Source organism: Eschrichtius robustus, chromosome X (genome assembly GCF_028021215.1).
Source record: "Eschrichtius robustus isolate mEscRob2 chromosome X, mEscRob2.pri, whole genome shotgun sequence".
In the NCBI taxonomy this organism is placed as follows: domain Eukaryota; kingdom Metazoa; phylum Chordata; class Mammalia; order Artiodactyla; family Eschrichtiidae; genus Eschrichtius; species Eschrichtius robustus.
Genome location: NC_090845.1, coordinates 45402406 through 45538881, shown reverse-complemented (window position 1 = coordinate 45538881; position 136476 = coordinate 45402406). Strand labels below are relative to the sequence as shown.

General features: G+C 52.4%; 9 protein-coding genes across 23 annotated transcripts in view; 5 read left to right on the top strand and 4 right to left on the bottom strand.

Moving 5' to 3' along the window:
* PPP1R3F (protein phosphatase 1 regulatory subunit 3F) overlaps positions 1-7662 on the bottom strand; it is a 15321-nt gene extending 7659 nt beyond the window's left edge. Inside the window, exon 1 of one of the 2 annotated variants that reach the window (XM_068533081.1) lies at positions 6662-7662. In XM_068533081.1, the coding sequence (XP_068389182.1) occupies positions 6662-7662 (1001 nt within the window). The remainder of the gene's footprint in view (positions 1-6661) is intronic. The other variant, XM_068533082.1, reaches the window with a different exon arrangement.
* Positions 7663-19332: 11670 nt separating this feature from the next.
* Positions 19333-25664, top strand: FOXP3 (forkhead box P3). The gene is made up of 11 exons (XM_068532614.1): positions 19333-19542; positions 20062-20166; positions 20254-20392; positions 20786-20873; positions 20943-21047; positions 21929-22016; positions 22192-22272; positions 23045-23195; positions 23893-23969; positions 25193-25294; positions 25515-25664. Exons 1-11 carry the CDS (start codon positions 19333-19335, stop codon positions 25662-25664), a joined length of 1296 nt encoding a protein of 431 aa, XP_068388715.1.
* Positions 25665-26513: 849 nt separating this feature from the next.
* Positions 26514-39755, bottom strand: CCDC22 (coiled-coil domain containing 22). Of its 2 annotated transcripts, none has more exons than XM_068533151.1 (17): positions 39541-39755; positions 38334-38511; positions 33705-33837; positions 32852-32958; positions 32642-32708; positions 32363-32541; positions 30214-30408; positions 29606-29668; positions 29392-29511; positions 28730-28849; positions 28524-28640; positions 28317-28418; positions 28128-28235; positions 27774-27869; positions 27493-27552; positions 27338-27412; positions 26514-26890 (listed from the first exon to the last, which is right to left on the bottom strand). In XM_068533151.1, exons 1-17 carry the CDS (start codon positions 39588-39590, stop codon positions 26777-26779), a joined length of 1884 nt encoding a protein of 627 aa, XP_068389252.1. In that variant the 5' UTR covers positions 39591-39755; the 3' UTR covers positions 26514-26776. The 2 variants fall into 2 exon arrangements, with proteins under 2 accessions (XP_068389252.1, XP_068389254.1); XM_068533153.1 differs by lacking the exon at positions 39541-39755 and adding an exon at positions 38895-39011.
* A 1636-nt stretch (positions 39756-41391) lies between these two features.
* Positions 41392-64680, top strand: CACNA1F (calcium voltage-gated channel subunit alpha1 F). Of its 3 annotated transcripts, none has more exons than XM_068533607.1 (48): positions 41392-41416; positions 42787-43036; positions 43411-43516; positions 43750-43889; positions 44140-44282; positions 44384-44536; positions 45173-45369; positions 45482-45585; positions 46194-46351; positions 46785-46877; positions 46990-47083; positions 47254-47280; positions 47439-47599; positions 48488-48713; positions 49674-49881; positions 49978-50098; positions 50214-50295; positions 51269-51311; positions 51498-51549; positions 52022-52172; positions 52359-52488; positions 52959-53018; positions 53168-53274; positions 53356-53443; positions 53844-53951; positions 54050-54102; positions 55086-55232; positions 55997-56198; positions 56294-56452; positions 57275-57385; positions 57614-57697; positions 58519-58539; positions 58749-58877; positions 59218-59283; positions 59540-59631; positions 60058-60217; positions 60444-60571; positions 60871-60967; positions 61154-61256; positions 61521-61622; positions 61801-61931; positions 62164-62298; positions 62565-62734; positions 63019-63126; positions 63237-63364; positions 63469-63581; positions 63981-64178; positions 64450-64680. In XM_068533607.1, the coding sequence occupies exons 1-48, from the start codon at positions 41392-41394 to the stop codon at positions 64678-64680; spliced, it is 5895 nt and encodes a 1964-aa protein (XP_068389708.1). The 3 variants fall into 3 exon arrangements, with proteins under 3 accessions (XP_068389708.1, XP_068389707.1, XP_068389710.1); XM_068533606.1 differs by having other exon boundaries at positions 46194-46384; XM_068533609.1 differs by having other exon boundaries at positions 41392-41466; positions 42940-42944; positions 46194-46384.
* Positions 64681-68612: 3932 nt separating this feature from the next.
* On the top strand, positions 68613-80383 carry SYP (synaptophysin). 2 transcript variants are annotated; one of them, XM_068533199.1, is made up of 8 exons: positions 68613-68648; positions 69820-69885; positions 71074-71198; positions 73927-74122; positions 74837-75028; positions 76218-76548; positions 78792-78819; positions 79212-80383. In XM_068533199.1, exons 1-6 carry the CDS (start codon positions 68613-68615, stop codon positions 76542-76544), a joined length of 942 nt encoding a protein of 313 aa, XP_068389300.1. In that variant the 3' UTR covers positions 76545-76548; positions 78792-78819; positions 79212-80383. The 2 variants fall into 2 exon arrangements, with proteins under 2 accessions (XP_068389300.1, XP_068389299.1); XM_068533198.1 differs by having other exon boundaries at positions 78792-80383.
* Positions 80384-81912: 1529 nt separating this feature from the next.
* Positions 81913-90499, top strand: PRICKLE3 (prickle planar cell polarity protein 3). Of its 2 annotated transcripts, XM_068533439.1 has the most exons (10): positions 81913-82018; positions 83205-83290; positions 84180-84363; positions 86326-86439; positions 86769-86906; positions 87502-87705; positions 87792-87978; positions 88751-89050; positions 89674-90284; positions 90397-90499. In XM_068533439.1, the coding sequence occupies exons 1-9, from the start codon at positions 81977-81979 to the stop codon at positions 90249-90251; spliced, it is 1833 nt and encodes a 610-aa protein (XP_068389540.1). In that variant the 5' UTR covers positions 81913-81976; the 3' UTR covers positions 90252-90284; positions 90397-90499. The 2 variants fall into 2 exon arrangements, with proteins under 2 accessions (XP_068389540.1, XP_068389539.1); XM_068533438.1 differs by lacking the exon at positions 90397-90499 and having other exon boundaries at positions 89674-90388.
* Positions 90500-90510: 11 nt separating this feature from the next.
* On the bottom strand, positions 90511-93428 carry PLP2 (proteolipid protein 2). The gene is made up of 5 exons (XM_068533440.1): positions 93203-93428; positions 91985-92137; positions 91785-91880; positions 91153-91243; positions 90511-90947 (listed from the first exon to the last, which is right to left on the bottom strand). Exons 1-5 carry the CDS (start codon positions 93296-93298, stop codon positions 90925-90927), a joined length of 459 nt encoding a protein of 152 aa, XP_068389541.1. The 5' UTR covers positions 93299-93428; the 3' UTR covers positions 90511-90924.
* A 1324-nt stretch (positions 93429-94752) lies between these two features.
* MAGIX (MAGI family member, X-linked) lies at positions 94753-100257 on the bottom strand. Of its 5 annotated transcripts, none has more exons than XR_011072322.1 (7): positions 100156-100257; positions 99221-99367; positions 98375-98457; positions 98064-98300; positions 97781-97952; positions 96553-97061; positions 94753-94772 (listed from the first exon to the last, which is right to left on the bottom strand). XR_011072322.1 is itself a non-coding variant. In XM_068533967.1 (6 exons), the coding sequence occupies exons 1-6, from the start codon at positions 100202-100204 to the stop codon at positions 96757-96759; spliced, it is 993 nt and encodes a 330-aa protein (XP_068390068.1). In that variant the 5' UTR covers positions 100205-100257; the 3' UTR covers positions 96530-96756. The 5 variants fall into 5 exon arrangements, 3 of the variants coding, with proteins under 3 accessions (XP_068390068.1, XP_068390070.1, XP_068390071.1); XR_011072321.1 differs by lacking the exon at positions 94753-94772 and adding an exon at positions 95868-95948; XM_068533967.1 differs by lacking the exon at positions 94753-94772 and having other exon boundaries at positions 96530-97061.
* Positions 100258-106382: 6125 nt separating this feature from the next.
* On the top strand, positions 106383-132627 carry GPKOW (G-patch domain and KOW motifs). Of its 5 annotated transcripts, none has more exons than XM_068533877.1 (12): positions 106383-106451; positions 125238-125711; positions 126495-126649; positions 126749-126873; positions 128670-128779; positions 129581-129794; positions 130164-130296; positions 130952-131078; positions 131284-131407; positions 131499-131568; positions 132103-132188; positions 132282-132627. In XM_068533877.1, exons 2-12 carry the CDS (start codon positions 125554-125556, stop codon positions 132411-132413), a joined length of 1434 nt encoding a protein of 477 aa, XP_068389978.1. In that variant the 5' UTR covers positions 106383-106451; positions 125238-125553; the 3' UTR covers positions 132414-132627. The 5 variants fall into 5 exon arrangements, with proteins under 5 accessions (XP_068389978.1, XP_068389980.1, XP_068389981.1 ...); XM_068533879.1 differs by lacking the exon at positions 106383-106451 and adding an exon at positions 107517-107605; XM_068533880.1 differs by lacking the exon at positions 106383-106451 and adding an exon at positions 107765-107866 and having other exon boundaries at positions 125241-125711.
* Positions 132628-136476: the final 3849 nt, after the last annotated feature.

Here is a 136476-nt window from a genome sequence, read left to right as displayed (position 1 = left end):
CAGTAACAGAGAAGAGGGGTTCTTAGAAAAATGGGGAGGGAGGAGATTAAGAACAAAACTGTACCTCCCGTATGCTTGCTAATTTTCGAGAAGGAAACTTGCTCTTTTGGCACCAACCCCACACACGCCACGTGGTATTGCCTCAAGGGCAGTGGGCAGTCACGAGCTGTAGCACAGACCAGGGGGCATCTTGGGCACTCATCCTCTGGGTGCTCTCGCGAGAACTAGTCAAGACAGTGTAGTCTAGGATGGGCCGTGTCAGGCCTGCACGCCTGTCTCCTGGGCGTGAGAAGTCTTCCTGCCATCAGGAGACTCAATGGCCTCTGACCTCAGACGGCACCCAGGGAGACCAGGGGGTGAGATTTCAGAAAGAGGTGCTGTGGGCCCCAGCCTAGGCCAGCCAAGACAGAACAAAAAAGTCAATCGCCACAGTCAGAGAGGGAGTGAGCAAGTGAGGGCTGACAACCTCTGTGGAGAAGAGCAAAGCAGACTTTCAGAGCAGTCACATCACTGCCACCACCACCCAAGTCCTCTGAGAGCGCCCCCAACACTCGTGTTTTCAAAGAACCTGGCCAGCCCAAAGTGGGTCATGCGCTGAAACCCAAAGGGAAACTCAGCAGACCCCAGCTCCCATGCAGTCAGCCTGAAGATAATGCTGACTCTCCGAGGGGACAGGTGGCTTCGGAAATCTGCCCGAGATACTTGGAATCCCAGTTACCCTGAGCCATCTGCTTTCTGAAAACAACAGGGTTTGAAGGAGGCTGTGAAAGCCACCAAGTTATGTGGGGTACTGCTCTGTCTTCCCCAGCTAGTCTGTGTCAGTGTCAGTTCTGGGACTTACGGACAATCCAGTAGGGCGGAGGGAAGAAGCTGAGCAGTTTGTTGTGCTATGAGCTTCTGCTACAGCAATGACTTCATTCATTTGGCCATGACCCACGGTAAGAAATACATTTTACATCATAACCCAGCACACACCCATATATACATCTCTCTGAAAATCAGTTGTTCTTTGAATGAGACAACACTTACCTTTACTACGTGTTGTGATGCACTCATTATTTTCTATGCTATTTTTTTAATGTTTGTTGGAATCCAGTAAATGTATTTCACATCTTAATAAAGGGTCATGACATGTAGTTTTGAATAACCCCAGCTCTGCCACCTACCAGCTGTGTGACCTGGAGCAAGTTACTTAACCTCTCTGTGCCTCCGTTTCCTCATCTGTGAAGAGGGTATAATAGTAATACTTACCTCAGAGAGCTGTCAGGCAGATTGAGGAAATATTTGAAAGTCGCCTTTAAAGTGCTTAACAAACAGTACTCCACTCCAAATTCCCACTGAGAGAAACTGAGGCTCTGAAGAGGAAAGCAACTTGCCCAGCATTGCCCAGCTGGTAAGACACATCACCCAGCCCGGCACAGCAGTTGAGAACTGGGGCACCAGAACAGGAGCACCCAGCTCAGATCCCGGCTGTGCTGCTTTCATAACACGTGGCCTCAGGCCCACATCCTCGACCATGATGCCCTATCAGTTTTCCGTGGAATAAAAGAGGATCACTTTCACACTAAAATCCTCACTCCAGACAACTAAGATGACCCCTGGCCCATCCTGTTTCGACTTTGATTGTTCTGATTTCCCAACTGCCAACTCAGATAGCAAGTTGGGTCCCCATCCATTCGGCTACAGGTACACCTAAAAATCATTGAGGGCTTACTGTGCATCAGCCCAGGGACAGACTCTGGAGACACAATGGTGAGCAAACCCGACTAGGAAGCTTACAATTTAGCGTGCAGGAAGACATCAAAAAAAGATACTCACACTCATTCTTTCAACAAACATTTATTGAGCACCTGTTAAGTGCCAGGCACCGTGGCAGGCCCTGTGGGAATACAGTGGTGAACAAAAGCAGACCATGTCCCTACCCCTCACGGAGCTTACAGTCTAGCAGGGCAGAGAGGGCCATCCGATAATCCCCTAATGAAGGTCTAACTACAAACTGAGGTCAGGGCCTTCAGAAAAGGAAAGAATGCCCTAGAACAAGGGGCCTTGGCCCAGACTACAGGGTCAGGGAGGGCTTAAGATGCTTAGAAGGAAAATGAGCAATGGAGGGGTCAGGGAGTGAGGGGCTGCTGAGGACTCTATGGAGGAGGTGATGGAGTCAATCTCGAACAAGGGGAGTTTGAGGCATCTTTGGGACATCAGCCAAGTAGAGATACCGAGTTTGTATGTATGAGGCTGAAGAAAAGAGTAGGGAGAAAGAGAAGAACCAGAGAGTTCAGAGGAAAAGCAGCAGAGTGTGGTCCCAAGGCAAGGGAAGAAAGTGTTTTAAATAGGAGTGCTCAACCACTTCAAGAAAAACACCAAAAAACCACCTGTGGAATCTGGCAGATGCAGGGGCAGACGTGAGTGGAGAAGACAAGTGTAGGCAACTCTTTAGAGGGGGGTCGACAGTGAAGGGGAGAAGGGTGATTGGGTGCTGGCCAGGAGCAGTGGGGACAGAGGTGGGGTCAAAGGACAGATTTCTAAGACAGCAGAGACACTGGCATGTATAAAGGCCAATAGAGAGGCTCAAGCGAGGAGGGCAGTGAAAAGCTGCCAGGAGAGAAAGGGTAACTGATTATGTCAGGTTCTGGAGCAAGTGGCAGAAAAACGGAACCCAGAGCACAAGTGGGGAGACTGGCCTGAGGGAGGAAAAGGGCCCCCCTCCTCCCCTGTAACACAAAGGAGGGAAATCAGTTTGCAGGCTTGGGGGCTACAAGTTGTGGGGAGTTCCATTCTTATGGTTTCTACTTGTTTTTTTGAAGCAGGAAGTCTGAAGGTGAAGAACATATGAAAGAGTCACCTCAGGGACGAGACAAGAGTGGATCAGAATAAAACAGTAGGACTGCCAGGCAGGGTGGAAAATGATCCTGGATTTGTGGCAATGCTCATCTCCTCTGCTCTATGACATTCTCTAACGGGGCTTGCCTGCTTGGCTGGTCAGTTGCTATAAAAAGACCCGGGCCTGAGGTGGTTGGGATGGACAGGCTTCCAGGAGGAAGCACTCTTAGAACTGAAGGATCAAAATGAGACTGCAGTGGGCACCGGACCAACATTCCTGATGAGGGAAACAGCATGGACAAAGGCCCTGAGGCAGGAAAGGGCAAAGCACCTTGGAAAGACCACAGTGACAGAAGCTCAGAAGGCAGAGGATGGCATGAAGTGAGACTAGCTGCCCTGGAGGCCAGACTGGGGGAGAGGTCAGAGGGTGCTCAAAAGCCATGCTGTAGCTTTCTTGGTCTTTATTTTTAAGAGGAATAGGACACCTCCCAAGGGTGTTAAGCCAAGGCAGACCTGGAGGGCTCTCCTCCCCACACCAGCCCTGGGATTTTGGACTCTGGGAGCCTCAGTTTGCTCATCCAGAAAAGAGGGATCGAAACCATCTATCTCACAGGGAATGTTGAAGGGATCAGATGAGACCGTACACGCAAATACTCCGCAGGGTCTCTGCCAGGTCTTGTACAACAAACCCTCCATCCCTGCCCCTCCCACCCGGTTCCACCACCGGCCCTTTGACATCTTAGCGCCAGTCTGCAGCTTTGGCCCTGTTTGAACCTAGCACTGTGCCCAGCACATGGTAGGCCCTCAATAAATGCTTGTTGATGGATCAGCTCTAAGCCTAAGGGTTATCAAAAGCCTGGTCCAGCAACTCGAGGAATGCAGCCATTTCAGTTTCTGAGCTGTATCCCGAGGGCTAGCACAGACTTCTCCCGTGTCCCCACGTGACGTGGCTGTGCTGGTGCACAGTGGACCTGCAGGCAACACTTCCTGAATGGGAAGCCCTCTACAACAGGGCTCCCGCAGGCTGAGGCTATCCCCTAAGATCCTCTACCATCTCCCAGAAGGGCTGGGTCGCAGGGAGCGGCTGTTCTCCAACAGCACTCCAAGTCACCGGCAGCACGCAAGTTTTAAAACAATAATAAGTTGAAAGGTACTCGCCAAGAAAGCCACCGACCTACAAAGAAAATCTTATCGCTGATCTTGCAATGAGCACCAACCTCCCCTTTGCAAGAGCTGAGATCAAGATAAAGAAGCTATCAAAAAGCCATCTGCCCACTTAAAATAATATCACAAGTCATGTTAGGAACCACAGACCTGGGGCCAGATACCAAAACAATTGTCTGTACAGGCTGCTTCGATTTCTCCTTAAAACCACCCATGTATTTTAAAAGAAAAACACCCTCTCCACCCACCTTGGCCCTGCAAGCTTTTGACTTCTCTGTTCCCTTCCTTTCACACTCTAAAATGACCAAACTCTGTTACCCAAACTGTCGCGTCTTACAGACAAGGCTCCCACGACAGCCAGCTGGAATGACGACTCAGGAAAAGTGACAGAAATTAAGGCGAGGGGCACTGGAATGGCTGGATATCTTGATCTGGGTGATGGTTTCACAAGGGCATACATATGTAAAAATCTATTGAGCTTCACACTTAAGATCAATAGAAGGAAAGCAAGGCATGCTAAGAACATGGGAACACCTGGAGTGACATGCAGAATTTGCCCTGAATCCTATCAGGCCTTCAAGAGGAACAGTAGTTTTTAAAAAACGTTCCTACCGTCTCCTCCCTGGTCCTATCACTCACTAGCTGAGTGTACCTGAACAAGCTGGCTCACTTCTCTGAGCTACCTCGGTTTCCCCCTCTATTAAATGGGCATAACCATAGCACCTACACCACACAGCATGCACAGCGGGACTCAGGAGAGAACAAACTTGAAGCTCTCAACACAGAGATCGTTAAATGTTGGCCACTGTTAATCTTTCAAAGCTACCACCATGCTTCAGTTACCTTGCCCATGCTTGCTGCGTCCAATCCAAGCACACAAATTGACTGTCATTCCCCTTTAGCAGATGAGAAAACGGAGGCTCACAGATGAAGAAACTGAGGCAAGGCTACACAGCTGGTGATGGACAGAGCAGAGTTTGGGAGGGGAATCCAAGGAACTATCTGTGATTCCCTAAGCATTAATACTGACACCTATATGGCACTACTAAGAGCCAGGCTTGGTTCTGAGTGCTCTTACTCATCTCCTGTGAAGTAGCTGCAATAATTATCTCTGCTTTACAGATGAGGGTACTGAGGCACAGTGCGGTTAAATGAGTTGGCCAAGATCATAAGGCCAACAGATGACAGGACTGGGATTTGAACCCAGGCACTGATATCAGAATCCACACTCTTACGCCTGTAAGGAAAGCCATGCTGCCTACCCTGCTCAGATAGTCCCAGGTTACTGTTACCAACACAGGTTGGTAAGTAGGTACTTGTCTGCTCGCTCACTTACCCAGGCACATCTGCCCACCAGCCCCAAGCTAGACCTTTCTGAACTACTCACAGCCTAAGGCCCTTCCAGAATCACAAACATCTTGCTGCAGCCAGAGGCTTCTGATCAAGCATATACAAGGTCCAAACAGCATTTTCCCATTCCCATTTCCAGTCCTCCCAGGAGCAGGGAAATGTATGCATTTCCCACACGTGCTTGGAGAATCTACTTATCCCAGGTTAGACTTAGTAGGTGATTCCCCCCAAAATCAGGCCTAGCTGCTACTCTTGAAGAACTCATGGCTTGATAGAGAAAACCTAGGAGAATCTTGTATCAGGGGCTTCTGGGGTTAAGTGGTTCCTTCTCCCAGGCCCTGAATGGTCACAGGTGGTACAGCAAAAACAAAGGTAAAGAGCTTCCAGTCCAGGCCCATCTGGTTCTGCCTCTGCCAGAGCCACTGCTTCCTGTGAGAGCAGGGGCTCAGCCCCTCAACTCCACAGGAGGTATCAGACTAAATTAGAGCGAAACAGTAAGGAGAGTGCACAGGCTTCAAGGTCAGACATGGCCCAACTGGAAAAGCCAGGAGCCATCACTTCCTCAACCAGTTGCTCCCTCTAGAACCCTGGCTTCCTGCTCCGTCAAATGGGGATCAGATTCCCTGCCTCCCACTGGTAAGGACCTTGGTCCACACTACCATATCACTGCAGTTCTCTCCGCTCCAGCACACTACCCTTCATTCACACCAGATTCAGTCCCACCTCAGGACCTTTGCACTTGCTGTTCGCTCTCCCTAGAACACCTCTGCTCCCATTATGTGTGCAAAACTATTCCTCTTTATCGTTCAAGGCTCAGTTTAAACAGTACCTCCTCAGAAAGTCCTCCTTGTTCCCTTTTCTACAAACTCTCTCCCTCCTCATATCTGGGCATAACTCTTATCAGCATCCAGGACTCACTTCCTCGAAGGCCTTCCCCAAACACCCTACCTAAAGCAGCTATTCCCTCCCAAACTGTCCCCTTACTCTATTTTACTTTCCTCTCAGCAGCTAAACTTATTCGTCTGTATCTTATCCACCTGCTGGTTTTTTCAAACTGTCTCTCATAAAAGCCTGTATGCTCCTTGAGGGCAGGTAAGATGTCTGTCTTGTTCAGGGCTTTACAGTGCAATTCAATAAATGAATGAAACCCCAGTAATTAAAACACAGCCTAGCACATGTTTGGTCTCCATTACTCTTTGACCGACTGACTGAATGCGCCCTCCTCCCTGTCCTGGAGAGCAGGCCTCAGGGGCTCCTGGGTCGGAATGCTTGTCCTCCATCCTAAACACAGCCCTGCGTTGGCGGAGGTGGCGCTGGCAGACATTACCTGCGCCTCACCGGCTTCATGCAGCTCTTCAGCTGCCTGGCCTCAGCCTCCACGGGACCCTGGCACTCGGGCTGTGGCTCCAGCTGCTGCAGCTGCTGCTGCTGGGGCAGCCCTTCGGCATCAGTGGGTGTGGGAGCGGGTGCAATCCGGAGCAGGACTGTGTAGTTGCGGCCGTGGTTGTTGGCCCAGAAAGTGCCCTCGGGGGTCTCATAGCGCACCACGAAGTCCAGGCGCGCCCCATCGCCCGCACCCTCAGCAAAGGGCAGCTGGAAGGCAAAGCGGTCGGTGCGGCCGCCGTCGTCGGGCGAGGAGGCGGGCGCCTGGCCGGGGCCCAAGCCAAGGCCCAGATCCAGGATGGGATCTCCTGCTCCTGGTCCTCCCGCTCCTGCCCCCGGCGGGCTGCGCGGGACGTAGCGCGCTGGGTGGTCGCAGAAAGAAGCCCAGCCGTCGTGTGAGGCCCGCACGTGCACCGCCTTCTCGAAGGAGCGGTTCAGCACGCGGACCAACCCGCGCAGCACCGGCGGGCGCCCCCCAGGCACCCACACCCCGGCACCCCCGGGGACCGCTCCGGGAGGCGGCAGCAGTGCCTCCAGCTCCACCATGACGCGCCCCAAGCGCTCCAGACGGCCCGGCGCGGGCGGCAGCGAAAATGTGGGCACCAGGTAAAACCCCCCGCCAGCGGGAACGGGGCACAGCGGCGAGGGCTCGGGGCAAGCCTCCTCTTCCTCCTCCCCTTCATCCCCATCCTCGCCATCGTCGTCCTCGTCAGCCCCGCCGCCGACGCCATCTTGCCCGGCCGCCACCGCCATCTTGCCCGCCCCGGGCCCGCCCCACGGCCGGTAGCGGCGCAGCTGCGCCAGCGGCAGCCCCAGGGCCTCGTCGGCGAACAGCACCCTCCGCGGGGCCACCGCTGCCTCGACTGAGGTGCGGGGCTCGCCCGCGGCAGGCGAGGGGGGCGCGGGATGCCGCAGCGGGGGCTCCACAGGGGCCGTGCGCGCCATATCGGCGGCGGCGGCGGCACCGACGGCACCGGCAGCGGGACCGGCGGGGGCAGGGCCTGAAGGGGCGGCCAGCCAATGGGAAGGCCAGCGCCGGGGGGAGGGGGATACGACTCACGGGGGGGCGTAGGCGGCGAGACGACAGGTAGAGCGGAGAGCCAATGGGGAGCCGCGCACGCGTGACGCAGACGGTGAAGCGAGTGCAGGGGAAGCACGCAGCCAATGGGGATACCCGAGAGTGGGCGGTGTAAGAGGCGGGATGATCGGGGAATCAATGGGGACGCGTGAATGGGGGTGGGGGTGCGGGGTCCGGGATGAAGAGAGCAGAAGTAGGACAGCTAATGGGGAAGTGTGAGCGGGAGCGGCGTGGGAGCGGCGGGGAAAACGGAATGGCTACAGGCGATGGGGGCAGCAGGGAGCGAACGGAGAGGCCGGAAAAGTAGGAGATCCGTGGGTTGCGTAGGTAGTGGGACGGAAGGTAGAGACAGCGAACAGCCAATGGGGAGCCGCGCGCAGGTGACGTAGAGGAGGGATGACGATAATGGCTGCAGCGAGCCAATGGGGAGTCTTGTGAGTGTGCACTACACCTTCAAGGGGCGGTGCCAGGGAGGAACTAGCCAATACGGAGACTGGTGACCAAGAGGTGACCAAGAGGCGGTATGTGAGCGGCCTCGGAGGCGGGACTGGAGGGGAAGAGCCAATGGAGTGGGTGATGAAGGCGAGAGAGCGAGGAAGAGAGGTAGCAGATAGCCAATGGGGGAGTCAGAGTGAAGGCAGTTGAGACCTCAAGGGGCAGTGCAAGAACGGGATGAACCAATGCCGAAGCTAGAAAATGTAGCGGGACAGAAGGACCCGGAGGTGGGACAGGAAAGAGCAGAGCCAACGGGGATGTTGTAGCTGGTGTGAAGGAGGGGATGAACAGCCAATAAGGAGGCTAGAGGAGAGGAAGGTCCGTAGGCCGTCTGAGCTGTAGAGTGGTCGGGCCTCTGAACCGTAGAGTGCAGGCAGCCCCTAGAAAGAGTATGCCTCTCATGGATGGATTTACCTTCTCCTTAACCCTCCGTGACTCCCTATTGCCCCAGGGCTATGAATGCCCAGAGCCCCTGAAGACCTAGACTGTATCCTAGTGTGAGATCTGAGAAAGCAAAACGGACTCTCCTGTCGCAGTTAGTGGGTCTGCCCTACCCAGCTCCGAGCCTTTGTTTGAGCGGTGCCACTAGCCAAGAATGCCCCTGATTATCATCCTCAGTGTTCTCCAGGACTTGGCACCATTGTTGAATGAATGGCCAAATGAAAGATTGAGCTTTTGGGGAAGATTAGCTTTTTCTAACTCCAGCTCAGAAAACACTGAGCGTGACTATGCAGCCAGGAGTTGGTCGGGCATGCTGGCAGATATTGACTAACGTAATCACAAATCAAAGCCCTGTCTTTCTTGCGGGACTCAAGCTCCACACCCCACAGTGGCCTCACGTCCCTTCTTTCTGTCCCGGGTCTCTGCTCCTACTGTTCCCTCTCCCAGGAGTGCTGCTCCTTCTTCCTCATCTAGTGAACTGCTTTCATTCCCCTTTCACTCTTCCTTTGAGATCCCACCTTCCGTGGGAACAGAATTGTAGCTTGTGTCCAGTGAACATGGCCATTCATACATTCCCCCTCCATCCTGGGAGGATTTTCTGAACACCTACTGTATGCAAGGTTCTGACTCACAGCATCCCTAGGAAGGAGGCAGTTCCCCCGGCGGGCTCCCCTCCTCAGGTCTCAGTGTCCAGGATGGGGTTATGGGCCAGGAACCAATCAGTATGTTTAGTTGCAAATAACAGGGAAAACCCCACAAAATAATATGGGCTTAAACAAGATAGAACTTTTTTTTCCTCACCTAAAAGTTCAAGCTGTTAAGTAGTCCAGGGACTCCTTCCTGCCCACAGAGTTAGGGTGTTGTCTGTGTCCTGGTCTGGCCCCAAGACTCTCATCCTTCAGCAAATCCTGTCAACTCTCCATTCGATATATTTCCCGAATATACCCTCTCCCCACCCCCTCCACTGCCAGCGCCATCATCAGTCACCTGGACCATTGCAGTAGCCTCCCTCTCACTGATCCCTCTGCTTCCATCCTCACTCCTAAAGTACATTCTACACTCAGCAATCAGAGGGATCCTGTTAAGTCCTAAGACAGTTCACATCTCTCCTCTACTCACAACCCTCCCATGGCCTCCTACTCACTCAGAGTAAAAGCCAAAGTCCTTACCATGGGCTACAAGGTCCTGCATGGTTTAACGCCCCACCTAGTCCCCTCTCTTACCTCACCTCCTACCCCTCTTCCTCTCATTCACACCATTCTAACCACACTCTTACCTCCTTAGTAGACCTTGAGCAAATCGGGCACACTCCCACCTCAGGACCTTTGCGCTGGCTGTTTCCTCTGGAATTACTCAGATATCTACATGGCTCCCTCCCTCACCTCCTTCAAGTCTTTGTCAAAGGCCCACTTCTCTGGGGACTTCCACCAACCTCTCTATTTAATCCTGTCCACTCTCCCCCAGAAGCCTCCCATGTGAGAGGATATAGTCCAGTGCAGAGAGGAGGTGGGGACCTCTGCCCCTCTCTGCCCACCTGACCCCTCGGCCCTCATTCTGCAATCAGCAGCAGCAGCAGCACCCCTCACTCAGCTTTCCTCCTTCTTTCCTGGCACCCCTCTCATGGAGCAAGTGACAGTAAGGGAGAGGTGGTTTGGGGAGGATGTAGCCCACACCTCGGACCCTGAAAGAGAAAACCAGCCCCCTCTCTCAGGAGGGAACAGGTCCTGAGGCAGGGAATGGGGCCTCAGCTTCTAGAACTGACCTGGTTTATAGTTACATGGGACATGTAGGGAATGTTCAGAACCAAGTCCACAGGGAGCAAGGGGTCATTAATTAACCTTGGGGCCATCCCTAAAGTTGGACTCCCTCCTGATGAGTGCACTCCTCACCCCCTCTCTTGCTCCCCACCACATGCCGTATCTTTTAAGCCCCTGCTGTATGCAGGGTCCCTGCAGGCCTTCAACCTGAGACCTCACCCCACTTGGTACCTCCCCTGCCTGCCCGGCACACACAGGCCATCTTTGGGTCTCAGACGTGTCCCACCAACTCAGAAGCCTCAACCAGTGAAAGTTTTGTTTTGAACTAATGGGAGGGAGGGTTGGGTTCTTTTTTTTTTTTTTTATTGTTGTTGGCTGATTTTTTTTTTCTATTCACCTTTTTTTTTTTTTTTTTTTTCTTGTCTTCACAAAGCCAGGCCACCAGCCCCCCTCTGGGCTTTTCCAGAAAGGTGAGTCTGAGTTGAGGAAAGAGGCTCTCCTTCTTTTGAGGATTCGGGAGATGGGGGGAGGAAAAGAAGGAAAGGGGTAAAGGGGTGGGTCTTGGCCAGTAGGTTTATACCATGTGAATAAAAATCTGTTTCCAATTTCTCTTTCCCAGGCCTGAAGCCAGTCTTGCAGACGGGTTGGAGTGGACGTTGGATGACAGAACTCTGGGTCATGCAGGGCACTGGAGAGCCAAGGGCAGGGAGTCTCAGCCACGGCCTGTCAGGAGAAGCCCCTGGGGGCTGGTCTCCCCTGTTGACCATTGGTTGGAGGGGGTGCCCGCTGAGGTGAGGAAATGCAGCCGCCAAATCTTGGACAACCTGAAACCTTCAAGACCCCAGAAGAATCTCCAAATCTCAGAACCTCCCTGTCATTGCAGCCTAGAATTTAAAACCTGAGACCGTTGTGCTCAAGGAAACCTGGCGGTTTCAAAGCCCAGCACCAATGGAACGCAGGGCCCCTATCCTCCAGCTCTGTGATATTGGGCAAGTTGCCCAACTACTTCGTGCCTCCGTTTTCCCCATCTGTATAACGGCCATGATGACAAGATGGATCTCCAAGGGCTGTGGTGAGGATTGAACACAATAATTGTGAGAAGTGTTCGGCGCCGCATCTGGCACATGGGAAATCCGAGATAATTGTCAGCTACGGGGATGATGGTGGATATTTAGAATCCTAAATCCTTGGAAACTGGGACTTTTTGAAGTAGAAAATCGTAAAGGCTGAGGGCCTCAGAAGCATCAGGCCATGGTGTGTCCCTGACCATGAGAAGGTTGGGGTCCCAACGAGCCTCTCTCGGCTTTGTGAGGATGGATTCATTAATACTGGGGCCTGGTTGGGACCTTCCCCTCTGGGTCAGAGTTCTCAGGCCCTAAGATGTAATGAGGCAAGACTTTTCTCCCTTTCCTCACTCAGTGATGTTCAGTGGATTCTGGGAGCCAATGATTCTCAGACTCTTGGATTCTGTGAATTGTCGGGGGTAGGGAGGGACTCCCTGCTTTTTTCTCCATGAAGTAACTTCCATGCCTCTCACCCTCTGTGAGAAGATGGGTTGCAAGAGTATCCAGAGCTCCCCACCCCTGGGCAGTAAGACCGTGATGACCGTATCAATTCCACTTAAGGGGAAACTGAGGCCTGGACCAGAGCAGGGCCTCTGGAAACGCAGCCCTATTCCATTTCTTTCCCTGGTGTTTCCCATCCACACGTAGCATCTCAGTTCCTTTCTTCCTTTCCCCAGAGACCCTCAAATATCCCCTCACTCACAGAGTGGCATCTCTCCCTGCCTGGGATGTCCCTGTGATTTGAGTTCTTTTCCCTTTTTTTCTAACTCTACACACTTTTGTTTTAAAAACTGTGGTTTCTCATGAGCCCTGTTATCTCATTGATACCTCTCACCTCTGTAGTGAGGGGAAGAAATCATATTTTCAGATGACTCGTAAAGGGCAAAGAAAAAACCCAAAATTTCAAAATTTCCGTTTAACTCTCATAATCAAGAAGAGGAGAAACAGAGCGAGCGAGTGAGAGAGAGAGCGAGAGAGAAAAAACTATGAGAACCCCCCCCACCCCGTGATTATCAGCGTACACACTCATCGAAAAAAAAAATTGGATTATTAGAAGAGAGAGGTCTGTGGCTTCCACACCGTGGTTTTTCTTCTCGGTATAAAAGCAAAGTTGTTTTTGATATGTGACAGTTTCCCACAAGCCAGGCTGATCCTTTTCTGTCAGTCCACTTCACCAAGGTGAGTGTCCCCGCTCTCCCCCACCAGATGCGGGTCCAGCGGAAGAGACGACAGTGAGGTAGGCACTGGGTTGGGGGGGTAGTCAGGGGCCCTCTGGGACCAGCAAGACTCACGCAGCAGCTCCTGTGGTCCTGGTCAGGTAAGGTATTTTTTACAGTAATAATAGTAATAACAAACGCCAGAAGACTGATAGATCAAGTACTTAATCAGTGCTGAGGCAGAGGCAAAGAGAAATAAATGGATCGATGTGTGGACGGGTAGGATTTTTTAAATATATCAACTGCCAGTCTTTATGAACCTCAGAGCTTTGAACAACTTGAAACACTGTCCAGGTGTAACTGGAAATTTCAGCGACGTCTCTGGCATACCTTTGGCTCTTCTCTCTCGATATCTCCCGTCCCTCTCTGTCTCACTCTTTTCGTGTTTCTCTGCCCCTCTCTTTCTCTGTTTCCCTGGCACGCAGACTCTCCACCCCTCTGTCTTTCTCTGGCTCTGACCGTCTCCCCTGTCACTGTCTCCTCCATCTTGACCACACTCCATTTATCTCCTTTCCTCCGTCTCTCCCACCGCCTTTCCTGCTCACTCGTCTTGCCTTCCCCCTGCCTGCCTCTCCCCCCCGACCCCCAGCCTCCAGCACAGAGCTTTGTACAGTTGGCGCTTAATAACAGCGTGTTGAGTAATGTCGAGGAGGACATTTACATTTTACAAGAATGAGCATCAATTCTGTTTGCCCCGATCGAAAGAGGACTGTGGGCTGTCAGGTTGGGCTGAGCAATTAACTTGAACTTGCGCTTGCACCGCATGAGGAGACCCTCCAGGGGGGCACTTCATGCCATTGTCAACCATGGTTTAGCTGTGGGGTTCTACCCTCAGGGCCTGGTGTTGCGGGGCAGAGGGCCAGGATCCATGTCCAGGAACAGAGCAGGCCATTCAGGTGTGGGGTGACCTCGTCTCTGCAGGCTTAGCAAGTGCTCACTGAGTGTTAACTGTTAGTATTTTTTAACCAAATTAGAATCATGCTATCTAGCTATCTATTGCTTTTGTTTCTGCTTTATTCAATGAATAGGAGCATTTTGGTAGGTCACTGAAAAATGTTTCAACGTATGATCTTTCATAACTGTTCAGACTGTCCTCACATTGGTATGAACCATGACTGGTTCGACCAAGTGCTGATTTTTGGACATTCGGGTTGTTTCTAGCTTTTTCGCATAATCATCCCTGATTAGTTCCTCGGATTCCTACAAATCGAGTGGCTAGGGCAAAGCGTTTGTGCATTTTTAAGGTTTATGACCCTCTCTGCAAATTGTTCTTCCAAAAGGTTGTCCTGTTCTATGTTCCCTCTACTCAAGCTAACCATGGGTGGGTATTATCGTTTTTTAATCCTTTCTCAACATAACAGGTAAGAAAAATATTACCATGTTGTTGAAATTTGCATCTTTTGATAACTTATACTGTTTGTTGACCATATGTGCTTTTTTATTTTTCAGTTGTCTGGTCAAGTCCTTAGTCCTAATAGGGTGTTCATCTTTTTTATTTATTGATTTGTCACAGCTCTTTATATAAAAGGATATTAACCTTCCATCAGCCATACATATATAGCAAATATTTTCTCTCAATTCATCATTTACTGAAGTTGTTTTTCTATTTGTTTATGCTGTTTTGTGATGCTTATGATGTTTTTATATTGTCAGCAAGGTTAGTCTTTTCTTCTGTGGTTACTGTCTCTGGTTTTGTGCTTAGAAAGTCCTTTCCCACTTGAAAATGAGATAAATGTTCACCTGTCTTGGCTTCTATTCTCTTTTATGGGTTCATTTTTTCCACTTACTGTAGAGGTTAAGAGTGTGGGTACTGGAGCCAGACTGTCTGGGACAAACCCAGCCTCAGCTCAAGCAATTCGTGTGATTTTTAGCCAGGCATTTAACCTCTCGATACCTCCATTTCCTCATAGGTACTGTGATGGTTATAATAGTACCAACCTCAAAGGGTGGTTGTAAGGATTAAATTTCTCAACCTTGTTAAATGCTTAGCCTAGGGCCTGGTATACAATAAACCCAAGATCCATATAAGATTATTATTTATATCTTTAATGGATCTGGAATTTATTTTAGGGTACATGATGAGGGTGACATTTCAAACTGGGCAGGAAGGGGTTGGTGGAAAAATGGACTGGTTAGTCATTAGCTTTATTTTCCCCTTAATTATCCCAGAACCATTTGTTAAACAATCTATTCTCCAGCGTCCCCTGGTTTGAAATGCCGCGTTCATCACAAACTCCATTCCCTCTAGACCTTGGTCTGTATTTGAGCTTTTCCATTCTGTTCTGTTCCTCAGTGTCTGTTCTGGCGCCAGGGCCACACCGCTTTGCTGATTGTTGCTCTGCAATACAATATAGCACCCAGCCGAAGGCCCTGGAATCTTGCCCTTTGGTATTCCTCGTTATTTTGGAATAACGAAGGATCAGCTCCTCCAGCCAGAGACCAACAACTGTTCTTATTTGGAGCATCTCTTTCTCTCAGTCTCTCTCTCTCTCGCTCTCTTTTTCTCTCTCTCCGTCTCTTTGTCTCTCCCCATCTCCCTGTGTTGTTTCTGTCTCTCTTGTTCTCTCTCTCTTTGACTTTCTGCTCCTATGGGTTCCTTCCCCCTCCTCACTGTCTCTCCTTCTCTCGGTGTCTCTCACTATCTCTCTTGTTCTCTTTGTTTCTCTCTGTGTGTGTCTATCTCTGTCCCACCTCATGTCTCTCCCATCTCTCTCTGTAGCTCTTCTTCTCTGTGTCTCTCTGTTTGCCTATGTCTGTTTGTCTATCTCTGTTTCTGTCTCTCAGCCAGTCCCCTGGGTAGAACGGCAGTTATCGAATCAAAGCCCTGCAGACACCTAACAGCTCACTCAGACACAGAGCACAAGGCCCCTGGCCCTCATCCGCTCCACACCTCTCCCCTTCCCAGCGTACAGAGGGGCAAATTGAGGCCGGGAGATGGGCGGGAGGGCCTCTCTGACGGCCTCACAGAGATGCAGTGGTAGAGTTGAGACCCAAGCTCAGATCTCAGGACTCTCAGTGGGGCCCTGGCTCTGTCTCTGTCCCCCACCGTGGGCCTCAGTTTACCCCTCAGCACCCAGGACAGGGGCAGGGGGACCCTGGGCTGTCTCCCAGCTGCTGCCGTTCCCCCTTCTGCCCTCTCACAAGTTGGACCCTCATGGTCACAGTGTGGGGCTAGCCTCACAAGAGCTTGGCTGGGTGGGGTCCCAGGGCCCCATGGGTCAGGAGGCCTCATGGCCAGAGGGTGGTGATACTAGAGGGACATAAGTCAGTCGGTCTATCTGTGGGTCTGGCTGTGGACAGAGCTCAGCCGTGTCCCCAGAGTTGGCACAGGTCCCTGGGATCCTCTATCCCACGGCTCCTCCAGAGAGCCTGGTGGTAGACTCTACCGGCAAAGGCCAGGGCTCTGCCTGCTCCCACCATGAGGTCCTGGCTGAAGGTCTGCCAACCTCAATGTCCCCTTCCTTCCCTCCCCATCTCTGGCAGAATGGCTGTGAGTCTGGGAGCACTGTCCCAGAATGGACAGGGAGATGGAGGCCCTGCAGGGGTCCATCTACTGATCACCAACATTTTGTTAAGCATTTCATGTGTGTTAACTTTGGAAGATGGGTACAATTATTGTCCCGTTTTACGTATGAGCCTGAGGAGAGTTACAGCTAGTTCGTGTCAGAGCCTGGCCCCAGGCTGAGGGAAGCAGAGGGGACGATTCTCACCCTCCTACCTTCACAGAACTTAGGAGGGAGGCTGAGGGGAGGCTTGCTGCAATTCCAGGCCTGGCAGGCGGGAGGCACTATGAACTTTGGGAAGTTCCAGTGAGTTTGGACACCAGGGACATAGGCCTTCACCTACTGAGAAGTTGGACCCATGGACCCCACAGAGTCTGTGGGTTTGAGATTCTGGGATCCTTTGAATCTAAGAAATGATGTTCTACGATTCTGAGGTTCTAGCATAGTACCATTTGAAGACCCTGAGGGTCCCAGTCTCTGTGGGGTCTGCATGGCACTCCCCAAGCATCAAACCTTGGGCCTCTCCATGGCCCAAAAAGGGCCGGGTCTACAGGGCCCGGGGCTTGTCATGGTGGCCAGATGGACGTCACTCACCACATCCGCCAGCACCCACATCACCCCACCTGGGCCAGGCCGGCCGCAGGACGGGACAGCCAATTCTCGGAACGAAACCCGTGGGGTAGGGTACTTGCCCCCTTCTCTTCCTCCTTGGTGCCGATGAAGCCCAGCGCATCCGGCCGCCATGACGTCAATGGCGGAAATATCTGGGGAAGTCGGGGGCTGTGACAACAGGGCCCAGATGCAGACCCCGATACGAAAACACAAACTGTGTCCCAGAAACATCCTCCATGTGGCTTCTGAGAAATAGTCAGAAAAGGATGCCCCAACAGACAGTGCAGGAAGCCGGCTGCCCAGCCTGGCCCTCCAGATACCCCACCACGAGACAGACCATACCCACGGCCCCTTTCTGAGAATGTATCTATGCTGCCCTGAGTCAGGTTGTTCCAGATATGTCTGAGGAGGCAATTTCTTATAGGCTCTGGCCAAGGGTCCAGGCAGTTTGAGAAGTGACCACAGGCTAGCCGTGTGGGCCAGGCCAGAGCATTGGAAAACATCCACTCATTCACCAAAATCAGTATTGGTTCGCTCAGGTCTCTGTGACAAAGTACCACAAACTAGGTGGCTTAAACAACAGAAATGTTTTGTTTCACAGTTCTGGAGGCCAGAAGTCCAATATCAAGGTGTCAGCAGTGTTGGTTCCTTGTAGGGCTACGAGGGAGAAATCTGTTCTCTCTCCTAGCTTCGGATGGTTTGCTGGCACTCTGACATTCCTTGGCTTATACAAGCAACACCCTGATCTCCGCCTGCCTTCATGCACTCATTCATTCACTCACCTCTTCAGAGTCATCGACACTCTCTCTGGCCCTTGTTCTGAGCCTCCGTAGACCCAGGCTCCTGATTCTCACGCAGTAATGTTCTAAGGCCCCGGGAGACTAAGGGTTTAAATACCTGGATTCACACCCCCACCTCCCTCAGCACCATAACTCTGGCAACCCCCATGAGCTGACAGAAAAGAAAGGAAGGAGCAACTGCCCCCTCAGAGCCCTTCTTCTACTCCCCAGGGCTGCTCTCGGCAGCTGTGTGCCCAACCCAGTGCTATGGGGTGGGGTGGGGAGACACACACATACACACACACACTTTCCGGAGAAAGAAGTAGAGATCTCAAGTCACCATGGGGCCGTGGGACACTGTACCTGGTTGTCCCCTTCAGTAAAATGGAAGTTGGGCTTGGCAGTCCCCTCCAGCTCTGGCTTCCTCTCAGATTGGGACTATAGGATTCTGAGAAACCGAGGCCCTGCCCATCGGGGAGTGTAAGGTTCTGGAGCCATTCTGGAGGACTTTCTGGATAGGGCTTGGGTAGGGGAAGAGGAAGAGGAGCGGGCATTCCAGGCAGGTCGAATAGCATGAGCAAAGGCTTGGAGGCAGGCCTGGAGAGCAGAGATTGGGGTGAACTCTGGTGGGAGCCGAGTCGAGGAGCTCGCACAGGCCCTGGCTCAAGAGAGCCTGTCTCTCCTCCTCTCTGGCACCTGCCCTGCCAGCTCCATGCAGGGTGGGAGCCCAGAGATGATCTCAGATGGAGATGCCCATCTAAGCTCCAGACTCCTGTACTCAGCTTCCACTCGGCCTTGCCACTTGCATGTCTAACACCAGAGTCGTCATGTCCCTCCACACCTGGATCACCACCCCCAACCCTGCTCCCCCATCTCAGGTCATGTCAGCTCTGTCCTTCCAGCTGCTCAGCTAATACCCAGAAGTCACCTTGACCCTCCCTCTCTCACCCTCCGCATCCAAGCTGCCAGCAAATTCTCCTGACTCCACCTTCGAAACATTAACTCAGAACCCACCCACTTCTCACCATCTCCACTGCCATCATCCTGGTCTGGACTATTGCAGTAGCCTCCTCACTAGTCCCCCTACTTCTGCCCTCACCTTCCTAGAGTCTGCCCCCCTCACAGCAGCCAGAGGGATCTTTTGAGTCCATGCCCCCCTTTCACTCCCAGATATGCCCGTCACTGGGGTAACAATGCTCCCAGGAGAAAATCAGAAAGCAGCCCCCGTGGGATCAGCAAAGGTTGTGTGGCCTATACTGGGTTCAGGGAGGACAGGAGGGCTGAGGCTTGAAGAGCACCACTCAGGTGCTGAGACCTATCCTGGCTGAGGCCCCGCAAACCACCCCGGATTCCCCACCACCCTCAGGGAGGACACCTCCCCACCAGGCCTGTGCCAGCGTGCACAGGCACACTGTGCGCTGGGTCCAAGCACATGGGGTGTGCTTGGAGACACAGGCACGCCAGTGCTCCTGACACCGAGGATGTGTGTGCACACGTGCACACACGTGACCAGAGCTGGGGCCCCTTTGGGACACACCCCAGCCAATGCCTGCTCTGACCAGAGGGGGTGTCCACATGGTTCAGATGGCTGAGCATTTCACACACACACCAGCACATTTGTAACTCCTTCCCCTTGTGTCCCCGCAGCCTGCCCTTGGACAAGGACCCAATGCCCAACCCCAGGCCAGCCAAGCCCTTGGCCCCTTCCTTGGTACTCAGCCCATCCCCTGGAGCCTCGCCCAGCTGGAGGGCTGCACCCAAGGCCTCAGACCAGCTGGGAGCCAAGGGTCCGGGGACAACCTTCCAGGGCCGGGACCTCCGAGGTGGGGCTCACGCCTCCTCTTCCTCCTTGAACCCCATGCCACCATCGCAGCTGCAGGTGAGGCCTAGGGCCCAGGATGGGGCAGGCAGGGTGGGGTACCTGGGCCTATAGGTGCCGACCTTTACTGTGGCACTGGGCGGGGGGCCCAGCTGGGGCACAGGAAGTGGTTTTCTGGGTCCCAGGCACGTCTGTGACTTATGCAGATGTCACGGGGCCAAGAAAGTCCCCACTTAGCAGGTCTCAGAGATTCGAGGCTCTCCGCAACCTCCCAATCCCTGTCTCAGGATAGGAGACCCTATCATGGTCCCACAGGCATAGCCATGTGTGTCTCCATCCCCCTGTGACAGAGGGCTTGGGGCCCAGGGAGGTGAGGTGACAGGATGGAGGCCAGCTCTGCCACTTATTAGCTGTTTGATCTTGAAAAAGTCACCCAATCTCCCTGAGCCTCAGTTTCCACATACGTAAAATGGGGTTGGTCATTCTGCCTAGTACGTGGGGTTGTGGTGAGGAGTATATGGGTTAGACGTGTAGAACAGTGAACATGAGGATGGCATCTCACCCGCCTGCCTTCCCCAGCTGCCCACAGTGCCCCTCGTCATGGTGGCACCCTCTGGAGCACGGCTGGGTCCCTCGCCCCACTTGCAGGCGCTCCTCCAGGACAGGCCACATTTTGTGCACCAGGTACCAACCCAGAACAGGCAGGGAGGAGGGAGCAGGCGGGAGAACTGGGGAGAGGACCTGGCTGAAATGGACCCCATGTGCCCCTAGCTCTCAACGGTGGATGCCCATGCCCGGACCCCTGTGCTGCAGGTGCGCCCACTGGACAGCCCAGCTATGATCAGCCTCCCGCCACCCACTGCTGCTACGGGGGTCTTCTCCCTCAAGGCCCGGCCTGGCCTGCCACCTGGTAACACTGTACCCCACAGCTCCACAGAAGCCCAGAGCCCCCAATCCTTGAACATAAGTGGTGTGGGCTGCTGACTTGCGGCCCTCAGGAGGCCAGAGGTGTCAGGTCTTATCATCTTGGAAACTCCAACCTCTAAAAAATGTCAGGCTCAGAACCTTAAAGACACAGAATGTCAAAATCACGGAACCACAGATCTTTGCAAAGTTAGTCGAAATGTCAGCGCAGTCTTTGAGCTGCTCCACCAGTAGCCTTGGAGATTAGGGACCACAGAGCCCCCTGGGAGTCTGGGCCTGCAAAGCTCAGGAGGGTGGGAAGCTCAAAATGAGAGGCTTTGTGGGCCGAGCTCCAGAGCCTGGCCCCCAGCCCCCAGAGGTGCCCTGTCCCCACCTGCAGGGATCAACGTGGCCAGCCTGGAATGGGTGTCCAGGGAACCAGCACTGCTCTGCACCTTCCCAAGCCCCGGTGTGCCCAGGAAGGACAGGTCAGTGTGCAGGGCTGGGAAGGACCCTTGCCCTGCCATCCCCTCCTCTGACACACTTTGTCCCCCCAGCACCCTTTCAACCATGCCCCAGGGCTCCTACTCACTGCTAGCAAATGGTGTCTGCAAGTGGCCCGGATGTGAGAAGGTCTTCGAGGAGCCAGAGGACTTCCTCAAGTGAGTGGGTCAGGCCCGTTCCAGTCCAGGGGGGCCCCAGTTTGTGGGAGGAGGTCTGGGGTGCAGGTCTCAGCTCAGGCCTCATCCCGATAGGGGGTAATATGAAAGAGGCAAAAGCTGAGACTGCGGGTTCAGATCCTGGCTCCATCACTCACTGGCTCTGTGACCTTGGGCAAGTTACTTAGTTTCTTGGAGCCTCGGTTTCCTCATCTGTATAATGGGGGCATCATAACAGAGGTGTGTGCTATGATTTACCTCCATTTTACAGACAAAGAAACTGAGGCCAAAGAGGTTAAGTGTCTTGATCAAGATCACCCAGTTCCTGAGTGACAGCCAGCCTCCGGAATCCACACTTCTAACTGTTCTGCCCTGCTACCCACCCCCTCATGCCAACACACCAGCCTTTTATTGATTTTATTGATCCCCAAAGTCCCAGATCCTCACAATGGCTATTGCTGCCTCCTCTCAGCCCCATCACTGTCTCTCTCTCTCTCACACACACATACACACACACACACACACACACACACACCCCTTTTCCAACCATACCCAACTATCAGTGGCAATTCGGTGCATCCCGTCCTCTTCACAACCAGGCCTTCGCACAAGCTGTACTCTCCACCTGGAATGCCTTTCCCACTCTCAGCTCACTAACCTTCCATGATCATCTCCAGCACCCTGGCCATACAGTAGATGCCAAGTAGCATGTGTTGAAGGAATGACAGGTGTGAAAGGAAGACTGAGGTAGAAAGAGGGGAGGGAGGCTGAGGCTCTGAGGAGAGACCTTCCTCCCAGAGGGTCTGAGCCTTTCCCACTAGGAATGTTGAGCCGGGAAGCCAGGCTCGCCATGGTCACCCGCATGCGCTCTTTCCACTACCCAGGCACTGCCAGGCAGACCATCTCCTGGATGAGAAGGGCAGGGCGCAGTGTCTCCTCCAGAGGGAGGTGGTACAGTCTCTGGAGCAACAGGTGACATGGGGGGGCGGGGGCAGGGTGGCGGTGGGTGAACCGTACGTCCACCCTGTGCCAGGACCCCAGCTCACCCAGGATGGGGGCTGGCATGAAGGAAGGAAGGGGGCAGCCTGTGCAAAGATGTGGCGGAGAAAGACCAGGTTGAGGCCTCACTCTGTGCCTGTCCTCACAGCTGGTGCTGGAGAAGGAGAAGCTGGGTGCTATGCAAGCCCACCTGGCTGGGAAGATGGCCCCAACCAAGGCTCCATCCACGGTGAGCCACCCCAGGCCCACAGGTGGCACAGACTGCTGGGGAGCAGGGGAGGGGCCCTGCAGGGGGCAGGGGACCTATCCTTGCACCCAGGCCCTGGGATCTCTGGGCCCCTGTCCCCAGCTCCAAACATGCCCAGACCTAGGAATCTGTCCCTTTCTACTTACAAACCCTCTGACCTTAAGATCCCAAATCATGATCTTGAGTTTGCAAAGCGACAGCAAATCGCCCAACACTGAATGCAGACTGTGTACCGCTGGCAAGACCAGCTATATAACTCACAGGGCCCAGTGCAAAATGAAATTGCGGGGCTCAGATTTCAAAATGATGACCGCAGAGCATTAAACGAAGTTCAGGGCCCCGGGACCTTCAGAGATCACACAGAAGCTAGCCCTGGGTGTCAGGCACTGTTTGTGAGCACTTTGGTGACGTTAACTTATTTAATCCCCATGATGCATGGTGAGGTAGGTATTACTATCATCCCCAATTCACAGATGAGGAAAATTGAGGCCAGGGAGGCTTAGGTGACTTTCCCAAGGTCGCAGTTGGGTAGCAGAGGAGCCCAATTCAACCCTAGCTCGTGGCCCTGGCACTGGTGTGCTACACACACTAGTGTCCACACTCGCACTTTAATAAATATGGCTCGTGCTGCTTTGTGGGATTCTACATCAGAGTGGAATTGAGAAGAGGGTGCCCTTACTTTTAAAAACACTTATTTAAAACTAAAGTGGCAAGTTTAAGCCTCTGGGTCACCAGCCTCTCCCTCTTCCCCCAGGCATCATCCGACAAGGGCTCCTGCTGTATCGTAGCCACTGGCACCCCGGGCACCACTGTCCCAGCCTGGCCAGGTCCCCAAGAGGCCCCTGAAGGCCTGTTTGCTGTGCGGAGGCACCTCTGGGGCAGCCATGCAAACAGCACGATCCCAGGTAAGGATGGTCCGTGCCCTACGTGGTGCCCTACGTGGTGCCCTCTGAGCCCCTCATCTCCCTGACTGGTACTGGGCGGGGGACTGCTCTTCCCCACCACTGCCACCCAGCCTTTGGAAACTGGCAACTGCTCGTAAAAGCTTCCTCTCTGGATTTCCATGGCCTCCAAGCCCCCATTGTGGTCTCAGATGTCTAGTCCTAGCCCTGTCTCCCCTGGGGATTAGGGCTCACTCACTCTGGGCTTCAGCTACTCCATTTGGTCATCAGAAGGGAGGGAGCTAGCTTAGTAATTCCCAGGGACTCTCCCTCTCCCCACCAAGGAAAAGCAGGGTGACTCGCCCAAGCTCACCAATCCCCTACTACCCGCAAGGTCTGGGCTGTGGGCTTAACAGGGATTAGGGCCTTTGAGTGCCATCCTGACTCCGCCATTTAACCAGTTACATCCATTTGGTATGGAAGTTAGTTCACTTCTTTTAAACCTTGGGAGAATAAGCCCCATTTTGGTGGGAGCGGTGCAAAGGGGAAATGATATCATTTATGTCAAGTGCTTAGCAAACAGTGACTGTGATCCTGGAAAGTGGTGTTCACGGTGGGATTTCAGGCATGCAGACTCGACAGCCGGTCGGTCGAAAGCAGAGGGTGGGAGAGGGAGCGAGGAGTTCCCAGATGGGGCCTGATCCCTCTGTACCTCTGACAGAGTTCTTCCACAACATGGACTACTTCAAGTTCCACAACATGCGGCCCCCTTTCACCTATGCCACCCTCATCCGCTGGGTAAGCAGAGTGCCGGGCTGAGGAGAAGGAAGAGAGGGCGGGGTGGAGGACCTGCCTCTCTCTGAGCACCCCCAGGCGGGCTCCTCCATGAACAAACCCACGCCTCAGATGTGATCCCCCATCTTCACCCCAGACCTGCCCCCAAACCCACAACTAAACTGCCATCCAAGCCAGTGCAAGCTAAAAGCTGGCCTTCAACACACCCCCTTCCTGATGGCCACATCAACTCCATACCTAACTGCCTCCTGGGCCTATAAATAGCCCCCAAACTAGCCTGAATTCTTCCCCTTGCCTTACACCCGCCCCAGGTACACCCTAACTCCTTCGCCAGCCCAGACGTACCCTAGTCTGCCAACACATTCCCCCCTAGACCCCAATCCCTAACCCCTTCCTTGTAACACCTGACCCATCCCAACCCCTTCCTCCTCATCCCCCTAATGCCTTCCCAGAGGCTTCACCAGAGCCCGCCCGGACCTTTATCCTAGGCCCACACCTAACCCTACACAATGCCACCCGTTCACCTACCTAACCCCATCCCAACCTGGAGCCTCACCGCAGCCATGATCACTGACCCTTGACGCAATTCCATTCCTAAATCCAAGCAGATCAAATTCCCGGACCCTTAGCCTCACTCCACACCTAATCCCAGCTCTGACCCTTAAGGACCACACACAGTCAACCTCATTCTTGACCCTGAAACTAACCACATCCCTGACACATAAAATAACTACGTAACTAGGCCCACCTCTGACTCCTGACCTAATGCAACGCGTCCTCCCACCCCTCGCCCCTCGACTCACCCCAGTTCATCCCCAGCCTGACCTTTAACCAGCCACTTCCCTGACCTTTAACTCTGCCTGGTCCTTTACCCCTTCCAAATCCTTAACTGGACCCCACTCTCTGGCCCTTACCCTTCCCAAACTCTGAAACCTCACTCCCACAGAGAACTCCAACTCCACCCCAGAAATTTAACTTAACTCTAGCCCTAACCCTGAAGCAGACCCCACTCCAACCTCAGCCCTGATCCTCTACCTAACCCCATCCCAGCCCTACCCTCACCCCGCTTCTAACCCTGTCTCTGACCTGTCACCCCACACCATCTCCCTTCCTTCCCCCGACCCCGCAGTTTCACCCAGGTCAGAAGGCCCAAGGTGGGCCAGTGCCCCTCTCAGTCCGAATCTGGGGGAGCGGCTCCCCTTACCCCCACACCCCCTAACCTCCAGGCCATCCTGGAGGCTCCCGAGAAGCAGCGGACACTCAACGAGATCTATCACTGGTTCACACGCATGTTCGCCTTCTTCAGAAACCACCCTGCCACCTGGAAGGTGAGCACCTCCGGAGGTGGCAGTGGCTGGGAGGGCCTCAAATGCCACTGCGGTGCTGGGTCAAGTTCAGGAACGGGTGGGCCTGGGACTGGGCTTGTAGGCATGTTGAGAAAGGGCAGGAGGTCGATTTTTGGTGGGGACTGCTGGCCTCAGAGGATGACTGCCTGCCTGCTCCCCTCCCCAACATCCCCGGCCCGGCTGGCTGGTCCTCCTTCCACAGAACGCCATCCGCCACAACCTGAGCCTGCACAAGTGCTTCGTGCGCGTGGAGAGCGAGAAGGGGGCCGTGTGGACCGTGGATGAGTTTGAGTTCCGCAAGAAGAGGAGCCAGAGGCCCAGCAGGTGTTCCAACCCCACACCCGGCTCCTGACCTCAAAGCCAAGGAAAGAAGGACAGGGGCCAAAACGGGGGAGTAGAAGTGGCTGGAGGCAGGGGTGACCGGCCCTGGACGTGCCTGCAGGGACCAAGAAGTAAGGTGTGCACCATCTTGCTGGCCAGGGACCCTGCTCCCCAGCTGACCGCCCTCCTGGATCACATGCTCTGCACCAAGGCTGCTCAGAGGGACCCCGGCCCCAACCCCACACCCCCGCCCCAGCCCCCTGCGACCAGCCCTCCAGCCAAACTGAGCCTTCACAACCGACCACACACACAGCCTGCCTCAGTCGCTCTCACAGATGACCTTAGGGCTGGAAAGGACACAGAGAGTCGCAATCCTGTCCCTTGGACTCAATACAAACCCCAAAACACGAAGAGCCTGCCTCAGTACACTCACACCACCTCAAATCCGCAGTCACACAAACAGTCACACCCGAGCACAGTCCTGTCAACCCACATACCCCAAAGCACACACCCATAGCCAGCTTCCAGGCCCACTGGTGCAGTGTCACACGGGGCGTGCCCAGACACCCGCACAGAAGCAGCCTCGGTACCTTCAGGATCTCTCTCAGGTCCCAGAAAGCCACACAGACACATGCTGGTCACACACGGTATCACACAGCTCCCGACACAGACGCTCGGTCACACAGACCCTCTGAACTCACCTGCATGTCTCACGCATGCGCACCCACAAAGCACCCCAGTGGGCCTCCTGAGTCCCACGCAGACATCCAGGGCCATGCACACCGACTCACCAAATGTACCCAGTGTCTCACCTGCCACCCGCCCCCTCCCCCATCCTGAGCCCTGTGCCCTGTGCCCCCATCCATGCCTCAGCTTAGACTGCAGACAGAGCCCCTCATTTATTTGAGATCCAAGGCCCCAACCCCCAGTGCCCTCTGCAATAAACTGCAGCTGAGCTCCCACACTCTGGATGATCGCCCCAGATAAGGGTTGGGGTCAGGTGGGCGAGGGTCTGGGGCCAAGGCTACAGCAGGAGGAACTGGACCGCAAGCAGAGGGCATGGCCCAGGCCAGTGCTTGGCCAGTGCCCCCAGCACCCCAAATCCCTGCCTGAGGCCCAGGGGAGACCTCTGCAGGGGGCTGCTCAGGCCTCACGGACCCGGCCCAGGAGGCCAGCGTTCTCCTGGCGAAGGGCTCGGTAGTCCTCACGGATCTTCTCCAGGTTGCTGAGGGTCTTCTTGCCCATCTCCGTCTCAATCTAAGGCAATGCGAATCGCAGCCCTTCAGCGTGCTGGGCCCCTTTCCCAGCTCCTGCTCACCACCCCTACCCCATCACAGCCACCCAGGGCCCCTCCCGTGCTCCTCCCACCCCCTCCAATAACAGCCTGCTCTGTCCCACCGCCAGGCCTTTGCACATGTCATCCGTCCACCTAAAGCATCCTTTGCTACGTGGCAGGAATCGCCCACCACATACTCGAGCTGAAGCCTCTGCCAACGGCCCTAGGAGGCAGGCGTGAGGACCCTCAGGGGGAAGGAGGGGGTGAGAGCAGGCCACTGGGCTGTTCCAGGTCACACACACAGCGACTAAGGGGCAGGGCTGCGACTCCAGACACAGGCTGTGTCTGGTTCCACAGCCTCTCCTGGCATAAACCGAGGAGCTGATCCCGGGCCTGCCTTGGTTAGCCCTCCCACCCCCGGGCCTCACCTGCTCCTCAAGGTCTCGAACCTCCCGCAGGATTGTGCCCGTGTCCTCGATGGTCTGGATGAGCTGGCTGCAGTTCTGGGGACAGCAGGAGCAGAAGGCTTGCACCCCAACTTGGCCCCAGCCCAGCCAGCCCCCAGGCACGCTTCTCCCCTCACCTCATGCAAGGCAGCGAGATACTTGTAGGCCTTCCGAACAGCATCGTCCTTTTTGGCATCCTGACCAGACAGAGGAGACCCTGACGGTGTCAGTGGGCTGCTCCCGCCTCACCCCGCCCCTACCCCACCCCCACCTCCAGGCCCCCACAAGGCCACCCTCTCCCACTCCCTGACTTGGTCTTCCCCAGGGCAAAGCCAGGCCCGAGCAACAGTGTACCCACGAGGCTCACACAGGGCCCAGGCCCGCCCCACCCCCGCGCCCAGCCCGGCCTGCCCCACACCTTGAACACAAGCTCATCGGTCACCGCAAACGTCCGGTCCAGCTTCCCAGACAGGGAGTTGATTTCCTTCTGAAGCTCCTTCGTGTCAGACAAGATCTGGCAGAGACCAGGGTAGCCGTGAGCCCGTCTGGGGTGGGCGGCCAGCCAGCTGAGGGCATTCACGTTTATGCTGTCCCATCCAGACAGGGTCAGGGGTGGCTGCAGTGGACTGTGTGGGGCTGTTCCGTGTCTGGGTATGGCCAGATAGCTCTGACTTTCAGAGGGTGTGAGGTCCCCGTGTAGCCCGGCAACACACATCCGCCCCTTGGGCGTATCTACCCATATGACCCACCCTCCCCGGCCACGATGGCGTACCTTAGTGATCTCTTCCTTCTGCTTCCGGATGTTGCCCACAATCTCCAGGATGCGCTGGGTATAGGCCAGCCGAGACACGTCTCTGGGCAGGGTCTCGAGCTCTGACATCTAGGCAGAGACAGCAGGTGCTCCCTTAGCACCGACACCTCCCCGGCTCTGAGCGGCCCAGGGCCCCCACACGGGCCTTACCAGCTGCTTATAGACGTCCTCCTTCCGGCGGGCCTCTTCAGCAGCTGCCCGAACACTCTGGTGCAGCTCCTGGATCTCTGCCAGCCGTCGAGAGGATTCCAGCTGCCAGGACCCCACGGGTAGAGGGCAGTGAGGCAGAGCGCAGGGCTAGCCCCCTAGGGAGGGACCGAACCCGCCCCACCCACAGCCCCGGACCCCACCACCTACCTCTCTGCAGTCCTGGAGCTTTCGGAGGTGGCGGTACTCAGCAAGGAGCGGAACACGGTGCTTTTCCCACTGACCTGCCAAGTGGATGACCCGCTGGGCACTGCTCTCTACCACGAGCTGGGGGTGGTGGCAGGGGGGCTACATGTCACACAGGCTGGGCCCATCCAACTCCGACCCTCCCAGCCCAGCCTCAGCGCCAGCCCCACCTGCAGCTTGGCAAGGTTGGCAGCCCCGTCGGGCAGCAGCTCCACCGCCCGGCTCTTCAGGCGCAGGGCCTGCTCATGCTCCGCTGTGCTGAGCTTGCTCTGCCGACACTCGGTCTCCACCTGGCACCCGGGATCCCCACTCCCAGTCAGTGGGGGAGCCCCACGCGCACCACAACCTCCCAGCCCCCGCTGAGCCTGGAAAGCCCTGGCCTAGCCCAAGCCCCTCAGATGACAACACATCCCTCTAGGGGCCCTACGGGCCCCTCGGACCCCTCCTGATAGCAACGGAGACCTATAAGCAGTGACAGGCACCCACAGGCCCCTCTGACCCCTCCACCTCCACACTGACTCCCCAGGACCCCTGATGAGCCCCACAAGCCCCTACAGAGGCCCACGGACACTTACACCCCTCCTGATTCTCACAGACACCAAGGCACCTCTAACCCCTGCAGGTCCGACACCACCCTCACCCACAACCCTACATCGCCCTCTCACTCCCACTGATTCTCCTGAACCCTCAAGAGGCCCACAGGTCCCCAGTGTCTCCCATGAACCCTTCTGACAGCTGCAGACCTCTACAGAGTACCCCCTCAAGTCCCTCTAAGCCGTCTAGGCTGGACTTGTGACCTGACCCCGGTGGGCAGACCCTCTCCCACACCCACCTGCACAAGGCTGATTCCCAGGGTCTTCATGTTGGCTTCAACCTCTTCAATGCTGTGATTCACTCCCTCCAGCTGCTCCCGAAGAGACTCCAGCTCCTGCTCCTGAGCTGCCCACATGTCCTGGGAGGCACAGGCAGTCGGGGTGGGGGTGTCAGGCCCAGTAGACAGCCAAGGGCCCAGGACACCTCCCCCGCCCCACCACTGCTCTGCTCACCTGTTCAGGCCGCCGGGAGGTGGTCGGCACATCTGACACCTGGGCTGCCTGGGCCTCAGGCTCCTGGGGAGCGAGAAAGGAGCGTCCTGGCTGTCGGGGAAAGCCCTGCCCCTCACAGCCCAGCCTCAACACCCCCCAAAAGCACCCTCCCAGCACGATACCCAGGTACAGTACCACTGTACCACTGACGGCTGTCAGAATGTGTGTGAGGATCAATGCGCTCTCTGTGACCTTAGACTGGAGTGTTTGCTCATAAAGAAACCTCCCTGACCCTGACACAGCTCTTGCCCATCTGCCCATGAGAAGGATGAGGGCCCCTCTGGTTGACCATCCAAGGAGAGAAGATATGTCCAGAGGAAACTGCCCAGGAAAAGCTGGGGTTTGCACAAAGAGCAGCCCTACACGCTTACATAGTTCCCACCCCTCTACCCTTTCTCCACGGAAGTTCCCAAGAAGCCAGGGACCGTTCTGGGTGCCCACCCCCCGTGGGGAGAGGGCAGGCCCGGTGGGAACACGGGCCCCTGTATGGATAAAATGTGGTGTGTGTACATAAAGCAATACCGCCTTGGCCCCATCAGCATGCCCCAGGCCCACTCAGGCCCACCCACCAGATGGAAGGTGAACTTCTCTGAATGTGTGAAGCGGGAGCCCTTGGGAGCACCAGTCCTGGCGCCAGCACCCCAGGCCTGCAGCAGCTCTCCCAGGTCTCGGGCTTGTTGGGGGGGCCCTGGCCGGCCCCAGGTCTGGCGCAGATGCTCAGCCAGGTGCTTCTGCAGCCGCTGCCGCTGAGCCCGAGTATCCTCCTAGGAACAGTGGAAGAGTGTGGAGGCCTGCTGGGTACCCAAGGCCCTGCCTCCACCAGGGAGCCGCTTGACAAGGTGCTACCCCCAAGTCACACCAGCCATTCAGCCTCTCCCACGAGGGGGCCCGGACCCACTCTCCTGGTCCACAGGCCTGGGAGCTCCCTGAGGACAGGGCCTCCTCTTCTTCAGCCCTGCTTCTCTCTACCCACTGGCTCCCTGAACTGGAGGAGGCTGTGGGAAGGGAGAGAAGTAAGCCTGCAGCCCCCAAATTAGAGACCGACACTCAAAAGATATGTGGGGACAGAGCGGAAACCGAGTCAGAGGTGCTGGGCAAAGAAGGGGCGGAGGCAGAGTGGAATTGAGAGAGAGAGAGAGAGACATGAGAACAGAGGCAGTTTTGAGACAACTGGAGAAATCTGATTATGAACTCAAGTGTTGGATGGTATTAAGAGGTCACTGTTACCAATGCAGGGGACACGGGTTCAAGCCCTGGTCCAGGAAGATCCCACATGCCGCGGAGCAACTAAGCCCATGCACCACAACTACTGAGCCTGTGCTCTAGAGCCCGCGAGCCACAACTACTGAGCCCGCGTGCCACAACTACTGAAGCCCGTGAGCCACAACTACTGAGCCCGTGTGCCACAGCTACTGAAGCCCGCGTGCCTAGAGCCCATGCTCCACAACAAGAGAAGCCACCGCAATGAGAAGCCCGCTCACTGCAACTAGAGAAAGCCCACACGCAGCAACGAAGACCCACACGCAGCAACGAAGACCCAACGCAGCCATAAATAAATAAATAAATAAATTTAGGGGAAAAAAAGATGTAATAGGTTCTGGTTCAAAAGATAAAATGCATATACAAAGCTTTAAAAAAAAACAAAAGAAAAATAGGTCACCGTTAATTCTGTTAGGTGTGAAAATGGCCCAGGGGTTGCGTTAAAAAGTGAATGCCCTTATGAGTTAAGAGATGTCTGCTTAAGTATTTAGAGTTAAAATGATATGATGTCTGGGACTTGCTTTAAAATATTACAGAAAAAAAAAGTTAGAGAAGGGATGAGGAAAGATTGGCAAAATGCTTATATCTTTTTTTTTTTTTTTCGTTTTTTGGCTGTGCCTCACGGCTTGCAGGATCTTAGTTCCCCGACCAGGGATTGAACCTGGACCCTCAGCAGTGAAAGCACTGAGTCCTAACCACTGGACCGCCAGGGAATCCCCACAAAAGGCTTATAATTGAAGGTGGATGGCAGGGACATAGAGTTTATGAGACTATTCTCTCTACTTCTGTATTTGAAATGCCTGTAAGTTGAAGAAAGAGAGAAAAACATAAAGACAGAAAAAATGGCAGCGGAGGAGGCGGAAGGAGACAGCTACAGAGGTGGACAAAGTTGGGAGGGGATGGGGACAGATACTGAGGTGGACAGAGGGGAGATGGAGGCGGATATAGAGGAAGACAGAGGCAGAGACACAGAAACGAGGAGACAGCGGCGGGGAGAGAGAAGAGGGGCAGCAAAACCACAGAACGAGAAAGCCAGTGATGAAAAGAGACGGTGCAGAGATCTGGAGGCCACACGTCGGTGATGACAGCAGAGACAGAGAAAGAGGGAGCGAATCAGGGGCAGGAAGAAGGCAGTAGAAACAGGGAGGAAGGGGGCAGATCCTGACAGCTCTGGCTGCCTGCGCACGTCCTTCGGTGGAACATCGCCCTCAGAAGAGAGCAGTATCACCACCCGTGTCTCACAGCAGGAAGCCGACGCTCCGAGGGGCCATACTGACTTGTACAACCTTTCTGACTCCAGTGTTCTTTCAGGCAGGGAGCCAGGTAGTTGCACACAGAGAGATGACGGAAGAGAGGGACAAAGTGGGGAAAGGAGAGGGGCAGAGGACTAACGGGAGACGAAATGGGAGCCACAGTGAGCAGGGACCTCGTCAGCAGGGACCAAGCACTGGGCAGTACCTGGACGGGGAGGCGGGATGCCCGGTGGACCCAGTCCTCATCCCTGGGGCGGTCCCGGCCCGTGTGCTGGCAGAGTTGGATGGCGTGGCGTTCGAGGAGCGAGGCCACCCTCGCAGCAGGCTGGGGCACCTGGGCGGGGGCTGGTAGCAGCAAGGGACTCGCCTGGAACTCCCGGGGCTCTGGAGGCAGCAACAGAGTCAGCCAGCCCTCCTGCCTCACCATGCAGTTAGGCCCACCTCTACCCCTCCCCCCAGCCCCTCTCCACAGCCTCATCCTCACCTCCTCTGGAGAGCAAATCAGGCATGAACAGCCTGCTGGCATGGAAAGGCTTCTGGTGGGCCGAGCCCTGGTGAGAGAGCAGAATCAGACCTCTAGGATGAATCGTGACGGGGGCACCAGTGGGAGGGGGCCAAAAACCTGAGCACCCAAATGGGGACAAGGCAGGCAACGCAGCAACAAGCAATGTTGACATGAGTTGAGGGGTCCCACCTGGAGGTGCTGCAGCTTAGGAGTGCGAAGGAGGGGTGGGACCCAGGGCAGGGCTAGCTGGTCCCGGATTTGGCTCCCGATGGCCCGGAGGAGGATAGCTGAGTCACCTAGGGAAGTGGGGAGGGAGTGTCAATCAGGTGACAGTGCCACAACTCCAAAAATGCATAACCTGGGAAAGCAGCCTGACTGCCCCCCCAGAGATACATATCTATGTAGCTATCATTCTCACACTCAGTCATTCAACAAACACTTATTAAGCACCTACTCTGTACCAGTCACCATTCTAGACCCTTGGGCTACTTCAGTGAACAAACTGATAAATATCCTCCTGCCCTCCTGTGGAGGCAGGTAGAGGAGAGCATGACCAAGGTCGTAAGTACAATACAGAAGACTGTCAGGTGGTCATCAGGAAAGGAAGATAAGGACCGTTGAGAGGAAGATATAATTTTAAACAAGGCAATCCAAGGAAGGCCTCCCTGAGGTGACATGTGAACAGGAACCTCCAAGAGGTAAGGGAGTGAACCATGAGGCTATCTGTGTGAGTAAGCCAGCAGATGCAAAGGCCCTGAGGCCGGAGTGGCCTGGTGTGGTTAGAGTGGAGTGAGCGAGGCAGGGGCAAGGCAGGAGGTGAGGCAGAGAGGCCCCTTCCAGCACCAACTCCCCACCTGGGTCAGCCCAAGCCCCAGTTCCCTTCCCCCTGCCCTGCATCCCCTCTCCCAGCCCCAGTCCTCCCACCTAGCTCTCCTGAAGACACATACCCCCCCCCACCAATCAACCTTTTCACCACTTCCACCTCTCTCAGCCCCCACAACACCCTCTCCCTCACCCCCACCACGCCCCAGGCACCCCACACCTGCAGGCTGGTCTGCGTCCTCAGAGGCATCAGTGGGCAGACGTTCAGCCAAGAAGAGAAGCAGGTCCCGGAGGTCAGGCTCACTGGGGTAGAGGAAGTTCTGATAGCCAAGCTCCAAGGGATATCCCAGGTCCTGGGGGTGGGGAAGGGTGGCCGCTATCAGTCGGGCAGGCAGGATCCTCCTGTCCTGGGAGCCCAGGGCTGAGACCACAAGCGCTCCCACTCTCTCACCAACCACCACCCTCTGAACTCACCCTTGGCTCACCAAGGCCTTCAGAGCTTTAAAAATTAAAGCTCTGGGGACTTCCCTGGTGGTCCAGTGGGTGTGACTCCACGCTCCCAATGCAGGGGGCCCAGGTTCGATCCCTGGTCGGGGAACTAGTTGTGGCATGCGTGCCACCACTGAGAGTCCGCGTGCCTCAGCAAAGGTCTCCTGTGTCGCAACTAAGACCCGGCGCAACCAAAATAAATAAATAAACATTTTTTAAAAAAAATAAAATTAAAGCTCTGGCCTTTCTAAATCCAGAGGCCATGAAAGAGAAGATGGGTATTTCTGAATACATGAAAAAATTTTTAAAGAAAAATTACAGTGAGCAAAGTCAAAAGCGTAATGACAAGCTGGGAAAAAATATTTGGAGTTCATATCATAGGCAAAGAGTGAATCTGCCTAGTGTATAAAGAGTGCCTAAAACTACACAGGCAAAAAGACCAACAGTGCAACAGTAACAGGGGCAAAAGACAGGAGCAGACAATTCCCAGAAATAGAATGAAAAACGGCCCTTAAACATATGCAAATATGTCCAACCTTGCTTACAAGAGAGACTTGAATTGAAAGCACACGGAGAGACCCCACACGAGCATCACCGATCCGGGACAACCTGACCTTACCGTTCTCCTGAGGTCCACTCGGGCAGGGAGATACTATCACTTGCACAGAGTTCCTGTCCCAGACCTGAATCTCGTCATGAGCAAACAATCAGACCAATTCAGATTGTGGGGCATTCCAGGAAACAACCAGCCTGCACTCTTCAAAAACATGTAGCATTGTAAAAAGAAACAAAGTAACAAAAACTAAGGAAGACTGTTGGATACAGAAGATTAGAAATGTAACAGTGAAATGAAATGTATGATCCTAAATTAGACTCTGTAGTTGGAAACAAAAAGAGCTACAAAGGATATTTTTGTAACTACTGAGGAAATTTGACCATGCACTAAATATTAGATACTATTACTCTATCAATATTCAATTCATGGGTGGGATCATGATATTGTGGTTATACTGGTGAACGCCCTTTTACTTAGGAGAGGTGCACTGAAAGTTTTAGGTATGAAGTGTCAGTGATGTCTGCTGCTTTTAAAAGGTTCAGAAAAAAATGTGTGTGTGTGTGTGTGTGTGTGTGCGTGTGTGTGTGTGTGTACCCAGATAGAGAGAAAAGAATGGAGGAAAATGTTAACAACACAGAAAGCTAGGAGAAGGGTGTTATTTTTCTGTTTTCATTTTTCCTTAAATTTGAAAGTTTTTCAAAGTACAAAGCTAGGAGGAAAACTATATAGAGATACTATTCCTCACCTGTTGAATGGGGAAAACTCTGACAATACACGCAGTGGGTGAGGCTGTGGGGAAACAGGCACCCTCTCATATACTGCTGTTGGGAAGGCAGAAATTAAACAATCCCAGTGAAGGCGACTGGGAAAAATCTAACAAAATGGCGTATGCGTTTACCCTTCCACCTAGCAATCCTACTTCTAGGAGTTTACCCTGAAGACAGGCCTCCAACAATTCAAGAATATATATGCACAAGATTATTCATTACAGCATTATCTGCAAAATATTGGGAACTCCCTAAATGTCCAAGCATAGGAGAGGGGTTGAATAAACTACAGTGCATACATACAATGAACTACTCTGCAGCTGCAAAAAGGAAAAAATAATGATTAAGATCTCTATTGTCTGATATGAAATGATTTCCAGGATATGTGGCAAGGGGGAAAAAAAGGTAAGAAACTAGGCATATGCTCTCTTTTGTGTAAGAAAGGGGGGAAATAAGAATATATATTTATATTTGCTTATATCTTCATTTTTTAAAAACTGGAAAGACACACAAGAAACTAATCAAAGTAATCCCCTTACAGCAGACGGGTAAGGGTAACGAGGTGAACGGTTTGGAGTGCCAGTGGGACTTCTCAAGGTATTGTGTTACTTCTGTCACACCTTGGAGATTTCTTTGACTCTTTCAGTAGTTAACCATCTTCTACCTAGTTAACAATTCTTTATATTGAAATATCCCTATTCAAATTACTGCTGGGGTTTGTATCTCTGGACTGGACCCTGACTGATAAAAATGACCCACGCAAAATAGTAAATAATGTTTTTAAAAGAGACTATGGGCTTTGGAGTCAAAAAGATTGGGGTTGAAATCCAGCCTGTGCTACTTAACTGGCTATAAGGCCTTGGACCGGTTACTCAACCACCAAGAAGCTCAGTTTCTAGCTGTAAAATGGGGCTGACAGTACTTTCCCGATGTGGATGCTTTAAGGGATAAAAGGGCCCATCAGGGTTCTGGTCCGGAGCTGCATGGATTCTGAAAGCATATTTCGTGGATGCAAATCCAAGCTTTGCTTCTTACCAACTGGGTAACCACAGGCAAATCACTTAACCTCTCTGAGCTTCACTTTTCTCACCTGAGAAAAGGGATACCCACAGTGCCTACTTCAGAAAGTTGTCACGAGAATTCAGTGAGTTAACACCAGGTTACCACAATGCCCAGCACAGAGCACACACTCAAAAAACATCATTATTATACACACATATGTGTATTTGGTCACAACGTAAGATATATTTATTTCAGAGGATCACAGTCAAAACAGTGTGAAAACCACTGTCTTTTAAGCTACTTTACTTTGGGTTTTTTCCAACACCTGCAATCAAAGAGCTGTGAATGATACAGAAACTCACTCCAGGAGTGGGGTGTGTGAAATGACAGACACTAAAGTATGGAGGTGGCTGAGTCGCAAAAAGTGGTGCCAGGAGTAGGGCACATGAAGAGGCAGACACCAGAAGGCGGCAGTGCTGAGCCAAGGTGGGCTACATGAGCAGCGCCCAGCTGGGTTAAGAGAGACCTTTTCTACCTGCTCAGGGCAAACCGAGGCTCTGGGGCCAGACAATCACGTGAACCTCTCAATCACTGAAAAAGCCATACTCACGCTAAAGTTAGTGTGAGGAAAAGTAGGTCACCACCAAATCCAGTGGGAAACAGCACTGAGAGAAGGGAGGAAGAGAAAACTGGGGGAAGCCTGATCCCCAGCCCCTCCTCAACACGTCCCACTGTGCACCCTCCTAGCCAAACAGGACACGAGTTCCCCCTTATAAAGTGCCATCCTCGAGAAGACAGCCCCAGGCCAGGGGACAGACTGCCTGCCTCGAGGGCCACCAAGAGCCCCAGACAGAAGAACCTGAGAACTCCTGAGAGCTAGGTGAACCAGAGAGCCAAGGGAAGGGTAGAGCTCTGAGGCCTATTTCTAAGAGACAGAAACCGCACAAGCAAGGAACAAATTCAAGAAACCTGACCACCCAGTCCCTTGGGGCTATGTGGAAGGTTTCGCTGTAGTTACTCTGTTGTCCCTCTACCACCATATACTGGGTATGCTGGGCATGTTGACATTCATTACGTAGCCACAAGCTGCTGGAACACAAGCAGCCAGATCAAGCCTATCCAATAATAGTAATACCACTTGCACAAAGCTTACTATATCCAGCTTTTCACGTATGAACTCATTTTTAATCCTCATAGCAACCCTACGTGGTAGGTCCAATTCTTATCCATTTTACACATGAGAAAACCTAAGCCCAAAGAGGTTAAGAGACTAGCCTAAAATCCCAGAACTAATGAGCCAGGAGAAATGACATTTACTTGGAGCCCTTGGGTATAGTAACTGGACACAGGTCTGTACTGGGGAGGCATGAGTGCTTCACCAGAAGGCACTTTATTTACAAAAGAGACAGTATGTAAGTTATTCTCACGAGAGGCAAGCTGCAACAGGGCAGAGTAAAGTTTTAGTGCAGACACTGTTTTAGTTAAGCAGCGTATCTTCCTTTGGGTAACCCTCCCTCCCCCAACTCCAAGTGATCCTGAAGGAGCAGCCAATCACAGTGCCCTATAGGGATGACCATGTGATCCAAGCTGGGCCAACCAGAGAACGTGGTGGTTAATTTCAGCCTGAGCATGTGAATCAAAACAGGGCCTTTTCAGGAACTGGTAAATGGATACTATAGGGGGAAAAGTTCTTGGTGCTAAGCTCAAAATATGGGAGCCAGGGGCAACTCAGGCACAAACTGGATCAACTCATTTAATCCTCAGGACAACCCTACTTTTATCATCTCGATTTCACCGATAAGGAAACTGATGCCCACAGGGGCATCAGTTAGCAAGGTCACACAGTTAGCAAGTGCTGTAGCCAGGGTCTGAACTACTCAGGCAGTTTGACCACAGAGCCGGCAGCCTTAGCCACTAATGAACGCTAAGCCACAACGGGAGGTGGCAGAGAGGAAAGTCAAGAGTCTCAAAGGAGCTTGGTGACTTTGTGAAGGAGGAAGGAAGAGGCTGTGTGTATTGGGAGGAAGACACTCACCATACAGGCCTGAGCCAGGCTCATGGCCAGACGGAACCGGGCAGACATAGCAAGAGGCAGCAGGGGGCTAAGGCCGGAGCCCACAGCAGGGTTGATCACACGCAGGCAACGGACCACAGCTTCTACAACCAGCTCAGTGGTGAAGGCTCGCAGGGTCTGCACATCTGGAGGAACTGCCCTGAAGAAGAAGGAGGCAGGCTCGATAGGGGGTGGGGGGAAGCAGTCAGGAAACAAGGATGAGGCTGGGCCGTGCTGCCTTCTGGAAGCCCTAGTACTGGGATGGGGTGGGGAGGGTGGCCACAGTTCAGACAGGTCCTGGGTGTTGTTGTCTGACTTCCATTTGGAAAACTAAGAATGGAGGGAGTCCTCAGGTCCTAAGATCTTGGTGTAGAATGGTGGATGGAAGGGATCCGAGTTCAAAAAATCTCAAATTTCCCTATGCCTAAAAGCCCCAAATTTCTGGGGTCTGGGAAGGCCTAGGAGCCCAGGTGGAATAGTCTCTGGGTTTCTGCATCCCCAGATATCATGTTTGCTGCATGTCAGAGGCCCCTAGATACTGACCTACTAGGATTTTGAGACTAGATGTTGGGAGGCTGGAGTTTTCAGGAGTTCCAAATGTCAGAGTCCCTGGGTATCAGGACCACCCAGTCTCAAGCAATCCAGAAATCAAGCTCCCTAGATGTTGTCATCTTGGGTTTTTAGGACCCTCGAATGCAGGAGTCCTTGTGCGTCGGGGTCACCAAGCATTAAGGCCACCAGATTTTAGAGTCCTGGGGTTTTAAAAGCCTCAGGTATTGGGAAACCAGGTTTGAAGGTTCCCAAGTATCCAGTCCCAGGGGATTTTGGAGTCCCTGAGTGCCAGGATCCCAGAGTTTTAAGTTCCCTGGTTCACAGGATAAAGGTGGCTTATAATCTCCAGATGTCAGAGTCCCAGGGTATTGATGTCAAGATCCACAGATTTCAGAATCCCGGGTCTTGAGGTTCCAAGGTTTTAAGGTCTCGAGGTGTCTAGGTCCTGGAGTTTGGGGTTTACCAAGTGTAGAGGTCAAAGGGTTTGGGAGGCCCCGTGTGTGTGTGTGCGTGCGTGTGTGTGTAAGGAGGAGGGAGGGTCTTAGGGTCCTGGAAGTTGCAGCCCTAGATGTCAAGGTCCGGAGTTTTGGAGTCCCGGATGTGGGCATTCCGGGGTGGGCGGGGGCTGTGTCCTTACGTGCCGGCCTGTCGCAGGGAATGGATGAGGATTCGGTCCGCCTCCTCCATGGTGGAGCCGTGTTGGAGTCCGAGGTTGGGTCCAGGGCCGGGTCCGAGCAAGAGAGGCGCAGCTGTGGAAAGCCCGCTCCCTGCTCGCGGTCCAAGGAGTGTCACGGGCTGCGCGAGGAGACCCGGGAAATGTAGTTCCGAGACCTAGTTCGGCGCAAACCGGATGCCTGTCGTTCTGGTGTGAATGGGCGCGCGCAGGCTTGAGCGTGCAATGGCTGCTGGGAGTTGTAGGTTGGGGTTTTTTTGTTTTCTCTTTCCTGCAGCCCAGTGCGCTCTTCCAAGTGAGCAAAGGATTATACTGCACGCGCAAGTGTGTGTGTGTGTATGTCAGGAAGGAAGGGGGAAGGGGCGGGACGGAGATAGGCTTCTCTACTCATTCATTTAAGGCAGCGTTCATCTTCTAGATTGTAAAAGTGTACAAGTTAAGGCAGGGGCTTTCGCACAAAGCGACTAGGTTTGAGTCTCAGCTCTGCAACTTGCTAAATGTGCAACCGTGGGCAGGTTACATAGCTTCCCTGTGTCTTAGTTTCCTCATCTGTAAAATGGAAGTGTTAATGTACCTGCTTCCTAGGATTAAACAGAATTAACTCACGTAAAGCAGCGTTGAAATGTGTGCCTGATACATAATACTGTAAAAAACAAAACAAACAAACAAAACACTATGTAAGTTACAGTCACTAGTATTCATGCATTCAATACATGCTTTATTTTAATGTTATATATATATGTGTGCACTCCAGAGAATAATTACATAGTAAACATCCATATAAACCATTCATGAAAAAGGCTACCCTGCCTCCACTGCTCAGTAGTGCCACGTTTGTCATAAATCACGTGTACCTATATGTGGGACTCAGTTTCTGAACTCTATTCTGTTCGTAATTACTCTTGCTTTATAACAAGCTTTGATATCTGATATGGCAAGTCCTCCCATCTTGTTATTTTTCAAAGGATTTTGGCTTTTCTAGATCTTTGGTATATCAATATACATTTTAGAATCAGTTTGTCAAATTTCAAGGAAAAATCTTTTGAGATTTTTTTAAATTAATTTATTTATTTTTGGCTGTGTTGGGTCTTCGTTGCGGCGAGCGGGGGCTACTCTTTGTTGCGGTGCGCGGGCTTCTCACTGCAGTGGCTTCTCTTGCTGCGGAGCACGGGCTCTAGGCGCGCGGGCTTCAGTACTGTGGCTCGCGGGCTCTAGAGCGCAGGCTCAGTAGTTGTGGCACACGAGCTTAGTTGCTCCGCGGCGTGTGGAATCTTCCCGGACCAGGGCTCGTGTCCCCTGCATTGGCGGGCGGATTCTTAACCACTGCGCCACCAGGGAAGTCCCTTTTGAGATCTTTGTTTGGGACTGCATTGAATCTCTGGATCACTTCGGGAAGAACTGACATCTTCACAATATTGACTACTTCAATTAGTAAATTTAATGTATCTCTCCATTTATTTAGGTCCCCTTTAATCACTTGATAATATTTGATAATTTTTTTCCATGGAGATCTTGCACATATGTTATGTTAGGTCTATTCCTACATACTTCGAATTTCAGGTACTGTTGGGAAACAATTATCATTTTTCTTATTTTAGTTTCTGACTCTGGTGCTGGTATATATTTTGTAAAAATACTTTTTTTAAATCAGTGCCTTTTCTGTTGCCAGGCTCTGGCCCACAAGTGTCCCATCTCCACCCCTCCTCACCTTCCCATCCGACCCTGTTATGGCCCCGCCCTGTGACCTTAATCCCTCCAAAGCTGGGGGAAGAGAGGGGGGCTGTGTGCAGATGGCTCTTCAACCTCGAAAGGAGGATGGCGGCATCTGAAGGCGGGAAAGGTGAGAACAGGCTTCCACCCCTGCAGACCCTTGGAGCAAGCCTGGGCTCTGCTCCATCCTCAGCCCCTCTGACCCACCCACTGCCCACCAGGACCCCACCCCTGGAGAGCCTTTAGGAGACCAGAATCACATCACCCTGTTCCCATCCCAGCCAGCCCCAAACACAGCCTTAGATCCCAACTGAAACCCAACCCCAATCCTGGCCCTGCTCTCTATCCTAGCGCCCACCCCAACTTCAACTCCAGTGCCAGCCCCAAGCTTAATCCTAACACAAGCTTTACCAACCAGAGGGCAAACCCCCTTTAGAGTCCAAACCCCAACGTGGATACAGACCTTACCATAAGCTCTAAAGTTACCGAAACTCAACCCCAACCCCTAGATATAAGCACTGTTAGTGAGTGGGTCTCTGACTTTCCAGAAAGAGTGCAGACCCATTTTTAAGGACCAGAGAGAGAGAGAGAGAATACACACTTGATGGTGGTAGTAAGTTGTGAAGGCTTAGAGTCAGAGACTGCCTGGATTTGGCTCCCAATTCAGCTACTTCATCAAATCACTTAACCTCTCTTTTTGCATCAATTTCTCCACCTGCAAAATGGGAATAATACTATGTGCCAGACATTCTTCTGAATGCTGAACTCATTTAATCCTCACAGCAACCCTATATTGTAGGTACTCTTACTGTCATCTCATTATACAGATAAGGAAATTGAGGCTCAGAGAGGTTACATAATTTGCTCAAGGCCACACACAGCTACCAAGTGGTAGAGTCAGGATTTAAACTCAGATAGCTTGTTTCCTCCAAAGCTGGGTATCTTAACCAGGCCAACCCACTGCCCCTTGGAGGCTGAAACAAGGCCAAGGGACTTGGGAATGGCTTTAGCTGAAAACCCCAGTGCAAAACTCAGATCCCACCCAAACTCGTTAAAACCTAACCTTGATCCTAATTCAAATTCCAGCTCATTCAAATATCCAGTCCTAACCCTAAATCATATCTCAAGAACACTTTACTCCCACCGGTATTTAAACCCAACCCAAAATCTACCACTCAAATTTAATCCTAAATTTGCTTCCAGCTATAAACCTAATCCTACCCCATGCTAATTTAAGCTCTACCCCCCCAAATCTAACACCAAACCCTACTTCAATTAGAAACATAATCTCACCTTCACTCCCCTATAAACTCTCACTCTATCGTCAATCAACTCCAATCCCAACTCTTATCCCCCAATCTTTAACTCAGGTACCCTCAACTTTCCCTAATTTTACATGCTCTTCTCTCCTTCCCTCAGACAGAGGGATAGGATCATGTAGGAGGCAGCCATGACTGCCCCAATACCCTGTTCCCCCCCCAACTCGGTTTCTCCACACAGACACCACCCCAGAGCCCAGTCCAGCCAATGGGACAGGCCCTGGGCCCGAATGGGGGCTGTGCCCTGGGCCCCCAGCATCAGGTGGTGAAATCGGCGGGGCATCCAGCCTGGGGACCCCTAAGCGAAGGACTCAGCACAGTAAGCACAAGACAGTGGCAGTGGCCAGTGCCCAGCGCTCACCCCGGGCACTCTTCTGCCTCACCCTGGCAAACCCCCTGCGGCGGTCCTGCATCAGCATTGTGGAATGGAAGCATCCTGGAAGGCCAGGGGCAGGGCTCAGGGGTGAAGGTCACCAGGGTACCAAGAGTCAAGGATTAAGCCAGGGCTGGAATGGAAGAGGGCTGAGGTCAGCAGGGATCAAGGATTAAGAACTGGATTCAAGGGGGAGTTGAGAAAGGTGAAGGTCACCAGGGGGGTCAAGAGTCAAAGACTAAATCTCAGCAAGAGTTGAGGATGGCTAAGGTTTCCAGGGGGGTCAGAGTCAAGGCTTTGGTCAGGGCAGGGGCTGGGAATGTCAGAGCTGGTCACCTTAGGGTCAAGGGTCAGCATTGGGTGGAGAGGGCCCCAAGGGAACGTGGGGCTCTGAGACCACTCTGCCTGGGTCCTTAACTGTGTTCACCTGAGGCCCTTCGACATCCTCATCCTGCTGACCATCTTTGCCAACTGCGTGGCCCTTGGAGTCTACATCCCCTTCCCAGAGGATGACTCCAACACTGCCAACCACAACCTGGTGAGGCTAGCCCCGCCCCGCCCCGCCTCCAGCTAGATACAGCCCCAGTAGAGCCACACCTCAAGCCTTCCAGCCAGGCCCCGCCCCTCTCTGACCCAGATGACCCTCTCCTGCCCAGCCCCCCCCCCCCTTCGGTCCCCGCTAAGCTCCTCTTCCCCTACCCCCTGTCAAACAAACCCCACTCCCAAATAACTTCCCGATCTCCCGCCCCCCACCCCCGGCTCCGCCCCCAGGAGCAGGTGGAGTACGTATTCTTGGTGATTTTCACTGTGGAGACCGTGCTCAAGATCGTGGCCTACGGGCTGGTGCTCCACCCCAGCGCCTACATCCGCAATGGCTGGAACCTGCTCGACTTCATCATCGTCGTGGTCGGGTGCGCCTCTGCAAGGGATACCCCCAACCCTAGCTCAACTTCCCACCTCAGGCCCGCTAAATTCGGGGCTCGGGGAAGCGACTGCTTCAGACTGCCTCCATTCGGCAGCCAGAATCAGGAATATTAACATATTTTAAACCTATTTGCATTTCCAGTTAGAGGGACTTGTACTTTTCCGAGGAGAAGGGAGGGGGGAAGGGGGGGTCCCAACCCCTGACCCCCGCCTCCTTGTCCTGTGCTCCCCCATCAGGCTGTTCAGCGTGCTGCTGGAGCAGGGGCCCGGAGGCCCGGGGGATGCCCCGCATACCGGAGGGAAGCCGGGGGGCTTCGATGTGAAGGCGTTGCGGGCGTTTCGGGTGCTGAGGCCACTGAGGCTGGTGTCCGGGGTCCCGAGTGAGTGGCTCGTCCCCCGGGCTTGGAGGTAGTGGAGGGGAGAGCGGGAGGGGCGCTGAGCTGACCCCGCCCCTACGTTGCCCACCCCTCGCTCCCCACAGGCCTGCACATAGTGCTCAATTCCATCATGAAGGCGCTGGTGCCGCTGCTGCATATTGCACTTCTCGTGCTCTTTGTCATCATCATTTACGCCATCATCGGGCTCGAGCTGTTCCTCGGACGCATGCACAAAACGTGCTACTTCCTGGGATCTGGTCAGCAAGCCCACCCCAGCCCCCGGGACAGGATACGCCCCTTCCATTGGCTCCTAAGCCCCACCCTGTTCTCAAGGGGACACACTCAAATTCACAACACTCCGCCCCCAAGTTCAGGCTCCGCCCCCAGATAAACAAGTCTTACCCCGCCCCCCCCATATTCAAGGCTCCGCCCTCAATTCCAGACTACAACCACCCCCCTAGCTAATTGCTCCGCCCTATCACAAGTTTCCACTCACAGGTTAAGGCCCTATCCCACACTGAAGACTCCATTCTCCAGAACTGGTCCCAAATAGTCAGGTCTTTTTCATCCACACCCAAACCCAAGTCTTGGCCCCACCCTTCTTTCAAGAGACCCTCCCAAATTCACAAGACTGCTCCTAGGCTCACGCCTCACTGTTATTCACAAGATTCTGCCCCAAGGTTTACAGTCCCACTCCTCAGATCCCTGTGGTTGGGCTTCACAGCTTCCCAGGGGTTCAGAATCCTGACCCAGCACAGTCAGAGGCTAAGGGTCGTCTTTGATTTAGAAAAATCTAGAACCCTGAGGCGAGCTTCCCAGGTAGGCGGGCCTCCAAGGTGGCAACGACTGTGGGTGGGCGTGCTTCGGGTTCCAGAGCTCCAGTCTTCCCACAGACGTAGAGGCGGAGGAGGACCCATCGCCCTGTGCGTCATCGGGATCGGGGCGTGCTTGTACGCTGAACCAGACCGAGTGCCGCGGACGCTGGGCAGGTCCCAACGGAGGCATCACCAACTTCGACAATTTCTTCTTTGCCATGCTGACAGTCTTCCAGTGCATCACCATGGAAGGCTGGACTGACGTGCTCTACTGGGTGAGGTGGACGGCGGGCACACAGTGCAGAAGCTGCACCTGCCTCTCCTCACCGAGCTCAGGCGGGAGTGTCCGCACACCCTGAGGGATGCATGCCCCCTCTCTCTCCCTAGATGCAGGATGCCATGGGGTATGAGCTGCCCTGGGTGTATTTCGTGAGTCTTGTCATCTTTGGATCCTTCTTCGTCCTCAACCTTGTACTTGGTGTCCTGAGTGGGTGAGGAACCTAGACACCTACCCGGGCCTTCCTTCCTGCCCCTCAGCCCCTGTCCCTTTACTTTGTTCCTGGCAAACTGCTAGGCATCCTTCAAAACCCATTTAAAATACCCCTTCATTCATTCAATCAACATTGAGCATCTCCTGTGTGTGAGGCACTGTTTTAGGAATGGAACAAGAGACAAAAATCTCTGCCTTCCTGGATATTACATTCTGGTGGGGAGAGACAGACAATAGCAACATACACAATAAATGTGTGTGTGTACATACATACACACACATATGTGTAGTGTCTTATATGGAATATGTGCTATGGAAAGAAAGGAAGAGTTAAGATAGGAATGCTGAGATCTTGTAGTTACAAATAAGGACAATCAGGACAGGCCTCCTTGAGATGGCGTTATCTGAGTAAAAGTGTGAAAGAGATTGAGCCATGTGGGTATCTGAGGAAAGAGTGTTCCAAGCAAAGGGAACAGCCAGTGCAAAGGCTCCAAAGCTAAAACGTGCTTAGCATATTCAAAGAACAGCAAGGAGGTCAGTGTGGCTGGGAGGTGATGGCAAGGGGGCCAGGGTTGTTCCCCCACCTAACCCTCTATTCTCCTCCCTCAGAGAGTTCTCTAAGGAGAGGGAGAAGGCAAAAGCGCGAGGGGACTTCCAGAAGCTTCGAGAGAAGCAGCAGCTGGAGGAGGACCTGCGGGGCTACCTGGACTGGATCACACAGGCGGAGGAGCTGGACATGGAGGACCCCTCAGCTGATGGCAACTTTGGTTCTGTGGCTCAAGAGGGCCAGGCCAGCCACCGTAGGCAATCCCAACCTGGCCCACTCCCTGCTCCACGCATGCCTCAGATGTGGGCTGCCCTCCTGAGATCCAGCCCCAGCCCGCAGCAACTCTAGGCCCCTGGGTCTTCCCTGGAGGTCCAGTGGTTAAGACTCCGCGCTTCCACTGCAGGGAGCACGGGTTCGATCCCTGGTCGGGGAACTAAGATCCCACATGCCATGCTGCGTGGCCAAAAAAAACAAAAAAAACCTCTAGGCCCAGCCTCCGGTTAGGACACAGAACCCGGACTCAGATACCCTTCCCAGACTGCACCCAGAACACACACACACACACACACACACACACACACACACACACACACACGCGGGGCCCTAACCCCGCCCCAGGCCGTGATCCACCACTGTCCTCCATGTCCCTACAGGGCCACAACTGGCAGAGCTGACCAATAGGAGACGAGGACGTCTGCACTGGTTCAGTCACTCCACCCACTCCACGCACTCCACCAGCAGCCACGGTGGGGGTCCAGCAAGGTTGACAAGGGGGAGGGATGGGTAGGCAGAGGAGAAAGCCAAAGGCAGAGCCCTGGGATCTTCATGTGCCGACCGCTTCTTCCACCCTGCCCACAGCCAGCCTCCCAGCCAGTGACACCGGTTCGATGGCAGAGACCCCAGGCGATGAGGAAGAGGAAGAGGGGGCTCTGGCCAGCTGTACACGCTGCCTGTGAGGGCCCCCAGCCCTTGACCCCTGACCCAGCCAGAACCCAGAACAGACCCTGACCCCAATCCTTACTTTAGCTTCCAACCTTGACCTCAGCCCCTGACCTCCAGCCCTCGCCGCTGACTGCCGCTCAGCCCCTGACGATGCCTACCTCCCATCCCCCTCTTTTCCAGAAACAAGATCATGAAAACCAGTGTCTGGTGAGTTGCAAAAGTTGTGTGACAGCTGGACCCCATGACTTTGTGAGCCCCACCTCCAAGCCCTCCAAGCCCCCCATGACTGCCGGGCTCCCCCACCTGAGCCCCCCAGGGCAGGCTTAGGTAGGTGATCTCAGCCGGTGGGTTCCCGATCCCCACAGCCGCTGCCTCCGCCGAGCCAACCGGGGCCTTCGGGCGCGCTGCCGGCGGGCTGTGAAGTCCAACGCCTGCTACTGGGCCGTGCTGCTGCTCGTCTTCCTCAACACGCTGACCATCGCCTCGGAGCACTACGGGCAGCCCATCTGGCTCACCCAGATCCAGGGTGCACCCCCCAGCCTGCCAGCCCTCTCCCCCAGCCCCCAATTCCTTCCACCCCAGAAGCTCCAATCCAGGATCTCTCGGGTGCCCCACACCCCCAGATACTGCCCTCCTACCCAAGTAAATGCAGAAACTTTAGCCTGTTCCATCCTACCTTGTAGCTTACACTTGTATAGCACTTGCTGTGTGTGTCAAGCTCTGTTCTCAGCACTTTACCTGTACTCGCTCAATTTCTCTTCACTGCAACTTTAGGTGAATTAAGTACTAAGGTGCAATAAGTGACTAATCCCAGGACTCAGCTAGTGAGTGGCAAACCCAGGCAGCCTGGCTCCAAAGTCCAGGCTCTTAACACCGCACTGTCTGGACAAGTTAAGCCCTCTGTGCCTCAATTTCCCCATCTACAAAATGGGAATAGTAGTAGTATCCACTTCAGGGGGTGGTGGGGAGGATTAAATGAGTTAAAGTGAAAAATGCTTAGAACATTGCCTGGCCCACATAAAGCTAACACTTTACAAGTGTTAGCTCTTACTATTATTCATCTTAATCTCAGCCCCCAACCTGAATACTGAGTACACTTCTAATCCCAACCCTCAAACCAGCCCCAGTCCCAACTAAACCCCAGATTCTAACTCTACCCTTGAACTGGAGTTTTTCTGTATTCATAGAGGCTGACCGAGGCCCACACCCCAGCTCTGCCCCTCGCCCCAGCTCCAAGCCCCTCAGAACCTTGCCCACTGTGACCTACAAAATCACCCGATCCCTAGTCCTAACCACGCCACCGGCCTGTGCCTGGACGGATACCAACTACCCCAGATCGCCCCATGGCCCCTACCTCCCCACATGTCACCACAAAAACTGACTAGCCCAGTCACCCCTGCCCCTCTCCCCACAGAGTATGCCAACAAAGTGTTGCTCTGTCTGTTCACGGTGGAGATGCTTCTCAAGTTATATGGTCTGGGGCCCTCTGTCTACGTCTCCTCCTTCTTCAACCGCTTTGACTGCTTCGTGGTCTGTGGGGGCATCCTGGAGACCACCCTGGTGGAGGTGGGCGCCATGCAGCCCCTGGGCATCTCGGTGCTCCGCTGTGTGCGCCTCCTCAGGATCTTTAAGGTCACCAGGTGTGTGTGTGTGTGTGTGTGTGTGTGTGTGTGTGTGTCGGGGGAGAGGAGGGGGGCCCCAAACACAGCCCCAACAGCCACCACCCCAGCTCCAATGATGACTATATCCGCATCACCATTCATTTATCAAATATCCATTGAGTGCCTACAGCATACAAGGCGCCCTTCCAGGCCCTAGGGAAACACCAGGAATCAAAGCAGACACAAGTTCCTGCCTTCCTGGAGATTAAAGTCCGCTGGGGAGGGTGTCTACTCCATTTCCATCCCCTTCCTCAGCCTCAACTTCAGCTAGAACATTATTCCCAACCCCATCTCCAAACTCAACTCCATACTCATCCCCAACCCAAACCCCGTCCCCCACCCCCAACCATAACACCATCTCTAACCCCAACCACCAACCACTCATCATCCACAAGCTCATTTACAGCCCCATAACCCAAGCCCAAGCCCACCTCCAGCCTCATTCCTAGCTCCCAGCCTCATCCCCATCACTAGCCACAACCCCCACAGCCCAAATTCATAACCATCAGCCTATCTCCAAATGCAAACCCATCCCCAGTCCCAGCCCCAATATCATCCCCATCCATCCTCTCCTCTATCCCAACCCTCAGCCACGGACTTATCCCCGACTCAGTCATCTACAACTCCAAATATTCCCCAACCCCATCCCCAGCTACAATCCCTAACCCCAGGACTAACCTGAAACCCAATTTTAGCTTCACCAACTTCCATATACCCTCCATACTAACCTCATCTCCCCTAATGCCAACCCCAACCCTGAATACAACCTTCCCCTTACTTCTTATTCTCACCTCACCCCAACTCCAAAATCACTTCCAACAATGACACAAAAGCTCATCTTAACCCAGTCCGCCCCAGTGCATCCCAAGCTGGAGCCCTGCCCCGGCTCCTGACTCACCACTGGATGTGTCAACCCTTCCCCCTCCATCTCTGCTGCAGGCACTGGGCATCTCTGAGCAATTTAGTGGCGTCCCTGCTCAATTCAATGAAATCCATTGCATCCTTGCTGCTTCTCCTCTTCCTCTTTATCATCATCTTCTCCCTGCTTGGCATGCAGCTGTTTGGGGGCAAGTTCAACTTTGACCAGACACACACCAAGCGAAGCACCTTTGACACCTTCCCCCAGGCCCTCCTCACTGTCTTTCAGGTGGGACCTGGAGATCATGGGATGGGTGGGCGAAGCGGGGGGACCCAAGGTTGGGGAGAGGGTCCCAAGAGCTTCACGGTGACCTCCCACCCCCAGATCCTGACAGGTGAGGACTGGAATGTGGTCATGTATGATGGTATCATGGCCTATGGCGGCCCCTTCTTCCCAGGGATGCTGGTATGCGTGTACTTCATCATCCTCTTCATCTGCGGCAACTGTATCCTCAGAGCCTTGGGAGGCTGGATCGTGGCAGGGTTGGGGGAGGATAATGGGGACATGGGCACTCCATAGGCAGGCTGCTTCTCCATCCTTGTAGCCTGAGCTCACCCCAGACATCCTGTTGAACGTGTTTCTTGCCATTGCTGTGGACAACCTGGCCAGTGGAGATGCAGGCACTGACAAGGGCAAGGGCAGGTGAGGTCTGGCTCTGCCTCCAAGACAGTCTCTCCCTGGGAGCCCTGACTGGGACCCTCCCACACACATCCCACACCACCAGAGATGCCTTGGTCACCCTGGCAATCCCCATCTGCAGATCCAACCTTCCAGTCCTCATTCACTGAACATGCATTTATTGAGCACCTACTTTTTGCCAGGCCCTGTTCTAGATGCTAAAGAGACAGCAGGGGTTAAAGAAGACAGAGTCCTTGCTTTCATGGAGCTGACATTCTAGTTGGGGAAGGCAAGCAAAACAAACAAATGAATATATAACAATACAATTTAATTAAATATATGTTAATAATATGTAATGAAGAAAAGGAAAGCAGAATAAGAGAATAGAGAGAAATGAAGATTGCTATTTTGGTTAGGGTAATCAAGGAAGGCCTCTATGAGAAGGTGACAGTTAAAGAGAGGCCTGAATGAAGTGGGGGAGTGAGCCATGCAAATATCTGGGGAAAGAGTGTTCAAGGCAAGGGGACAGCAAGTGCAAAGGTCTTGAGGTGATAATATTCTTAGCACATTCAAAAAACACCATGGAGGGAATTCCCTGGCAGTCCAGTGGTTAGGACTCGGCTCTTTCACTGCTTTCACCCGGGGCCCCGAGTTCGATACCTGGTCTGGGAACAAGGAGAGTGGTAGGAGGTGAGCTCAAGTGGGGGGAATAGAAAAGCCAGATGAAGGGCATTCTGGGCCATGGTGAGAACTTTGGGTTTTGCTCTGAGTGGTGGGGAGCCATGGGAGGGGTGTGAGCAGAGGAGGAATGTATCAGACAGAATTTAACAGCATCCCTCCTGCTGCTGTGAGAATAGACTAAGGGGATGAGGGAGGAAGCAGGGAGGTTGTATGGGACCTGAGAAAGGTCTGTTCTGACTGCAGTGACCCCCTCCCTTGGCCTTGCCTATCTGCTTCGATCCTTAACAGTCGCCTCCTCCCCAATTTCCTCGCACAGGGAGAAGAACACTGAGGAAACTCCACAGGAGAATGGAGCACTGGTGAGTTAGAGGCCTGGGCTCTGTCTACACCTCCCACTACCACCACTATCTGTCTATGCGTGTGTGTCTTTATCCCGCATCCTCTGCCTATTCATTCCTTCTTTACTGTGTCCCTCCCAAGCCTCCCCTGTGTCCATCCCCTGGTGTCTACCCCATCATCGATGACCCCCATCTTCCTGTCCCCAGGTGCCTGGTGGGGAGAATGAGGAAGAGGAAGGTGCAAAAAATGAAGGAGCAGGCAAGTGGGCAAGGCCGGGTGGAAGAGGTATGGGACCTTGGGGACAGCACCCAGGCAGAGCTCGTGACCCCTGAGACCCTCCTCTCTGGAGAGCAGCCTTCTCCAACATCATCTTTAAAATAATGGGCTTGGTGTGTGGCCAGGAACATTTGAGACGCTGAGATTAAAGAAGAGAAACAGACATTTTGTTTTACTGCAGAACTTCTCAGGGCCTTTATTATAAAATAGTATGTATATGGCTGAAGATGGCAATGTGCGTTCAGCACACATTTACTGAGCCCCTCCTGTGTCCCATGCACTGTTCTAAGTGCTGAGGACACAACAGTGAACAAAACAGTCTGAAATCCCTTCTCGGAGGAGCTGACATTCTGGCAGGGAGATGAGAATTTACGACATGACAAGCACTGTTCTAGGTGCTTTACATACATTTTCTCAATTAATTCTCTCTCCTTTGATCTTCTTCTGCTGCCAGGCATGGAGGAAGAGGAGGAGGAGGAGGAGGAAGAGGAGGAGGAGGAAGGGGGTGCAGGGCATGTGGAACTCCTGCAGGAAGTTGTACCCAAGGAGAAGGTGGTACCCATCCCTGAGGGCAGAGCCTTCTTCTGCCTCAGCCAAACCAACCCGTGAGTGCTGCGAATGTGCAGGGCGTTGGGGCTTGAGGGGCTGGGGCAGGGGGAGGACCAGGGAGCAGCCAAGGCTCGGGTGGGGTGCACGGCCTTATGCAACAGGGCCCATGCTGTATCTCTCGGGCTCCCCCAATCAACTCTGCGGTCCTGTGTTCTGACCATGGACCATTCCCCACTCCCCAGGCTGAGGAAGGCCTGCCACACCCTCATCCACCATCACGTCTTCACCAATCTTATCCTGGTGTTCATCATCCTCAGCAGTGTGTCCCTGGCAGCTGAGGACCCCATCCGAGCCCACTCCTTCCGCAACCACGTGAGCCTTGGGCTGGGGGCTCAGGGGACACTCCCAAGGGTGTTCTACTGGGCACAAGCTGGGGCCAGGGTGGAGGCAGGGAGAAGACCCCTAGTTGGGCAGAGAGAGAGGAGCAATAATGGCAGCTGCAGCAGTGCCAGCCTTTATTATGTGTGCAACACACTTGGGGAAGCACCGGGGAGGTGATCAGTGTTTGGCAGAGGAGGAAGCTGTGCTCAGAGGTTGAGGAGACCAAGGGCGCCCATGTAGCTGAGTAGAGGCAGAGGAGCCCAAATCTGAACCCTTGTCTTTCTGGTGGCCAAGGCTTTTGCCTCGTAGAAAAGTCCTTGATGATGATGACGATGGGAGAGAGAGAGAGGGGGAGGGGAGGAGAGAGGGAGGGAGGGACAGCAAAACTTACTGAGAGATACACACAGCTAGGATCCCCCTCAGCCATGACTTGGTGGCTCCCCCTCTTTCTTGCCCCCCAGATTCTGGGGTACTTCGATTATGCCTTCACCTCCATTTTCACTGTGGAGATTCTACTAAAGGTGACTAATGGACCCCCCATCATACCCCCAGTTACCTCAACCTACTCCCCATCCACTCCTGCAGCCCAACTCTCCTGTTTCCATCCCCAACTCCCCTCTCTATCCCCGGATCTGGGGTGTAACTAGCCTGATGTCCCCCTACTCCCCAGATGACAGTGTTCGGGGCTTTCCTGCACCGTGGCTCCTTCTGCCGTAGCTGGTTCAATCTGTTGGATCTGCTGGTGGTCAGCGTGTCCCTCATCTCCTTTGGCATCCAGTGAGTGACACCTGCCTACCCCATTCCTCCAAGAGCCAAGGCCAGGCCCGGGCCATGGCCTGAGGACTGCCCCCTCCTCAGCTCCAGTGCCATCTCGGTGGTGAAGATTCTTCGAGTACTCCGAGTACTACGGCCCCTCCGAGCCATCAACAGGGCCAAAGGACTCAAGGTAATCCCATCCCACCCAAATCCGTGGGACCCAGACCCTGCCCCACCCCTGGGGCCAGGATCACTGATCCGACTGACCATTTGCAGTGATGCATGACCACATAGCCTGGCCGCAATGTGTAACCACATGGCCCTGACCACTGGCCATGTGGCCTGATCCATGTTCCTTACAAGTGACCATCCATTCCTTACCAAAGGCCACATTTCTGTGATCCAAGTTCCTGACATGTGGCCACATACCCCTGTCTGGCAAACACATTTCCCGTTGGTACCCACACATCCTTCACCCAAGACCACATGTTCCTGACCCAAGTCCCTGAGCTCCATCCATGCCCGGAGTCCTTGCCCTGTGGCCACCGTGGCCTGCAGTGTCCATGAGCCATATTTGTGGGTGTCTGCAGCACGTGGTGCAGTGTGTGTTCGTGGCCATCCGGACCATCGGGAATATCATGATTGTGACCACGCTCCTGCAATTCATGTTCGCCTGCATTGGCGTGCAGCTCTTCAAGGTGGGAGGAAACTCTGGAGGGAGGCCCAGGCATGAGTCAAGGCAGGGAGGGGGTGGGGGATGAAGGGTGAATCTGCTTGACAAATATCCTCTCTGCAGGGGAAATTCTACAGTTGCACTGATGAGGCCAAACACACCCCCCAAGAATGCAAGTGAGTGCCTGAAACCCTGCCCTCCATGGAGCCCAGGACCCTCCCAAAGTCCAAAGAGGCCCCTAGATCTCACCCAGGCCTCTAAAACCCCTAGATCTTCCTCCAAAGAACTGCAGAGAACCCCCCCCCCCAGATTTTATCAAGGTCCCCAAGACCCTAGAATTCCTCAAGGCCCCAAGATACATCCCGAGAATTCTCCCAAGAATGGCAAAAGCCCTCAGACATCACCAGTCCTTAAGAGGCCCCCCCCAATAACTGCCCAAAACCCCTCTCCACACTCCGCAGAGTTACCTACGTTCCACTCCAGACTCCCAACAATCCCCAAACACCCGACCCCCACCACCAAGTCCCCAGCTTCCGTCTTGAGACTCCTACAGAGGGTAATAGTTCGCTGAAGTTAGACATTCCTGGTTCAAATTGATCTCATGAGACTTGGATACATTTCTTAACCTTGCTGAGTCCCATTTTCCTCAACTGAAAAATGGGGATAAAAAGAGTGTGGATTTCACAAGGTTGTTGTGAGGAGCAAATGAGTTACTACACAGAGAGTGTACTACAATGTAAAGTTAGTACATGTAAAGCCTAGCACAGTGCCTGGCATATACTTAGTGCTGATAAATGTTGGCTATTATTCGTATTACTTTTTCCTGGATGGCAATGATGGTGATAATAATGCTGATGATAGCTAACGTATACGGCCCCAACAACGTGCCAGACACTGTTCTCATTGATTAACAAAATTAATCCTTGTAACAAGCCAGGAAATACCTACTGTCTTTATCCTTATGTCATAAATGGGGAAAACTGAAGCACAGAGGTTAAATGCCCAAGGTCACCCAGCCAGTAAATGGAAGGGCAGGATTGGAACCCAGGCTATCCAGCTCCACCACTATGCCCTGCTGCCTCCATGCTGGAGACACCAGTCCCCATTCCACAGCTCCCTACCCCTCCTCACCCACCCAGCATGTCTGCAACATCCACAGGGGCTCCTTCCTGGTCTACCCCGATGGAGATGTGTCAAGGCCCCTGGTCCGGGAGCGGCTCTGGGTCAACAGTGATTTCAACTTTGACAATGTCCTTTCAGCCATGATGGCCCTGTTCACTGTCTCCACCTTCGAAGGCTGGCCTGCGTGAGGGGCAGGGCCCCAGGGATGGGCAGGGGACTGGGCAAGAGTCTTTAGGGGATTGGCTTTGGATATCCTGGGGATGGGTGGAAGGGTATCTTGGGATGTGAAGAAGGTCTCTGGAGAGTGGGTAGGGTTTTCTGGGGACTGGTGGGTGTATCAGATGACTAGGTGGGGATCTCCCAGAAGTTGGCTGGGGGTGCTCTGGGGACCTGGGTGAGGGGGGGCCTCCAAGAATTGGGTAGAGAGGTCTCTGAGGCACTAGGTGGAAGTCTAGAGAGGACTGCGTGGGATTTAGGGGGTTACCAGGTAGAGGTCTGGGGGGACTGGGTGGAGGTCTTGGAGGAGATGGAGCTGGAGATTCAGGGGTTTCCAGATAGCTGCACAAGTCTTTGGGAGTACTAGTTGGGGGGCGATGGAGCAAAGAATTCAAGTTGATGGGACAGGGGATTTAGAGATCTTTGGGGGCTTGTTGGGGAGTTCTGGGGAGCTGCATGGGGATCCTCAGATGGCTGGAGGAGAACTGGGAGTCTGTGGGAACCTAAGGGATTTGGGGGTCTTGGAGGGCCTGGATGGGGATTCTCAGGAAGGTTGGATGGGGATCTCTGGGTCTCTGGAGGGCTGGGCTTTGGGAGTCTTTGAGGGCCTGGTGTGTAGGTCTCAGGTAATTAGGTCAGGGGATTTGGGGATATTCTGGGGTGTCTAAGGTATCTGGGGACAGGTCTGAGGGGTCTGGGATATCCCTTCACTTGCCTCCACTGGCTCCCCAGGCTGCTATACAAGGCCATCGATGCAAACGCAGAGAACAAGGGCCCCATCTATAATTACCACGTGGAGATCTCAGTGTTCTTCATTGTCTACATCATCATCATTGCATTCTTCATGATGAACATCTTTGTGGGCTTCGTCATCATCACCTTCCGTGCCCAGGGCGAGCAGGAGTACCAAGACTGTGAGCTGGACAAGAACCAGGTGACCTCCAACCCCTGATCCACCAACCGCCCCCCCCCCGCCACCTCCTTGCCTCGGGACCCCACTGCTCACTCATGCCTTGCACCTATATGCAGCGCCAGTGTGTGGAGTATGCCCTCAAGGCCCAGCCACTCCGCCGCTATATCCCCAAGAACCCGCATCAGTATCGGGTGTGGGCCACTGTGAACTCTGCTGCCTTCGAGTATCTCATGTTCCTGCTCATCCTGCTCAACACGGTTGCTCTAGCCATGCAGGTCTGAGCTCCCCACCCTGATCCCGCCAGACACCTGACCCTATTCTGTCTGCACAAATCCTTGAGAACTGTCAGGAATGCTTTAGGCTACAAGTAACAAAACCCCCAACTGACAGAGACTTAAGCTTTAAAGATATGTGCCACATATCTTCAAATCAAAGGCCAATAATCGTAAGTTGTATCCTGATTTCAGAGATGTGAGAATGTGGGGAAAATGGCAGATGGCAAATGTAAGTTATCATTGACTGAGAAATGCACCCCAATTTCAGAGATTCTAAACTGTGAAAAGATGTATATCCTGGAGTCAATGAATTATGATAGTTACCTCACATAGCAAGCAGTGCAGAGGTAGGCTGTTTGCTCATTGCTCATCAGGGACCCAGGCTCTGTCTTTCTGCTCTACTATCTTAGTAAGTTGGCTTTCGTTCTCATGACTGGTTGCTTCATGGTCACAAGATGGCTGCCACAGTTCCAGGCATCAAAACCACATTCAAAGCAGGAAATAGGAAGGAAGGTTGCACCAAGGGACTCTCCTCATTTGACCTTTTATTGGAAATCAAAAATATTTTTCACAGAAGCTGCCCAAGCAGCAGCAAGCTTATGTTTCTGTCTCAGTCAGAACTAGCTGCAAGGAAAGCTAGGAAATCAAGAGCTGGGCTTTCCAATATCCATAATGGGAGGTGGGCAGTGTGAGAGGTTTGGCCAACCCATAGTGCTACCACATCCCCAGACTTACCTCAGTCCAAGACAGAGAATATTTGGTAGGGGTGTAGGGGGGAAATCTCTGCCTCAGGCTATGTCCCCACATGATTTTCTCCCCCAGCACTATGAGCAGACTGCTCCCTTCAACTATGTCATGGACATCCTCAACATGGTTTTCACTGGCCTCTTCACTGTTGAGATGGTGCTCAAAATCATCGCCTTCAAACCCAAGGTACCCCCCAGGCCTAGACCCATTCCTTAGGGTGGAACTCACTGCATAGCTCTCAGGGGGGCAGCAACCAGGGAGTCATGAGACTAGGGAGGAAGAGGAATCTAGATGCAGCCTTATCATGTGATCCAACCTAGACCCTGCCTCCCCAATGCCCCCAACCACTACTAGCCCCATACCCTAACTTGCTAGCTCTGAGAAGACAGGGCACTGCTTTCCTCCTGTCTACAGCATTACTTTACTGATGCCTGGAACACGTTTGATGCTCTTATTGTGGTGGGCAGCGTAGTGGACATTGCCGTCACTGAAGTCAACGTGAGGACTGGCTCTCCACTAACCCACTCAACCCCTACCAACCTTCCCTCACCTCAACCCCAGGGCTTTCTTTCACATGGGGAGGTGGTTCCCACTCACATCCACCCCACTCCTGGAGACTCAGAGCTCCTCCCTCTAGCTCTATCTCTTGAGTCCCTATTGGGTTCAGCCAAAGCCCCCTTCTACCAGCTCCCGCTCATTCATTTGCAAGCTATCCTCTGGCTCCAGCATCTCCTAAAATGACTCTCCTGTTATTTCTATTATTTTCTTCATTGCCTCTACATCTCCCTCCATTGGCCCCATCATCTCCACCAACTCCTGCTTTGACTTCATCATCTCCTCTGATTCCTTCATTGGCTCCATTTCCTCCACCGACACCATCGTCTCTGACACTGGGTCTTTCATGGTTCTGTCATCACCACTGACTGCACGGTTGGCTCCATCATCCCTTTCACTGGGTACTACATGGTCCTCCATTGACAATGCTGCTGGGTCCATATCTCCATCACTGGCTTCTCCATTGGATCCTCCATCGGTTCTCTCATCTCCGTGAAACCACTGGCTTCATCATTTCCTCCATTGGCTCCAATATCTCTCCTCCACCATCTCCTGTGCCCTCTCCTCTACCTTTCACCCTCATTACCAACTTTTCCTTCAACCATCCTGATCCATTACCACATAACCTTCCTTATCATCCCTTGGATAATAACTCTACCATCCATTATCCTCCGTATCTGCTCCATCATTTCTCTCCTTGTTCATTGGCCCTGTGATCTCATCATCTCCTCCATCACCTCTGTTTTGGTAATATCTCCGTGCAGAATGGTGGCCACCTTGGCGAGGTAGACCCCCCACCTCACAACAGGGACTCTCTGCCTCTCTCTTCACCTACCCTCCTTTCCTTTCTTCCCGAAAGTCCTTAGAAATGCTCCCTGACCACCCTGGGGCCTGGGTTCTGAGGGATTTGGAGGCTGGGAGGGCCAAAGCATGAGACAGGGAGGTGGCTGGGGCAAATGTGGACTGAGCATACCCACCACACGCCCAACCCCAGAGCTCTGAGGACAGTTCCCGCATTTCGATCACTTTCTTTCGCCTCTTCCGAGTCATGCGGCTGGTCAAGCTTCTCAGTAAGGGTGAAGGGATTCGCACATTACTCTGGACATTCATCAAGTCCTTTCAGGTAACTCCCCCACTCCTTTGTTCACCCCTCATCCCCACTTCACACCCTCAGCTTGTCCTTTTACCGCCCCCAGAACTACACCTTCCAGCATGCCATACCCATGTGCAGCTTACCATGTCCAGTTTTCTCTCTCTTGTGGGCTCTCCATTCCCAACATGTCTTGGCCTCACTGACCTTACTCTATTGTATTTAATACTGTGTCCATATTCGGGAGACCCTGGCAGTCATGGGCACTTTGGGGATGGACCACATCTCTCAGCAGGCCCCGGCTTGAGTGCATTCTGGGGCTTACAGTTCTCTGCCTGGACCTGAGTATCTATCCTCCTCTCCACCCCCATAGGCCTTGCCCTATGTGGCTCTTCTCATCGCAATGATATTCTTCATTTACGCAGTCATTGGGATGCAGGCAAGTGGGAGCCCTGGGGAGCATCCCTCAGGCACTCCTCTGTTGAGGGGGGTTAGATGGGAATGAGCCCAAAGTGGGGGTAGAAAGACAGACAAGCTGCACCACCCTGAGTCAGTCCATACATCTGTGAAATGGGATCAGCAGTGCCTGCTTGTCAGGGTTGTAAGGATCCTTTGAGTATTAGGTGTTGTGAAATGGATGGGAACCTGTAGGGGCACGGAGTCACCCTTCTGACACAGCCCCTGTATGCCCACAGATTTTCGGCAAGGTGGCTCTTCAGGATGGCACACAAATCAACCGAAACAACAACTTCCAGACCTTTCCACAGGCTGTGCTGCTTTTGTTCAGGTGACACACACACACCCTCTCCCCTACTGCTTTGATCTCCAGCATGCTTTTGGGTGCCCACACATCCTCTCTGGGCCCCAGACTGCCTGAGCTATGGAAGTAACAGGGCAGCATGGGGCTCCATATTGCCTGAGACCTTTTCTGGCTGTGTTCTAAAGAATCTTTTAGAATATTCTAGCCTCAGCCATCCTTTTTCTGGCTGCAAGACATATACCTTTCATAGGCCTCAGCACCCCCTCTGTAAAATGCAAACATGATTGTCATCAACATGGCCACACCAGCTTTTAAAATATTGAAACGCTGTTTTTACCAGATGTAGCCCCTGGTAAGAAATAGGTCATCTCCTCACCCCTCTGGCCCCCACAGTGCCCCTTGTCATGACTTCATAGCCTCCCCACCAAGATGGCACCACTGTGTGACCCCCAGGTGTGCTACTGGTGAGGCATGGCAGGAGATAATGCTTGCCAGCCTTCCTGGGAGCCGGTGTGACCCTGAGTCTGACTTTGGCCCTGGTGAGGAGTTTAGCTGTGGTAGCAATTTTGCCATAGCCTATTTTATCAGCTTCTTCATGCTCTGTGCATTCCTGGTAAGGACCAATCCCCACAACCACCACTACTGCCCCGGGGGCTGGTCCTGATGGGGATGAGGTGGGGAGCCCAGATCTTCAGAGCGGGTGAAAGGGCTGGCCTGAAGACAAGATCAACCCGGGGACTCATGACCCAGTGACCATAGAAGCTTACCTCCGCCCCCCACCAAACCCCCCATACTCTTCTCTGCCTTTCACCTAACCTCTCCTACTCACTGTCCCACAGATCATAAATCTCTTTGTGGCTGTGATCATGGACAACTTTGATTATCTAACCAGAGATTGGTCCATCCTGGGCCCCCATCACCTCGATGAATTCAAGAGGATCTGGTCTGAATATGACCCTGGGGCCAAGTATGCCCTCTGACCCCATACCTGGGATACCAGAGGACAGTGCACTGCCTCACAGTCTTCCAACTCTGGAACCTCTGACCTATGCCTCCCATTACCCAGGAAGTAGATGTCCCAAGGTTCCCACTGCCCCTGTCCTCTGCCTTTTCCCCTCCCCCCACTGACTGCCCTCCAGTTCTTCCCTGGCAGGCTATGGGGTGTTGGTGGGGCGAGGGAGTGATGAGCTGGTAGGGCCTTGAGTAAGGACCAGACAGGGTATCTCCAACCCAGTAGTGCCTCTCTTCCACCCCCACCTTCCCCAGAGGCCGCATCAAGCACCTGGATGTGGTTGCCCTGCTGAGACGCATCCAGCCACCCCTGGGATTCGGGAAGCTGTGCCCACACCGAGTGGCCTGCAAGGTCTGTGCACCTGCCCACCACTGCCTCTGAGAGGACTGTCACCACACAGCAGGGGTGGGCAGGGACCCTGTCTTGGGTGGGGAGGGGGTGTTTGGTGGCATCCTCAAAGGTTTCTGCCCTTGGGCATCACATGCCTGCATCCCTGGCATTTGCCCAAAATGGGTTCCATGTCCCTGGTGTGCACAGAGACTTGTGGCGATGAACATGCCTCTCAACTCAGATGGGACAGTGACATTCAATGCCACACTCTTTGCCCTCGTTCGGACATCCCTGAAGATCAAGACAGAAGGTGTGTGGGGAGAAGGGGGAGGGGCAGGAGGGGGAGGGTCCCTGGGGAAGGTGCAAGGAGCAAACTAATTGAGGGATGGGCCCCACTCTTAGCTCTTAACCTCAAAATAGGTGACTTTGCCTTCTCCAGGCCTGTTTTCCCACCTGTCCAACGGGGGCGGTGTTTGGCTGCGGTAGAAGTTTGTGACGCGCCCTCCAACAGTGAAGGAGTGGCTGTGAAAGGCTCGTCCTATTGGCTCATGCCCCACATCCTCTCCCCATGCAGGGAACCTGGAGCAAGCCAATCAGGAGCTGCGGATTGTCATCAAAAAGATCTGGAAGCGGATGAAGCAGAAGCTGCTAGATGAGGTCATCCCCCCAGCTGACGGTGAGCTAGCTCCACCCCAATTCCTTAAGCCTGCCTCTGAATGTCAACGATTGCTCACCACCACCAAACCATCACTGGCTGGAGAGGGAGGGGTGCAGGGGGAGAGTCCAAGCTTTGATGTGGGGGTTGGGGAGCAGAGGACTCCTGTGTGACCTTGCCTCCTCTCCCTTGCTCCTAGAGGAAGAAGTTACCGTGGGCAAATTCTACGCCACATTTCTGATCCAGGACTATTTCCGCAAATTCCGGCGGAGGAAAGAAAAGGGGCTACTAGGGGCCGAGGCCCCCCCAAGCACCTCCTCTGCCCTTCAGGTCTTGGGAGCAGGGCCTGAGCTGGGTGGGGGTATGTGGGAGCTCTGTGGTTGAGGCTGACTGCCTTCTTGATCTCATGGAACCCATGTCACAGATGAGGAAACTGAGACCCCAGGACCCACAGAGGGTCAGGAGTGACTGTGGGGCTCCTTCCCCCACCCCACACTCCTACTCAGGGACAGGGAAGTTTAGACCCTGAGCTACCCGATTCCCTATTTTCCCACCCCCACAGGCTGGTCTGAGGAGCCTGCAAGACTTGGGTCCTGAGATGCGGCAGGCCCTCACCTGTGACACAGATGAGGAGGAGGAGGAAGAGGGGCAGGAGGGAGAGGAGGAGGAAGACAAGAAGGACCCGGAAACGTACAAAGTAAGGACAATAAGCTTTCACTCCCCCAGGAACTCTTGATTGTAAAATACTCCTTCAACCCCCTGACTGATTTCCATACTGCGTCTGGGAGGAAGCCCCCCAGAGAAGACCCCCTGCAATAGACAAATGTTTATGTGGTACCTACCACCCACTGTTGGAGGGCAAGACCCAGATTTGGCCCCTGGGGAGCTCATTGGAGACACACTATTTGACCAAGTGACTTAGCTATAACCTGGATGCAACGCTCAGTCCTGTGATTTCCACAGGCCCCAATGGGCTCCCAGCCCCCATCTCGCCGGAGCTCTGTGATTTCTGTGTCTCTGCCTGCCGGGGACAAGCCACCAGATTCACTTTCCCTTGGGCCCAGTGATGACGATGGGGGTGCTCCCAACTCCAGACAGTCCAGTGTGCCCCAGGATGGGTCCCACGCCCACAGGTATGCAAAGGTCTGCAGGAGGATTGTGAGGGAAGGCAGAGACTAGCCACTTTATGGGGGTACTTCAGGGGGCAGAGGGTGTTTCCAGTGAGACAAACGTCTATTAAAAGAAAGCCCATGTCTCCTTTAAAATGATGACAGGTTAATTTTATGTTATGTGAATTTTCCCAGTTAAAAAAAGTCTAGTGTTTCTGTAGAAGGTAGGGCATGAAATGAGAGGGAACCAGGGGCCCAGGGCCACACTGGGGGGATCTGGTCTGCCTAACTTGCCTCACTTTCCCCAGGAGAAGCTCTGGGGTTCTCATTTTCACCATTCCGGAAGAAGGAAGTTCTCAGTCCAAGGCAACCAAAGGGCAAGAGAAGCAGGATGAACAAGAGGAAGTCCCCAGCCAGCACTCTGGCCATGACACGTAGGATGAGCCCATGAGCCACGTGCGAGAGGGATGGCACCCCATCGCGCATGCCCAGGCCTGAGCTCACCCCAGCCCTCCCTCCCAAACAGGCTCTCCTACCTAGATGAGCAGGCAGGGACTCCCCCACGCCCCATCCTTTTGCCACCTCACAGACCCCAGAGATATGTGGATGGCCACCAAGCACCACGCCGCCGTCTGCTGCCCCCAACGCCTGCAGGTGAGAGTGGACATGGGTCCTGGGGGGCCCCATGGGCCATAAGGGCAGAGGGCTGGGGAGGCACTGACATTCCTCTTTGCCCCTGGTGCCCCCCACACCCCCAGGCCGGAAGCCTTCCTTCACCATTCAGTGTCTGCGGCGCCAGGGCAGTTGTGAAGATTTACCCATCCCAGGCACCTATCATCGTGGGCGCAACTCAGGGCCCAGCAGGACACAGGTGAGGTGGGGGAGGGGGGCTGAGGCCTGGAGGGGTGGGGGGCAGCCTAGGCCGAATTTATCAAATACACTACAAATCGGGCTCTTCTGAAGAAGGGGGCACGTGTGAATTCACACAGTCCTCACTGTGCCTGTGAGGTGGGTACTGTTACTAGCCCCAGTGTACAGATGAGGAAACTGAGGCCCAGAGAGGCTTACCCAAGATCACACAGCTAGTAAGTGGCAAAGCTGAGATTTAAACCCAGGCCTTCTATGCTCTGAAATAAACCCAAGGCTGATTTATACCCATTCAGTTTGACTCCAGTTGTGTTTGGGGGTAAGAGGTAGGCACAGGAGTGATTCCTAGATCCTCATACCCTACCCATCAATCACTATGCCCCTGATGTTTATTCTGGTCCAGGGTTCCTGGGCAACCCCTCCTCAGCGGGGCCGGCTCCTATACGCCCCACTGTTACTGGTGGAGGAGGGTGCAGCAGGGGACGGATACCTCGGCAAATCCAGCGGTCCACTGCGCACGTTCACCTGTCTGCACGTGCCTGGAACCCACTCAGACCCCAGCCATGGCAAAAGGGGCAGTGCTGACAGCCTGGTGGAGGCTGTGAGTCCAGAAGGGGAGGGGGCCGGAGGGATGGGAGAGAAGGGGAGAAGGTGGGAGCTTGGGAAGGAGGGTCCCCAGTCTCTGTGTGGTGTGTGTAGCTATCCCTTTGCTCTGTGACTTCTGCTCAGCAAGATGTGTGCCCCACTGTCCCCCACTGACTTCCCTGCGTGCCTTCATGGGTTCATCACTCATCCACACCAACCCCTCCGTGCACACTGCTTCGACTCCATGCTGTGCCCTCTGCCAACACTGATCCCATCTGTGCCCCCAGGTGCTCATCTCTGAGGGCCTGGGCCTGTTTGCCCGAGACCCGCGCTTCGTGGCCCTGGCCAAGCGGGAGATTGCAGATGCATGTCGCCTGACACTGGACGAGATGGACAGTGCCGCCAGTGACCTGCTGGCACAGGGGACTAGCTCACTTTATAGTGACGAGGAGTCCATCCTCTCCCGCTTTGATGAGGAGGACCTGGGAGACGAGATGGCCTGCGTCCATGCCCTCTGAATTCCCACCCTTCCCCCACTGCTCAATAAACCTCCTGCCCTCCCTTCCTCAGAAGGAGACCGGCATGGACCACACCCCTGGATTTTGGTGTCTTTGCACTGGAGGCCTGGGGCTGCCCAGCGGTCCCCATCTATCCATCCCCTGTTTCAGCCCTGAGCCACTGCCCACACGCGGGTATTTCCAGAAACCAGGACAGCCAGGCCTGATTATTCAGCGTCAGGGAAGGAAGGAGGAGGAGGGGAGGCGGAAGAGGCAGCAGCCAAAAAAAGCTGGAGACAGAGTGGAGGTGGTGGGGGAAGGGAGGTTTCTAGACAGATGGAGGAAAGTGGAGAGAGTGAGGATGTGTGAGGGCTCGGAAGAGGGGAGGGGGAAAGTCAGAGATTCCACAAGGGGTCAGGCAGATCAGACTGAGGCAGGACAGATGGATGGAAAGGAAAGGATAAGGAAACCTCCAGGAGAGTCCTGCCAGTAGAAAGGCCTAGAACTAGCCTGGCATGTGATGTATCTTAGGCAGAGGGGTCCTCTGACAGCATCAGGAAGGGAGGCTAAATTGGGATCACCCCCACCTCCCCCCTTCTGCTTGTGAAAAAAGAAATCTAGGACTTCCCTGGTGGTCCACTGGTTAAGACTCCATGCATCCACTGCAGGGGGCACCGTTAGATCCCTGGTCGGGGAACTAAGATCCCGCATGCCTCCCGGTGTGGCCAAAATAAATAAATAAATAAAGAGAAAAAGGAAATTTAAATTCATTTGTAAAAGACATGGGTGACAGCAAAGGGCGAGGCTCCTAGCCTGGGGCAACCCACTCAGGGCTTACCTGGCTCTCCTGAGACCAGCTAACAGTACCCCACTCCCAGATCCTAGAGCTCCTCTCTGTTTCTTGCCCTACTTTTAGTCATTGCCCAACCGTTGGGGTCTCATTCATTCAGTGAAGGTTTATCGGGCATTTATTTTGTGCCAGGCACTGTTCTGGGTTTCCCTCAGCACAAATTGAGCTGGCTTAGACATGTGACGGGGGTTGTCCAAAGTGGTAGTCATCCCCACTCCAAAGGAATTGGAGGTAGTGTTAGAAGTGACACCGGATGTGGCCACCCCTGGGGAGGGTCTGACCTAGGGTCTCCTCCCAGCTCTCAGAGCAGGGGTTTCTCATTTGTCTAATTTGTGTCAATTGAACCAGGACTGAAATTTGAGGGAAGCCAAAATTGGAGACTAGGACTCAGAATATAGAATTGCACTAGGTCTGGAAACAAAGGCTTGGAGTGGTTGGGCTGGTGTATTGTGCGAAAGTAAGTCATGGACAGGGTAAAGAGAGTGAAGGGAGATTGTTGAAGGAGGAGGTGGGATAAGCCACCTGAGGGCAGATGATGCAGACCCTTGAATGCCAGGCCCCAACCCCTGGGATTTTTCCTGAAAGCAGTGGGGAGCCATGGGAGGGATTTGAGCAGGGTAGTGACATAGTTAACTTTGCATTTTAAATAGATGCTCTGACGGGTGTGCTGAAAACAGATGGGAGGAGGAAGAGACTGGAGATGCTAAATTTGGCAGGAACGATGGTCGCCTTAGCCAGGGGAGGTGGCAGAGGAGATGGTGAGAAGTGAGTAGATTCCAGAGATGCGTGGAAGGTAAAACGAACCATTTATTGGGCCCTGTGCTAAGTGCATTACAGTGATTATCTTGTTTAATCAGTGCAACAATCCTATAAGTACCATTTTAAATTATTTTACCTGTCCAAAGTCATACAGGAATAAATATTAGAGGTGAGATTCAGATTCAGGCAATTGAATGCCAAAACCCATGCTCTTCCCCCGAAAAGGCAATAACTGTGAAGTACCCATTACATATTCAATATTTGTGTGAACTTGAGTGTGAGTGTGTTTGTTTAAAAAACAAAAAAAACATAGGTATACATTCAGATGGTTCAAAGTTCAGAAGTACAAAGGGGTATAAAGTGAAAGTTTCCCTTCCCTCTGGAGGCAACCAATGTTATCAGATATCTTTTATATAGTTATAGGATGCTGTACTGATAAGTTAGCACAGTGGCTAAGAGTAACAGGTGCTGGAGCCAAACTTCCTGGGTTCAAATCCTAGTTCCACCACTTACCACCTGTTCAAATCTTAGTTCTACCACCTACCAACTGTGTGACCTTAGGAAAATTCCTTCAGCTCTCTGCACCTTACTGTAGTTAGCTATAAAATGAGGATAGTAGTAGTACCTGACTCATAGGGCTGTTGTGAGGATTAATTGATTGATTGAGTGATGGCTGCATTGGGTCTCTGTTGCTGCACGCGGGCTTTCTCTAGTTGCGGAGAGCGGGGGCTACTCTTCGTTGCAGTGCGCAGGCTTTTCATTGTGGTGGCTTCTCTTGTTGAGGAGCACAGGCTCTAGGTGCGTGGGCTTCAGTAGTTGTGGCACGTGGGCTCAGTAGTTGTGGCTTATGGGCTCTAGAGAGCAGGCTCAGCAGTTGTGGCACACGGGCTTACTTGCTCCATGGCATGTGGGATCTTCCCGGACCAGGGATCAAACCCGTGTCCCCTGCTATGGCAGATGGATTCTTAACCACTCTGCCACCAGGGAAGTCCCTATTGTGAGGATTTAAATGAGTGATATATGGGAAGCTCACAGAACAGCCACAATTTAAAATGTTAGCTATTCTCTCTATAATTATGATATAATGCTTCCCTTCTCTTTGTACACAATTCCCACATAATTTGGCATCTTGCATTTCTTACTTAACTAAGTATCTTGGCTATCATTACACAGCTCCATATTATTAGTAATGACAGCTACATAGTAGTCCATTTTGCGGCTCTACCTGAGTTTTTTAAACAGGCCGCCAGTAATGAGCACTTGGGGAGTGTCCACACTTTATAAACAGTGCTGCAGTGTATTATCTTATACATACCTCTTTTAGCACATGTTTGAATCTCTCTGTAAGACAAATTCCTAGAAGTGTAAATGCTGAGCCACATATATGGACTTATTAGTTTGCTACATTTTGCCAAATTACCCTCTACAGAAGTTATACCAATTTAACTTCCACTGGCAATTTATGAGAATGCCTGTTTCTGGCCAACTGTTAATATTGAGCATTATCAAACTTTTTTATATTCACCACCCTCAAAGATGAAAAACAGTGTCTTAGTAGCTTTTATAGGCATTTCTTTTAGTATGAGTGAGGTTGAGCATCTTAAATTCCAGCTGTATTTATCCATTGGATTTTGCAACATGGCAATTGCCCTTGACCTTGGTGGGCCTAGTTTTAGTAGCATGAAGGAGGCATAGTCCAATTAAGAGAGGACTGAGGAATAAACAGGATGCAAAAAGTTGAGAGTTGGAGTAGGCAACACTTTGACTAAGGAAGAGCGAAATAGGGGAAATGGTTGGAGGGGGAGGGTTTTGTTTTGTTTTTTTTTAAGTGCTTAAAATGCAGATGAGAAGAAACTCTCAAAACCCTGAACCACGTTTAAATTGCAGGGACTTTGGGCACTGCCAGTAACTAGCTGGGCGACCTTGTACAAGTCGCTTAACCTCTCTGGGGACTAATTTTCCTCACCGGTAAAAATGGGGCCAATAGTCCCTACCACGTAGGGATGTTCCAAGGCTTAAGTAAGTGAACACATTCAACAGTTCAGCAAACGGCCTGGCAAATTGTCCTACTGTAGGACCCAACGGCCCACCTCCCCAGATCTCTCGCTGTGTTTTCAGAGATAACGATCTTCTGACAGCATTTTCACGGTTCCAGCCTCCGGACTGGAATGGCTGCCTGCGAGGTTTCGACATGGCCGCTGTGCGCAAGCGCGCGCGGCGAGCGAGGCGGGGGCGCGAGGGGCGGAGCTGCGGCCCCCTGGGCTGTTCCGACGATCGCGCACCGCCCCCGCCGCGCCCCGCGCCCGCCCTTGCTAGCAGGCGCCTCCCGCCCCCCGCATTGCTGATGCTGCTGCTGGCCGACATGGACGTGGTGAATCAGGTACGCGTTCCAGCACCGCGGACAGAGCCCGCCGCTGGCCGGCCTCCTCGCCGGGGTCGCAGCGAATCCGCCGACTCTACGAGGTGGTGGCCAGAATCCTAGCAGCGGACACCCGGTCCCCGGCGCTGGGGCTGGGGTCTGCGGCAGGCGAGGGGAGGAAAGGGGAGGTGGAGAAAAGAAGGAGTGCGCCCTTTGCTGCAGCGAGGGCCGTCCTCACTGCCGCAGCGGGGGCCGCCAGAAGCCAGTTCCTTACGGGCGACCGGGGAGGAAGAGGGGTCTTGGAGCTAGGGTATAGGCAAGGAGGGAGGGGAGGGGAGAGTGGAAGGAAGATGGGGGGTGCTGCAGATGAGCTAGGAAATAGAGCGACAGAAGGCGTGGGGGCGGGGGTGAAGGGGAGGGCTGACACCTGCCCCTTCCAAACAGAGATGGTACCCTGGTAGACGACCACCTCTTCCCCCAGAGCAGACCAAGGGGGACGACCGGTTTCGCTTCTCCCAAACCCCTAGTCTCCCTTCCCCCAGCACATATGCAGTGAAGCCATGTCCTAGCCCTCCTCCACCTTAATCAAATCAGTCCAGACCCTCTCTGCCATCGAACTCCTCTTCACCACCTCAGAACCTCGCCCATCTCTAACCAGGACTAACCCCTCCCCATCCTCATCACCTCAGACACCCCACCACCGTCATCTGACTCACCTTTACCGCTGCAGACCCCTCCCCCACCCTAGCAAACCCGACTCCCTCCCTGTTATGACTCACCTTCACCATCCAAGACCCCTTCCCCCACCCTAATGAACCCCAACTCCTTCCTCACTCTCTCCACCGGATCCCCTTCACCATCTGACTCACCTTTACCGTTTCAGACCTTCTCCCCTTCCCTAACTAGTCCTGACTCCATCCCCATCTTGCTCACCCCTGACCCCCTCTGCCATCTATCTCACCATCTCCCCAGACGTCCCCACCAGCCCTGAACCCCGGGGACCTTCTCTCAGAGACCCTGAGCTCACAGCTTCCCCAAAGTGTCACTTTCTCCTTTTCACCGCCTCTCCAAACGTCACTCCCTCCCGGAGATCACATGCCTTATCCCCAGGGGTCATTGCCTGGTGGCCTTGTCCCTCACCTCCCTCTCCATCCCCAACAACCCCACGCCTCCCCACCGTTTCTCTCCTCAGCTGGTGGCCGGGGGTCAGTTCCGGGTGGTCAAGGAGCCCCTCGGCTTTGTGAAGGTGCTGCAATGGGTGAGTGTGGTCTGGGCTGTGGGGAGAAAGAGGGAGGTAGTGGGGTCCGGAAGAGCAGGGATGGAGGAGGGATAAGGAGGGAGGGATGGATGGGGGGGGGCAGAAGGGGGTGGGGGAATTGGGCTCCTGGGTGAAGTCCCAGGGGGTTGGGGCCAGAGAACAGATGGGCTGTGATGTGACGCCACATAAGGCCAAGGGTACCCCCATTCTGAAGTGGAAGATTACGACATCCTACTTCCTCTCCTGAGGTGAGAGAGGGGCAGGGGAGGTGGAGACTGAAGCTGGTTGCTGCAGGGAGAGACGAAAAGCCAGAGAAACCCAGAGACAGTGAAGGAGACAGAGAGAATGGGAGATCAGGAATGATGGAGACAGAGATGGAAATACCAGGAAAAAAGCGATATGGAGATGGGAGAGAAACAAACAGAAAGAGACAAAGAAAAGGGAGACAGAGAAAGATGCACAGAGAACAGAGATGCAAAGAGAAACAGACACAGGAAGAGAGGAAGAGAAATGCGGTGGGGGAGAGAAAGAGACAGAGGGAGAAGAAGAGACCCTCCGGGAAAAGAGAAAAGGAGAAACTGATAAACAGAAAGAGAGGCAGGAGGGAGACAGAGAGAGCACCGTAGAGATAATGTCAGAGACAGAGCAGGGAGATAGAGACAGACAGACCAAGAAACAGAAAGACACACACACACACACACACACACACACATTCAGAGAGAGAGAGAGAGAGAGAAGAATCAGAAAGAGACACACATAGATACTAGAGAGGCAGAGAGAGAAACAGATACAGAAAGACAGAGACATCTGAGAAAGACAAAGACACATTGAGAAACAGAGACAGAGAGATACCGAGGGAAACAGAGACACAGAGAACAACAGAGACAGGCAGAATACAGAGAGAGACAAAGACAGAGACAGAGAAATAGACTGAGACAGAATAAGGGGAATCAGAGCATTATTGAGAGGTAGAAACCAAGAGAGACACTGGGAGAAAGACTGGAAGAGACAGCCACACCCCTCTAATCAGCTTGTCCTTGGGCCTTGCTGAGCCCTGATTAGGGGGTGGGGGTGGGGACCAGTCCATCTGCTGCTGCCTATGCTGGGCCCCGATCTGTCCAGAGGAGGGCAGCCCCATCCCACGTGCACACAGGCTCACCGTGGCCATCCCCATCCCTGCTGCCCAAGGTCTTTGCCATCTTCGCCTTTGCCACATGCGGCAGTTACAGTGGGGAGCTCCAGCTGAGTGTGGACTGTGCCAACAAGACCAAGAGTGACCTCAACATCGAGGTCGAATTCGAGTACCCCTTCAGGTGTGCCCCCACACTAGCCCACCCCTGGGATCCTGACAGACCTGGGATGGGGGTGGGGGTGGGACCGGCCAACACCTCCCCCCCAGCGGCTCCTGCCCAGCCCCCACCTCGGGAGACCGCACCCACTCAGGTCACTGCACATGCACTGAGCACCTACCTTGTGCCTGGCACTGCTCTGGACATCTAGGACACGTGGTGACCAAGACAGGCATAGGCTGTTGCCCTCTGGCTGTGTTCTAGTGAAGAGGAGGGGCAGGAGACTGGCAATAAACAAGATTCAGAATTTTATATATATATATATATATATATATGCACACATATATATATCCTTAAGGCAGTAGGTGCTCAATTAATGTTAGCCAATATTATTATTTAATTCCCATTCGTTCATCCCATACACATGTTTTGAGAACCTACTGTATGTCAGGTACTGCTGAAAGTGCTGGGGATATAACAGTGAACAAAACAGACCAAGCTCCCTATCCTCATGGAGCCGACATTATAACAAATAAACAAATGAATAAAGAGGATAATTGCAGATTGGGAGAAATCCAAGGAGGGCATCTTCATGCAGGGTTTTATGATAGAGAATAATGAGGGGGTGCTGCTTAGCCATGGGGAAGGATTAAGCCCAATTAAACAGTTCTGCGAGTTACTGAGCTCATACCGTGTGCCGGGTGCTAGGTACACAAGAGTGAGCACAAGCAGGCAAGGTTGCTGCCCTCATGGAGAGGCTTACCTCCTAGGAATGGGAAGACAGAGACCCACAGACACAATTTCAATAGAGGCTCCTGAGGCTCCTCCACTACTAGGACAAATCACATAACTGCTCTGGGTCTCCATTTCTTCATCTGTAAAAGGGGATAATAATACCCACCTTAGAGGGTTATGATACATATTAAATGAATTAATACTTGTAAAATGCTTAGCACAGTGCCAGGCACACAATAAGTGCTCCATAAGTGTTTGTTAAAATAAGGAAAATAAATAAGTTTAAAGGATTCAGGAAAGAGAGCAGGGATTGAGTTGGAAATTAGGGATTTTTGAGCACTAAGGGTAAATGTAGGCTCAGGGGATCACCCAGGGTGAGAGGCAAGACTGAAGAGAAGATAGCCCAGCGCAGGCCCTGAGCAATAATCAAAAGAAAAGGGGGCACCAGGGAGGCGTGGTCTGAGAGGCTGGGGAAGGGGAGGATGACAACCAGGGATCCACCAGTTCACAGAAGCCAAGAGAGTTTGGGGAAGGAGTGGGAGTTGCAGCATGGGATACTGCTGAGAGCAGGCCCTTTGGGGATCTAGAAGGCCAGAAAAATCTGTGGACCCCCCAACTCCTCCCATGTCTAGGACCTCGGGTCCTGAGGATCTGCCCTTCACCCACAAGCCTCCCAGGGTAAAAAAATCTTTGCCCTGTGTCCCCCTGACCAACCCTGCCACTGCCCCAATAATCCTCCCCAAAGACCCCTCATTCCCCCTAGAAACCCAGAAACTTAAACCCAGATCCAACTTCCACCTCCATCATTTAGCAGCCATGCAGCCCTGTGCAAGTAACCTAGCCTTGCAGAGCCTCGCTTTGTTCATCTGTAAAACAGGTATAATAATGCCTGCTTTAGAGAATTGTGGGGGAGGGTCATTAAATGAAGCAATTATGTAAAATGCTTAAGAGGTGATCAGTAAGTGTAAGCCCTTCCCTTAGGGCCTTTGCTATACAAGGGCACTGGCACCATTTGGATCCTGCCCCCCAACCTGAGGCCAGAGCTCTGGGACTTCACCCTGCTCTTTCTCTCCACACACGTTCCTCCTTATGACCCCTCCTCCATCACACCATAGGAAAGGCCTTAGCCTCACATGCCTTCCCAGTCTGCAGCCGCCCCCCACCCCACACCTCACATACACGCATCCTGTTCCATCATCCCTTCTACCCTCCTGTCTTTCTATCTGTCTCCTCCTATTTTGTAGTCCCTGGGCTCTCCCCTGCTATGTACACATTTGTTTTTCTCTTGGGGACCTGAAGTGAGGTGGGGAGAAGAGTCAACATGACGTAGGGGGAAAAACACAGGGTTCAGATTCCAACTCTGTCATTCCTATACCAGCTGTGTGACTTTAGGCAAGTTAATGCGTTTCTCGGAGCCTCTGTTTCTGCCTCCATGTACTTCATTTAATAAACATTTATTGAGCGCCTACTATGTGGCAGCACTGTTCCAGGCCTTAAGGGTACAACACTGAACAAAACAAAGGAAAAAGCCCTGCCCTCTTGTGGTTACAACAAAAATCAAGGAAAAAAGTAAAATACATGGTATGTCAGTTGGGGTATCACAGCTACAGAGAAAATGGAGCAAAGAAGGGGGCTAAGGAGTGCTGGGAGGGAATGGTTAGATTTAATTAAATAGATCAGGGAAGACCTCACTGAGAAGGTGACCAGTGGAGCAAAGCTTGAAGGAGAAGAGCATTCCAGTGCAAAAATCCTAGGGTGGGAGGGTGCCTGGTATGTTCTATGAATAACCAAGGGGCCAAAGTACCTAGGTTGGAGTGAGGGCTGAGTAATACCTATTTCACCGGCATGCTCTCAGCAATCAATGAAATGTGACTGGTACACCGTAGGTGCTCGTGAATGGTTATTTCCTCCTCTTCCTGGGACCTTGTCAGAATCTGGGGGGGGACCCATGACTGGGCGGGGGGGAGGGGAGGGAGTTCTTAGGGCCTGGGCCACACCTGCCCACCTCTCTCCACAGGCTGTACCAAGTGTACTTTGAGGCACCCACCTGCCAAGGAGACCCTAAAAATATCTTCCTCGTGGGGGACTACTCCTCATCAGCTGAATTCTTTGTCACCGTGGCCGTATTTGCCTTCCTCTACTCCATGGGGGCTCTGGCTACCTACATCTTCCTGCAGAACAAGTACAGAGAGAACAACAAAGGGCCCATGCTGGTGAGCTCCCACAGCCATTCGTATGCATACAGGGGCCAGGGGACATGGAACCTTGGGGACACAGCCATGTTCAGAGGCCACGTCAAATCCCAGACAGGCCCACATGCAAGCGGCCCTGATAACAGCCGCACACATTACTGCTGCTGCTGCTATGAGCATCAGAGACACCGAATCAGAGTGACAGGGACACACCCACAGCCCACACAGAATCCCAGACACCTGGAAACTTGCCACCTCTCACAAAACCCTACAGTCTAGATGAAAGAAAGAAGCACACAGAGGTTCATTGTGACAGTCATGCTTGTCATCACACCACACAGACACACTGATTCCTACACAGCTGTACTCATACACCCTCATCCCAGACACAAAATGACACAAATTCCCACATTCAGGTAAAAGTGGAAAGACACACTACTTTCCACAGATTTGGCAACCATCTCACAGAATCCCCCACACACACACCCACACCACATACCACAATCACACTCCCACACCCTCTGTCACATACACACACATGCACAGACAAGCCCAAGCTAGGAGGGCCACCTTCAAGTGAGTGTTGGGGGCTTCAAGAGCTGGAAAGGCAGGGGAGAGACAAGCCTCTTCTGGGAGAACCCCCTCCCAAGAAAGCCTGTGATCTGAGGAGGCCCCACAGCCCAGCATGAAGCAGCCCACTCACAGTGCCATCTCCCTCCCCCCTGCCCGGCCTAGGACTTTCTGGCCACGGCAGTGTTCGCCTTCATGTGGCTGGTTAGCTCATCGGCCTGGGCCAAGGGGCTGTCAGATGTGAAGATGGCCACGGACCCAGAGAACATTATCAAGGGGATGCCTGTCTGCCACCAGACGGGGAATACATGCAAGGAGCTGAGGGACCCTGTGACCTCCGGCCTCAACACCTCGGTGGTAAGCCCTGGGAAGCTGGCTGGGCCAGCTGGGGAGGGTGGCTGGGAAACTTAGTCTGGCATGGGGAGTGGTGGAGAGAGAGAATTAGAGGAGAATTCAAAGGAAATCTAAGAGGGCTCCCTGGAGGAGGCATGCCAACAACAGAGCCTTGTAGGATGAGATAGCAATTGTAACCACTGTGACACCACAGACTGTCCCCAAAAGGGGAACGTGAGATCTTCAGTCCAGTTAGGTTTGGGAGACCTGGATCACAGGCTCAGCCTAGTCATGTAGAATCTCTGGCAACTCAGTAAGTACCCTCTTGGGACCTGTTTCCTTATATGCAAAATGAAAGAATAACTTGAAATGTTTCCCGTATGGACGCCCCCTACTGGCCAGAGTCAGACTGAGCTCAAATCCGAGCTCTGCCACTTGCAAGCTCTACGACCTGAAACTAGTTACTCAGCCTCTCAGGCCTCAGTTTGAGCATATAAATTGAAAATAAGAGGTCCTGCTCCAAAGTTAAGTAGTGAACTAATAACATACAAAGTGCTTAGAAAAGGGCCTGGCACATGGTAAGTAGTATACAAGTGTTACAGATCCTCAGATTCCAACTCTTTTTCTGGTCAATTGCTGGCTACGAGATCTAAGCCACTTAGCCTCTCTGCACCTCAGTTTCCTCAGCTGTAAAGTGGAAATATTACTTCCTGTCCCCAAATTGAATTACATTGTATATATTTATACAAATATATATATTTGTTTTAATATAAAAGCATATATTTATATACTTTATACATGGGTATTTATACATATATTTGTATATACATATGTATGTGTATATATGCATCCATTAGTGGTATATCTACATATTTGATAAAAATTTATGCTTAACATTTTACTATATATTACAAAATTAGGTTTACTATATTTTGTACATGTATAAACGTGTATATAAACACATATATGTAATACTGATATATCTCAACATCCCCGGGAATCTGAATTCTAACACGCCCCACGCCCCCCTCCCCACCAAGGTGATTTTTGTGCACATTGACATTCATGCGCTGGGACTCGGAGGGTCGGGGTGTCAGAAACCACCACCCTCCGGGCGCCCGCGAATCCAAGCCCAACGCAAGCGGCCTCGGTGTTCCCCGGGGCCGCCAGGGCAATGGGCGCAGGACGACAGCCGAGCTTTGTCTCCCCGCAGGTGTTTGGCTTCCTGAACCTGGTGCTCTGGGTCGGCAACCTATGGTTCGTGTTCAAGGAGACAGGCTGGGCCGCCCCATTCCTGCGCGCTCCTCCCGGCGTCCCCGAGAAGCAACCGGCGCCCGGGGATGCCTACGGCGAGGCAGGCTACGGGCAGGGCCCCGGCGGGTACGGGCCCCAGGACTCCTACGGGCCCCAGGGCGGCTATCAGCCTGACTACGGGCAGCCCGCCGGTGGCGGTGGCGGTGGCTACGGGCCTCAGGGCGACTACGGGCAGCAAGGCTATGGCCCTCAGGGTGCGCCCACCTCCTTCTCCAATCAGATGTAGTCTGGTGAGTGACAGACAGGCGGGGCGGCCAAGGAGGGTTCACGAAAGGAGATGGGCGGGTTAGTGAACCAATAGGAGTAGGACACTGGCCGGACAGGTAAGGATGGGAATTTGAAGGAGCCAATAGAGAGGCGGCGCTACGTGCTAAGGGCGGAAAAGCTAGCCAATGGTGGAGAGCAGAAGAGTGGTGTTTGAAAATGGGCAGAATGAAGAGCCAATGGGAGAGAGGTAGAAGTGCTGCTCTGAGAGAAGGGAGGGGAGAGAGAAGTGGGCAGAGCAACCAATGAAAGGAGGGAATAACAGGAGGACTTGCGTAGTGGGAAATCCGCTGGGCGCAGGAGCCATGGAGGGAAGAAGAGGTGGGTCTTAGCCAATACGTTATGATAAGGCCAACAGATGATGAGGGTAAACGGGCTTGGATCATGAAGGTCAGACAAGATCACTAATCCGAAGGAGGTGACAGATCTGCCACCTCTCCACAACCCTGGAGGCGAGGGAGGTGGTGTGGAATTTCAAAGAAGGAAAGGGCCGGGGCGGAGCGGGGCGGGGTGGGGGGGCGCATTGGAAAGTCTTGCCGGCCTTCTTGTTGGGCCTCAAAAGAGAAGCGAGATTTCCCTCAAATGTGAGGGGGGAAGATGGGGAGTAGAGGCAGGCTGATGGCGTTAGAGGGGAAAGGCAAGGAGGTGGCAACACATGGGTGGAGGTAGCTTCTGGCACTTGGCCAGGATGGAAAGGGCAGGGAGCAGTTTATCAGGCATCCCATATCTAATTCATTAAAAATTCCTGTTGGCTCTACCTTCAAAATATATCCATAATCTTCCCACTGTCCCCCTGGACCTCTTCACTGGTTTCCACCCCCATTCCCATTATATTCTGCTCATGGCGTGGGGAACGATCCTGTTAAATCCTAAATCACGCCACGACCCTCCTGTGTTCAGAGCTCAGAGCTCTACTGGGGCTCCCATCTCACTCAGATTCAAAGCCAAAGCCAAAGCTATGGCCCACGAGACCCTACACAATCTAGCCCCACCCCTCACTTCTCTGACCTCTCACCTCCAACCACTCCCCCGCACTCTGTTCCAGCCACACTGGCCACCTCCATGTGCCAGGCACAACAGTCCAACTTCACAGTCTTGGTACTTGCTTTCCCCCTGGAGTTTCACACCCACACACACTGATAACCTTACCTGGCCAACTCCTTACAAGTCCCTTTTCTTACCTCTCCCTGTGCTTTTCTTTATCACAGTCTGCAATTATTAGTTTATATGTTTATTGACTGTCTCTTCTACTAGACTAGGGGATGTGACCATGACTAATTCACGCTACAGACACATCACCTAGAGCACTACTAATGTTAAGAAACATTTATTGAGGAAATAAAAGAAACAACATAGCATGAGACATTTTACTATCATTTTACTTTTCTCTGCTTAAAATCTTCACTTGATTTATACCTTATCCAGAGTCAAAGCTGAAGTCCTCACAGCCTTGTCTACAAGCTCCTACGTGACCCCATTACCTACCTCTCGGACATCACCTCCTACCACTCTCACTTGCTCACTCCATTGAAGCCCCACTGATCTCCTTGCTGTTCCTCAAACACACTAGGTGTGGTCCCACCCCAGGGCCTTTGCACTAGCTGTGCTCCCTACCCGGAATGCTCTTCTCTCCAGTTATCTGCATGGCTCATTCCCTCACCTCCTTAAGTCTTTATTCCAATGTCACTTCTTCAATGAGGTCTTCTCTGACTACCTACTTACTACAGCAACCTTTCTTCCCCTACTGTCACTCCTAATCCCCCTCGCCCCAGTCTACTTTTTGTTTTTCCATTTCACTTATTATCACCTTATGTCCTACTAGATAACTTATTTATACATCATGGTAATTGTTTAAAGTCTTTCTCCCCTGCTACAATGTAAGCTCCACGAAGATAAGGATCTTTGCTCTGCTCAATATAGTTTACCACCAATGAGGAGAACAGTACCCGTTAACAGACTTTTTTGGGTTGGGGGAAGGGGAAACCATAATTTCTTTGGTACCTAATCTAGTGGAGGCAAGGTATATCTTCCCAGCAGGGGCAGCTGGGATGAAGCTGACCCCAAGACTATAAGTGAAGGAAGAAGGAAGGAAGAAAGGGCATGGCAGATAGAGGGTGAAGCCAGGGCAGAGGCATAGCAGCCCAGCCCTTCCCTAAAGGCACCACCTGTGTCTGGACCCCCTCTCCTTTTGTATCTTTTGTCTCCACAGGTCAGTGCAGCCCGGGAGGACCCCGTTGGTAGGCAAGAGCTCAGGAGAAGGACTGCCCCCCATTCCCATCCCTACACCCCAGGTCTCCACCCCTCAAACCAGGAGACCCTTAACTGTCTTTGCTGTTTATATATATATATATTATATATAAATATCTATTTATCTGTCTGAGCCCTGCCCCCACTCCACTCCCCTTATGCATTAGGGACCCGATCTTGCATGGGCCCCTCTCTTACCCCTACCCCTTCCCCTTCATCCTTGGGCCCCTCTCTGTTCCCTGGCCCTGTGCCCTGAGGTTGGGGGGCTCTGTAAGGGGGACAGGGAGGAGACAGAAGGCTGTGTGGGGAGGGTGGGTGTGAGTTCAGACTCTCTCCCCTCTCTCCCTCCCCTCCTACCCAACTCGGGCCTTGATTCCTCTAGCAATGCCTGAACAGGGGCCATTAGGGAAAATTCAACCCTGAAGAGAGGAGAAAGGCAGAGACTGGGGAAGCTTGGGACCCAAGGTGGTCTTGAAGAGGACCTCTGGAGTGGACGGGGCTAGTAAGCAGAGGGGTTGGGTTCCAGACATCCTGGATCTGGAGTCTGAAGAAGAAGGGTGCCCTACAGCATTCTAGAATAGGGCTTAGAGGGAGGCTGAGGGTGTGGTCCTAGAAGGGGTGGAGCTTCGAGTGAGGCAGCGGGTGGGCCCACAGTGGGCAGGGGTTGGAGTAGGACAGGGTTCTACGGAAGGAGTGTGACTTGGGACCTGGACACTGGGTTTGGAAAAACGCTAAGGGCGTGGTTCTAGAAGGGGTGGGGCTTGAAGCAGGCAGTGGGTGAGGCCCCAGAGTGGGCAGGCCTTGGATTGGGACCAGAATCTATGGGAGGGGTGTGGCTTGGAACACTCGAGAGACTGAGTTTGATTCTAAAGGGGGCCGACCTTGGGCAAGGCAAGAAGTGGAGTTCTGGAATGGGCCAAACTTGGAGTGAGGTCGTGGTCCGGGTTCTAGACAGTTCGGGGCTTAGAGTGGGGCGTGCATGGTGGTTTCTGAAGGAGCAGCCCCGCCCCCGCAAAGGAGCAGTGAAGAAAATATGTTTTAAAGTGGGTGGGCTTGGCAGTGGGGAGGGCGAGGTGAGAGGCTTGGTCAGGAGCTGAGGGATGGGTTTTGTTAGGGGTAGGGGGGAATATCCCTGGCCAAGGCTGAGGACTGAGGTGGCCTGGGAAGAGATGAGAGATAAGACTTGGAGGGTAAGGGGTGGGATCCAGAGAGAGGCACCCCCCACACCCTTGCCAACCCCGAGATGGGACAGCTAGGCAATCAGAGGACAGAGCCAAAGGGTCTGTGAGGCCGACCTACCCTTCTCCCCCCACCCCCCGGCCTCCTCCCTCCCTCCACACCCCCATCCGTCCCGGAGTGGTTGGAGGCCCGGTCTGGAGCCCCTATCCTGCACCCTCTGCTGTGTCTGTGACGTCGGTAGTGCCTGTGCTTGTGTGTTGCCATTTTGTCTGGCTGTGGCCCCTCCGCCTCCCCTCCAGACCCCCACCCTTTCCCGTGCCCTTCGGTATTGTTTGAAGACTCCATCCCCGAGGAGGAACAAATATGATTAATTCTTCTCCCCTAAATAAATTCCTCAACCACCTAGTCCACATGGCTCTTACTTCTCAGTGTGTCTTTTTGGAGGGGGGAGAGAAAGATGGGGAAGAGGAGGCGAGAGGAAGCTCCGCCTCCGACCTGCTGGACACCGTTCGAGTCATCCCACCATTTTCGGCCCCTCCAACAGTGTCTTGCCGAGCTCTGTCCTCTGTGAAGCCTCGCCTGCCGATCATTCTAAGTCACGCTCTGAGTAGCCCTGCCGACTGCCCCACTACTGGCCACCGAATGCCCAGTCTTTCTAGGGTTCAGTTCTAATTCTGGTCCCTTAGCCATGCCCCTTCCCAGCCCCTGTGGAGCCCTGTCCTTGAATCCCCAAACGGTTCAAAGGAAGACTTCCCTCTAGCCACCCGCCTCGCATTCTTCAGACCCTGATGTCTCTCTATCTCCTTGTCTCTGCTCCAGCTGGAGAACCGGGAGACAGACTAGGCTGCGAGGCCGGGAGGCGGGGCGCCAAGGTGACTCGTTAGTTCTTTCATTCACTCCCTATAACCTGTCTCAGGCTCCTCCCTGGGGCAGGGAGGGGCGGGAAGTGACCAGGATGTGCGTAATGGGGCGCGGTGGGGGTGGGTGAGGTCCCCGGCGCCCACGATGAAGGGCCCGGCTGACCGCCGCCACCGCGGTGCCTAATTAGAGACCCTGGCCGGGCACCGGAGTTCTGGCTGTGTGCCGGGGACCCCCTCCTCCCAGCCCCGAGGCATAGTGAAGCCTGAGAGCGCGGAGAGACTCCTAGCTCAGGGAATGAGCTCAGGGAAAGAATCACTGGAGAGAGAAAAGTGGGAGCAGGGGAGGGAAGGCTTGAAAATCTATTTCTCGGGACTTAGGGGTCATCGCAGCTGGGCCTGTAAGGTTGGGGAGCGAACAGGGAAGAGGGCCTCGGAACCTGGCCGGTAACTTTAGCCCCCTCCGCATAAACCTCAGATAACCCTGGCTGTGAAAACTTATGAGAGCGGGGACGTGGGACGGGGGCATAAAATCGAGCTCTCTGATGGGGTGAGGGAGCACCAGCTGGGGCTGCGATGGGGTTGGGGACCGTTCTTGCAGCATTCATCCGGGGGAAAGAGACCCTCAGAACATCACCAGTGGGGAGGGGGCCAAGAGGTGGCTTTAACCCATCCCCCAAATAAACATCCAAGATAAATCCACACGAAGCGTCAATACAAGTACTGTAGCGCACACTCCTTGCAGTCAGGTCGCCACTTCCAAGTTCCCACTCCACCACTACAGAGCCCTCAAGCCCTAGAATGTCCTGTGAGAGACCATGTGGAACCCTGGGGGCCGTGTTTTCTGAGGCCCAGCTGCCGCCCAGGCAGGAGTGCAAGGAAGCTTTCGTGCACGGCGTTCCTGGGCTGCGCGCCCCTCACCTCTAGGCAGGGGGCGCCTTGGCCCGGGAGAGACAACAGGCCCAGGGGCGGACCCCGCTGGGCGCGCTCCTCCTACGCCGGTGTCAGGTTTACGGAACCGAGAGCTCCCCTGCCGGACGCGCGGTGGCCAGACGGCCACAAGGATTCCATTCGCCTGACCCGGCCCGGCTTGACCCTGCCCGGGCGCGCCATGTTCGCGCGTGGGTCCCGGAGGCGCCGCTCCGGGCGCGCGGTGAGCGAGACTCAGGGCAGCGGTGGGGGTCGGGGTAAACTGAGGCCCGGGAGAGGGAGCAGGGGATAGGGATAGCGAGGAGGCGCTCCCAGAGGATCTGGGAATCCCCATCCTCAGGGTTCCCAAACCGGAGGGCCTGGGGCTGCTGGAAGCATGTGGATGAAGGAACGTGGAGATCTGGTGGCCCTTGCTCCCTAATCACCTTTCCGCACACCTTTATCAGCACCCCGGGGACCTGGTGCACTCCCCTCTCGGGTGAATTATGGGAGGGGATTCTGAGAGCCAAAAGATTGGGTCCTGGAGTCCTAGATTGAGCAGGGGCCTCCTGAGCTTATGAGAAAAGGGACCTCCCCCTGTACCTTGGCAGAAGGTGAACTGAAGAGTGAGGCCCTACACTCCTGGGGTGCCCTAATACTGAGAGTCGAGTGGTTGGGATTTGTGAGGAGAGGGCTTCCAGGCTTCCACTTGAGCCAGGAAGCTTTTGCCTTCCTAGATGGGAGGGTCTCCCTCTTCCTTTGGAGGGGCTGTCTGGGTGGGGTCTGCGTTTGGTGGTCCAGAAGAGTGAATAGCCCTAGGATATGAGGGGTAAGGGCCAAGGCTTCTTGGGGTGTGGGTTTCTGAATGGCTCAAGGGCCTCCTGAGATCCTGGAGGAGGGTCTCAGTTCCTTGGGTATGAAAGGGTGAAGCCAGGGTTTGGGGGATGGGCTCTTGAGCTTCTGAAAAGAGGAGCAGGGCTCACGTGGGGATCCCAAGTAAGGATAGGGTCTCAGATTCCTACCCTGTGGAACTGGAGTGCTGCTGGCTTCCTGAGTGGAGAAGGGGCCGAGATGAGGCCTGAGAGGAGACACCCAGATTAGGGGCTCTGCTCTGGTGGGGAGAGTACTCTGAGTTCAGGGGGAGGTGTTTTGAGGCTGGGTGAGGGTAGTCCGATGCTGGCCCGGGGAGGGCAATTCCCTGAAAGGGGCGGCATATAGGGAGGTGGCCTCAGCTCCCCCGCCTCTACCTCGGTTGTGTCCCCCTCCCCCGTGCTCTGGGCTCTGTCCCAGCCTGCCCGGCGTTGCCCTGGTGGGACAGGCCCCGGCGTGTGGTTGTCGGCCTCGGAGTGGAGAGGCGGGCGTTGACTTCTCTCTCCCTCCCCGCCCGCGCGCAACTCGCCGGGTCCCGCGTCTGCCCCCGCCCACTACAGCCTCAAGAGGCAGAGGACCCGGACCGCGGCCAGCCCTGCAACTCCTGCAGGGAGCAGTGCCCCGGCTTCCTGCTGCATGGCTGGAGGTAGGTGACCATCCCAGGACCTTGTCTTCGTCAGGGTCCTGCCCTTAGGGACCCCCCCCCCCCACCGAGACTTAGGGCACGCCCCTAGGCTTGAGCCAGGTCTTAGAGAAAGCTCAGGTCCAGAGCCCCTCCCCTGACTCATTCCCAATTGTCCAGTTCCCAGGAGAGCTCCGCCTACTACACAGCCCCGCCCCCAGAAGTTTTGAGTCCCATCTCTAGGGAGATCCTCCGTCCCGGGCTCTAAGCACCGCCCACTGACCTCCAGCCCCCTTCTGGGGCTCAGAACTCCTCTCCCAGACCCAGGTCCTATCCTCCTTGTGGAGCCCTGTACCCAAAACGTCCCATAAAATACCACAGACAGAGCCCTACTCACTCAGGCTCAGAGCCCCACCCACTCACAAGTTCAGAGCCTCAGCACAAGCTAGAGCCCGCCCCTAGGGAAAGTTCCCCCACCACGTCCAAAGTCATGAGGGGAAAGCCTTAGATTTATAACTCCAATCTCAGACTCAGAGCCCCACCCCTACTCAGGCCCGTTGCCGGGAGAGTGTGACCCAAGTCCCAGTGCTGAAAGTCAGGGGATGGCCTTGAGACCTCCCACAGCCCCACCACCCCTTCACATCCTCGGCCCAGGCCCCGCAGCCCCACTTCCAGCTCACAGCCCTGCCCCCAGCTGGCCGCTCTGCCCCTCACAGCCCCCGCCAACTCCCCACAGTAGTCTGGCTCACAGCCCCACCTCCGCTCAGCACCGCCCCCAGGCCCCTGTCTGGCTCGGAGTCTTTTGCTGGTGATAATCTGAATGTCTCTGGCCCTCGGTTGGACTTCCTTGGGCTGCCAAGGGGTCCAAGTGGGCCAACCCTTAGGAACTGACCCCCCATCCCGGTCCCCTCAGAAAGATCTGCCAGCACTGCAAATGCCCACGGGAGGAGCACGCCGTGCACGCAGTGCCTGTGGACCTGGAACGCATCATGTGTCGGCTAATCTCAGACTTCCAGCGCCACTCCATCTCTGATGACGACTCTGGCTGTGCCTCGGAGGAGTATGCCTGGGTGCCCCCTGGTCTCAAGCCCGAGCAGGTGACCAAACGCCACCACCCACTCTTGCTCACCACTGGGCACACACACATGCACACTCAAGTGGGAACCTATTTCCAGGGAAACTCTAGCGTGCGTGGTCAGACTGTGCATGTCCTTCTGACCCCTCTGTGGTCTAGCAGGGAACCCTGATTGATCGCTGAGCCAGTTCCTCAGGACCTGTTCACCCCTCTCCTGTCCTCCCCTTACCTCAGGTCTTATCCCAGCACTTCATTCACTTCATTTCCATTGATTGATTCATTCAGCAAACAGTCACTGAGCACTTACTGCATGTCAGACAATGTTCTAGGCACTGAGAACACAGCAATGAACAAAACACAAAAAAATACATCTGCCCACATGGAGGTTGTATTCCCAAAGGGAGCAAGAGCCAATAAGCAAACCTGTAAATATATGTCAGATGGTGTAAGGGCTATGGAACAAATAGAGCAGGGAAGTGGAAGAGAGGGGGGAGGGAGAGAGAGAGAGAGAGAGAGAGAGAGAGAGAGAGAGGGAGAGAGAGAGATGTTAGAATTGTAAATAGGGTGCCCAGGTCAACCTCTGTGAGAGTATGATGTTTGAGGGTCTTGAAGGAGGTGAGGATATGAGCCATGCAGATATCTGAGGTTAGAGCGATCCAGGCAAGGGAAACAGCTAATGCAAAGGCCTTGAGGCAGGAGTGTGCTTGGCATGTATGAGAAACAGCGAGGAGACCAGTGTATGTGGAGCACAGTGAGCAATGGGGCGAGTGGTTGGAGGTGAGGTCAGAGATGGCGGAGGCCATGGACAGAACTTTGACTTCCACTCTGAATGAGGGAGAGGACACAAGAGGCTTGTGAGCAGAGAAGGGATGTGATTTGTCTTAGGACTTAACACAGTCCCTCTGGCTGCTGAGTGTAGAATGGACTGTAAGAGTGAGGGTGGAAGCAGGGGATCAGTGAAGGGGAGGCTACTGCAATGGTCCAAGTGACTGATGATGGCACTGGCAGTGGAAGTAGTGAGCGGTGGTCAGATTCTAGTTAAATTCTGAAAGTAGAGCTGAGAGGATTTGCTTGTGGGTGTGACAGAGGAGTCAAAGATGACCCCAAGGATGGATGGATTGACTGATATGGGGCAGGCCAAGGCAGGAGCAAGTTTGAGGGCTAAGAGCAGAAGTTTGGTTTTGGCTATCTGGAGTTTGAGACGCCTGTTGGACATCTGAGTGGTCACGTTGTCTGGAACTCAAGTGAGAGGTCACAGGGCTGGAGGTATGCATTTGTGAGGCATTAGCCATGAGATGGTATTTATAGCCATGAGGGTGGATTCGATTCCCAAGGGACTGAAGGTAGCCAGAGGCAAGAGGACCAAGGACTGAGCCTGAGGACCCTCCCACATTTAGGGGTTGGCCAGTTGAGGAGGAACCAAAACAGGGACAGAGAAGGAGCAGCCAGTAAGGTAGGAGGAAACAAACCCAGGGCTGTGTGGTGTTCTGGAAGCTAAGGGAACAGTGTTTCCAGGAAGAGGGAGTGATCAGCTGTGTCCAGTACTACTGATGGGTCAAGTTGGATGAAGACTGAGACCTGAACAATGAGTTCAGCGATGTGGATATCATCAATGACTATGACAGGAATAGCTTTGGAGGAGAGGCCGGGACAGAGGGGGTGGGGAAGCCTGACTGGAGTGGGGTCTAGAGAGAATGGGAGGAGAGGAAGTGGAGACAGCAAATGCACACAACTCCTTCAAGGAATTTTGCTATAAAGGGGAAAGAAAAGTGGAGCAGCAGATGGAGGGAAAAGTGGGGTCAAGACATGAGGGAACTCTCAGTAGGCTTGGGAAGTGGCAGAAATGATCTGGCCTGTAGGGAGGAGGGGGTCAATAGAAGTTCCCTCCCGATGACTTTAATTTTCTCAGAAAAGTAGGGACCCACCATCCCACTGCATCACCCCTAGTCTCAATTGTTTTCTCCCATCCCCCATGTCCTCCCAGGTATACCAATTTTTCAGCTGCCTTCCAGAGGACAAGGTCCCCTACGTCAACAGTCCCGGGGAGAAGTACAGGATCAAGCAGCTGCTGCACCAGCTGCCCCCACATGACAGTGAGGTGAGGAGACAGAAGACAGGAAGGGCATGCCAGGTAGGGGACACAGCCTGGACAAATGCTGGGCAGCTGGAAAGAAGTGGGCAGGGTCAGAGGAGGAAAGGTGAGCTGATCTGAGGTGACAGGTCTGGACAGGCAGGGGCAATCCGGGGACATTCCTTGGCAAAACCACAGCTGTGCCTTGGGAGAAGAGGTAAGGGGTGGGTATTTCAGGCAGGAAGCACCATCTATATAAAGGCCTAGAAGTAAATTTTTTTGAGCACGGATGAAATTTGGAAGAAGGCTGGGGGCAGGCATCAGGGGAGGAGCCTGGAAGATCCCCACTACTCCAGGCACAGTACTGCACAGCACTGGAAGAGGAAGAGAAGAAAGAGCTCAGAGCCTTCAGCCAGCAGCGGAAGCGGGAGAATCTGGGGCGTGGCACCGTGCGCATCTTCCCCGTGACCATCACTGGGGCCATCTGTGAGGAGGTGAGCCATGGAGGGCCTCAGTGAGTAATGGTGCCTTTGCTCCAAGCCCTGGGGTACAGGGCCCATCTGCCAGGCCCTGGAAAGAGTTTTCTCCCCTCCATGCAGTGTACATGGGGCGTGGGCTATCTCTTTGGTCCTCTTATGATTGAGACTTGTCTTTAAGAACCAACCCACAGTGGCAGGGCCTGTCTCTAGAGCTGGGTGATGGGTGGGATTTGTCTCTAAGGCCCCCCTGGTGGGTGGAGCCTAACCTTAGATCTTACCGTTAGGTGAGGTCTGTTGCTAAGATCCCCCAACTGGGCCTGGCCTGTCTCTATGGTTTCCCCAACCCCCTAAAGGGGAGACTTGCCTTTAAGGCCACCCACGAGGAATAGGGCCTGTCTCTGTGGTTTCCCCCAGGAGCAGCGCCCTTTTCTAAGGCTCCTGCTCCCACCTCCACCCCTGGCCATGTAGGCAGGGCCTATCTCAAAGTTACCCCCTGGATGGGGCCGGTCACAAAGGCCACGGGGAAGGCCCACATGTGACACGCCTTGGCTGACTCCCATCCATCCTACCGTCTTGGTGATGGTGACGGCGTCCACCTGTCATTTGGCAGTGCGGGAAGCAGATTGGAGGTGGGGACATCGCCGTGTTTGCCAGCCGTGCAGGCCTGGGTGCCTGCTGGCACCCACAGTGCTTTGTGTGCTCCACGTGCCGGGAGCTGCTGGTGGACCTCATCTACTTCTACCATGCTGGCAAGGTCTACTGTGGTCGCCACCATGCTGAACGCCTGCGCCCGCGCTGCCAAGCCTGTGATGAGGTTCGTGTCTCTCTGCCCAGGGGTGTGAACGGAGGGTGGGCAGGGGCAGGCCCTTCTGATGGCCATGGATGGCCTTTGCCCCCCAGATCATCTTCTCCCCTGAGTGCACAGAGGCCGAGGGCCGGCACTGGCACATGGGTCACTTCTGCTGCTTTGAGTGTGAAGCGTCACTGGGAGGGCAGCGCTATGTCATGCGTCAGAGCCGCCCCCACTGCTGCGCCTGCTACGAGGCCCGCCACGCGGAGTATTGTGATGGCTGTGGGGAGCACATTGGTGGGTGAACATGGGACTGGATGGGGGATGGATGGACAGCTGGGTCACAGCCCCACCCCCAGGATTCTTCCTGGGGGCATCTTCCAGGCCCCATCTTCCGTTATACCCCATACTTTAAGTCTAGCTCCAGCACTGTAGCCCTGTACCCTTCCCTGCAATTCCATTACCAATGTCCCCCATCATGCCATACTTTCTAAACCCCACCTACACTAGGCACCACTACACATCTAGGTCCACCTCCAGAGTGCCCTCTAATTCCTAGCCCTGCCCCCCACCAGAGCTACCCTCCTACCCTCTCAGCCTGGCCCCTACTCCAAGCTATGCCCTATTCTCTAAGACTCTCCTCCATCAGCCTAGGTAGACCCTACCTTCTAAGCCAGACCCTACTCTCTAAGACCCACTCCCTTCCCACCAAGGCCATGCCCTACCTTCTAGGTCCTGCCCCCACCACCCAGGCCTCTTCTTCAGGTCCACCTTCACTCTCCTTCCACCTGAAGCCACCTCTTAATGTCTAAGCCTGACCCACATCTTGGAGTCCAATGTCTACCCCCACCCTGGGAAAGAAAGGGCGGCAGAGGAGACATTTATCCGCCAGTTTCCAGGAGAGAAGGATGAGGAAGGGCCCCATTCTGGAGAGGTGGGGGGAGAGGGCGTCTCCGGGTACCCTGCCTCAGATTCCCTGCCTCTTCCCAAGAAGGGCCCCTATTCAGGAGGGTTGGGAATATGCCTGGGGGCTCTGCCTCAGTTTTCCCCCTCGTGTCCATCCCCGCAGGCCTGGACCAGGGCCAGATGGCTTATGAGGGCCAGCACTGGCACGCCTCAGACCGCTGCTTCTGCTGCAGTCGCTGTGGGCGAGCCCTCCTGGGCCGCCCCTTCCTGCCACGCCGTGGCCTAATCTTCTGCTCCCGAGCCTGCAGCCTGGGGTCCGAGCCCACGGCTCCGGGGCCCGGCCGCCGCAGCTGGAGCGCAGGCACGGTCTCCACACCTCTCACAGCCTCTACAGCCTCTTTCTCTGCTGTGGAGGGGGCGTCTGAGACCTCCACCAAAGGCACCAGCACCGAGCCAGCGCCTGGTGAGCCAACCTTCCAGCCACGCCCAGCCACTCCGGTGCCCCCGCCTCAACCCTGTCCCCTCCCCTTGATTTGCCCAGGCCCTTCACCTGTGGCATCCCTGGCCCCGCCCCCATCACAGCCCTGGCTCCGTCCCCAAACCATTCCAGGCCTAGTCTCCATCCCCAACTACACCCCAACGTGAACCCTGGTTCCACCCCACTTCTGTACGGGGCCCTTCCCCTACCTCAACTTGTCCCAGCTTGAGCCCGAGTTCCTCCTTTCCTCCAAACCCTCTACCCGTCACCCTCTGCCCCCAGGCCCCGCCCCCATTCTATCCCAGACCCTGTCTGCTCCAGCCTATGCCACGCCCCTTTCACCAGAAGCCACGCCCCCACCCCGGCCACACCCCATACACCAATCCATCTGGTCCTATTCCTCCTGCTTTCAACCTCCTTCCCTCCACCCAGAACCTGCCCCAGGCCCTCACATTTCCCAGACTCCCCACCTCGCTGCCCCGCCCCATGCCTGCCTCCACTTTCCCAGTCCTGATAGGGGAGAGAGAAGGCCCTTTCCAAAGACCTCCCCAGGGCTGGGGTAGGGGTGGGGTGAGAGATACAGGGAGTCGCTCCATCTCTCTTTCCAGCTGCAGGCCCCGAGGAGCCTGCCCGCTTTCTGAGAGGGGCCCCTCACCGCCACTCCATGCCTGAGCTGGGGCTCCGCAGTGTCCCTGAACCACCCTCAGGGCCTCCTGGCCAGCCGGACCCGCGCCCAGAAGATGGTGCCTTTGGTCGCCAGAGCACCCCACGCGTCAGCTTCCGCGACCCTTTGGTGTCTGAGGGAGGCCCGCGGCGGTCCCTGAGTGTGCCCCCAGCCCAGCGCCGCAGGCCACGCAGCCCCCCGCCCAGGGGCCCCACACATCGCCGCCACCACCACCATCACCGCTGCCACTCCGGCAGACGTCGCCACCATCAACGTGACTTGGGATCAGGGTCGGACTCGGGATCTTGCTCCAGCTCGCCCTCCAGTCCCAGTTCCGAATCCTCAGAGGACGACGGCTTCTTCCTAGGGGAACGCATCCCACTGCCCCCGCACCTGTGCAGGCCAATGCCTGCTCAGGACACTGCAACTGAGACCCCCAATTCCCCATCTCCACAGCTCCCCAGGAACTCTCGCCCAGGGATGCCTCGCCAGGCCAGAGACAAGAACTGCATCGTGGCTTGAAGGAGTGACAGTTCTGGAGGGCTGCGTTCTCAAGTCAGTGTAGATGATGACCCACCCCCCCCAACTTAAGTCATAAATCCCCTGCCTTCCTCCCTCCTTTGTCTGTTTGTATTACTGAAGTAATTTAATATTTGTTTTAAAACAGGCCTGGCTTCTTTACCTCCTTGCTCCAGCTGCTCCAGCTCCCCCCAGTTTTCCCCCTCCTGATGCTTGAGATTTATCTACATTTGATCAAAGGATTAATTTATTCACTATCATATATTCTAATAATCTGCTTATTATTTATTTATTCCTCCACAGAACCCCTCTCCTCCCACACACACACACGCACACTGAGAAGGTTATTAGGAGTGGGTTACAACCTGGGGCCTGGAGTCTGAAATCTGAGGCACCCTCTTCCGTCATTTTGTGGCTTAGGTGGGGGCATTGTCCAGGCAGAACTGGTGTCTCCGTTTGGATACTGCAGAAGGAAGGGGAACCTAGGCACACCCATAAAGGTGGCCATACCCAGAGGAGTTGATTAGCAGCCTGGAAGACAAATTCTCGCGATAAAGGCACTTTTACCTCAGTAGGGGGCTGGGAGTTGACTGGGAGTGTTGTAGTAGGGGCGGGGAGGAGTTATTTCGATGGAGGTGTTATTTGCAGGTTGCTGATAGAAATGAAGGGAGTTCACCTACACCGGGCCATCTGCAGGGTCTGCAAGAGGAAAAGAGAGAACGCATTGGCTGGATCCACATGTCCATTTTGCAGATAAGAATATTGAAGCTTATGGTACTTATTGGCACCAAAGCCTTAAGTATCAATAAGAGACAGAGTTGGCATTCATGCCCCTTGGGAGACCCATTTTCTTCTCACCCCCTTAGCAACACCCCCCCGCCCCGCAACACACCCACACACTTACCAGTAGGGGCTGCTGTATGTCTTTGCTGCCGCAAGGGGAAGGTAATGTAGGCATCATAGCCAAAGAGGCATGCAGCGATTAGGCCCAGCACCTGGGGATGGGGATGGGAGTGAGGTGGGAGTGGATTAGGCTGGTCAGCCTACTCGGCCTCCTACCTCCTTGTATCCACCACCTCCAGTGACTACCCCATGCAGGGACGGTAGCTAAAGCCCCAGGTTGGCAAGCCAGAGAGCCCCAGGGAAAGGCCAGAGACTGGACTCTATCCCACCCTCCCTCTTCCTAGTACCTTTCAACACAGTGCAGCCACACAGTGGCCCCACATATAGGGGACGCCATTCATACTGTACATTGAGACACAGCTCTAGCAGATGGTGTAGTCTAGTGTATCGACAAAGGGGCCACCTCTCTGTGCTTCCCACAAAAGTCCCTGTGTCAGACAAGGGATGGCCCTTTACAGCAAATGATTTGGGGAGGAAAACCAGGGCCTCCTGGGTCAGACTTTCCTGCAGACCCTGAGGACAGGTGTGACCTACTGTGGGTCACACACTTTCTGGCAGAAGCAGAGGCAGAAATGACCCCAGGATCCTCAAACCCCTCTCTCTGTGCTTTGGAGCTGACTCCACAGCCTTTACCCCTGCAACGATTTTGGAGTGGTTTCCTCTCTCAACAAGCACAACAATGGAGGTGATCAGGTAGAGGATGACCGCTACGAGGGTTCGGAAGAAATCCTGTGAGGTGTAGGGAGAAGAGGGAAGTCAGTGTCCAGAATTCCCCCCACAATCCCAACTTCCCGAGCCCCTCCCTAGCCTTGCCATTGTGGCCCCTTTCTCACACTCCAAGGCCAGTTGATGATCTGTATCTTGGTGTGCAGGTCACACATGTAGACGACAAAGAAGATAGCAGCAAAGATCATCTCTATCACCGACAAGAAGGAGTATCCTGATGTCGAGGCACCGAAGCAGATCAGAATCACCAGGCACAATATCTGGAAGGATATGTGAAAGGGGGCCTCGATCAACTCCCAGGGCTGAGGGGACTGGTTTAAATTGGGGGTCTCAAACTCAGATGCCTACCAGGACTGGGAAAATGGCAAATAATAATAGCTAAACACTTATTGTGTGCACACTGTGTTGCAAATGTTGTTCTAAGAGCTGTGCAAGTATTAATTCACTCAATCGTCACATCAACCTAATGAGCCGGGTACTATCATTAGTATCTTTATAGATGAGAAAAGTGAGGCACAGAGACATGAAGTGACTTATCCAGGATCACCCAGCTAGTAAGGAGTAGATTTAGGTGCCTCAGTTTCCCCTCTTTTCCCTTCTAGGATGGCCTGCCGGGAGTGGTGCCTCCAGGTGTTTTTTGTGAGCACTCGCGGCAACAGCTTCAGGGCTTTGACGGGGCGGGACGTGCGGTTCTCCCAGTAACCTCTTTGGGAAACGGTGAGAGCGATACCAGAGGGGCAGGGCTCCATTAAAGGCGCCGCACCCCTTTTACAAGTGACTCAAAGGAGGCGCCCACTTTGAGAGGGACGGGAAACCGAGGCTCCCAAATAGCTGAGGACCTCCCACCCCACCACAGAGAGGCGAGGAAGAACTGGGGGAGGGCTGGTCACCCTACCACGCGGGACTAGCGCGCGGGGGCCCCACCCCAACAGGTCCCGCCCCTGGGCGCTCTGCCAACCCTCCCGCCAGTGCCCAGGCCGCGCCACGCCCTGCCACGGGATGCCCCCCAACACCCAGCCCCTGGGGACCCCTTCGATGAGTCCACCGATAAGTCTACGGGGTCTCTCTCTATGGGGCCCCCCGTATGTCCTATGGGTCTCTTGCCTGACCCCGTGGGCCAGCAGCTCCCGACCACCTTCTCCAAACCTCACTGACTCGCCCTGCGTGCGCCCCTGGTTTCGGGCCTGCGCCACCAACCCACGCACCCCTCGCCCCACTGCCAAGAGGCCCGGGCCACGCGCCTGCCTCCCCCGGAGCTGCCCCGCTCCGCGCAGTCCAGCCACCCCACCCCGCCTTTGCCCACCCGCCAGTCCCGGGACGCTCACAATCTCAGCAAACAGGAGAATTCCCTTTCGGGTGCGTGAGAAATTGGTGCAGGCGGCCCAGCAGCCGGGGGCCGAGAGGCGCTCGGAATCCGCCATGGCGTGGACCGGAGTCCCGAGAGGCGCGGAGGATCTGCTCGCTTGCTCGTGGGTTCGAGGACGGTGCACACCCAGCCGTCTTGCCCGCCGTCTGGCCGGGAAGGGGGCCCCGGGGCGAAGGAGGGAGTGAATCACCGCGCGGAGCAGAAGCGGGCGGGGCCGGAGCGGGCCGGGCCAGGTGGCCGCCGCCCCGGAAGCCCCCTTGCCCCTCCCGCCAAGGATTCTCCGCGCCCGGCGCACAGCCCCCAGGGCGTCCCATCTACGGGGGCGCCAGCCTCTGAGGCTTGGCAGTTCTGCGAACCATGTGTTGCACTGGAGAGACCCTTCACGCTTTTAGAATACCAATGCGCCTAGGGCTGCCTCAACTCAGAACCGTGGGGATTTGGCTTTGGAAGGGAATGCCTCAGTTTCCTTAGCTGTAAAAACGGCCGAGGCCAGGGTTAAACTCAGGTATGTTTCCAGAATTCGGAATATTTTGGATTTTAGAAAGTTTTCTCAATACATATAAGGTATATTATTTAACACTCTCAGCAGGGTCTGAGACTGCCCCGTTAAAAAACCAACCAACCAAACAAAAACACGTTAATATTTCCTCAAGGAATGGTGTGGACATTCACAGTAAGTGGGATAGGCCAGGACCAAAAATTTTTCCTGGTTAAGTCAGGTCAAGTTTTGTAACCAAATGGTGCCCAACTTGTGGGAAAACTGTTGGTTTCCAAAGCTGTTTGGATTTCGGAATTGTGGATAAAAGACCGTGGACCACAGAATAAACCTCTTAGCAGTGATGGAATGAGACCTCGCCAGTGCACAGGCTGAGAGAGAACAAAGCCTGTTGAGCATCAAGCTGCTCGGTAAATGAAGGGTGGACGTTATTAATAGTGTCAGAGCTCAGGGTCTGTTTCTCTGTTCTGCAATTCTAGGGAGGTCCTGGCCCCAAGTGTTGGGCTTCCATTTCCTGGTTCTAAGTAGAGGGGCTGTCAGCCCAGTCTTAGATGAAGAATGGGGAAGGAGCACAGCTTTATTTATTGCCATGAGCTTGGCAAGATGAGGGGAAGGCTGCTGGGTGCCAGACTGGGTGAAAAGGCTGATGACATTTGAAGAGTGTGTTATCCTGAGCGAGTAATTTCTCCTGACTCAGCCTCAATTTCTGCGTCTGAGACATGCACCTGGTCACGGAATCAGGATCTCCCCCAAGATGTGCTGAGGGGCACACTCTCTCCAGAGTGAGTGTTGGTTTCATTCTCATCTCATCTGAGGAGAGGAGAGCCATGGCTGGAAGGCCAGGATGGTTCAATCCAAGGGCCTGCCTGCTTCCCCCCCACCCCCGAACCCGGGGTCCCACAAAACTAAGTAAGGGGCTCCCCTCTTTCAGCCCAGGTTGCTGGAAGAGGGATTGGATAGTGGAAGACATGAAGCATACCTTTCCCAAGGCTGAGTGTTTGCTTTCCAACTCTGTGAGGCCATGCCAGAGTTTCTAGAACAGAACAAACTCTGCTCTGTATCAGGGCCTTTGAACTTGCTGTTCTCACTGCTGTCAATGCCCTTCCCCCAGTTCTACAAACATCTAGCTTCTGGTCACTCAGGTCCCAGATCAAATATTATGTCTTCAAAGAGGCCAGCAGCCCACCATCATTACCTCCCCCACCATTATCTTTTGCTATCTTCCTAACTCTCACTTCTCTCTGAAATTATCTTTTATTTATTCATCTTCTTGTGTCTTTTCTGACATCTGTCTACCCGCCCCCACTACCTCAGCTACACAAGGATAGAAATCTTTATATTTCATTCCTCCAGCATCTCACCAGTGCCTATCACAGTGCAAGGTAAACAGTTGGGGCTCAATTAATACTTCTCAAATGCAGGTGAGATTAAGAGGACAGGCTTGGAAATCGGGGAAGATTAAATATTGCCTCAATCCCCAACTTCCTCAAGCTATTTATACTCACTGGGCCTCATTTCTCTCCTCTGTGAAATGGTCACATCGGCATTGTTGAGTCGATATGTAACTAGATGGAAATAGATAGTTCCAGTAAAGCCGGTGGCCAGGATAAGACCAAGTAAATGGTGGCTGCGGGTACTATCGATATTATTAGTCTCCTGGGTGTGACTGTTTTTATAGGACTGGGGCTCTGGAGCCCTTTCCTGACTTCCCTAGAGCCACACTTCTACCAGGCTCTGAGTTAGGGTCAGCTAGAAGCCCCAGTGCACTCCCCCACAATGCCTACAGCGCTAATCATTCAAGGGTTCACCTCTTCACCTCTTTATACCCCAACTCCCAGCCTAGCTTTACAGTCCCTCTCTCCTCCCCAGCGCCACCTTGGACACTCACACTCGGGCCCTTTAATTTCCCTCCCTCACCTCTCCAGCCCCTCCCCGTAGGGGGTAGAGTTGCCCATTCCCTCCAGACCACAGCTTCCTTCGTTGGGGGGGGATGGGACGCAGTGTTCAGGATGTGGTGACAGCGGAGGTGACTGGACATTTCTGGCCTCGGTCAGCGCCCGCACTGGGGCTTCACCGGAGTCCGGCTGGCCATATAAGCCCTGGCTTTGGGGCTCTGTTCCCAGGACGGAGGAAACTCGGGCCTCTCCCAGGACCGGGAACGCCCAGCGTGTAGCGTGTGCACACAAGCCCGTCTGCAGTTCGTCACCATCTACGGAAGAGGGGGGCGCAGCCCAACGGTTCTAAAAGCCTTTTTTAGCCCGGCCCGCTGACTCACACCTTCCTGGCTCCGCCCCGAAGGGGGCTTCGGGGCCCCAGCCAGCGCCCTGAGGGTGGCAGTCTACAGCCAGCCAAAGCTGGCAGACCAGGCTGGAAGTGAGAGACCGCAGGTTCTCGGCGAAGGAAGCGGCCCCGGTTCTAGCCTTGCTATCCAGCCCAGCTGAGGGTCTGGACGATTCCTGGCCGGGGTTGTGGGTACACTGGTGCACACCCCGCCACAATAGGCCCACCTCTGCATTCCCCACGCCACGCGCAATAATTAACTGAGCCCTGCACACGTCCAAAAAAGTGAAATGAATAAATGGGGAGAGAAGCAGGAATTGGCGAAGGGGAACGGCGTGGGGCTATGCCGGCAGAAGCGAAGACCTCTCTAGAGGCATGAAAGAAACAGCAGGAAGTAAGCTTGTCAAGGGTTGCTAGAAGAGGCCCTCCTCGCAACCAGGTCGACCCACCCGCTGCTTTACGAGTTGGACTCAGGAGCCCCACCCGGCCTAGAGCACCTGGCAAGTCAAGACTGGATCGAACCATTTTATTACCTCCCCTGCCCGAAGCAAGAAGCGCAGGGCTGGCCGGTCCGGGAGGGCCGTACCACTGACGCCTCGAGGGGAGCGCGGGCTGGTCGACTGCGAAGCAGGAGGGGGGAGAAGACCAAGGAAGCTCTCCCCATGATGCTAGTGAGCGGCGGGCGGAGCACGCCAGATCCAGGTTGGGCAGTACCAGGTGACCCGTCTGCTACACGCTCAGTGCCTCCGCCTTCCGGCTGCCATCTCCAGGGCTAGCTGCGCGGCCCCTGGGACCCCTAGGGCTCGCGAGAGCCGTTCCTCGCTCGGCACCAGCCAGGGTCCAGGGGAATCCGGGGTGTGGTCGTTGGGGTCCTCCGTGCTGCCCTCAGGAGGAGGAACCGCGGGGTCGTCCGCCACTCCTGGGCTAGACTCCGGGCTGCCCCGGGTTTGGGGCGTCGTACGGGGTCGAGGGTGCTGAAGTGGGGAAGCGCTGGAGCTGCGAGACCTCGTCACCGCTGGTCCCCCAGGATCTGCGCTGCGATCTGGGGATGGCAAGACTGCAGATCAGATTGGGCGATAGGGTGGGGAACGGAGATGGGGCCCCTCGGCTGAGGGTGGCCGGCAGACTCGAAGGGCTGCGGGAGACAGAGACCCCAGTACTTAGAGAAACCTCCCTCAAGGAATGGACACGCCCTTCAGGAACCGGAGCCACTCCTCAAGACCCGACACCTCCTTTCCCGAGTCCCCTCCTTTCCTGGATGCAGAACACTCCCCTCAGAAATCAATTCCCACAACTCCCAAAGGAAGTCAAACCCCTCCCATCTAGGATCCCAGACTCTCTCCTTGCTCATCCTACCTTCCTCAACTCCCAACCCTTTCCCTAACGGATCCCTCATCTTTTGGGACCAGACCCCCTACCCTCTGGATACCCATCCCATCCCCTCTCCACTGAGACCCACTCTGCTTTCCCATCTGGGGACCACGACCCTTCCTTCTGAACAACCACTTTTACCCCAAACCCCTCTTTTCTCTTCCCTCCCAGTACCTCAAAAGCCTCCCCTCTGAAATCCACCCTTATTCCTATCCTGGGACCCCGGTCTTCCCATCCCCACTTTTGAAAATATCATGACCCTCACAAACACCAAGCCCTGATCCTCCCCCTTGAGACCACCAAACCCTTCTCACCCAGGTCCCCAGCCTCTCCACTCTGCGACCCTCATCGTCTCACAGATCCCTGACCCCAATCCTCTGAGAAACCCACCATCTTCTTTCCAGGGCCCTCCCACCCCCTCAGGCTTGCCGGGGTGGGTCTCAGGAGGCCTGCTTAGCACAAGGTAGAGCCGGGGACCGCCTGCGCGAATCCGATCCATGACCTCGGCATGGGTGAGCCCCTGAGTTGACTCTCCATTGATGTGGAGCACGAGGTCGCCGGCCTGCAAGAGTGCAAGGCAAGGGGTGTTGTAGAAAGGTCAAAATGGAGAGCACATCGACAACAGGATAGGACAGGGCTGGCACCGTCGAATGGAGGGTGCCTTATGCTTCACCTGCAAGCGACCGCAGCGCTGTGCCGGCCCGTCCTTCAGCAGCCCGCGCACTGCCAGCGGAGCGTCCCCGCCTGCATCTCGGCCTCCACTTAATGTGAAGCCAAAGCCCAAGGAACTGCGAACGAGTTCCACACAGAACTGACCAGAGGCCTGGGGCGGCTTCGAAGCACGACGTGCCTTACCCTGGGTCACTTGGAGCGGCGCGGTACGTGTACCCAAGGTCTCTGACCGACGATGCTGGAGTAAGGACACAAGTATACATACACTGCCAGTCTCGAGGCAGGTGGCCTCGAAGGAGGACAAGGTGGTACCTGGGGCCGGTGTTCCACGAAAGTGGCATTAGGAAGGCGACTGTCTGTGACCTCTATGTCCGCAGAATCCAGCACGCTAATGGCTGGGGGATGAAAAAGGCAGTCGGAAGGTTACTATAAAAAAAACTATCTAGGACCAGCCTACTGAGTTAATATTTCTAGCCTCATCTCATTTCCTTGCCTCTAGGATGCAGAGACAGACTTGCTCATCCATTTAACTAGGCTCCGCCCACACGAATAACTATCCTGATCCCGCCTTCTTAGCTAATAACCCTGGGACCAGCTATTTGACTAATCCTAAAGACCTTCCTACCTCCCTCTAATAACACGCAGATCCCGCCCCTCATATTAAACCGTTAGGCTCACCCTGCAGGGTGCTACTCCAGGATTCCGCTGCTGAAGATTCCAGGCCCCGCCCTCCAAACAGCCTATAAACTTCAACCTATTCCTGACCTTTCGAGCCGCTACCGCAGTACGCTTATAGACTCCACCTCCTTGACTAACGTTCCAGGCCCGCCCCTTAGCCAAATGCCCGCCCCCAACCCTCTCCAGGCCCCGCCTCCTCAGAAATGCCACTAGAAACCCTGCTGACAAAAGTAAAGATCAAGCTCCGCACCCACAACTAACCTTGCAACGTTCACCTACTGCAGTAACCCTCTCTGTGTCGCCTCCCAGAGGAATAATCTAGGCTAACCCCAGCACCCTCGAATCACCGCCGAAGCCCGTCCTCCCAGCTCACACCCATTGGCCCCACCCAGGGGAGTAGCTAACAATCCTGGGCCCGCCCCCCCAGAACCCCGCTCCACTCCGACCACGCCCCCGGGAGGCCACGCCCCCATCACGCACCCTCCTTGGGGCGCAGGCGCAATGTGGCGCCGGCCCGGCGTACCAGCGCCGCCACGTCGGCCGCAGCTCGGGCCGCCAGGGGGCGCGCGTCCAGCCGCGCCAGGAGCTGCCGGGCGCTGGGGCCCGCGGGCGGGGGAAGGCCACGGCCTGCGCGAGTGAAAAGAACAGATCAGGGCCCACCCTGAGTCTCAGCGACCCCCTACGCCACCCCCCCCCACGACCGAAGACCTAGAATGCGCCTCAGGATCCCGGAGACCCGAGACCACTCCCTCGATAGTTCTGAAAGTCACCGACTGCCCCTCTCATCTCCCGTGACCCCCGACCATCGCGGGTATGCCCGTGGACCCCCGCCTGCCCCCACGACATCCCTGGACAGCTATTTAACCCCAATATTCCTGGACACCTCCGAACACCCTGTGAATAACTCTGGAGGTCTCTCACTACCCCCCTATAACTCCAGATTCCAGACTCTTCCCCCGAACACCGAGAAGGATCCCGATTCCCCCAGATGTCCCAACAGAACACGGTCTGCCCCCTGTGGCCCAGGCACCCCCGATTCCCCTCCAGTTATCCTAGGCAACCCTGCCGGCCCACATATCCCCAGAGCCCCCAGCCTAACCCCCCACAATTCACCAAAGACCCCGAGTGTCCAGTTGTCCCCAGTGACCCCGGGCAGACCCCTCCGGCACACCTCCCCGGAGACTCCGGAGAGACCCCCGGGTCTGGTGCGCCGCCCCGCAGCGCGGGTGCGGGTAGGGCGCCTCGAGCCCAGCCCGGCTCGCTGGGCCCCTGCCCTCCACCGCCGCCGCCCGCAGCCGCTAGGGCGCCAGGGTTGCTTTGTTTACCACCTGTCAGAAGGAAAAGGTGAGGAGCAGACAGGCGGGGCGAGGGCTGGCAGGGACGCGCCCACTACCCTCCCACCCCGCGCCCCGTACCTCGTCTGCTCCCCTTAGGGTCCGTGGCGCCCCCCGCGCGCGGCTCCATGACCCGTACTTGGCCTGGTGGACGCACTGCCGCCAGCGACGCGTTTGGAGCGCCCGGGAGCGCTCACCTGGCGGCCCGCCCGGGCTTGGACGCGGCTGAGGCCGGCCGGCCGGTCCCGTGCTCGGCGCCCCAACCAGCGCGGTGACCTACCTGGCGGCCGCCAAGGAGGCCTGGCCCTGGGAGCCAGCGCGAGCTCTTGGCCTCGCTCTGCCTCAGGCGCTGCCTCTCTTTCCCAGCATCATGGGAAAACTCTTTCCGCCCAGGGGATGTTGTTATTCCACGTGTGAGAGGGGGAAGTCGAGGCCCAGAGGAGTTAAGGGCCCCACCCGAGCTCTGACGACTAAAAACGGGGTGCAGAACCAGAACCCAAGTTTACCAGGGTATTCTGCAGCCTCCACCAGAGCTTTGCACATCGTAGGCACTCAGTAAATTTGCAGTGAATGTTTCCCTACTGGGGGACTGGAAGAGTACGGTGGGCTGGGGAGGGGTGTGCCCTTGGAGCCTTTGGGAGCTCCGGGAGGCTTCAGGGGCCTGAGCATATAGGGTTGGGGGATTCAAAAAGTAGGGAAGGGCAGGTCTCCTGGAGAGTGGAGAGGCAGTAGGAGCCTGGACTTGAGGAGCCTTTGAAGGCACATGGTGGGGGAGGGGACACTAGCCAATGAGAGGCGAGAAATGAGGCCCTTCCTAGGTTTGAAAAGGGGTGGGGCTTTGTCTGGAGACAAAGCCCCCAAGGGTGGAGCACTTGGGCAGAGTGCTACTGAAGTGGAAGGAGGAATGGGGAGCTGTGAGAGAAGGCCTGTGGCCACCACTTTGTGGAAGAAGAAACTGAGGATGGGAGGGGCCCAGGGTCGCACAGTCAGCCAACAACAGTGGGGGTCTCAGGCAGCTTACCCCCAACAGTCATCTGGTCCATGACTGTTTCATTATGGGTTGTGAACACACTGTGTCCTGATGTCCATTCTGGCAGGCTGTGCAACCTCTCTCATCCACCTTTCAGGGTCCTGGTTTTGTTGTAGTTGAAAGGGCTGAATGGTCCCTGCTTTCCTTCCTCCTCTAGTCCCATGCTCCTCCCATCTCTGACCTGACCTTGTCTGTGGGGGAACACACTGGACCTCCTTCACTGCTATGCCCTGTTCTTGTTGTGACCGAATGGGGCTTTCACAGCTCCCTAAATATGCCCACTGTTATTCCCATCTCCCTGCTTTTGCCTATGCTGTTCCCTCTTTCTAGGAGGCCTTTCCCAGCCTTTTGTCCACCTGGAAGGTGACTGCGTGTTATCAAGGCCCAATTCAAAGTCTTCAACCCTGCGTTCTTCCATTTCTGAAAAGAAAGAATGCATGTTTATATGCAGACGATGGATGATTGTCCCTGCAGAATTGTAAACCAAAGTGCTTCTGTCTGTGGGGATGAGTCCAAGCTGATTTCTTTTCCTGAGTCTTCCCAAGAGAACTGGGTTGAGGAGAAAAACCAAGGCTGAGCCCTAGGCATCCATATCCTCTCCTCCACTGGGAAGCCTTGCCACTCTCTCCTCCAGGGCCCAGTCCCCTTTCCCTCCCCCAGGGACCTCCTCAATCCTGCAGGGCAGTGCTGGTCACCAGGATCACTGGCCTCTCTGGGCATCTGCCTGCCTGAACTGGGATCTGCTCTGTCCCTCTTGGCCACCCTTGGGAGTCCAGCTGATGTGTGCGCTCCCAGGGGTCCCCAGCAGTCCCCAGCATAAGATGGCTGCATCTGCCCACCTTCTCTTCGGAGAAGCCAAGATGCTTTCTTTGTATAATGCCATGTAAACTTCTTACGTATGGCTTGTGGAATGAGAAATAAGGCAACACAAGGCACAATTATTACCCCAGTTTTATAAATTGGGAGAAAGAGGCCCAGAGAGTGTAAGTAACTTACCCTCGTCTGGCCCTGTTCTTACTGAGACTTCAAGCACTGAAGATGGAGATGGCAGCTTCCAATCTGGGGTTTGGGGCTTGGGGAACCAGTGATTGTGGTAGAGGGGTGCTTAAAGGTTGAGGAATGGGTGCCTGAGGTTCTATAGATTGCTTGATGGGAGGGTCTTGCAGAGGAGCATTGTCGAAAGTTCAGGATGGTGGATGGTGAGGGGAGCTTTCCAAGTATCCGGCAGCCTGGATGTTTCAGAAATGGGGCAAGGAGCTTGCCAACTGGATGGGGGCTCGAGGGTTTGGAGATGGGGGATTGTTTGAGACTGGGAGATGCTCAGTCTTAGGGGAGTTTGCAAAGGAATGGGGTGTCCAAGGATGGCTTCAGGGATGAATGGTAGGGACGGGACCCTGGGTGAGAGTTTGCTGAGAGCTGATACCAGCAGGGCCACAAATCTGGGGATAGGGGCAAGGATTGGGGTTGAGGGAGCCATGCTCAGGTCACCAAGGCAGCTGGCAGGGTTGGGGGGCCCAGACAAAAGGCAAACCCTAGGGCTTCCCTGGTGGCACAGTGGTTAAGAATCTGCCTGCCAATGCAGGGGACACGGGTTCGAGCCCTGGTCCAGGAAGATCCCACATGCCGCGGAGCAACTAGGCCCGTGAGCCACAACTACTGAGCCTGCGCGTCTGGAGCCTGTGCTCCGCAACAAGAGAGGCCGCGACAGTGAGAGGCCTGCGCACCGCGATGAAGAGTGGCCCCCGCTTGCCGCAACTAGAGAAAGCCCTCGCACAGAAACGAAGACCCAACACAGCCGAAAATAAATAAATAAATTTAAAAAAAAAAAGATTTAAAAAAAAAAAAAAGGCAAACCCTAGCTACAGAAGGTGGAACCCTAGCTACTGCTTTGTCTGGACCCTCAGTGTACCCCTCTGGGAAGTGGTGGTAATGAAGTGTGCATGGTAAAATTGCCAAAGGATTAGGAATAAACCTTCCAAACCACCTGCATTGTGCCCAGCCAACCTGTGGTAGCAGCTCTGGTGCTTATCTTTAATCAATATTGATTACAATCAAGCTGGACAGGCCAAACCCCCTCTTAGTCCTGCTCCATTGTGGGTTTAAACCAATGCATTCTTAGCCTCATCCATTCATGAAAATAAGCCTTTTGCCCCTTTTAGCGTCACCTCATTCATGGATTTAAGTCAGTCCCTCTCACAACCCCACCAGTTCTTATTAATTTAATCAAATATTTCTTCTTTTTAAGAAATAGATCCCTTTTAAAGGGATTGAGGTTTAATTGCCATAAAATTTGATAGGTTTTGAACTTGTTACTGAACGAGGTTCATTTGCTCAACACTCAGCAAGCCAAACGCTGAGACAGCAAGGTCTGCAGCAGAGAAAGGGTTTATTCACCACCTCCCCAAAGGCACAGGGCTTGAGATACTTATGGGATAAAGAATCAGGGTGGTCTTAGGCCCAGGGTAAAGTGTTTGGAGGCAGGGAAAAGGTGAGGCAATCGATGTTCTGCACAGGTGTATATGAGTTACATGCTTCTTCATGGAATGCATGTTCAAAAATGGAGGTGCTTAGCATGATCTGAGGGTGGAGTTTTCAGCCCTCTGATGTCAAAAGGTCATTCATCAAACACCTGTGCAGGCCCAGTTTTGGGGTCGGTGGTCCCAACCAGTCTTAACTGGCTCGAATTGGACAAGAGCTGACTCCAAGTTCCTGGAAAACAATGGTAAGACCCATTACTGTAGCAACCCATATGTCAGAGGTGTTATCTATAGGGGGTGGTAAAGGAGTCAAAAATAATTAAGGCGAGTTTGGTCAGTGAAGGCAGGTTACAAGCAGAGGGGTTTTTAACAAGCTGTTCCCTTACCTGCTGTTCTGTAAGACAAGCTCAAGAATTTCTGTTAGGCACTTGAACAGAAACCTTAACCCTATGGGGCATGGTTTCAAACTGTTTACAACTGTGAGACTATCACTACAATCAAGATAGAGAACACAATCCTCACTGCCAAAAGTTTTCTCTTGCCCCTGTGTGATTCCTCTCTCCTGCCTGCTGCCCCCTCCCCCTCGTCACCAATCTACTTTCTTTCACTATACATTAGTTTGCATTTTACTAGATTTTTATATAAACAGAATCATACAGAATGTACTCTTTGCGTGGGGAGGTAGGTCTTGCTTCTTTCACTTAACATAATTATTTTGAGATCCATCCAAATTTTACATCCATTTTTATTGCAGTGTAGTATTCCATTGCATGAATATTCCAGTTTGCTGATCCATTCACCTGTTGATGGACATTTGGGTTGTTTTCAGTTTTGGGCTATTAACATATGCTATGGACTCGTGTCTCCCCAAAATTCATATACTAAATCTCTAACCCCCAATGTGATTGTACCTGGAGATAGAATCTTTAGGAGGAAAATAAGGTTAAATGATGTCATAAGACGGGAGTTCCCTGGTGGTCTAGTGGTTACGATTTGGTGCTTTCACTGCTGTGGCCCAAGTTCAACCTCTGGTCAAGGAACTGAGATCCCACAAGCCACAGGACGTGGCCAAAATTTTAAAAAATGGTGTCATAGAGTGGGGTCCTAATCTGATAGGATGTGGCCTGATAAGAAGAGGAAGATCTCTCTCTCTCTCTCTCTTCCATGTGAGGATACAGAGTGAAGGTGGCCATTTGCAAGCTGGGAAGAGAGCCTTACCAGGAACCAAATTGGCTAGCACCTTGGTCTTTGACTTTCCAGCCTCCAGAACCGTGAGAGATAAATTTCTGTTAAGTCACATGGTATTTTGTTATGGCAGCCTGAGATGACTAAGACAACAAATAAAGCTTCTATGAACATTCATTTACAAATATTTGTGTAGACATATGCTTTCATTTCTTTTAGGTAAATAACTAGGAGTGGAATGGCTGGATCATACATGTAAGTTTAACTTTTCAAAGATACTGCTGGACTTCCCTGGTGGTCCAGCGGTTAAGACTCAGTGCTTCCAATGTTGGGGATGTGGGTTTCATCCCTGGTTTGGGAACTAAGATCCCGCATGCTGCGAGGCGCAGCCAAAAAAAAACAAACCGATACTGCCAAACTGTTTCCTAAAGATGCTATATACCATTTTACATTTCCATCAACAGTATAAGAGGGAATTCCCCGGGGGTCCATTGGTTAGGACTCGGTGCTTTCACTGTCTGGGGCCTGGGTTCAATCACTGGTTGGGGAAATAAGATCCCACAAGTCCCACGGCATGACAAAAAAAAAAGTAAACAGTATATGAGAGTTCCATTCTCTCCACATCTTCACAAACAGTTGGTATGGTCAGATTTTTAATTAACTTTAGCCATTCTAATATGTGTGTAGTGGTATTTCATCATGATTTTAACTTGCATTACCCAAAAGACTAATAGTATTAAGCATTGTTTACACGCTTATTTGCCATCTGTATATGTTCTTTGGTAAAGTTTGTGTTCAAATCTTTTGCCTGTTTCCTCCTCCACAAAATGGTGGCCACAGGCCTTCTCTCACAGCTCCCCATTCCTCCTTCCACTTCAGTAGCACTCTGCCCAAGTGCTCCACCCTTGGGGGCTTTGTCTCCAGACAAAGCCCCACCCCTTTTCAAACCTAGGAAGGGCCTCATTTCTCGCCTCTCATTGGCTAGTGTCCCCTCCCCCACCATGTGCCTTCAAAGGCTCCTCAAGTCCAGGCTCCTACTGCCTCTCCACTCTCCAGGAGACCTGCCCTTCCCTACTTTTTGAATCCCCCAACCCTATATGCTCAGGCCCCTGAAGCCTCCCGGAGCTCCCAAAGGCTCCAAGGGCACACCCCTCCCCAGCCCACCGTACTCTTCCAGTCCCCCAGTAGGGAAACATTCACTGCAAATTTACTGAGTGCCTACGATGTGCAAAGCTCTGGTGGAGGCTGCAGAATACCCTGGTAAACTTGGGTTCTGGTTCTGCACCCCGTTTTTAGTCGTCAGAGCTCGGGTGGGGCCCTTAACTCCTCTGGGCCTCGACTTCCCCCTCTCACACGTGGAATAACAACATCCCCTGGGCGGAAAGAGTTTTCCCATGATGCTGGGAAAGAGAGGCAGCGCCTGAGGCAGAGCGAGGCCAAGAGCTCGCGCTGGCTCCCAGGGCCAGGCCTCCTTGGCGGCCGCCAGGTAGGTCACCGCGCTGGTTGGGGCGCCGAGCACGGGACCGGCCGGCCGGCCTCAGCCGCGTCCAAGCCCGGGCGGGCCGCCAGGTGAGCGCTCCCGGGCGCTCCAAACGCGTCGCTGGCGGCAGTGCGTCCACCAGGCCAAGTACGGGTCATGGAGCCGCGCGCGGGGGGCGCCACGGACCCTAAGGGGAGCAGACGAGGTACGGGGCGCGGGGTGGGAGGGTAGTGGGCGCGTCCCTGCCAGCCCTCGCCCCGCCTGTCTGCTCCTCACCTTTTCCTTCTGACAGGTGGTAAACAAAGCAACCCTGGCGCCCTAGCGGCTGCGGGCGGCGGCGGTGGAGGGCAGGGGCCCAGCGAGCCGGGCTGGGCTCGAGGCGCCCTACCCGCACCCGCGCTGCGGGGCGGCGCACCAGACCCGGGGGTCTCTCCGGAGTCTCCGGGGAGGTGTGCCGGAGGGGTCTGCCCGGGGTCACTGGGGACAACTGGACACTCGGGGTCTTTGGTGAATTGTGGGGGGTTAGGCTGGGGGCTCTGGGGATATGTGGGCCGGCAGGGTTGCCTAGGATAACTGGAGGGGAATCGGGGGTGCCTGGGCCACAGGGGGCAGACCGTGTTCTGTTGGGACATCTGGGGGAATCGGGATCCTTCTCGGTGTTCGGGGGAAGAGTCTGGAATCTGGAGTTATAGGGGGGTAGTGAGAGACCTCCAGAGTTATTCACAGGGTGTTCGGAGGTGTCCAGGAATATTGGGGTTAAATAGCTGTCCAGGGATGTCGTGGGGGCAGGCGGGGGTCCACGGGCATACCCGCGATGGTCGGGGGTCACGGGAGATGAGAGGGGCAGTCGGTGACTTTCAGAACTATCGAGGGAGTGGTCTCGGGTCTCCGGGATCCTGAGGCGCATTCTAGGTCTTCGGTCGTGGGGGGGGGTGGCGTAGGGGGTCGCTGAGACTCAGGGTGGGCCCTGATCTGTTCTTTTCACTCGCGCAGGCCGTGGCCTTCCCCCGCCCGCGGGCCCCAGCGCCCGGCAGCTCCTGGCGCGGCTGGACGCGCGCCCCCTGGCGGCCCGAGCTGCGGCCGACGTGGCGGCGCTGGTACGCCGGGCCGGCGCCACATTGCGCCTGCGCCCCAAGGAGGGTGCGTGATGGGGGCGTGGCCTCCCGGGGGCGTGGTCGGAGTGGAGCGGGGTTCTGGGGGGGCGGGCCCAGGATTGTTAGCTACTCCCCTGGGTGGGGCCAATGGGTGTGAGCTGGGAGGACGGGCTTCGGCGGTGATTCGAGGGTGCTGGGGTTAGCCTAGATTATTCCTCTGGGAGGCGACACAGAGAGGGTTACTGCAGTAGGTGAACGTTGCAAGGTTAGTTGTGGGTGCGGAGCTTGATCTTTACTTTTGTCAGCAGGGTTTCTAGTGGCATTTCTGAGGAGGCGGGGCCTGGAGAGGGTTGGGGGCGGGCATTTGGCTAAGGGGCGGGCCTGGAACGTTAGTCAAGGAGGTGGAGTCTATAAGCGTACTGCGGTAGCGGCTCGAAAGGTCAGGAATAGGTTGAAGTTTATAGGCTGTTTGGAGGGCGGGGCCTGGAATCTTCAGCAGCGGAATCCTGGAGTAGCACCCTGCAGGGTGAGCCTAACGGTTTAATATGAGGGGCGGGATCTGCGTGTTATTAGAGGGAGGTAGGAAGGTCTTTAGGATTAGTCAAATAGCTGGTCCCAGGGTTATTAGCTAAGAAGGCGGGATCAGGATGGTCATTCGGGTGGCCGGAGCCTGAATGATTACTTGAGGGTCACTGCCTAAGTAGTAAATGGTGAACGAGGCCCGGATGAGTTCAAAGAGATGAGGCTAGAATGTATATATAGGGGGATAGGCCTATGCTGTTTCATTGGAGGGTCATTAACGGTTTTCTTAGCCTCTTTCATCCTTCAGCCCTTCAGTGTTGGAATGTAAGGACAATAACATCATGGATAGTCACTTGTCCCAACATCCCCTTGCCTCCCAGCCAGAGTTCCTAGCATGGCAAATAAAGTCGGTTTTTAAAACCTTGTGTACTTTTGGGAAGCTTGAACTGTCCATCCTGCCAAGACTTCCTTAATGAATCTTGGGTTCCTGGATGGGGAGAGAGGGTGGCAGAGAAGGATGGGTGCTGCAGGAGAGCAATGGACAGGGCCAGCTGAGAATCCAGCACAAGCCTTGAGTCAATATTGGATGTCTCTCCATTTATTTAGGTCGTCTTTAATTTCTTTCAGCAATGTTTTGTAGTTTCCAGAGTACAGTTTTCAAGCTTCTTTTGTTAAATTTGTTCCAAAGTATTTTATTGTTTCGAGGCTGTTGTAAATGGAATTATTTTCTTAATTTCATTTTTGTCTATAGAAATACAATTGATTTTTGTATATTGATCTTCTATCCTGTAACCTTGCCAAACTTGTTTATTAGTTCTAATTGCTTTTTTAGTGGATTCCTTAGGATTAATTTGCAAATAGAGATGGTTTTACTTCTTTCTTTTGTTAAAAAGAAACAACCAGCCCAAAATGGAGTGACTTGTGCTAAGCCCCACTGATACTTAATAACTAACCTAACTGTAGTTTCAGGCTATCCTACATTTGAATTTTAAGCCAATCAGTCTGTGATTTTTCCTGGTCTGCACTAGTGAGGTAATCTGCCTAAAACACCCTCCCCTCTCTTCCCCCTAAGGGAGGGTGACCTTGCCAGAAATAATTCACTCTTTTAACTTCCTTGTCCTTCCTTTCTTAACACTTTCCAATCTGGACGCCTTTTATTTCTTTTTCTTGCCTACTTTTCCTGGCTAGATCTTCAAGTACAATATTGAATAGAAGTAGCAAGAGCAGACATTGTTTTTTTCCAGATCGTGGGTGCAGAGTATACAGACTTCCACTATTAAATAGGATCTTAGCTGTTTCATGGACCCACTGTTTCTGATAAGAAGCCTGCTTGTAATCTTATTGGGGTTACCTTGTATAATAGATGATCAGTCATTTTTCTCTTTGTTCTTTCAAGTTTTCTCTTGGGATTTTAACATTTTTTTTTAATTTATTTATTATTTATTTATTATTTATTTTTGGCTGTGTTGGGTCTTCGCTTCTGTGCGAGGGCCTTCTCCAGCTGCGGCAAGTGGGGGCCACTCTCCATCGCGGTGCACAGGCCTCCCACCATCACGGCCTCTCTTGCTGCGGAGCACGGGCTCCAGACGCGCAGGCTCAGTAGTTGTGGCTCACGGGCCCAGTTGCTCCGCGGCATGTGGGATCCTCCCAGACCAGGGCCCGAACCCGTGTCCCCTGCATTGGCAGGCAGACTCTCCACCACTGCGCCACCAGGGAAGCCCGGATTTTAACATTTTTGACTATGATGTGCCTAAGTATCTATCTCTTTGTATTTTATCCTGGTTGGAGTCAGTTAAGCTTCTTGGACATGTAGATTAAAGTTTTTTTCATGAAATTTAGAATGTTTTTAGCTGTTACTTCCTTGGAATTTTTTTCTGCTCCTCTCTCTGTCTCCACTTCTTCTGCTACCCCCGTTACACATATGTTGGTGCTCCTAATGGTATCCCATATTTGTCTGACGCTCTGTTCATTTTTTCTTGATTCCTTTTACTGTCTGTTCTGCAAATTGCATAATCCGTATTGCCCTCTCTTCTAGTTCACTGCTCCTTTCTTCTGCTAGACCATATCTACCTTTAGCCCCTCTGGTTAATTTTTCATTTTGGTTATTGTACTGTGGATGAAAAACTAATCAGTCAATCCAAGAAAGAAATGGAAATTTTTATTCAAGCCAAATTTGAGGGTTATAACCCAGGAACAGCATCTGAGAAAGCTCTGAGAACTGTTCCACCCCTTAGAAGTCAAGGCACAGTTATAGGTTTTTTGAGAAAGAGGGCTGTACATCAAATGATGTATTTTTTTTTTAAAGACAGGGATTCCTTTTTTTTAAAATTAATTAATTAATTTATTTTTGTCTGTGTTGGGTCTTCGTTTCTGTGCGAGGGCTTTCTCTAGTTGCGGCAAGCGGGGGCCACTCTTCATCGCAGTGCACGGGCCTCTCACTATCGCGGCCTCTCTTGTTGCAGAGCACAGGCTCCAGACGCGCAGGCTCAGTAGTTGTGGCTCACGGGCCTAGTTGCTCCGTGGCATGTGGGATTTTCCCGGACCAGGGCTTGAACCCGTGTCCCCTGCATTGGCAGGCAGATTCTCAACCACTGTGCCACCAGGGAAGCCCAAATGATGTATTATTGATGGTTTACATAATCCATATCTAAGCATCATCATGGTAGGTCATGTTACAAGATCAAGAAGGAATATTATCTTTTAAGGAGTTGTCTTGTTGATGCTGAAACCTGCACACCTGGTCTGATTAGATTAGAACACAATCGCACCTCAGATGGGATTCAAACCCAGCCAAAACTCAGATTGAGACTTGAACCCATGGGCTGGGACTCAAACCCACTGTCTTTTAATTAAAGTCATTCAGCTCAAGTCAAGACTTACTGAAGCTCAGGTACTTTATGTCTCAGCACAGAAGGAATTCAGCAAGAGTCAAAGCAATAGGCAAGAAGTAGACTTATTAATATAGGACTCTTGTGAGGGATACAAGTGGGCAGGCAAGGGGGCTCTGCCCCAAGAAGGAAAGTAGGTTTATTTAGGGAGATAGATATACACTCCATAGACAGAGTGTGGTCCCAAAACATGGGGTGGTTAGTTTTTATGGGCTTGGTAATTTCATAGGCTAACAAGTGGGAGGATTATTCCAGCTCTTTGGGGAAGGAGTGGAGATTTCCAGGAATTGGGCCACCGCTCACTTTTTGCCCTTTTATAGTCAGCCTCAGAACTGTCATGGTGCCTGTGGGTGTGTCATTTAGCATGCTAATATATTACAATGAGCATATAATGAGGCTCAAGGTCTACTGGAAGTCAAATCTTCTGCCATCTTGCACCTAATTGGTTCTAAGTAGTTTTTGTCCTATCCACAATGGCTATATCATTTTTTATTTTTTGGTTGTGTTGGGTCTTCGTTGCTGCGTGCGGGCTTTCTCTACTTGAGTCGAGTGGGGGCTACTCTTCATTGCGGTGCATGCGGGCTTCTCATTGTGGTGGCTTCTCTTGTTGCAGAGCACAGGCTCTAGGCACGTGGGCCGCAGTAGTTGCAGCACGCAGGCTCCGTAGTTGTGGCTTGCAGGCTCTAGAGTGCAGGCTCAGCAGCTGTGGCACCCAGGCCTAGTTGCTCCGCGGCATGTGGGACCTTCCCAGACCAGGGATTGAACCAGTGTCCCTAGCGTTGACAGGTGGATTCCCAGCCACTGTGCCACCAGGGAAGTCCCTGTTGTTCTTTTAAGGTTTGTGCCCTGCCCCCTTCCCTCCTGTTTCAATGCTGCTCTTTATGGTTGAGCAGGTATTCCTGCTGATGGGAGAGGTTTGGGCAATGCATAATGCAGATACACAATGCACAGTGCGGGGAGAGAGGAGGCCAAAGGGCAGAGAAGAATTTTTATGTTTAAATTTTCCTTGTCTTGCCATGAAATATGAATTATATTTCACAGTACTTTTCAGCTCCTGGATTTCCATTTGGTCGTTTTGTAACTTTACTTCTTTATTGATGTCCTCTATTTTTGAGATACTCTTATCATACTTTTTCCTTCCGTCTTTTTTTTTTTGAATTATATTTTACTTATTTTTTTATACAGCAGGTCTTTATTAGTCATCAATTTTATACACATCAGTGTATACATGTCAATCCCAAACGCCCAATTCATCACACCACCACCATCACCCCCCCGCCAGTTTCCCCCTTGGTGTCCATACGTTTGTTCTCTACATCTGTGTCTCAATTTCTGCCCTGCAAACCATTTCATCTGTACCATTTTTCGAGGTTCCACATATATGCGTTAATATACGATATTTGTTTTTCTCTTTCTGACTTACTTCACTCAGTATGACAGTGTCTAGATCCATCCATGTCTCGACAAATGACCAAATTTCGTTCCTTTTTATGGCTGAGTAATATTCCATTGTATATATGCACCACTTCTTCTTTATCCATTCATCTGTCGATGGGCAATTAGGTTGCTTTCATGACCTGGCTATTGTAAACAGTGCTGCAATGAACATTGGGGTGCATGTGTCTTTTTGAAATATGGTTTTCTCTGGGTATATGCCCAGTAGTGGGATTGCTGGATCATATGGTAACTCTATTTTTAGTTTTTGAAGGACCCTCCATACTGTTCTCCATAGTGGCTGTATCAATTTACATTCCCACCAACAGTGCAAGAGGGTTCCCTTTTCTCCACACCCTCTCCAGCATTTGTTGTTTGTAGATTTTCTGATGATGCCCATTCTACCTGGTGTGAGGTGATACCTCATTATAGTTTTGATTTGCATTTCTCTAATAATTAGTGATGTTGAGCAGCTTTTCATGTGCTTCTTGGCCATCTGTATGTCTTCTTTGGAGAAATGTCTATTTAGGTCTTCTGCCCATTTATGGACTGGGTTGTTTGCTTTTTCATATTGAGCTGCATGAGCTGTTTATATATTTTGGAGATTAATCATTTGTCCATTGATTCATTTGCAAATATTTTCTCCCATTCTGAGGGTTGTCTTTTCATTTGTTTATGATTTCCTTTGCTGTGCAAAAGCTTTTAAGTTTCATTAGGTCCCATTTGTTTATTTTTGTTTTTATTTCCATTACTCTAGGAGGTGGATCAAAAAATATCTTGCTGTGATTTATGTCAGAGTGTTCTTCCTATGTTTTCCTCTAAGAGTTTTATAGTGTCCGGTCTTATGTTTAGGTCTCGAATCCATTTTGAGTTTATTTTTGTGTATGGTGTTAGGGAGTGTTCTGATTTCATTCTTTTACATGTAGCTGTCCAGTTTTCCCGGCACCACTTATTGAAGAAGCTGTCTTTTCTCCATTGTATATCCTTGCCTCCTTTGTCATAGATTAGTTGACCATAGGTGTGTGGGTTTATCTCTGGGCTTTCTGTCTTGTTCCATTGATCTATGTTTCTGTTTTTGAGCCAGTACCATATTGTCTTGATTACTGTAGCTTTGTAGTATAGTCTGAAGTCAGGGAGTCTGATTCCTCCAGCTCCGTTTTTTTCCCTCAAGACTGCTTTGGCTACTCGAGGTCTTTTGTGTCTCCATACAAATTTTAAGATTTTTTGTTCTACTTCCGTAAAAAATGCCATTGGTAATTTGATAGGGATTGCATTGAATCTGTAGATTGCTTTGGGTAGTATAGTCATTTTCACAATATTGATTCTTCCAATCCAAGAACATGGTATATCTCTCCATCTGTTGGTATCATCTTTAATTTCTTTCATCAGTGTCTTATACTTTTCTGCATACAGGTCTTCTGTCTCCCTAGGTAGGTTTATTCCTAGGTATTTTATTCTTTTTGTTGCAGTGGTAAATGAGAGTGTTTCCTTAATTTCTCTTTCGGATTTTTCATCATTATTGTATAGGAATGCAAGAGATTTCTGTGCATTAATTTTGTATCCTGAAACTTTACCAAATTCATTGATTAGCCTTGTAGTTATCTGGTGGCATTTTTAGGATTCTCTATAGTATCATGTCATCTGCAAACACTGAGTTTTACTTCTTCTTTTCCAATTTATATTCCTTTTATTTCTTTTTCTTCTCTGATTGCCATGGCTAGGACTTCCAAAACTATGTTGAATAATACTGGTGAGAGTGGACATCCTTGTCTTGTTCCTGATCTTAGAGGAAATGCTTTCAGTTTTTCACCATTGAGAATGATGTTTGCTGTGAGTTTGTCATATATGGCCTTTATTATGTTGAGGTAGGTTCCCTCTATGCCCACTTTCTGGAGAGTTCTTATCATAAATGGGTGTTGAATTCTGTCAAAAGCTTTTTCTGCATCTATTGAGATGATCATATGGTTTTTATTCTTCCATTTGTTAATATGATGTATCACATTGATTGATTTATGTATATTGAAGAATCCTTGCATCCCTGGGATAAATCCCACTTGATCATGGTGTATGATCCTTTTAATGTGGTGTTGGATTCTGTTTGCTAGTATTTTGTTGAGGATTTTTGCATCTGTATTCATCAGTCATATTGGTCTGTAGTTTTCTTTTTTTGTAGTATCTTTGTCTGGTTTTGGTATCAGGGTGATGGTGGCCTCATAGAATGAGTTTGGGAGTGTTCCTTCCTCTGCAATTTTTTGGAAGAGTTTGAGAAGGATGGGTGTTAGCTCTTCTCTAAATGTTTGATAGAATTCACCTGTGAAGCCATCTCGTCCTGGACTTTTGTTTGTTGGAAGATTTTTAATCAGTTTCAATTTCATTACTTGTGATTGGTCTGTTCATACGTTCTGTTTCTTCCTGGTTCAGTTTAGGAAGAATTTGTCCATTTCTTCCAGGTTGTCCATTTTATTGGCATAGAGTTGCTTGTAGTAGTCTCTTAGGTTGCTTTGTATTTCTGCGGTGTCTTTTGTAACTTCTCCTTTTTCATTTCTAATTTTATTGATTTGAGTCCTCTCACTCTTTTTCTTGATGAGTCTGGCTAATGGTTTATCAATTTTGTTTATCTTCTCAAAGAACCAGCTTTTAGTTTTATTGACCTTTGCTATTGTTTTCTTTGGTTCTATTTCATTTATTTCTGCTCTGATCTTTATGATTTCTTTCCTTCTACTAACTTTGGGTTTTGTTTGTTCTTCTTTCTCCAGTTCCTTTAGGTGTAAGGTTAGATTGTTTATTTGAAATTTTTCTTTTTTCTTGAGGTAGGCTTGTATAGCTATAAACTTCCCTCTTAGAACTGCTTTTGCTGCATCCCATAGGTTTTGGATCGCCGTGTTTTCATTGTCATTTGTCTCTAGGTATTTTTTGATTTTCTCTTTGATTTCTTCCGTGATCTCTTGGTTATTTAGTAACGTATTGTTTAGCCTCCATGTGTTTGTCTTTTTTACGTTTTTTTCCCTGTAATTCATTTCTAATCTCATAGCGTTGTGGTCAGAAAAGATGCTTGATATGATTTCAATTTTCTTAAATTTACTGTGGCTTGATTTGTGACCCAAGATGTGATCTATCCTGGAGAATGTTCCGTGCGCACTTGAGAAGAACGTGTAATCTGCTGTTTTTACATGGAATGTCCTATATATATCAATTAAATCTATCTGATCTATTGTGTCATTTAAAGCGTCTGTTTCCTTCTTTATTTTCATTTTGGATGATCTGTCCATTGGTGTAAGTGAGGTGTTAAAATCCCCCACTATTATTGTGTTACTGTCGATTTCCTCTTTTATAGCTGTTAGCAGTTGCCTTATGTATTGAGGTGCTCCTATGTTGGGTGCATATATATTTATAATTGTTATATCTTCTTCTTGGATTGATCCCTTGATCATTATGTAGTGTCCTTCCTTGTCTCTTGTAACATTCTTTATTTTAAAGTCTATTTTATCTGATATGAGTATAGCTACTCCAGCTTTCTTTTGATTTCCATTTGCATGGAATATCTTTTTCCATCCCCTCACTTTCAGTCTGTATGTGTCCCTAGGTCTGAAGTGGGTCTCTTGTAGACAGCATGTAGATGGGTCTTGTTTTTGTATCCATACAGCAAGCCTGTGTCTTTTGGTTGGAACCTTTAGTCCATTCACGTTTAAAGTAGTTATCGATATGTATGTTCCTATGACCATTTTCTTAATTGTTCTGGGTTTCTTTTTGTAGGTCCTTTTCTTGTCTTGTGTTTCCCACTTAGAGAAGTTCCTTTAGCATTTGTTGTAGAGCTGGTTTGGTGGTGCTGAATTCTCTTAGCTTTTGCTTGTCTGTAAAGCTTTTGATTTCTCCATCGAATCTGAATGAGACCCTTGCCGGGTAGAGTAATCTTGGTTGTAGGTTCTTCCCTTTCATCACTTTAAGTATATCATGCCACTCCCTTCTGGCTTGTAGAGATTCTGCTGAGAAATCAGCTGTTAACCTTATGGGAGTTCCCTTGTACGTTATTTGTCATTTTTGCCTTGCTACTTTCAATAATTTTTCTTTGTCTTTAATTTTTGCCACTTTGATTACTATGTATCTCAGCGTGTTTGTCTTTGGGTTTATCCTGTATGGGACTCTGCGCTTCCTGGACTTGGGTGGCTATCTCCTTTCCCATGTTAGGGAAGTTTTCGACTATATAATCTCTTCAAATATTTTCTCTGGTCCTTTCTCTCTCTCTTCTCCTTCTGGGACCCCTATAATGCGAATGTTGTTGCGTTTAATGTTGTCCCAGAGGTCTTCTAGGCTGTCTTCATTTCTTTTCATCCTTTTTTCTTTATTCTGTTCTGCAGCAGTGAATTGCACCATTGTGTCTTCCAGGTCACTTATCCGTTCTTCTGCCTCAGTTATTCTGCTGTTGATTCCTTCTAGTGTAGTTTTCATTTCAGTTACTGTATTGTTCATCTTTGTTTGTTTGTTCTTTAATTCTTCTAGGTCTTTGTTAAACATTTCTTGCCTTTTCTCGATCTTTGCCTCCATTCTTTTTCCGAGGTCCTGGATCATCTTCACTGTCATTATTCTGAATTCTTTTTTCTGGGAGGTTGCCTATCTTCACTTCATTTAGTTGTTTTTCTGGGGTTTTATCGTGTTCCTTCATCTGGTACATAGCTCTCTGCCTTTTCATCTTGTCTGTCTTTCTGTGAATGTGTTTTTTTTTTCCCACAGGCTGTAGGATTGTAGTCTTCTTGCTGTCTGCCCTCTGGTGAATGAGGCTATCTAAGAGGCTTGTGCAAGTTTCCTGATGGGAGGGACTGGTGGTGGGTAGAGCTGACTGTTGCTCTGGTGGGCAGAGCTCAGTAAAACTTAAATCCACTTGACTGCTGATGGGTGTGGCTGGGTTCCCTCCCTGTTGATTGTTTGGCCTGAGGCAACCCAACACTGGAGCCCACCTGGGCTCCTTGGTGGGGCCAAAGGCGGACTCTGGGAGGGCTCACGCCAAGGAGTACTGCCCAGAACTTCTGCTGCCAGTGTCCTTGTCCTCACAGTGAGCCACAGACACCCCCCCGCCTCTGCAGGAGACCCTCCAACACTAGCAGGTAGGTCTGGTTCAGTCTCCCCTGGGGTCACTGATCCTTCCCCTGGGTCCCACTGCACACACTACTTTGTGTGTGCCCTCCAAGAGTGGAGTCTCTGTTTCCCCCAGTCCTGTCGAAGTCCTGCAATCAAATCCCACTAACCTTCAAAGTCTGATTCTCTAGGAATTCCTCCTCCTGTTGCCAGACCCCCAGGTTGGGAACCTGACGTGGGGCTCAGAACCTTCACTCCAGTGGGTGGACTTCTGTGGTATAAGTGTTCTCCAGTCTGTGAGTCACCCATCCAGCAGTTATGGGATTTGATTTTACTCTGATTGCACCCCTCCTACCATCTCATTGTGGCTTCTCCTTTGTCTTTGGATGTGGGGTGTCTTTTTTGGTGAGTTCCAGTGTCTTCCTGTCGATGATTGTCCAGCAGCTAGTTGTGATTCTGGTGTTCTCGCAAGAGGAAGTGAGAGCCCGTCCTTCTACTCTGCCATCTTGGTTCAGTTCTGGAAGTCAGAGTTCCTAAATTCAAGGTGTTGTTAGGGCTACATTCCTCCTGGAGGCTCTAGGGGAGAATCAGTTTCCTTGCTTTTTCTGGTTTCTAGTGGCCACCTATATCCCTTGGCTTGTGGCCCCTTCTTCTGTCTTCAAAGCCAGAAGCATAGCATCTTCCAATCTCTTTCTCTTTGCTCCTGTCATCACATCACTTTTTCCTCCCTTACGTCTTTATACATGATTTCTTACTTCTTTGAACAAATTTAATAGCTGTTTTTGAAACCGTACACCTCAGACTGGAACTCAAGTCCAGCTGAAACCCAGATTGGGACTTAAACCCACTGTCTTTTAATTGAAATCACACAGCTGGTCTCAGCACTTAATGAAGCTCCGGTTCTTTATGTCTCATCGCAGAAAGAATTCAGTGAGAGACAAAGTGATAGGTAAAAAGTGGATTTATTTAGAGAGATACACATTCCATAGACAGAATGCAGTCTGTCTCAAAAGGCGAGAGTGGCCCTGAGAGAAATACACTCCACAGACAGAGTGTGGACCAGCTCAGAAGGCGAGAGGCCCTGAAATATGGGGTGGTTAGTTTCTTTGGGCTCAGTAATTTTGTAGACTGAGTGGGAGGATTATTCCAACTATTTTGGAGAAGGGGCAAGGATTTCCAGGATTTGGGCTACCACCTACTTTTTGGCCTTCTATGTTTAGCCTCGGAACTGTCATGGTGCCTGTGGGTGTGTCATTTAGCGTATGCTAATATATCAAAATGAGCATATAATGAGGCTCAAGGTCTCTTGGAAGTTGAATCTTCTGCCATCTTGGACCTAGTTGGTTCTAACCAGTTTATGTCTTATCCTCAACTGGTATGTCATTCTTTTAAAGATTGTGCCCTGCCCCCTTCCTTCCTGTTTCACGTTGAAGTCTTTATCTGTTAGGTCCTACATTTGGGCCCTCTAACAGTTTCTGTTTCCTGTTCCTCCTGCTCCTGCCATGTATGGGTCACATTTTCTTGTTTCTTTGCATATTTCACTGAACATTTTAGATAATATATTATAGCAACTCTAGATACTGATCTGCCCATTTTTGTTTTCTTTTGCTTGTTTATTTGTTTAGTGACTTGACTGGACTAATTTAGTCAAATCTATTTCCACCTGATGTCCTTCTTCAAAGGGTTCAGGCTTGGGCATGAGCACAGTCACCCTGGGATGACCTTGCTTTTATCCAGGCTCTCTTTGTTTCTTTCCCTGATCTCCTGGTTTAATTTCTGGCTGGTCTGCCTGTATTGATACCACACCTAGCTTAACCGGTACTAATTTTTTACAGTACCCTGGTGCATAATTTTTTCCAGTTAACCAATTAAAGTCTTATTCAGTTAAAGTCAGGCCCCTTATTCAATTAAAATATGGGGTAGTCTTTTTTTAAATCTTTTTTTTAAATTGAAGAATAGTTGATTTACAATGTTTCCGGTATAAGTATGGTGTAGTCTTTGAGAGCAGTCTTTGTGGCTTGCTTTGACCCTAGAAGGATTCTTCTTAGCTGTTTCTCTCTGTTTTGCTTGTTGCTATCTTGGAGATACCAGCCGCCTCTTAATTGCTCATAAAGCCCTTATTCTTTAACTTTTTTTTTTTTTTTTTTTATGTGGGATCTTCCCGGACCAGGGCTCGAACCCGTGTCCCCTGCATTAGCAGGTGGGTTCTTAACCACTGCGCCACCAGGGAAGCCCTATTCTTTAACTTCTTGACTTTCTGTCCAAATAAAGTCAGTCCCCTTAAGGAGAGCTATTAAACTGTCTGTTCTTTGTACTCCCCCTCAAGAGCTGGGGGTGGATCAGAAGCCCACTTCTCTTGGAGTGACTGACACTCCTCTTCTATGAGCAGGATGCTGGGGAGGTTATATCCCTTGGCATTATCTGCTTGTCTTTCCCAGTGTGGAACCCCCACTCTAACAGTAAGCTGTGGAGTGGGCAACTGGGGCCCAGTATACTTGGTCTGCCACACTGGGGTAAAGCTTCCACCCTAAGAATGGGGTCTGGGTGGTAGAAGAGAGCGCCAGACCTCTTAGTCATGCGTTCCCAGAATAGAGCTTCTGTAACATGGGGCTGGAGGAGATGAGACATGCTGGTAGCCTACCCCTCATGAGGAGAAATCACTGCCCTAGACTGGGAGCTGGAGGGAGAGAGAGCCCCATGTTCTTGGCCACACTGTCCTGGAGTAGAGCTTCTTTTTGTCACACTGAGCTGGGGTGCAGGGAGGGAGCAAGTCATGGCTCAAGAGCCAGACTCTTGGTGGTCTTACAGTGATTTATTGGAGTTTCTTGAACAAATGTTTCTCCATTTCCTGTATGCCCTTATGCAATTCCCAGAGACTTTAAAGTGTTGTTTTAAAAAATAACTTTCACTAGTTAGGGTTGCTTTGTTGAGGATAAGGTCTACCAAGCTCCTAGTGCTACTATTCTGGAAGTGCTTCTCTATTTTTTAAAAAAGTGAAATATACCTAATAGAGAAGAACATGCATACAACATACATGAACAGTTTGACAAATTGTAAAATCAGTACAGTACCTGTGTGACTCTCACCATGTTAAATAAGAGAACGTTATTAATTTCCCAGAAATCCCCTACATATTCCTCAAATTGCTTTTTCCATTTAACGAAAATATTGTAGCTATTGTTCCTTGTCAAGCCATGAAGAATTTTTAAACCTTTTTAGTAAAAGTATAACATACATTCACTCATTAGCATACAGAACATCCTGCCCCAATTTTCCATTCTTTCCTTCAGATCTATTCTTAGAAATGGAGTCATTGGGTCAGGGAAGGCATATATATTATTATACTGCCCCTGATAAATGTTGAATCAATTTGTGCCCCTATCAGCAGTGTATGAACGTGCCCATTTTCTTCCATCTTTAGTAACTCTGGGCATCATCCATAGTACTTACTGTTTTGTGATCTTGGCCAACTCAGTTACCCTCTCTGTGCTGCAGTTCTCTTATATGTAAAATGGATTTTTAAAATAGTTCCTACCTCACAGAATCCTTTGGAGGACTAAACGAGTGCTTAGTTGGGCAATTGGCATAGAGAACTTACCACAGAAGTATTTGTCATTTTTACTTTTGGTCTTTACCAATGAGTTAAATGAAGAACATTTTATTATTTATTTATTTGCATTGCTTTGAGTATTAGTGAGGTTGAGAATCTTTACATGTGCTTCATGGCTATTTGTATTTCCCATTTCGTGAACCACCTAATTATGTCCACTGCCCATTTTTCAGTTGGGGGTTGCTTGCCTTTTATAGTTATTGAACTACAGGAGTTCTTTGTGTATTGAGTACATTGTCCCTATACCTTTGATATACATTACTTTTTTTTTTTTTTTTAATTTTTGGCCACACTGCATGGCATGCGGGATCTCCCCGACCAGGGATCGAACCCACGTCCCCTGCAGTGGAAGCCAGAGTCTTAACCACTGGACTAACAGGGAAGTCCCTATATTACTTTTTGTTTTTTTAATTTATTTTAGCTGCATTGGGTCTTCGTTGCTGCACGCGGACTTTCTCTAGTTGCGGCGAGCGGGGGCTACTCTTCATTGCGGTGCGTGAGCTTCTCACTGCGGTGGCTTCTCTTGTTGTGGAGCACGGGCTCTAAGCGCACAGGCTTCAATAGTTGTGGCACACAGGCTCAGTAGTTGTGGCTCGCGTGGTCTAGAGCACTCAGTAGTTGTGGTGCACAGGCTTAGTTGCTCCGCGGCATGTGGGATCTTCCCAGACCAGGGCTCGAACCCTTGTCCCCTGCACTGGCAGGCGGATTCTTAACCACTGCACCACCAGGGAAGTCCCCCTACATTACTTTTTTAAAACATAAATTTTGTCATGTCACATAACCTTCTCATGACTCTCTCATCACATGCAGCAGAAAGTCCTAAGCCTCGAATTCCTTGCTACCCATGACCAAACCACTGCACATCACTCCAGCTTCGCTTCCTGCCATCTTTTAGAAAGCTTTTAAAATCTTCAGCCCCTCTTAGAAGTGGCATCATGTACAACTAATCCCCTTCTGTCTTCTCAGCCACCCCTTCCCACAGCCCTGTTTGTCTACAGCCATAACCACACTCGTAACCATGGGTTTTCCCCATAATCCCATATGAGTACCTTGAAGGAAGGGCATGTAACAGAGTAGGTGCTCAATTAATGTTTATTCAATGAACAAAAGAATAAATGGTTGAATTTGCAAAACTTTCATATTCTTCCTTCATTGCATGGCAAGCAAATACTTTTCTCAGTGCTTGTATAGAAAAAAATTCCTGATTTTGTTTTCCGAATGAAGGAAAGATAGGGAAAAAAGTGTCTTTTCTCCCATTACATTTTCACCACGAAGTTTTGCATCAGGACTTGGCATGAGCTCTGTGGCACATGTCAGGAGTGAGTCAGAGACCAGGTGTGACCAGGTGTGAACCAACCCAGAAGGCAAGACCCTCAGGGACCTCTGGCCCTAGCCTGTGTAAGCCTGTATTGTGCACACTATCTCAGGTGGCTGCTTCAGGAAATGGGTATCACTTCAGCCATGGACAGTTCACCTCCCAGGCAATGTTCACATCATTAGTAATAAGATATAATATTGTGAACCCTCTGATATGATGTGATGAGAAGGGCACATCACCTTTGTGTCATTCTTGCCAGGAACCCATAACCTCAGCCTAATTGTGAGAACTCATCAGACAAGCCCAAACTGAGGGACATTCTACAAAATAACTGAACTGTACTCTTCAAAAATGTTAAGGTCATGAAAGACAAGGAAAGACAGGAATTTTCACAGGTTGGAGGAGACTTAAAAAGGCATTACCAGGGCTTCCCTGGTGGTGCAGTGGTTAAGAATCCTCCTGCCAATGCAGGGGACACGGGTTTGATCCCTGGCCCGGGGAGATCCCACATGCTGCGGAGCAACTAAGCCAGTGCGCCGCAACTACTGAAGCCCACACGCCAAGAGCCCGTGCTCCACAACAAGAGAAGCCTGCGCACCTCAACGAAGAGTAGCCCCCGCTCGCCACAACCAGAGAAAAGCCCGTGCGTAGCAACAAAGAGCCAACACAGCCAAAAATAAAATAAATTTTTAAAAAAAGGCATTACCATTACATGCAAAGTATGATCCCAGATTGAATCCTGGAACAGAAAATTATCATTTAGTTAATTGTATTGCATCAATGTTAATTTCCTGATTATGATAATTATACTATTGTTATATAAAATGTTTAGGGGGGATCTGGATATACAGGGACTCTCTGTACTATTTTTTCAACATTTCTTTTAGTCTAAAAGTATTTCAAAATAAAAATTTAAAGTTTTTGTTGTTGTTGTATATTTTGAAAACCAAAATGGCTTCTCCCTTGAGATACCAGGGCCCATCCCAGGATGCCCAGGGCTTGTAAGCCTCAAAACAGGGCCACAAAATTGATTGAATATTGGGCTTCCTGTTTTCAAGAGCAACCTCTGACCCACCATACTATTCTACTTTCCAAACATTGTGACTATGTCCCCATTTCATTTAACTATATGTATAGCTTCATATTTAAAGGCTCTAGTATATTCGTTCCACCCAAACCATGTGCTGTAATTCATTTAGCCTTTTTAGCCCTTTTGTTGTTCATTTAAGTGGTCTTCAAGCTTTTGTTACAATAAATAATACTCTGATGAATCTCATATAAAAATACTTTTGCACATCTTGGATGATTTCCTTGGGATGAATTTTTAGCAGATTTGTACTATTCTTTCTTGTGACTATTTGTTTAAGTATCACTCTTTACAAACTCTTGAGACAGGAGTCTGTCTCGTTAATCTTCTGAGGGCTTAGGACCTGGCTCTCACAACATATTTAAAGTTGGTAGGAACTATTTTTTTAAAAATCCGTTTTGAGTGTCATTGTTCCCCACTAGACTTGGAGCCTCTAGAGAGGAGGCCAGACTATTTTATTAATACAGTTGACCCTTGAACAATGTAGGCATTAGGGGCACCGACCCAGCACAGTCTAAAATCCCTATATAACTTTTTTTTTTTTTGGCTGTGTTGGGTCTTCGTTGCTGTGCACGGGCTTTCTCTAGTTGCGGCCAGTGGGGGCTACTCTTCGTTGCAGTGCGCGTGCTTCTCATTACGGTGGCTTCTCTTGTTGCAGGGCACGGGCTCTAGGCACGCAGGCTTCAGTAGTTGTGGCACGTGGGCTCTGTAGTTGTGGCTCACGGGCTTTAGAGTGCAGGCTCAGTAGTTGCGGCGCTTGGGCTTAGTTGCTCCGCGGCATGTGGGATCTTCCCGGACCAGGGCTCGAACCCGTGTTCCCTGCATTGGCAGGTGGATTCTTGTTTTTTTGAATTTTATTTTATTTATTTTTTTATACAGCAGGTTCTTATTAGTTATCCATTTTATACATATTAGTGTATATATTGTCATTCCCAATCTCCCAATTCATCACACCACACCCGCCCCCGCAGGTGGATGCTTAACCACTAGGCCACCAGGGAAGTCCCTAAAATCCCCGTATAATTTTACAGTCTGCTCTCCATGTTCTGCATCCTCGTATTCAACCAATCTTGCATCATGTAGTACTGTAGTAGGTTATTTAGTGAAAGATATCCATGTGTAAGTGGACCCTCACAGTTCAAACCCGTGTTATCTAAAGGTCAACTGTATTTGAATCTAGAGTTTATCCACTATTAAATCTGTCATCTTGTAGGTACCACTTACATGTCTATTATTTATTATTGCACACAACTGGCACTCACAGATTTTTTCTTTCTTTTAATAAATTTATTTAATTTTATTTATTTATTTTTGGCTGCGTTGGGTCTTCGTTGCTGCACGCGGGCTTTTCTCTGGTTGCGGAGAGCGGGGGGGGGCTACTCTTCGTTGCGGTACGTGGGCTTCTCATTGTGGTGGCTTCTCTTGTTAGGAGCATGGGCTCTAGGTGAGCGGGCTCAGTAGTTGTGGCTCGCGGGCTCTAGAGTGCAGGCTCAGTAGCTGTGGCGCACAGGCTTAGTTGCTCCGTGGCATGTGGGATCTTCCCAGACCAGGGCTCGAACCCTTGTCCCCTGCACTGGCAGGCGGATTCTTAACCACTGCGCCACCAGGGAAGCCCAGATTTTTTTCTTTTTTCTTTTTTTAAAAAATTATTTATTTATGGCTGTGTTGGGTCTTCGTTTCCGTGCAAGGGCTTTCTCTAGTTGCGGCAAGCGGGGGCCACTCTTCATCGCGGTGCGCTGGCCTTTCACTGTCGCAGCCTCTCTTGTTGCGGAGCACAGGCTCCAGACGCGCAGGCTCAGTTAGTTGTGGCTCACGGGCCTAGTCGCTCCGCGGCATGTGGGATCTTCCCAGACCAGGGCTCGAACCCGTGTCGCCTACATTGGCAGGCAGATTCTCAACCACTGCGCCACCAGGGAAGCCCCAGACTTTTTTCTTAATGATTTATTTTACCTACATTTCCCTCACCAGTAGGGCACAGTAACGTGCACACAGTAGGCGACCAATAAACGCCTACACGAAGGAGTGACGACTTAGCAAGAAGGAAGCCACCTTCTACCACGCCTACCTTCCCCAAGAACTACATTTCCCTGTACGCTTGGCGCCACGCACTCTTGTGAAGTAAAAAGAGCGGCAATTACTTCCTACTGCCCCTATCCGCCTTCGCCTGGCGGTGCCACAGTGTTTCTTAGGAAAGGTAGTTGAAGCACTGGTGGTCAAGCCCCAGCAAAGCGAGCGCAAACTACACTTCCCAGCAAGCAGCACGCCGGCCTGGGAAGAGGGGAAAATGGCGGACGCCAAAGATGGTGTTTTGCGGCCTGCGGGAGCCTTCAGTGCCCCAATTTCATTCAGCTTCAATCGCACGTCCGCCCGGAGACGGCTGGCGGGAGACGCGGCTCCGGAGAAGGATTTCTTGAAGACCGAGAAAGGGAGGGAGCTGCAGAGGTGAAGCGCTGGGTGTTTCATCCCTTGGAACGCGGTGCGGTGGGTGCCTGCGGGAGGGTGGAATCTTGAGTTGATTGTCTTGGTGACAGTGGCCTGGGAAGTCTGAAGCACCGCCGGAGAAAATCCGTGGAGCTCAGAAGGAGGGAGTTAGTAGGGGAGGTGGGGAAATTGGACCTGTTGGCCGAGGGGATTGAGAGGAGAGGATGTATTCCTGAGAGAGAGTGTCTTTAGGCCTTGAGAACCCTGAGGAGCGTGCGTTCTGAAAGAAGGAAAGGAGGGGAGAATGACAGGACTCCTAGTGTCCCAGGTGAAGCGATGGGGCTTCTCCCATACGGGGAGCAGGATAGAGTGGCAGATTCAGGTTGTGGGAGGCGATCGTCAGCTTAATTCGGAAAGGACAGTCTGAGGGAGGGACTTCCAGAAGAGAATCAACCATCCAGGAGGCTGGTGTGGAGCCTGGAGCTGGGGAGAGTCTGGGCTGAAGATGGTGATTTTTAGGTCATAGTGGAAGCCACGGAAGTGGGTCTTGGGATGAACAGAGGGTCCAGAACTGAGGACTGATTCCTCGAAGGCACTGACATTTAAGAGTTGGGGGTGGGGGAGAGGATCCAAAGAAAGCACCACCAGAGATATAACAGGAGAGCCAGCCAGGAGAAGGGAGGGTGTAGTCAATGGGGCTGGGGGTGTGTTTGGCTCTTGTGTTTCTTCTGAATGAAGGGTTGTGGCTCAGAACTCACTGATTGTGCTACTCTCCCAACTTCACCCCCTCTGTGTCCACATCAGTGTGCAGCCCTCAGAAGCCCCCAAGGAACTTGTCATCCCGTTGATCCAGAATGGCCATCTCAGGCAGCCACCGACCCAGGCCCCTGGGCCATCCACACATACGGAGGTCTTGGTGGATGGGATGCTGTCCCAGGCTGTGAAGGAGCTCATTGAGGGTGAGTGATCCCTCCTTTGCCTTGCCCTAGGGAAGGAAGAAGGGGAGGAAAATGGAAGGATAGGGTGGAACCTCATTGCTCCCTCCCATTCTTCTTTAGAATCCACGAAGTCTCTGGAGGAGAGAGAGAATGCAGGTGTCGACCCCACGCTCGCTATCCCCATGATCCAGAAAGGATGCACCCCCAACGGGGAAGGGGCAGACAGCGAACCCCAGGCTGAGACAGTGAGCTGGCCCCTGGCCTCCCTCCTTCCCCAGTCTCTCACTGCCCTGTCTGCCAGGACTTGCGTCCCTGCACACAGCAGGCAGAGTCTGTGTGTGTACTAAAGGCCTGCTGCCTCGCCCTGCCTCCTTCCATCCTTTTTGGAAGCATTAACAAATGAATCCAGATACTGAGGTGTGAAAAGATACTTGGATTCTGGGATTATCTGAAGGAGATGAGCAAAGGGAACAGGAAATGTAAAGATCCTGAGGGTAGACTCTGCCTGGAGTGTTTGAGGAACATCAAGGAGACCAACGTAGCTGGAGTGGAATGAGTGACAGGGAAGGGCAGTAGGTGAGGTCAGAAGTGGGCCATGGTGAGGACTTGGGCTTTTACTCTGAGTGGGATGAGAGCCATGGGAGGGCTCTGAGCAGAGAAGGGACAAGACTTATGATTTGACAGGCTCTCTCTGGCTGCTATGAGCAGAACAGACTAGTAAGCAGAGGCAGAGGCAAGGAGAGCAGCAGTCCAGGCTAGAGGTGATGGAGACTCAGATCAGAGTGGTAGGAGTGAGGCCGGGAAGACAGGTAGGGTTTAGTGAGAGGGAAGAGGAGGGTGAGTGCTCCTAATGGCAGCAACCACCCAGACAGTGGCATGGTGGCAGAAAATCGGTATGGTGTGTGTCCATCAGTGACAATCTGTGGTGTGTCTAGAGCGAATATAAAGAATTGAGGGAGTGATGATGGGAGGTGATAACAGGAGAGGTGAGGGATGTGTCCACAGAAGTAACCAAGTCTGTCTTTCATACCCATGGACCCTACTTTTCACCTCTTCGTTCACAGTTTTTTGGCAATGCTTGTTTGGGTCCTAGTTCTCCTATAGCCCCACACCAGAGAGACTCTTTCAACTGAACTGTTCTCATCAGCCTTCAGACATCCTCTGGTATCTTTCATCTTAAAGAGACCTTCACTTCACTCTCCATCCTGTTCCAGCTTTGGCCTCCTTTCTCTAATTTTCCCTCCTCTCAGTGCCTTCCGCATCTCAGTTGATCACAGTTCCATCCATCCTTCCTCTTCAAAATACATCCAGAATATGACCACTTCTCACCATCACCACTACCACTTCTCTGGTCTGAGCCACCAGCATTTCTCATCTGGACTATTGCAGTAACTTCCTCACTCGTCCCCCTGTGGCTGCCACCCTATCGTGGCTCCTGCCCAGCTCTCCTGATTAATCCCTTACCACCCCTCTTTGCCTCCACATCTGTTTCAGTCAGATTGACTTTCACAATTCTCTCCACATATAGAAGATCTTGTCCTGCCTCAGGGCCTTTGCTCTTACTGTTCTCTTTGGAGGACTCTTATCTTCAGGGTTCCCTCTGTCTCTCCTTCTGGTCTCTGCTCAAATATCAACTCAGTGACACTCCTTTCTTCAGCCCTCTGCATCCCCTTAACCTGCTTTATTTTTCTTCATATGACTTATCACTACCTGGCATATCATGTTTTATGAATTTTATTTATTCTGTCTCCACAACTAGAATGTAAGCCACACAAAGGGCAGGAGTTTTTGTCTATTTTGTTCACTGTTTTATCCCCAGCACCTAGAACAGTAGCTGGCACAGAACAGGTGCTTTATAAAGATTTGTCCAAGGACTGAACATGGAGGAATAAAGTGAGGGATGGCAAGAAGAAATAAAAATTCACCCTTGAGCTGACTGGAAAAGAAGTCTCGAGGGTCACCCAGTGGGTGATAGCAAGTACACTTCAGAGGGCCCACTGTAAGCCAAGCCTGACCGTCCTTCCTCTGCCTAAACCCATAGGTGCCGGAGGAGGCTGATTATGAGGCAGTCCCTGTAGAGGCCTATGGGCTGGCCATGCTGCGGGGCATGGGCTGGAAACCTGGCGAGGGCATCGGCCGTACCTTCAATCAGTGAGTTTCTAGGGTAGGGGCAGGGGACAGCAGACGGGCCAGGGAACAGACCCCCATGGTTACCGCCCACCTAGAACCATCCAGGCAGGGAGAGGGCACATTACCACCCTATGTATTTCAGTAGCCCCTTCCACTACTGTTTAAGCCTCCTATTTGCCCTTTGAAACTCCATTAAGAGATCCTATTATGTAAAGATTGCCTCTCTGGGCATCAGCTTCCTCATCTGAAAAATGGGGATAATAACAGTACTGACTTCCCAGGGCTGTTGTGAGAGTTAAGTGAAATGATACACATAAAGCACTTACAGCAGGCCCTGGCCCCAGATAAGCATAGGCTAAACACTTGCTATTATCATGATCATACAGATTACAATCCGTTCTCCACAGTTCTAAACTCTAAAGAATTCTGAAAACCAAACTTTTTTTTTTTTTCATAAACTATTTGGCAGCCAAATGTGAACTGAATTGACATTGAGCTTTTTACAATCTGTTTCTCTTGCTTGGTATGAATAGTCATGGTTTCCCCTGTAGAAAAATTAGTATATTTGGTTATTGGGATCTGCCTCATATCCCACTGTAAATACTGTGTCATAGATGTTATACACCATAGGTTATTAGGTTGAACCAAATAAAATTGCCATTTCTGCAGGTCAGAAATAGTCCCTAATATGAGATCGGGAAGGATACTCTCAAACATATCGATAGGTTGGGATTTGGGTGGTGGTTGGGGGTAGGGGTGGGGAACGGAGCACTGAAGACCGATGCATCCCCCCAACAAGCCCATATTCTGTGTTCCCTGCAGAGTGGTGAAGCCCCGTGTCAACTCACTGAGGCCCAGGGGGTTAGGGCTGGGCGCCAACCTGACTGAGGTCCAGGCCCTGGCCCCCACCGGCCCCCACCACCTGCTGAGGCCAGATGAGGAGCCAGAGAAGGATAAGGAAGACCAGCCTCAGGGACTGGCGCCTGGAGGAGCTGTGGCGGTCCTTTCTGGCCCTCACCGAGGCCTCTATGGGAAGGTAAGGAACCAAGATGTGCCTGGAGCCCAAGACAGGCAGCAGGGAAAATTGACATGAGGGTCAGAGGGAGGCAGAATTGGGTTTGGGGTATAAAGGCCGGAAGTCCTTGTCTTTCAGGACTGCCTGGCCTGCCGCCTCATTCAATAACTCAGGACTACTTGCTGGGCCTTTCTGAGCCTCAGTTTTCAACTAAAAGGGAGAGAATGCCATATGCCACAAGTCCCTGAGGATTACATACTTAAAGTGTATCCAAGCCCCACAGTCTGCTGGGAGAGGCACAGGGGTCAGGCCTATTAGAGGTAAGGGTGGACAGCGTGGTCCTAGGAACGTGGGTCAGGTCCACTCACTTCTTCCCCCCCAACACTTTAGGTGGAAGGCCTCGATCCTGACAATGCTCGGGCCATGGTCCGTCTGGCTGTGGGGAGCCGCATGGTGACAGTTAGTGAGTACTGCCTGCGGCCTGTCTCCCAGCAGGAGTTTGACAAGAACTCCTTGGATCCGAGTGAGTGAGCCTCTTAACCTAGCTGGGGGAGTTGGAGAAGTATTCCTGGGGCGGGGGGTTAGATCTGCAGAGGGGCAGGACAGTGGTCTGCCTGGCAAGGATGACTTCTGGTCAGAGTTAAGAGGTATGAATGAACATAGTGGTTTATTCAGTTTGATTGAAGAGAGGTTGATCTAGTACCCTTGGGTCTTTAGCCTCTTTCTGAGGAGGAAGGAACAAGTGTGGAAACCAGTTCCTACCCTTGGGATGTCTTTGTCTCTTTGGGGTGGTGAACCTCTCTTTTGCTAGGGACTGAGAGCAGCTAGGACTAGGGCATGATGGGGAGAAAGGCATTCTAGGCACGTCAGTAGGATGGATCAGTTTGGCACGTAGAAGATGGGAGCCGACAGCCCTCCAGGACTCCCTAGCCCGCCCTAGGCAGTTGACTCAGGTAAGCGCCGACAGGACGGGCTGGGGTGGTTGAGCAAGGCTTCCTGAAGGAGGCTGAGACAGCTGAAAGGAAGGGGAGAGCATTCTAATAGCCCAGGCAAAGGCTTGTTGGTGAGACGGGCACTTTGGCAGATGGGAGGTGGCCTGAGGCTGAGGTGTGGCCTGGAAGGGAAGAGAGGGAGACATTGAGGTTGTTTCCTGGTTCTCTCCACACCCCCTTGAACAGGCCAGGTGAGCAAAACTTCCCCAAGGCAACAGAACGGAACAACCTCGTCATGGAAGGCCCTTCAGCATCAGGACCTCCACGTCCGGCAGGAGGACTCAGCGAGGAAGCGGAAACACCATCCAGACCGGTGGGACTCTGAGCATCTCAGATGGGGGTAGGGGACAGGGCTGTGGGGAGGCTCCAGCAGTCAGAGAAGGCTTCTAGGGCAAGGCACGTGCCTAGAAGGAACTAGGAATGGCATTATGAGTGGGTTTTAAGACATCGGCGCAGGTGGGATGACCAGAATGTGCCTCTGATAAGGAACTAAGCCTGGTGTTGGCCCCGCTCCACAGACAGGATGCGCCTGCAGCCAAGAGTGAGAAAGCAGCTCCCAGGAGTCAGCACTGGCTGCACAGGGACCTGCGTGTGCGGTTTGTGGACAAGCTGCACAAGGGTGGCCAGTATTACAACACCAAGGTGAGAGCCCCGCACCTGGGTCCGCTTCCTCCCCAGGGACTGGGCTCACTTAGCTCTCTAACATTCTCATGTCCCCTGACCCTTTCCCCAGATGACAATCGAAGATGTCCTGAGCCCAGATACCTGTGTGTGTCGGACAGATGAAGGCCAGGTCCTGGAAGGTGAGTCTGAGGGATGGCCATTGGGTCGTTATCATCCTGGAGGCTGACTGAGACGGCTGTCTTGGGCCAAGAGCCTGGCCCAGGCAAAGGCGGGAGGTTGGACAGAGTTAAGTTTTTTGCAAGGCCCAGCATCCTCTAACATATCATTAGACGCTTCCATGATGGTGAATATCTGGGCCCCACTTTCCTCTTCTGCAAAATTAGCATGGAGATAACCTATTTCTCCCTCTTATAACTGGTGCCTTGTAGGGATGTGTGTAAGCTCCCTGTGCAGGGCAGGGCATACAACGTGCCCACAATAAATGGTGTCTGTTATCACCCCCACCCATCATCATCATACATAAATGCTCCCTTTATTACAACTATTGCCAGGAACCGCTCCTTAGGTTTCCTCCTCTGCGAAATGGATGTGGGGGCCTCGCATCTGTCAACAGGCACAGAGTGGCACCAGGGAATACAGGAAAGGCCCTTCTGACAGGACCCTGACTGGGCTGGCTCTTGCTGCGGGCCTCACTCCCCTCTCCTTATCCACAGGCCTGAGGGAAGACATGCTGGAGACCCTGGTCCCCAAGGTCCAGGGCAAGCGGGTGATGGTGGTTCTGGGGCCATGGGCTGGAAGGGTGAGTCCAAGACCTGGGAATGGGCGCAGGAGCACTCAGGGAATGTCCCTGAGTCTGGGTTGGCCTTGCTGACTCCACCCGCCCCTACTCTAGGTGGGCCGCCTGCTGGACCGGGACAGAGAGCAGAGCCGGGCTCTTGTGCAGCTGCAGAGAGAGAGTCGGGTGGTGGAGCTTCACTATGATGCCATCTGCCAGTACGTGGGCCCCAGCGACTCGGAGGACTGACCTGTGGACACACTCCCATCCCCCAGGTTGTTACCAATCCCGTACAGTGTGAAAAGCCTGCCTTTACGAAGGTGGGGGGGGGGTCATGGTTCCGCCCTCCACTTGCAGTGCAGCCCTGGGACAGGATGGACCAGAAGGGAGGCTAGAAACAAACCCAGTGTTTACCAGAAGTTAGTATATAATAAAAACCAGTTCAAATGCTTTGTAACACGAAGAGATCATAAATGGTGTGCTGAGCTGTGAGTGCAGATGGGAGCCGCGCTGACTGAGGTGGGAACCAGTCCTTTTTTCAGCCCCACCGCCTAGCTTGGGCTGCTCACCAAGTGGAAGGATCCATCCGCTCCCGAGCTCACTATCAGAGTCCAGAAGCTATGAACACTGTCCCCGAGCAGAGACTAGGGATTCTGGAACACCACATCTCTGGACAACTTTCTGAGCAAGAATCTAGCAGGCTCTGCTTTTACTTTTGGTCCAGAGCAGATGCCCAGAGGATATCTTGAGCCTGTGACAGGAGTCAAGTGGAAGGGAGGCTTCTCCCCACCAATGGGACGTGTTAGCACTACTTTCCAGAGGAGCCAGTTAATCTCGGGGCCCCCGTTTTAGTCCCAAAACTTTGAAGGCGAAAAAGTTTTGTCTATCTCGGGTAGAATCTCTCTCGTTGCTCCAGGTAACTGGATTCTCAAAAAGGTTATCCTTTTTCCATTAAAGGGTTCCAGAGAATCCTTTTTCCTGTTTAATGGCCTAACACACAAAATCAACAAGGGAAGAAAAAAAAAATCAGGGGAAGTCAGAACTTTAGGCACAAGTGTTTCTAAATCATCCCCAGTCACTAAGTCATTGATGTAATTAATGGTATTTGAGTTAGATCTAGGCTTCTGCTATAAACTCCTGATGCTTCAGAACACAGCACAGCTGTGGAGAATTTAAACCCTTCCCCCTCAAGCAGGATAATAAAGGTGAGCTTCTGTCCTTGCCAAGCAGAGGCAGACTACCCTTTTGAGCCAAAATGAGCAGGTATAGAAAGACAGTGAGTTGGCCAGATCAGTGTGCCCAGTAAGGTAAGGGATGATTAGAAAACCTTCCAGTATAGTAACCCCAATATGAGGGACACTTACACAGACCGATTTACTTTTTTTTTATCGTCCCTGCTTAATTCCAGAACTCTGTTTTCAAGATTAGCCAAACAGGGTTGTTAAGGCAGATACCAGAGAACAAACCCCCACCCCCAGTTGCTCGTTCTCAAGTCGTCATCGTGATTGCACACGCTGCCCTGGAATTCCAGGCTGAGTTGTATTTTTAGTCTTGGGAAGGGTTAGGGGACTTCCCTGGTGGTCCAGTGGATAGGACTCCATGCTCCCAGTGCAGGAGGCCCATGTTGGATCCCTGGTCGGGGAACTAGATCCCACATGAGTGCCACAACTAAGAAGCCCGCATGCCACAACTAAAAGATCCCACATGGGGCTTCCCTGGTGGTGCAGTGGTTAAGAATCCGCTTGCCAATGCAGGGGACATGGGCTCGAGCCCTGCTCCGGGAAGATCCCACATGCCGCGGAGCAACTAAGCCCGTGCGCCACAACTACTGAGCCTGCGCTCTAGAGCCTGCGAACCACTACTGAGCCCGCGAGCCACAACTACTGAAGCCCGCGCGCCTAGAGCCCGTGCTCTGCAACAAGAGAAGCCACCCAATGAGAACCCACACACCGCAACGAAGAGTAGCCCCCGCTCGCCGCAACTAGAGAAAAGCCCACACACAGCAACAAAGACCTAACGCAGCCAAAAATAAAAATAAATAAATAAATTTATAAAAAAAAAAAACAGATCCCATGTGCTGCAACTAAAGACCTGGCGTGAGCCAAAAATAAATAAATAGGGCTTCCCTGGTGGCTCAGTGGTTAAGAATCCACCTGCCAATGCAGGGGACACGGGTTCGAGCCCTGGTCCGGGAAGATCCCACATGCCACAGAGCAAATAAGCCCGTGCGCCACAACTACTGAGCCTGTGTTCTAGAGCCCGCGTGCCACAACTACTGAAGCCCACGTGCCTAGAGGCCGTGCTCCACAACAAGAGAAGCCACCACAATGAGAAGCTCACGCACCGCAATGAAGAGTAGCCCCCGCTCACCGCAACTAGAGGAAGCCCGCACGCAGCAATGAAGACCCAACGCAGCCAAAAATAAATAAAATTTAAAAATAAATAAATAAATAAATATTTTTAAAAAAATCTTGGGAACGGTTGGGAGTTCTAGAGGTTCCCTATTTGGCACACCCAGAAATCAGTTTCCTATGCTGTTACGTGCTTCACCCAGTCAAGAAGGCCGCCTCCTTTCTCCAAATCATAATAAATCCATCTTGGTAATGCCCTTGAGAAGGACAGAAAGCTCCTCGGGGAATCGCCCTGGTCCCATGTGTCTGCCCTGCAATGTGGCATAACCTGGCAGTTTCAGACAAATCCCTCCATCTCCTCTGTGCGCCATGACACTTAAAACAGATCTTTCGTCAGATCTGATTTCCTGGAGTTAATGTTTCTCCTGAGCCTGCCTTTGGAAATGGGGCCTGAAGTTCTTGCATATGGCCCTGTGTCCAGAAGGCCTAGCCCTCGGCAGAGCACCTGGTCCCCCCGGGGCAGATCATTGGGGCTTTACATGCTTCCCCTGAGAGGATCCCTCCTGATCCCTCAGTTTGAGGACAGGGCTCCTTACATTCCGGGAAGCGTAGACAATATCAGGAAGCTTTCCCAATCTGCCCCTTGTTCACTGTGTACAAATACCCTTTGAGTCTGTGCAGTTTTCTCGGCTGCTGTGCTTGCTGCCAGTGTTGCCCCTTCGGCAGTGGTTACTGCAACGACAGCTTCTGTGAGCCCATGAACTCTCCACAGACCACTCACAAGCCGGGGACCATGACCCGTACAATTTGTCCAGACTGGCTTCTTCCACATCACAGGGTCTGAGCAAGATGTGGGTGAAAAAGCATCTGCCTCTTCTGCCAAGTCTCCAGAAGTTTCCCTGGCAGGGTGCAACCTCTGTTAAAAAACTGTCCAGACACTGAACCAGGAATGTGTGGCAGCAGACTCAAGAAGCAGCTTCTCTGCCTTTTGAGAGAGAAGTGTATTATTTGGGTGATTGGGGCTACTGCGTGGGGCTGAGTTTGGTGGCAGAAATATACAGGTAGGCCCTTCATTTCTGACGTTGCTTCCTCAGCCGGGGAATGCTCCCCTCCACTCCCACACTGGGGCCTCTTAATCTCTATGTTTGTAGCATCAAGCAGAGAGAGAAAGTATCCAACAACTTGGAAAGCTACGTCCTCACCAGGTTACCCCTATTGCTCCAATTCATTCAGCAGGCATCTGTTGAACCCCTACTGTATGCCAGATACTATTCTGCATGCTAGGGATACAGTAAAGGGTAAATCATTCATTCAACAAGTATTGAGTCTCCATTCTATGCCAGGCATGATTCTAGCTACTGAAGATTTAAAAAACACCATGAACAAAACAAAGATCCTTGTCCTTGTGGAGCTGACATTCCAGTGGGGCTGAGAGACAATAAGCATAAGAAGTAAATTATCCAGTATGTTAGAAGATGCTAACAGCCATGGGGCTGGTGGCGGGGGAGCAGGGAGAAAGTACAGCAGGGTAAAGGGGATCCAGAGTGGGCAGTATTCATAGGATGGCCAGGGAAGGCTTTACTACAAAGGTGACATTTGAGCAAATATATGAAGAAGTGAGGGAGAGTCATGCAGCTATCTGGAGAGTGGTCTGAGTCAGGAAACAGAAAGTGCAAAGGCCCTGTGGTGGCACCAATGCTGGTGTGTTTGAGGAATAGTGAAGCCAGTGTGGCTGCAGGGGAGTAAATGAGGGAGAGGGGACGTAGTAGGTCAGGTCCGAGAGGTACTATGGTGCTTTGAGGGCCACATGCAATGTTCTGACTGAGGAGACAATCATAAGTCTTCATGCAGCCACTGCCAGAGACTGCCTGCTGATGCCACCCCCACCCCCACAGCCACATTAAATACAGCTGCCCCTCAAGTGCTTTGGTCAGTCTGGCTGATTTCCACTGTCGGGAAAT

Bases quoted from the DNA above. Each gene is read 5' to 3' on its own strand.
- MAGIX (XM_068533967.1), bottom strand. From the start codon at position 100,204: ATGGAGCCGCGCGCGGGGGGCGCCACGGACCCTAAGGGGAGCAGACGA. The intron at 98,458-99,220 runs GTGCGTGATGGG...TTCATCCCCCAG, and splicing joins GCGCCTGCGCCCCAAGGAGG to CCATTAGCGTGCTGGATTCT. The intron at 97,062-97,780 runs GTGGGTTTCTCA...TGCCATCCCCAG, and splicing joins AGGGCCCTGGAAAGAAGATG to ATCGCAGCGCAGATCCTGGG.
- FOXP3 (XM_068532614.1), top strand. From the start codon at position 19,333: ATGCCCAACCCCAGGCCAGCCAAGCCCTTGGCCCCTTCCTTGGTACTC. The intron at 22,017-22,191 runs GTGACATGGGGG...CTGTCCTCACAG, and splicing joins TACAGTCTCTGGAGCAACAG to CTGGTGCTGGAGAAGGAGAA. The intron at 25,295-25,514 runs GTGAGCACCTCC...CTCCTTCCACAG, and splicing joins ACCACCCTGCCACCTGGAAG to AACGCCATCCGCCACAACCT.
- CACNA1F (XM_068533606.1), top strand. From the start codon at position 41,392: ATGGCGGCATCTGAAGGCGGGAAAG. The intron at 43,517-43,749 runs GTGAGGCTAGCC...CTCCGCCCCCAG, and splicing joins ACACTGCCAACCACAACCTG to GAGCAGGTGGAGTACGTATT. The intron at 49,882-49,977 runs GTGGGACCTGGA...TCCCACCCCCAG, and splicing joins CCCTCCTCACTGTCTTTCAG to ATCCTGACAGGTGAGGACTG.
- SYP (XM_068533199.1), top strand. From the start codon at position 68,613: ATGCTGCTGCTGGCCGACATGGACGTGGTGAATCAG. The intron at 68,649-69,819 runs GTACGCGTTCCA...TTCTCTCCTCAG, and splicing joins ACATGGACGTGGTGAATCAG to CTGGTGGCCGGGGGTCAGTT. The intron at 69,886-71,073 runs GTGAGTGTGGTC...CTGCTGCCCAAG, and splicing joins TTGTGAAGGTGCTGCAATGG to GTCTTTGCCATCTTCGCCTT.
- GPKOW (XM_068533877.1), top strand. From the start codon at position 125,554: ATGGCGGACGCCAAAGATGGTGTTTTGCGGCCTGCGGGAGCCTTCAGT. The intron at 129,795-130,163 runs GTAAGGAACCAA...CCAACACTTTAG, and splicing joins ACCGAGGCCTCTATGGGAAG to GTGGAAGGCCTCGATCCTGA. The intron at 132,189-132,281 runs GTGAGTCCAAGA...CCCCTACTCTAG, and splicing joins TGGGGCCATGGGCTGGAAGG to GTGGGCCGCCTGCTGGACCG.
- CCDC22 (XM_068533151.1), bottom strand. From the start codon at position 39,590: ATGGAGGAGGCGGACCGAATCCTCATCCATTCCCTGCGACAGGCCGGC. The intron at 38,512-39,540 runs GTAAGGACACAG...CTTCTTCTTCAG, and splicing joins TCCCTGCGACAGGCCGGCAC to GGCAGTTCCTCCAGATGTGC. The intron at 33,838-38,333 runs GTGAGTGTCTTC...CCCCACCCCCAG, and splicing joins GCCTGGCTCAGGCCTGTATG to GACCTGGGATATCCCTTGGA.
- PRICKLE3 (XM_068533439.1), top strand. From the start codon at position 81,977: ATGTTCGCGCGTGGGTCCCGGAGGCGCCGCTCCGGGCGCGCG. The intron at 83,291-84,179 runs GTAGGTGACCAT...CGGTCCCCTCAG, and splicing joins TTCCTGCTGCATGGCTGGAG to AAAGATCTGCCAGCACTGCA. The intron at 86,440-86,768 runs GTGAGGAGACAG...CCACTACTCCAG, and splicing joins TGCCCCCACATGACAGTGAG to GCACAGTACTGCACAGCACT.
- PLP2 (XM_068533440.1), bottom strand. From the start codon at position 93,298: ATGGCGGATTCCGAGCGCCTCTCGGCCCCCGGCTGCTGGGCCGCCTGC. The intron at 91,244-91,784 runs GTAAAGGCTGTG...CCCCATCCCCAG, and splicing joins ACTCCAAAATCGTTGCAGGG to GTGCTGGGCCTAATCGCTGC. The intron at 90,948-91,152 runs GTAAGTGTGTGG...TTCCTCTTGCAG, and splicing joins ACATACAGCAGCCCCTACTG to ACCCTGCAGATGGCCCGGTG.